The sequence below is a fragment of the Pleurodeles waltl genome, chromosome 5 (assembly GCF_031143425.1).
Source record: "Pleurodeles waltl isolate 20211129_DDA chromosome 5, aPleWal1.hap1.20221129, whole genome shotgun sequence".
Taxonomy (NCBI): domain Eukaryota; kingdom Metazoa; phylum Chordata; class Amphibia; order Caudata; family Salamandridae; genus Pleurodeles; species Pleurodeles waltl.
In genome coordinates this window covers 2768380-2912558 of record NC_090444.1, presented here as the reverse complement: position 1 = coordinate 2912558, position 144179 = coordinate 2768380, and the positions used below count along the sequence as shown (strand labels likewise).

The 144179-nt window shown below is 48.6% G+C and overlaps 1 protein-coding gene across 3 annotated transcripts; it reads right to left on the bottom strand.

The window, feature by feature from the left end:
- Nucleotides 1–64687: 64687 nt before the first annotated feature.
- LOC138295217 (zinc finger protein with KRAB and SCAN domains 4-like) lies at nucleotides 64688–138854 on the bottom strand. Of its 3 annotated transcripts, XM_069233392.1 has the most exons (9): nucleotides 138785–138854; nucleotides 122962–123061; nucleotides 105038–105150; nucleotides 99187–99313; nucleotides 87497–87613; nucleotides 83614–83730; nucleotides 75153–75272; nucleotides 72938–73048; nucleotides 64688–66005 (listed from the first exon to the last, which is right to left on the bottom strand). In XM_069233392.1, exons 3-9 carry the CDS (start codon nucleotides 105101–105103, stop codon nucleotides 65266–65268), a joined length of 1398 nt encoding a protein of 465 aa, XP_069089493.1. In that variant the 5' UTR covers nucleotides 105104–105150; nucleotides 122962–123061; nucleotides 138785–138854; the 3' UTR covers nucleotides 64688–65265. The 3 variants fall into 3 exon arrangements, with proteins under 3 accessions (XP_069089493.1, XP_069089494.1, XP_069089492.1); XM_069233393.1 differs by lacking the exon at nucleotides 105038–105150; XM_069233391.1 differs by lacking the exon at nucleotides 138785–138854 and having other exon boundaries at nucleotides 122962–124311.
- Nucleotides 138855–144179: the final 5325 nt, after the last annotated feature.

Genomic DNA, 144179 nt, shown 5'->3' with positions numbered 1-144179 from the left:
GTGGATACTGTGGGTGAGTGTTTTATAGTGGGGTGTGTGTGTGTGGAAGTGGTGTGTGTATGGGTGTCAGGTGTGTGTAGTTTGAATTGTCCAATGTGAGGCTGTTTTGTTAGTGTGTGTGTAATTTGAGCGCCATGGTATGTACCTCCAATGGTTTACCGCCATTGAATGTCTGCCATGGTGATTCGTGGATCATAATGTGATGGGTGTAGTTCTGTTGGCGTAACAGTGGGTTTTGCTACCACCACTTTAACACTGACTTTTGGGCTGGCGGATTTGTGTGTGTGTCTGAATACTGACGGATTGGTGTGTGTGTCATAATATGGTTAGCGGATATCCGCCACTGCGGCGGTGGTATGTTGGCAGCAGTTTTACATGGCGGTAAGTTGAACTTACCGCCAATGTCATAATGAGGGCCTTTGTCTCCTAAGGTAAGCCTTGTTGCTCAATGACAAGCTACCAAGGGTTGAGCTGGGGTTAATTTATTGAGACCTAACTGAACCTAGTGGGGGTTAATGGCCTATTGCTAAGTGTAGGTACTTACCTGCCCTTCCCAATAATCCACTTTCCAAGATTGTTTGATCGAGGAATGATTTAAGCCAGAGAAGAGCCTGTCCAGTCATCCCAACATTATGGAGCCTCTCCAAGAGGATCTTGGTCTTTACCATTTCAAAAGCAGCACTAAGGTCCAGTAGGATGATAGCAACCACACATCCTTCATCTAAAAGTCTTTTTGCTTCTTCCACTGCAGCCAAAAGGGCAGCTTGTGTACCATGGTGCGGTCTAAATCCTGTTTGAGTAGAGGGTCCAGGTTGGGCTATTTTAATAGGTCTCTTATCATTGCATGGTTCTAGGCAAGCAGCACCATTCCCTTACTCAAGGACAGATTAAGGACCACTAAAAGGGAAGGTCCAGTCACATCAAAGATTTTGAATAGGACAGAAAGAGGAGCCGGATCGAGCGGTGAGCCTGACTTCAGCTTAATAAGGAGCGAAGAAAGCATTTTTTAGAGTGATTCCTGGGAAGCCTGAAAGTATCGCCTTGTCATTTAACTGGGCCTTATTATGGACCTCGTTTCCAGTCTAAACCTGAGAGTGAGGAGTAAATATCATCTATCTTTTTCTTGAAGAACTTGGCGATATTATTACATTGCAGGGTTGAGGGTACTTGAATTGCAGAGTTACAGATAGGTTTTAGAAGAGATTTTATAATCTAGAATATCTCTCTCAGCACATTCAAAGCGGTCTGTATTTTACTACCATTGTATGCTACTTTAGTGGTCAGGATTACCACATGGTACTTCCTAACAGTTTCCTTATATTTGGCCTTCGCTGTCGTTGAGTAGTCCCTTCTCCAGCATCTCTCAGCTCTTTTACAGGCTTTTTTTAAATGTCTAAATTGAGGAATATACCAAGGAGCTGAGCTGGTGTGCTGATGTGTGAATTGGTTAGTGGTAGGACACAGTAAATCCAGAGATTGAGTGAGCCAGTGAGTGAACTCGGCATAGGCTATGGAAGGGTCTGTATTCATATCAACTCAGGTTTTATTGAGATGATGCTAAATTGTTAATGTTAAGCTTAGACCATCTTCGCTTAAATAACGAGGAGGATGTGTCCGTGGGGGGATGCTGAGAACAGGTAATCCTAAAAGGAACTAGCAAGTGGTTTTACTTGCACAGGTTTTACGCTTACTAAGTTGTCCTCATTAGAGAAAATAGGGTCAGGCAGGTGACCTTTTGAGTGTGTTATCTCGGATACCCTCTGAGCAAGCCTGATTGCCAGGAGATCTTGAGTAATAGCAGTGGCTTGCTTGTCTGCCAGATCCTTGAAATTAATATTTATGTCACTTAAAAGTGTGAAGTTAGATTTTGAAGCTACAAAATTGGTAATCATCTCAGGAAGGGCATTTATAAATTCCTTGCCCTTTCCTGGTGGTCTGTAAATTAATATACCAGAAAATGTATAGGTGGCAGAGAAAGAAATAGATAAACACTAAAATTTCACAATCAGGGAGTGGATAGGAGTTGGTCAGGTATTTGAAGAGGGATTTAAGAATGATAGCCACCCACACCTCCTCTTGTATTTGGAGGATATTTCCTACAAATATAGTAGTTGTCGAGAAGTGCCTGGGCAAAGTAAGAACCAGACTAGTCCTCCAACCAGGTTTCAGTTAAGAACAGTCTACCCGGCTGCTCGTCCTCTGGGAGGGAGTATATATCAAATTTATGTGCAGTAAGAGTCCTATAATTGGTATAAAAACAACTTAATACTGCCCTCAAACCTAGGTTTAACATGTGAATTAATATTCCCTAACAGAGAGAAGGGACAGTGTTGGCAGGTCAAATGAGCATTCCCACAATTAATGGAATGATAGAAGTCGCCCGTAGGGGAACCCTGTAAGGCAAGGAGTTGACCAAAAGTATAGATTCTCATAGCTGTATCCCTGTAGGAGGCTGGCCTGGTTTGTAGTGGGTACCTTGAGTATTTACACCAGGTCCAGTTATCCCTTATCAGTGAAATGTGGTAGTGTTCTCACAGCTTAGGCTGATAGAGGTAGCTATAGCAGAGCAGCTTAGGCTGAACGAGGGGACATGCAAAGCTCCTGCAATAGCACTTATAGTTACACAGTACTTACACACAAGTAAAGACAATACTCAGTGTTACCAAAAATAAAGGTAGTTTATTTGGGTGACACAAGGCCAAAAATATCTTAGAGGCAATACTCCTTCTGGAGGTAAGTATTATACACAATATATACACTAGACACCAAAATAAGGTAAGTAATTAGACATAGGATAGTGCAAACAATAGGAAATGCTATAGAATGGAATGGGAGAAAATAGGTCTTGGGGCAACACAAATATATACTAAGAAAGTGGAATGCGAATCACAAATTCCCCCCTAGACAAGTGTAGTGTGTAGAGAATCTCTAGGTGAGTAAGAATACAGTAAAGGTAAGTAAATTACCCCACCCCAGAGCCCAGAAAAGAAGTGTAGGAGGCTGGACTGGCTTGTAGTGAGTACCAAGGGGTACTTACACCTTGCACCAGGCCCAGGTATCCCTTATTAGTGTATAGTGGTGTCTAGCAGCTTAGGCTGATAGAAAAGGTAGCTTAGCAGAGCAGCTTAGGCTGAACTAGGAGACGAGTGAAGCTCCTACGGTACCACTAGTGTCATATGCACAATATCACAAGAAAACACAATACACAGATATACTAATAAAAAGGTACTTTATTTTTATGACAATATGCTAAAGTATCTCAGTGAGTACCCTCAGTATGAGGATAGCAAATATACACAAGATATATGTACACAATACCAAAATATGCAGTAATAGCAATAGAAAACAGTGCAAACAATGTATAGTCACAATAGAATGCAATGGGGACACAAAGGAATAGGGGCAACACAAACCATATACTCTAGAAGTGGAATGCGAACCACGAATGGACCCCAAACCTATGTGACCTCGTAGAGGGTCGCTGGGACTGTAAGAAAACAGTGAGGGTTAGAAAAATAGCCCACCCCAAGACCTTGAAAAGTGGGTGCAAAGTGCACCTAAGTTCCCCAAAGAGCACAGAAGTTGTGATAGGGGAATTCTGCAGGAAAGACCAACACCAGCAATGCAACAACAGTGGATTTCCAGACGAGAGTACCTGTGGAACAGGGGGACCAAGTCCAAAAGTCAAGATCAAGTCGGGAGTGGGCAGATGCCCAGGAAATGCCAGCTGTGGATGCAAAGAAGCTGCCACCAGATGGTAGAAGCTGAGGATTCTGCACGAACGACAAGGGCTAGAAACTTCCCCTTTGGAGGATGGATGTCCTACATCTTGAAGAGTCGTGCAGAAGTGTTTTCCCGCAGAAAGACCGCAAACAAGCCTTGCTAGCTGCAAGGGTCGCGGTTAGGGTTTTTGGATGCTGCTGTGGCCCAGGAGAGACCAGGATGTCACCAATTGCGTGAGGGGACAGAGGGGGCATCCAGCAAGACAAGGAGCCCTCTCAGAAGCAAGCAGCACCCGCAGAAGTGCCCGAACAGGCACTACAAAGTGGAGTGAAATGGTGCTCACCCAAAGTTGCACAAGAGAGTCCCACGCCGCCAGAGAACAACTCAGGAGGTCGTGCAATGCAGGTTAGAGTGCCGTGGACCCAGGCTTGGCTGTGCACAAAGGAAATCTTCGTGGAGTGCACAGGAGCCAGAGTAGCTGCAAAATACCCGGTTCCCAGCAATGCAGTCTGGCGTGGGGAGGCAAGGACTTACCTCCACCAAACTTGGACTGGACTGTGGGAGTCACTTGGACAGAGTTGCTGAGTTCAAGGGACCTCCCTCGTCATGCTGAGAGGAGACCCAGAGGACCGGTGATGCAGTTCTTTGGTGCCTGCGGTTGCAGGGGGAAGATTCCGTCGACCCACGGGAGATTTCTTCGGAGCTTCTAGTGCAGAGAGGAGGCAGACTACCCCCACAGCATGCACCACCAGGAAAACAGTCGAGAAGGCGGCTGGATCAGAGTTACAGTGTCGCAGTAGTCGTCGTTGCTACTTTGTTGCAGTTTTGCAGGCTTCCAGCACAGTCAGCAGTCGATTCCTTGGCAGAAGGTGAAGAGAGAGATGCAGAGGAACTCTGATGAGCTCTTGCATTCGTTATCTAAGGAATTCCCCAAAGCAGAGACCCTAAATAGCCAGAAAAGGAGGTTTGGCTACCTAGGAGAGAGGATAGGCTAGCAACACCTGAAGGAGCCTATCAGAAGGAGTCTCTGACATCACCTGCTGGCCATGGCCACTCAGAGCAGTCCAGTGTGCCAGCAGCACCTCTGTTTCCAAGATGGCAGAGGTCTGGAGCACACTGGAGGAGCTCTGGGTACCTCCCAGGGGAGGTGCAGGTCAGGGGAGTGGTCACTCCCCTTTCCTTTGTCCAGATTCGCGCCAGAGCAGGGCTGAGGGATCCCTGAACCGGTGTAGACTGGCTTATGCAGAGATGGGCACTATCTGTGCCCATCAAAGCATTTCCAGAGGCTGGGGGAGGCTACTCCCCAGCCCTGGCACCTTATTCCAAAGGGAGAGGGTGTAACACCCTCTCTCTGAGGAAGTCCTTTGTTCTGCCTTCCTGGGCAAAGCCTGGCTGGACCCCAGGAGGGCAGAAACCTGTCTGAGGGGTTGGCAGCAGCAACAGCTGCAGTGAAACCCCGGGAAAGGCAGTTTGGCAGTACCCGGGTCTGTGCTAGAGACCCGGGGAATCATGGGATTGTCTCCCCAATACCAGGATGGCATTGGTGGGGCAATTCCATGATCTTAGACATGTTACATGGCCATATTCGGAGTTACCATTGTGAAGCTACACATAGGTAGTGACCTATATGTAGTGCACGCGTTTAATGGTGTCCCTGCACTCACAAAGTCCGGGGAATTGGCCCTGAACAATGTGGGGGCACCTTGGCTAGTGCCAGGGTACCCACACACTAAGTAACTTGGCACCCAACCTTTACCAGGTAAAGGTTAGACATATAGGTGACTTATAAGTTACTTAAGTGCAGTGTAAAATGGCTGTGAAATAACGTGGACGTTATTTCACTCAAGCTGCAGTGGCAGGCCTGTGTAAGAATTGTCAGAGCTCCCTATGGGTGGCAAAAGAAATGCTGCAGCCCATAGGGATCTCCTGGAACCCCAATACCCTGGTTACCTCAGTACCATATACTAGGGAATTATAAGGGTGTTCCAGTATGCCAATGTAAATTGGTGAAATTGGTCACTAGCCTGTTAGTGACAATTTGTAAAAGAGAGCATAACCACTGAGGTTCTGGTTAGTAGAGCCTCAGTGAGACAGTTAGGCATCACACAGGGTACCCATACCTATAGGTCACAAACTTATGAGCACTGGGGTCCTGACTAGCAGGGTCCCAGTGACACATAACAAACATACTGAAAACATAGGGCTTTCACTATGAGCACTGGGCCCTGGCTAGCAGGATCCCAGTGAGACAGTGAAAACACCCTGACATACACTCACAAACAGGCCAAAAGTGGGGGTAACAAGGCTAGAAAGAGGCTACTTTCTCACACAGCCCCCCCCCCCCAAATGAAGGACAATAAGACTAACCTTGGCCAGTTGAGACTTTATTGTCTAAGTGGTGATAAGTAGAGAGTAGCTCTGCAATAGACTGGTTACTCCCTTTATTATCCACTATATGGTTACTTCCCTGTGGGGATGTAAACCACCCTGTTTGAAGTTTTTTAGCTAAGCAACAATGTGGAGATGTATTTTCAGAGTTTCTATCAGTAAGTTTTAGTTTAGAGCAGTGGGAATTGTCCACTGATCCTATTTGTAGTGATGAAAATGCCAGACAGGGATGCTGTCTCAGTAAAGCCATAGCTGGGCAAAAATGTTGTCCATATGGCTGGAAGAAAGAACAGGGATGCTGTTTCTCTTGAGTTGGAGCAGGGCAGGGATGCTGTCCTATGAGCTCCACACCAGGGCAGGGATGCTGTCCTAAGTGTTGTGAGGCAGTGCAGAGTTTCTGCACTAAAGTTTCTCTGGGAGGGTTGGAGGGATGCTCCATGTTAACAAAAATGGTGCTCCTTTTCTCACCAATATGAGTTATCCCACAGAGAGGTACTTCTACCTCAGGGAGTTCAGCTATGCCAGCTGATGATTCCCTTGGAACAGGTGCCACCCCCAGGAGAGGTTTCTCCCACCACAGGAATGGTATCCTGATTGGCAGGGTGGTTAGGGGATACTGTGATACCCTTTTTACCTGTTGTTGGAGAGGGATCCTGAGTTTTCGGGCCTTTTCTCCTTTGCTTTTTCATTTCTGTAGAAATGAGAGGGAACAATTCCTCAGGGATACCCAGCATGGCTGCATGGGTATAAAACTCTACATCAGCCCAACCTGAGGCCTCTAGGTCATTACCTAAAAGACAATCTACAGGTAAGCTAGGTGATACTACCACCTGGTTAGGGCCAGAAACTCCACCCCAACTAAACTGAATTATAGCTAAGGGAAGAAACTTAGTGGAGTTATGAACATCAATAATCTTATACTGTTGTCCAATGATGTGTTGTTCAGGATGCACTAGGTTTTCAGTCACCAAAGTGATACTGGCACCTGTGTCCCTGTAGGCCGAGGCCTCAACACCATTTATTGAAACTGTCTGCCTGTACTTATCCATTGTAAGGGGACAAGCAGCCAGTGTGGCAAGGCCAATGCCACTAGGTGTGACAAAAACTGTCTTGGGACTGACTACCCCAGTTTCTATGATGGACCCATAAGTGAACCCAACTACACCCTTTGCTTGGCTGTTGCCAGCAGTCCCACCACTACTGCTAGGGGCACTAGAGCTTGATGTATTAGTGGTGGTAGGCTCAGGGGGTTTACCTGGACAGGACCTATCCCCTGGCCTATGGCCTCTGTTTTTACACACAAAGCACCAAGGCTTTTTAAATTGTGTAGGTTGTGAAGAAGAGGAAGAATTTGTTTTATCCCCACCCCCTGAAGAGTATTTAAGATTTGAAGAAGGATCTTTGGTTTTACCCTTATCCCCATGCTTATCTTGAGATTTCTCTCCATCTTTCTTCTTGCCATCCTTGTCACCACCTGTATGAACTTTTCTGTTCACTCTTGTTCTGACCCATTTGTCTGCCTTCTTTCCCAAGTCTTGGGGAGAAGTCAGATCTGAGTCCACTAGATACTGGTGCAACAAATCAGACACACAATTATTAAGAATATGCTCTCTCAGGATTATGTTATACAGGCTTTCATAGTCAGAAACTTTACTGCCATGTAACCACCCCTCCAAGGCCTTCACTGAATGGTCAACAAAGTCTACCCAGTCTTGTGAAGGCTCCTTTTTGGTTTCTCTGAACTTCATCCTGTACTGTTCAGTGGTTAAGCCATAACCATCAAGGAGTGCATTCTTAAGAACTGTAAAATTATTGGCATCACTTTCTTTAACAGTAAGGAGCCTATCCCTACCCTTTCCACTGAAAGATAGCCATAGGATAGCAGCCCACTGCCTTTGAGGGACCTCCTGTACAACACAGGCCATTCAAGTGCAGCAAACCACTTGTTAATGTCATCCCCCTCCTTATAAGGGGGAACTATCTTGTGCAGATTCCTAGAATCATGCTCTTTTGCAGGATGACTATTTGGAATACTGCTGCTGCCACCATGGGTTTCTAAACCCAATTTCTGTCTTTCTCTTTCTATTTCTAAAGACTGCCTATCTAAATCCAGCTGTTGCTTCTTGAGCTTCAGCCTGGATTGTTCCACTCTCAATCTATTGAGCTCCCTTTCTAACACTCTGTCATCAGGGTGGGTGGGTAGGGCATGTCTTGAAACAGAAGAATGGTGAGAATGAACAGAAGGAGACCTGGCCCTAACAGATGTCACACTAACATTCTGGCCTACAGAAGTGATACTTCCACTGTGATGAGAAACAACACTATTACTGTGATGTGAGACAACACTCTTACTGTGATGTGAATTCACATCAGTACCAGCTATGCTAGGTGGCTTGCTAAGGGGCCGGTTGGAAAGATTCCCTCCCATCTCTTTTGCTAGGGGTGCCCCAGAATCGGAGTGGGACCCATCAGCTAATTTCTCACCAGAAGTACCAACAGAAGTCTTGTCTTGTTCAACTAGCATGTTAACTAATAGTTCTCTAGAGGGGTTCTTCCCTACCCCTAAACCTCTTTCTACACAGAGACTCCTTGCTGCCTTCCAGCTAAGGTGACCATAAGCAGTCTTGGACAGATCAACAGTTTGGCTGTGCCAGAAATTATAGAAAGTGTTTAAGGGATAGAAAAATAAAGAAAAAGTTTTTAGAACTTTTTAAAGGACCGAAAAAAACTTTTAAAGAACTTTTTGCAAGTTTTAGAGGTACTTTTCAGCACTCAGAAAAGAAGTGAGAGAAGAAAAGCAAAACTTTTTGGTTAGGTGTACATACACTGAACTTGTTTTGTATATTTTTCTCTTATGAAAAGTACAATGACAAAAGTGGTAAGTAGTTGCGAAGTACTTATCCCACCGCTGCACAACCAATGTAGGAGGCTGGACTGGCTTGTAGTGAGTACCAAGGGGTACTTACACCTTGCACCAGGCCCAGGTATCCCTTATTAGTGTATAGTGGTGTCTAGCAGCTTAGGCTGATAGAAAAGGTAGCTTAGCAGAGCAGCTTAGGCTGAACTAGGAGACGAGTGAAGCTCCTACAGTACCACTAGTGTCATATGCACAATATCACAAGAAAACACAATACACAGATATACTAAAAATAAAGGTACTTTATTTTTATGACAATATGCTAAAGTATCTCAGTGAGTACCCTCAGTATGAGGATAGCAAATATACACAAGATATATGTACACAATACCAAAATATGCAGTAATAGCAATAGAAAACAGTGGAAACAATGTATAGTCACAATAGAATGCAATGGGGGCACATAGGGATAGGGGCAACACAAACCATATACTCTAGAAGTGGAATGCGAACCACGAATGGACCCCAAACCTATGTGACCTCTTAGAGGGTCGCTGGGACTGTAAGAAAACAGTGAGGGTTAGAAAAATAGCCCACCCCAAGACCCTGAAAAGTGGGTGCAAAGTACACCTAAGTTCCCCAAAGAGCACAGAAGTTGTGATAGGGGAATTCTGCAGGAAAGACCAACACCAGCAATTCAACAATGATGGATTTCCAGATGAGAGTACCTGTGGAACAAGGGGACCATGTCCAAAAGTCACGATCAAGTCGGGAGTGGGCAGATGCCCAGGAAATGCCAGCTGTGGATGCAAAGAAGCTGCCACCAGATGGTAGAAGCTGAGGATTCTGCACGAACGACAAGGGCTAGCAGGATCCCAGTGAGACAGTGAAAACACCCTGACATACACTCACAAACAGGCCAAAAGTGGGGGTAACAAGGCTAGAAAGAGGCTACTTTCTCGCAAGCAGGATTAAAGTAATGGTGGATTCCCTGACCTGAAGACCTGCAAAGGAAAGAGACCAAGTCCAGAAGTCGAAAGAAGTTCCAGGAAGGACAGGAGCCCCTGCCAACCCAGAAGAGGGTGCAAAAGAAGAGTCCCGAGTTGGACGAAGACTGCAGAAATGCACCCAAGGAAGATGTCAGTGGGTTCCTGCAAGATGCACTGGATGTCCCACGAAGACGAGTTGGATGCAGACGAGTTTTGGCGCTGGATTACTCCAACTTCTGGCAAAGTCGCGTTTTGCATCAAGTTGACGCTATCTGGACCCAGGAGGGACTTGGGGGCCTCAACTCTGTGTGAGGAGGAAGAGGGGGCTCTCAGCACTTTAGAGAGCCCTCAGAACACCAGATAGCACCCACAGGAGTCCCCAGACACGGGGACAAAGGAGGTGCAAAATACAGTTGGTACAGCACTACAAAGGAAGGCCCCACACCGCAGGAGAACAACTCAGCGAGTTGAGCATCACAGGATAGAGTGCTGGGGACCTTCGCCAGGCTGTGCATGAAGGAATTTTGCAAATAGTGCACAGAGGCCTCAGGAGGTGAAGACGACGCGGTGCACAGGGGTACTGTCGTTCTCAGTCAATGCAAGGTCTTACCTCCTCCAAATGGAGACACCAGGACCTCAGGACAGTCTGTGTCAATGGGGTCCACCCTCTGTGTTCCAAGGAGCATGCTCATCGCCACGAGAGGAGCCCAAGAGAACTGGTTGTCGACTTAGAAGGTGCCTGCTTCAGCAGGGAAGTGACTCTGCCACTTCACAGGAGATTTCTTTGGTCCTTCTGCTGCAGGGTGAAGACAGGGAGTCCTCAGAGCGTGCACACCCGGGAAACTGTTGCAGTTGCTGGCTGGAGCTGAAGTTGCAGAGTAAAAGTAGCCCTTCTGGATACTTTGTTGCTGTTACAGTGGTTCCTGGAGCAGTCTGCGGTTGATCCGAGGTCAGAGGATGAAGTACTAGTTGCAGAGGATTCCTGCTGGAAACTTGTAAGTAGAATCTGAAGAGAACCCACAGGAGAGACCCTAAATAGCCCTGAGAGTGGGATTGGCTACCTTATCAGGTATGGACCTATCATGAGGGGTCTCTGACGTCACCTACTGGCACTTGCCACTCAGAGCCCTCCAGAGTGCCCACATACCTTGGAAAACAAGATGGCTGAAGTCTGGGACACAGTGGAGGAGCTCTGGGCACCACCCCTAGGGTGGTGACGGACGCGGGTGTGGTCACTCCCTTTTCCTTTGTCCAGTTTCGTGCCAGAGCAGGGGACAAGGGGTCCCTGAACCGGTGTAGACTGGCTTATGCAAGGAGGGCACCATCTGTGCCCTTCAAAGCATTTCCAGAAGCTGGGGGAGGCTACACCTCGCCAGCCTGTAACATCTATTTCCAAAGGGAGAGGGTGTAACACCCTGCTCCCAAAGGAAATGCTTTGCTCTGCCTTCCTGGGACTGAGCTGTTCAGGCCCCAGGAGGGCAGAACCCTGTCTGTGAGGTGGCAGCAGTTGTAGCTGCATTGCAATCCTCAAAGAGCTGGTTTGGTAGTATTGGGGGTCCATGGTGGAGCCCCCAGGATGCATGGAATTGGCTCCCCAATACCAGATTTGGAATGGGGGGACAATTTAATGATCTTAGACACGTAACATAGCCATATTAGGAGTTACCATTGTGAAGCTACGTATAGGTATTGACCTATATGTAGTGCACGGGTGTAATGGTGTCCCCGCACTCACAAAGTCCCGGGAATTGGCCATGAGCTATGTGGGGGCTCCTTTGCTAGTGCAAGGTGCCCTCACACTTACTAACTTTGCACCTAGCCTTCTTTAAATGAAGGTTAGATATATAGGTGACTTATAAGTTACTTAAGTGCAGTGAAAATGGCTGTGAAATAATGGTGCATTATTTCACGCAGGCTGCAGTGGCAGTCCTGTGAAAGGGTTTGTCTGATCTCCTTATGGGTGGCAAAAGAAATGCTGCAGCCCATAAGGATCTCCTGGAACCCCAATGCCCTGGATACCTAGGTACCATATACTAGGGTCTTATAAGGGGGGGGGTCCAGTGTGCCAATTGAAATTGGTAAATGACGTTGCTAGCATATAGTGACACATTTAAAAGCAGAGAGAGCACAAGCACTGAGGTTCTGGTTAGCAGAGCCTCGGTGACACAGTTAAGCACCATACATACACACACATTAGGCCATAAACTATGAGCACTGGGGTCCTGACCATCAGGATCCCAGTGAGACAGGCAAAAACATACAGACATACAGGTAAAAAATGGTGGTAACATGCCAAGAAAAATTGTGCTTTCCTACACTCCCCCACCCCCAAACGAGGGATAACAGGGCTAACCTTGCCCAGATGAGTCTTCATTGTCTAAGTGGAAATATCTGGAGAGTCCATCTGCATTGGAGTGAGTATTCCCAGGTCTATGTTCCACTGTAAAGTCCATCCCTTGTAGGGAAATGGACCACCTCGACAATTTAGGGTTTTCACCTTTCATTTGTTTAAGCCATAATAGAGGTTTGTGATCTGTCTGAACAATAAAGTGAGTCCCAAACAAGTAGGGTCTCAGCTTTTTCAGTGCCAAGACCAAAGAAAAGGCCTCCCTCTCTATGGCAGACCAAAGCTTTTCTCTAGGGGTCAACCTCCTGCTGATAAAACAAACAGGTTGATCCTGGCCCTCTGAGTTAAGTTGTGATAGTACAGCCCCTACCCCTAATTCAGAAGCATCTGTTTGGACAAATAATTTTTTGGAGTAGTTTGGGCTTTTCAAGACAGGTGCAGAGCACATTGCCTGCTTAAGCTCCTCAAAAGGTTTCTGACAGCTATCTGTCCACAATTCCTTTTTAGGCATTTTCTTACTGGTGAGGTCATTAGGAGGGGCAGCAATGGAGCCATCGTTCTTAATGAACCTCCTATGATACCCAGTGAGATCTAAGAAGGCTCTGACCTGGGTCTGTATTGTAGGGGGATCCCAGTCCATAATGGTCTGAATCTTTCCCTGTAGTGGTTCAATCTGTTCTCCACCTACCAGGTGGCCTAGATAAACCACTTTCCCCTGCCCTATCTGGCACTCTGAAGCTTTGATAGTTAGGCCTGCCTTTTGCAGGGCCTCCAAAACTTTCCAGAGGTGGACCAGGTGGTCTTCCCAGGTGGAGCTAAATACAGCAATATCATCTAAGTATGCTTCACTGAAAGCTTCCAAACCTTAGAGGACTGTATTCACCAGCCTCTGATAAGTGGCAGGTGCATTTTTAAAACCAGAGGGCATAACAGTGAATTGATAATGCCCCCCTATGGTTTAAAATGCAGTTTTTGGTTTAGTATCCTCTGGCAATACCCTGCAGTCAAATCAAAGGTGCTTAGATATTTGGCAGATGCCAGTGTATCTATTAGTTCATCTTCCCTGGGTATAGGTTGAGCATCAGTATTGGTTACAGTATCGAGACCCCTGTAGTCCACACAAAAGCGCATTTCTCTTTTTCCTTCTTTGCTATGCGGTTTGGGGACAAGCACCACTGGGCTGGCCCAGGGGCTATCAGAAGCCTCAATAACTCCTAGATCTAACATTTTCTGGACCTCAGTTTTTATGCAATCTCTGACATGGTCAGGCTGCCTGTAAATTTTACTTTTGACAGGTAAACTGTCTCCAGTATCAATTGTATGTTCACACCAGGTAGTTGTACCAGGTATGAGAGGGAACAGGTCAGTAAACTGTCCTAGGAGATTTTTGCAGTCTTCCTTCTGCTCAGCAGTAAGGCAGTCTGCCAGAACGACTCCTTCCACTAATCCATCAGCTTCAGTGTTAGAGGAGAGGGTCACTTTCTTCCTCCTGCCCCTCATCTGTGGCCATGAGCAGGGTTAAGTCAGCCCTGTCATAGTAAGGTTTCAGGCTATTGACGTGAAGTGCCCTAAGGGAGCTTCTGGCAGTGCCTAGGTCCACCAGATAGGTGACCTCACCTTTCTTTGCCACAATGAGATGGAGTCCATTCCATTTGTCTTGGAATGCTCTTGGGGCCACAGTCTCCAATACCTACTCCTTCTGTCCTGGGTGATATTCTGTCAGGACAGCCTTCTGGCCATGCCATTGCTTTTGGAGCTCTTGGCTGTCCTGAAGGTTTTTTAGTGGCCTTTTTCGTGTACTCAGCCAATCTAGATCTTAGGCCAAGTACATAGTCCACAATGTCTTGCTTTGGAGGTTTTAAAGGTTGTTCCCAACCCTCCTTAACAAGAGCAAGGGGACCCCATAACAGGGTGACCAAATAGGATCTCAAAGGGGCGGTAGCCCACTCCTTTTTGGGGTACCTCCCTGTAGGCAAAAAGGAGGCATGGCAAGAGGACAGTGTGAGAAGGCAGCCTCTTTCTAGCCTTGTTACCCCCACTTTTGGCCTGTTTGTGAGTGTATGTCAGGGTGTTTGTCACTGTTTTCACTGTCTCACTGGGATCCTGATAGCCAGGCCTCAGTGCTCATAGTGAAAACACTATGGCCCTCATTCTGACCTTGGCGGGCGGCGGAGGCCGCCCGCCAAAGTCCCGCCGTCAGGTTACCGTTCCGCGGTCGAAAGACCGCGGCGGTAATTCTGACTTTCCCGCTGGGCTGGCGGGCGGTCGCCTTCAGACCGCCAGCCAGCCCAGCGGGAAAGAGGCTTCCACGATGAAGCCGGCTCGGAATCGAGCCGGCGGAGTGGAAGCTGTGCGACGGGTGCAGTTGCACCCGTCGCGTATTTCACTGTCTGCGCAGCAGACAGTGAAATACATGTAGGGGCCCTCTTACGGGGGCCCCTGCAATGCCCATGCCAGTGGCATGGGCACTGCAGGGGCCTCCAGGGGCCCCGCGACCCCCCCTACCGCCATCCGGATCTCGGCGGTCCGACCGCCGGGATCTGGATGGCGGTAGTGGGGGTCGGAATCCCCGCGGCGGTGCAGCAAGCTGCGCCGCCGCGGAGGATTCAATGGGGCCGCGGTACACTGGTGAGACCCCGCCAGTGGTGCCGGTCCGACCGCGGCTTTACCGCCGCGGTCGGAATCCCCATTGGAGCACCGCCGGCCTGTCGGCGGTGCTCCCGCGGTCCTCCGCCCTGGCGGTCAAAGACCGCCAGGGTCAGAATGAGGGCCTATGTTTTCAGTATGTTTGTTATGTGTCACTGGGATACTGCTGGTCAGGACCCCAGTGCTCATAGGTTTGTGGCCTATATGTATGTGTCACTGGGACCCTGTCACACAGGGCCCCAGTGCTCATAGGTGTGCATGTATATGTTCCCTGTGTGGTGCCTAACTGTCTCACTGAGGCTCTGCTAACCAGAACCTCAGTGGTTATGCTCTCTCATTACTTTCAAATTGTCACTAACAGGCTAGTGACCATTTTTACCAATTTACATTGGCTTACTGGAACACCCTTATAATTCCCTAGTATATGGTACTGAGGTACCCAGGGTATTGGGGTTCCAGGAGATCCCTATGGGCTGCAGCATTTCTTTTGCCACCCATAGGGAGCTCTGACAATTCTTACACAGGCCTGCCACTGCAGCCTGAGTGAAATAACGTCCACGTTATTTCACAGCCATTTTACACTGCACTTAAGTAACTTATAAGTCACCTATATGTCTAACCTTTACCTGGTAAAGGTTAGGTGCAAAGTTACTTAGTGTGAGGGCACCCTGGCACTAGCCAAGGTGCCCCCACATTGTTCAGAGCCAATTCACTGAACTTTGTGAGTGCGGGGACACCATTACACGCGTGCACTACATATAGGTCACTACCTATATGTGGCTTCACCATGGTAACTCGGAATATGGCCATGTAACATGTCTATGATCATGGAATTGCCCCCTCTATGCCATCCTGGCATTGTTGGTACAATTCCATGATCCCAGTGGTCTGTAGCACAGACCCTGGTACTGCCAGACTGCCCTTCCTGGGGATTCTCTGCAGCTGCTGCTGCTGCCAACCCCTCAGACAGGCAGCTGCCCTCCTGGGGTCCAGCCAGGCCTGGCCCAGGATGGCAGAACAAAGAACTTCCTCTGAGAGAGGGTGTGACACCCTCTCCCTTTGGAAAATGGTGTGAAGGCAGGGGAGGAGTAGCCTCCCCCAGCCTCTGGAAATGCTTTGTTGGGCACAGATGTGCCCAATTCTGCATAAGCCAGTCTACACCGGTTCAGGGACCCCTTAGCCCCTGCTCTGGCGCGAAACTGGACAAAGGAAAGGGGAGTGACCACTCCCCTGACCTGCACCTCCCCTGGGAGGTGTCCAGAGCTCCTCCAGTGTGCTCCAGACCTCTGCCATCTTGGAAACAGAGGTGCTGCTGGCACACTGGACTGCTCTAAGTGGCCAGTGCCACCAGGTGACGTCAGAGACTCCTGCTGATAGGCTCCTTCAGGTGTTAGTAGCCTTTCCTCTCTCCTAGGTAGCCAAACCCTCTTTTCTGGCTATTTAGGGTCTCTGTCTCTGGGGAAACTTTAGATAACGAATGCATGAGCTCAGCCGAGTTCCTCTGCATCTCCCTCTTCACCTTCTGATAAGGAATCGACCGCTGACCGCGCTGGAAGCCTGCAAACCTGCAACATAGTAGCAAAGACGACTACTGCAACTCTGTAACGCTGATCCTGCCGCCCTCTCGACTGTTTTCCTGCTTGTGCATGCTGTGGGGGTAGTCTGCCTCCTCTCTGCACCAGAAGCTCCGAAGAAATCTCCCGTGGGTCGACGGAATCTTCCCCCTGCAACCGCAGGCACCAAAAAGCTGCATTACCGGTCCCTTGGGTCTCCTCTCAGCACGACGAGCGAGGTCTCTCGAATCCAGCGACACCGTCCAAGTGACCCCCACAGTCCAGTGACTCTTCAGCCCAAGTTTGGTGGAGGTAAGTCCTTGCCTCACCTCGCTGGGCTGCATTGCTGGGAACCGCGACTTTGCAAGCTACTCCGGCCCCTGTGCACTTCCGGCGGAAATCCTTCGTGCACAGCCAAGCCTGGGTCCACGGCACTCTAACCTGCATTGCACGACTTTCTAAGTTGGTCTCCGGCGACGTGGGACTCCTTTGTGCAACTTCGGCGAGCACCGTTTCACGCATCCTCGTAGTGCCTGTTTCTGGCACTTCTCCGGGTGATACCTGCTTCAGTGAGGGCTCTTTGTCTTGCTCGACGGCAACTCTCTCTGCAGGTCCAATTTGCGACCTCCTGGTCCCTCCTGGGCACCAGCAGCGTCCAAAAACGCCAAACGCACGATTTGCGTGTAGCAAGGCTTGTTGGCGTCCATCCGGCGGGAAAACACTTCTGCACGACTCTCCAAGGCGTGGGGGATCCATCCTCCAAAGGGGAAGTCTCTAGCCCTTGTCGTTCCTGCAGTATTCACAGTTCTTCAGCCTAGTAAGAGCTTCTTTGCACCAACCGCTGGCATTTCTTGGGCATCTGCCCACCTCCGAGCTGCTTGTGACTTTTGGACTTGGTCCCCTTGTTCCACAGGTACCCTCAGTCAGGAATCCATTGTTGTTGCATTGCTGATTTGTGTTTTCCTTGCATTTTCCCTCTAACACGACTATTTTGTCCTTAGGGGAACTTTGGTGCACTTTGCACTCACTTTTCAGGGTCTTGGGGAGGGTTATTTTACTAACTCTCACTATTTTCTAATAGTCCCAGCGACCCTCTACAAGGTCACATAGGTTTGGGGTCCATTCGTGGTTCGCATTCCACTTCTGGAGTATATGGTTTGTGTTGCCCCTATCCCTATGTTTCCCCATTGCATCCTATTGTAACTATACATTGTTTGCACTGTTTTCTAAGACTATACTGCATATTTTTGCTATTGTGTATATATATCTTGTGTATATTTCCTATCCTCTCACTGAGGGTACACTCTAAGATACTTTGGCATATTGTCATAAAAATAAAGTACCTTTATTTTTAGTATAACTGTGTATTGTGTTTTCTTATGATATTGTGCATATGACACTAAGTGGTACTGTAGTAGCTTCACACGTCTCCTAGTTCAGCCTAAGCTGCTCTGCTAAGCTACCATTATCTATCAGCCTAAGCTGCTAGACACCCTATACACTAATAAGGGATAACTGGGCCTGGTGCAAGGTGCAAGTACCCCTTGGTACTCACTACAAGCCAGTCCAGCCTCCTACATTGGTTGTGCAGCGGTGGGATAAGTGCTTTGAGACTACTTACCACTCTTGTCATTGTACTTTTCATAAGAGAACAATATACAAAACAAGGTCAGTGTATATACACATAGCCAAAAAGTTTTGCATTTCCTCTTTTCACTCTTTTCTAAGTGCTGAAAAGTACTTCTAAACTTTCAAAAAGTTCTTAAAAGTTTAAAAAGTTTTTTTCTGTCTTTCCAAAAAGTTCTGAAAACTTTTTTCTCTTTGTCTATCACTTTAACTCTCTCTAAAAATGTCTGGCACAGGCCAAAAAGTTGAACTGTCCAAACTTGCATATGATCACCTTAGCTGGAAAGGAGCAAGGAGTCTCTGCATAGAGAGAGGTTTGAGTGTAGGGAAGAATCCTTCCTTAGAACTGTTAATTAATATGCTTAGAGTACAGGATAAGGCCATAAGTGCCCAATCTGTAGAAAAAGTAGCTAATGGTTCTCAATCTGATCCAGGGACTCCCCCAGGAAAAGGTTCAGGAAAGAAACTTCTCAGCCTGCCCATTACTAGACAGTCTAGCATAGTTGGTACAGAGGTTGAATCACATCATACTGATGATGTGCTCTCACATTATGCTGGTAGCCAAGCTGTTAGGGTGCCCTCTGTAAGGGACAGGTCTCCTTCTGTTCATTGCCATCATACCTCTGTATCTAGAAATGTCCCTCCCACCCACCCTGATGACAGATTGTTAGAAAGGGAGCTCAATAGATTGAGAGTGGAACAAACCAGACTGAAGCTCAAGAAGCAACAGCTGGATTTGGATAGACAGTCTTTAGAATTAGAGAAGGAAAGACAGAAGTTGGGTTTAGATACCCATGGTGGCAGCAGCAGTATTCCCCATAGTCATCCTGCAAAAGAGCATGATTCCAGGAATCTGCACAAGATAGTTCCCCCTTATAAGGAGGGGGATGACATTAACAAGTGGTTTGCTGCACTTGAGAGGGCCTGTGCTGTACAGGATGTCCCTCAAAGGCAGTGGGCTGCTATCCTATGGCTATCATTTAGTGGAAAAGGTAGGGATAGGCTCCTTACTGTGAAAGAAAATGATGCCAATAATTTTACAGTTCTTAAGAATGCACTCCTGGATGGTTATGGCTTAACCACTGAACAGTACAGGATAAAGTTCAGAGAGACCAAAAAGGAGTCTTCACAAGACTGGGTTGATTTTATTGACCATTCAGTGAAGGCCTTGGAGGGGTGGTTACATGGCAGTAAAGTTACTGATTATGAAAGCCTGTATAACACAATCCTGAGAGAGCATATACTTAATAATTGTGTGTCTGATTTGTTGCACCAGTACCTGGTAGACTCTGATCTGACCTCTCCCCAAGAATTGGGAAAGAAGGCAGACAAATGGGTCAGAACAAGGGTGAACAGAAAAGTTCATACAGGGGGTGACAAAGATGGCAATAAGAAGAAAGATGGTGAAAAATCTCAAGATAAGCATGGGGATAAGGGTAAAACCAAAGATCCCACTTCAAATCTTAAACACTCTTCAGAGGGTGGGGATAAAACAAATTCTTCCTCTTCTTCCCAACCTGCACACATTAAAAAGCCTTGGTGCTTTGTGTGTAAAAACAGAGGCCATAGGCCAGGGGATAAGTCCTGTCCAGGTAAACCCCCTGAGCCTACCACCACTAATACATCAAGCTCTAGTGCCCCTAGCAGTAGTGGTACTAGTGGTGGGACTGCTGGCAACAGTCAAGCAAAGGGTGTAGTTGGGTTCACTTATGGGTCCATAGTGGAAACTGATGTAATCAGTCCCAAGACAGTTTCTGTCACACCTAGTGGCATTGGCCTTGCCACACTGGCTGCTTGTCCCCTTACAATGGATAAGTACAGGCAGACAGTTGCAATAAATGGTGTTGAGGCCTTGGCCTACAGGGACACAGGTGCCAGTTTCACTTTGGTGACTGAAAACCTAGTGCCTCCTGAACAACACATCATTGGACAACAGTATAAGATTATTGATGTCCATAACTCCACTAAGTTTCTTCCCTTAGCTATAATTCAGTTTAGTTGGGGTGGAGTTACTGGCCCTAAGCAGGTGGTGGTATCACCTAGCTTACCTGTAGACTGTCTCTTAGGTAATGACCTAGAGGCCTCAGGTTGGGCTGATGTAGAGTTTTATGCCCATGCAGCCATGCTGGGCATCCCTGAGGAATTGTTCCCTCTCATTTCAAGTGAAATGAAAAAGCAAAGGAGAGAAGGCCTGAAAACTCAGGATCCCTCTCCATCAACAGGTAAAAAGGGTATCACAGTATCCCCTAACCACCCTACCATTCAGGATACTATTCCTATGGTGGGAGAAACCTCTCCTGGGGTGGCACCTGTTCCAAGGGAATCATCAGTTGGCAAAACTGTACTCCCTGAGGTGGAAGTACCTCTCTGTGGGATAACTAACATTGGTGAGAAAAAGAGCACCATTTTAGTTAACATGGAGCATCCCTCCAACCCTCCTAGAGAAACTTTAGTGCAGAAACCCTGCACTACCTCACAACACTTAGGACAGCATCCCTGCCCTAGTGTGGAGCTGATAGGACAGCATCCCTGCCCTGCTCCAACCCAAGAGAAACAGCATCCCTGTTCTCTCTTCCAGCCATATGGACAAAGTTTTTGCCCAGCTATGGCTTTACTGAGACAGCATCCCTGTCTGGCATTTCCATCATTACAAATAGGTTCAGTGGATAATTCCCACTGCTCTAAACTAAAACTTACTGATAGAAACTCTGAAAATACATCTTCACATTGTTGGTTAGCTAAAAAACTTCAAACAGGGTGGTTTACATCCCCACAGGGAAGTAACCATATAGTGGATGATAAAGGGAGTAACCAGTCTATTGCAGAGCTACTCTCTACTTATCACCACTTAGACAATAAAGTCTCAACTGGCCAAGGTTAGCCTTATTGTCCTTCGTTTGGGGGGGGGTTGTGTGAGAAGGAAGCCTCTTTCTAGCCTTGTTACCCCCACTTTTGGCCTGTTTGTGAGTGTATGTCAGGGTGTTTGTCACTGTTTTCACTGTCTCACTGGGATCCTGATAGCCAGGCCTCAGTGCTCATAGTGAAAACACTATGTTTTCAGTATGTTTGTTATGTGTCACTGGGATCCTGCTGGTCAGGACCCCAGTGCTCATAGGTTTGTGGCCTATATGTATGTGTCACTGGGACCCTGTCACACAGGGCCCCAGTGCTCATAGGTGTGCATGTATATGTTCCCTGTGTGGTGCCTAACTGTCTCACTGAGGCTCTGCTAACCAGAACCTCAGTGGTTATGCTCTCTCATTACTTTCAAATTGTCACTAACAGGCTAGTGACCATTTTTACCAATTTACATTGGCTTACTGGAACACCCTTATAATTCCCTAGTATATGGTACTGAGGTACCCAGGGTATTGGGGTTCCAGGAGATCCCTATGGGCTGCAGCATTTCTTTTGCCACCCATAGGGAGCTCTGACAATTCTTACACAGGCCTGCCACTGCAGCCTGAGTGAAATAACGTCCACGTTATTTCACAGCCATTTTACACTGCACTTAAGTAACTTATAAGTCACCTATATGTCTAACCTTTACCTGGTAAAGGTTAGGTGCAAAGTTACTTAGTGTGAGGGCACCCTGGCACTAGCCAAGGTGCCCCCACATTGTTCAGAGCCAATTCACTGAACTTTGTGAGTGCGGGGACACCATTACACGCGTGCACTACATATAGGTCACTACCTATATGTGGCTTCACCATGGTAACTCCGAATACGGCCATGTAACATGTCTATGATCATGGAATTGCCCCCTCTATGCCATCCTGGCATTGTTGGTACAATTCCATGATCCCAGTGGTCTGTAGCACAGACCCTGGTACTGCCAGACTGCCCTTCCTGGGGTTTCTCTGCAGCTGCTGCTGCTGCCAACCCCTCAGACAGGCAGCTGCCCTCCTGGGGTCCAGCCAGGCCTGGCCCAGGATGGCAGAACAAAGAACTTCCTCTGAGAGAGGGTGTGACACCCTCTCCCTTTGGAAAATGGTGTGAAGGCAGGGGAGGAGTAGCCTCCCCCAGCCTCTGGAAATGCTTTGTTGGGCACAGATGTGCCCAATTCTGCATAAGCCAGTCTACACCGGTTCAGGGACCCCTTAGCCCCTGCTCTGGCGCGAAACTGGACAAAGGAAAGGGGAGTGACCTGCACCTCCCCTGGGAGGTGTCCAGAGCTCCTCCAGTGTGCTCCAGACCTCTGCCATCTTGGAAACAGAGGTGCTGCTGGCACACTGGACTGCTCTAAGTGGCCAGTGCCACCAGGTGACGTCAGAGACTCCTGCTGATAGGCTCCTTCAGGTGTTAGTAGCCTTTCCTCTCTCCTAGGTAGCCAAACCCTCTTTTCTGGCTATTTAGGGTCTCTGTCTCTGGGGAAACTTTAGATAACGAATGCATGAGCTCAGCCGAGTTCCTCTGCATCTCCCTCTTCACCTTCTGATAAGGAATCGACCGCTGACCGCGCTGGAAGCCTGCAAACCTGCAACATAGTAGCAAAGACGACTACTGCAACTCTGTAACGCTGATCCTGCCGCCCTCTCGACTGTTTTCCTGCTTGTGCATGCTGTGGGGGTAGTCTGCCTCCTCTCTGCACCAGAAGCTCCGAAGAAATCTCCCGTGGGTCGACGGAATCTTCCCCCTGCAACCGCAGGCACCAAAAAGCTGCATTACCGGTCCCTTGGGTCTCCTCTCAGCACGACGAGCGAGGTCCCTCGAATCCATCGACACCGTCCAAGTGACCCCCACAGTCCAGTGACTCTTCAGCCCAAGTTTGGTGGTGTTAAGTCCTTGCCTCACCTCGCTGGGCTGCATTGCTGGGAACCGCGACTTTGCAAGCTACTCCGGCCCCTGTGCACTTCCGGCGGAAATCCTTCGTGCACAGCCAAGCCTGGGTCCACGGCACTCTAACCTGCATTGCACGACTTTCTAAGTTGGTCTCCGGCGACGTGGGACTCCTTTGTGCAACTTCGGCGAGCACCGTTTCACGCATCCTCGTAGTGCCTGTTTCTGGCACTTCTCCGGGTGCTACCTGCTTCAGTGAGGGCTCTTTCTCTTGCTCGACGTCCCCTCTCTCTGCAGGTCCAATTTGCGACCTCCTGGTCCCTCCTGGGCCCCAGCAGCGTCCAAAAACGCCAAACGCACGATTTGCGTGTAGCAAGGCTTGTTGGCGTCCAACCGGCGGGAAAACACTTCTGCACGACTCTCCAAGGCGTGGGGGATCCATCCTCCAAAGGGGAAGTCTCTAGCCCTTGTCGTTCCTGCAGTATTCACAGTTCTTCAGCCTAGTAAGAGCTTCTTTGCACCAACCGCTGGCATTTCTTGGGCATCTGCCCACCTCCGAGCTGCTTGTGACTTTTGGACTTGGTCCCCTTGTTCCACAGGTACCCTCAGTCAGGAATCCATCGTTGTTGCATTGCTGATTTGTGTTTTCCTTGCATTTTCCCTCTAACACGACTATTTTGTCCTTAGGGGAACTTTGGTGCACTTTGCACTCACTTTTCAGGGTCTTGGGGAGGGTTATTTTACTAACTCTCACTATTTTCTAATAGTCCCAGCGACCCTCTACAAGGTCACATAGGTTTGGGGTCCATTCGTGGTTCGCATTCCACTTCTGGAGTATATGGTTTGTGTTGCCCCTATCCCTATGTTTCCCCATTGCATCCTATTGTAACTATACATTGTTTGCACTGTTTTCTAAGACTATACTGCATATTTTTGCTATTGTGTATATATATCTTGTGTATATTTCCTATCCTCTCACTGAGGGTACACTCTAAGATACTTTGGCATATTGTCATAAAAATAAAGTACCTTTATTTTTAGTATAACTGTGTATTGTGTTTTCTTATGATATTGTGCATATGACACTAAGTGGTACTGTAGTAGCTTCACACGTCTCCTAGTTCAGCATAAGCTGCTCTGCTAAGCTACCATTATCTATCAGCCTAAGCTGCTAGACACCCTATACACTAATAAGGGATAACTGGGCCTGGTGCAAGGTGCAAGTACCCCTTGGTACTCACTACAAGCCAGTCCAGCCTCCTACAGACAGTCCATCTCTTTCTGAATTTCTCGGAGAGTCCCATGACATTGCCTTTGAGATTTTTATTAAACCTCTCAACCAATCCATTTGTTTGTGGATAATAAGGGGTGGTAAACGTATAGGTAACACCACACTCCTTCCACATTGCCTTGAGGTATGCAGACATGAAGTTACTAGCTCTGTCTGATACAACTTCCTTAGGGAAACCCACCCTGGAGAAGATTCCCAGGAGGGCTTTTTCCACTGCAGGTACTGTAGTGGTCCTTAAGGGAATAGCTTCTGGATACCATGTGGCATGGTACACCACCACAAGGATGAATCTCTTGCCAGAAGCTGTTGGAGTGTCAAGGGGGGCAATAATATCATCCCCTACCCTTTCAAAGGGCACCCAAACCACTGGCAGTGGGATTTAGGGGGCCATTGGGATGCCACCAGTCTTGCCACTGGATTGGCAGGTGACACAGGAGCGACAAAACTCCTTTGTATCTTCTGACATATGGGGCCAGTGAAAATGTGGAACAAGTCTGTCCCATGTTTTACTCTGGCCTAAATGCCCAGCCAAGGGAATGTCATGAGCTAGAGTTAGAAGGAATTCCCTGTACCGAAGGGGGGTGAGCAGTCTCCTGGTGGCACCATGTTTAGGGTCCCTTGCTTCAGTACAGAGGATATTATTCTCCCAGTATGACAATCCCATTCTGCTGTTTAACAGCTTGCTGTCTGGGACCCTCCAGTATGAGACAGGTTTGCTGTGCCACACTCAGTTCTTCCCTGGCAGGCCCCCTGCACCCAAAAGCTCAGCTGTATCAGCTTCCAGCTCTTCTGGTGTAAGTTCTGCACAGGGAGAGGATTCATCTTCCTCAAAAAGGGAAACATCTGTGGAGGGAGGGATAGTGGACAAGGGTTTGCCCTTCTTACCTCTAGTTTTTGGGAGCACTTAGTCCATTATTCCAGGATCCAAATTCCCCTGTCCTCTTTGCTTCTTGGCCTGAGCCTTGGTAAGAGCAAAGATATGCCCAGGAATGGCCAGCATTGCTGCATGGGCCTCCAACTCAAATTCAGCCCAAGCTGAAGTCTCCAAATCATTGCCTAGCAGACATTCTACAGGTAAGTTAGTAGCACCCCCGCCCCAGTTGAGATTCACAGCAGCCATGGGGTGGCTACCAGTGTTGCTATGGGTGTCTGTCACTTGGTACTGATGACCAAGTAGGTGCTGCTCAGGGGCAATCAGTTTCTCCATTATCATTGTGACACTGGTACCCCTGTCCCTGTGGGCCTCAACCTGAATACCATTAATCAGGGGTAGTTGTTTGTACTTATCCATATTAAGGGGACACGCAACTAAGGTGGCGAGGTCAATGCCACCATCAGAGACTAAAACAGCCTCAGTGATCTCCCTAATAGACCAACTACATTACCAATGGTGAGCCCAGCTACACCCTTTCACTGGCTATTAGTAGTGCTCTTCCCACCACCACTGCTATTACTAGGGGCACTAGTGGAGGCAGTAGGGGTTGTGGTGGTGGGAGGTTTGGTGTTTCTTTTTGGACAATGAGGATCCGTTGCCCTATGACCTTTGGCTTTATACAGATAACACCATGGCTTTTTATTATTGTGAGAAGGGGGTTTGTGCCCACCCTCCCAGAGGATTTTTGTGGGCCTGATGAAGACTCGGAAGATTTTTTATCTTTGTCCACACCCTTGTCTGAAGACTTACCATCCTTCTTCTTGCCATCCTTGTCACCCCCTGTCTGAACGTTTCTGTTCACCCTTGTTCTGACCCATTTGTTTGCCTTCTTTCCCAATTCTTGGGGAGAGATCAGATCTGAGTCCACAAGATACTGATGCAACAAGTCAGACACACAATTATTCAATATATGCTCTCTCAGAATTAAGTTATACAGGCTTTCATAGTCAGTCACCTTGCTGCGATTTAACCAACCCTCTAGGGCCTTCACTGAACAGTCTACAAATCCTCCTTTCTGGTCTCTCTGAACTTTATCCTGTATTGTTCAGTGGTTAAGCCCATACCATCTAAGAGTGCATTTTGAAGAATGTGGTAGTTATCTGCATCATCCTCTCTGACAATGAGTCTGTCTCTCCCCTTGCCAGAGAAGGATAGCCACTGGATAGCAGCCCACTGAACTTGAGGGACCCTCTGAACTTTACAGGCCCTCTCAAGTGCAGCAAACCGCTTATATATGTCATCTCCATCCTTGTAAGGAGGGACAACTTTATGCAGATTCCTAGAGTCAAATGAAGGTTTCCTAACATTTGAATTTCTGAAACTGCTGCTGCCACCATGGGGAACTAACCCCAAACCCTACCTTTCCTTTTCCACAGCCAGGGAGGCCCTGTCTAAGGCCAACTGTTGCTGCTGTAGCCTCAGTCTGGCCTCCTCTAACCTCAGCTTTCTGAGTTACCTATCTAGGGACTGGTCCTCAAGGTTAGAATTGTGGGATACTTCTGAGACAGAAGTAACATGGGAATGTGCAGAGGCTGGTCTTCTCTAACTGAAGTCACTCTATTAACCTGGCCTCTAGCAGAGAAGTGAACCCTTCCCACTCCCAGTTATACTAGGGGGCCTGTTAACAGAAAGATCAGTGGAAGGACCCTCTCCAGGATTGTCAGTGTGCTCCTCTGAGCCTGCCTGGATGGAATCTTCCTCTACCCCTCCCCCCCCTCTGTCTGATCTGGAACAGTGCTGAGTCCCTGGTCATCTTGGAAGAGAAGATTTAGTAGGACTCCTTATTGGGGTTCTTCCCAATCCCTAAACTTCCTTCAATACAGAGACCCCTCAAACCTTTAAAGTTTAGATTCTCATAGGTAGTTTTTACAACACTAGTGGTAGCTTCTACAGAAGACATATTGAAAGAGAAAAAGTTTAGGAAAGTGAGTACAAAATTAGTAGACTAACAGAGCTAAAGTTTAAGAGAACAGAAGAAAACTTTTCAAAAACTTTTGCAAAGTTAAAAGAACTTTTTCGAAAGTTAGAAAATTACTTCTAGGTATAGATTATGTATAGCGTTAAGTATTGGAGCATGCTTTTCTTGTGAAAAGCTATAGTAACAAAGTGTTAAAGCAATTGCAAGTACTTATCCCACCGCTGCACCACCAATGTAGGAGGCTGGCCTGGTTTGTAGTGGGTACTTGAGTACTTACACCTTACACCAGATCCAGTCATCCCTTATCAGTGAAATGTAGTAGTGTTCTAGCAGCTTAGGCTGATAGCGGAGACATGCAAAGCTCCTGCAATACCACTTAGTACACAGTACTTATACACAAGTAAGTACTTATACACAAGTAAAGACAATACTCAGTGTTACCAACAATAAAGGTAGTTTATTTGGGTGACACAAGGCCAAAAATATCTTAGAGGCAATACTCCTTCTGGAGGTATTATGCACTATAGATACACTAGACACCAAAATAAGGTAAGTAATTAGAGAGAGGATAGTGCAAACAATAGGAAATGCTATAGAATGCAATGGGAGAAAATAGGTCTAGGGGCAACACAAACCATATACTAAGAAAGTGGAATGCGAATCACAAATTCCCCCCTAGACAAGTGTAGTGTGTAGAGAATCGCTGGGAGAGTACGAATACAGTAAACGTAAGTAAATTACCCTACCCCAGTGCCCAGAAAAGCAGGAGTAAAGCACTGCAAGTTTCCTTAGGACATACTACAAGTTGTGATTAGAGTTATTGGAAGAACCAAGCAAGATGGCAAACAACAAATGATGGATTCCTGGACCCGAAGACCTGCAAAGGAAGGACACCAAGTCCAGAAGACAAAATAAGTTCCAGGAAGGACAGGAGCCCCTGCCAACCCAGAAGGGGGTGCAAAAGAAGAGTGCCTGCTTGGATGAAGACTGCAGAAATACACCCAAGAAAGATGTCAGCGGGTTCCTGCATAATGCACTGGATGTCCCACAAAGAGAAGTTGGATGCAGGCGAGTTTTGGCGCTGGATTCCTCCAACAAGCCTTGGTTCTGGCAAAGTTGCGTTTTGCGTCAAGTTGACGCTATCTGGACCCAGGGGGACCTGGGGGCGTCAACTCTATGTGAGGAGGAAGAGGGGACTCTCAGCACTTTAGAAAGCCCTCAGAACACCAGATAGCACCCACGGGAGTCCCAGGACACAGGAGGTGCAAAATGCGGTTGGATCAGCACTGCAACGGAAGGTCCCACGCAGCCAGAGAACAACACAGTGAGCGTCGCAGGTTAGACTGCTGGGGGCCTGGGCCAGGCTGTGCACAAAGGAATTTTGCAAATAGTGCACAGAGGCCTCAGGAGGTGAAGAAGACACAGTGCACAGGGGTACTGTCGTTCTTGGGGAAGGCAAGGTCTTACCTCCTCCAAATTGGGACAGCAGGACCTCAGGACAGTCTGTGTCGATGGGGTCCACCCTCTGTGTTCCAAGGAGCACGCTCATCACCAGGAGAGGAGTCCAAGAGAACCGGTCATCGACTTAGAAGGTGCCTGCTTCAGCATGGAAGTGACTCCATCACTTCATGGGAGATTTCTTCAGTCCTTCTGGTGCAAGGTGAAGACAGGGAGTCGTGAGAGCATGCACACCGTGGAAACTGTTGCAGTTGTTGGTTGGAGCTGAAGTTGCAGAGGAAAAGTAGCCCTTCTGTACACTTTGTTGCTGTTACAGCAATTCCTGGAGCAGTCTGCGGTTGATCCGAGGTCAGAGGATGAAGTAGTAGTTACATAGGATTCCTGATGGAAACTTGCGAGTAGAATCTGAAAAGAACCCACAGAAGAGACCCTAAATAGTCTGGAGAGGGGGATTGGCTACCTTATCAGGTATGGACCTATCAGGAGAGGTCTCTGCTGGTACTGGCCATTCAGAGCCCTCCAGAGTGCCCCCACACCTTGGAAAACAAGATGGCTGAAGTCTGGGACACACTGAAGGAGCTCTGGGCACCACCCCTGGGGTGGTGATGGACAGGGGGGGAGTCACTCCCCTTTCCTTTGTCCAGTTTTGCGCCAGATCAGGGAAAAGCAGTCCCTGAACCGATGTAGACTGCCTTAAGCAAGGAGGGCACCATCTGTGCCCTTCAAAGCATTTCCAGAGGCTACCCCTCCCCAGCCTGTAACACCTACTTCCAAAGGGAGAGGGTGTAACACCCTGCTCCTAAGGGAAATGCTTTGTTCTGCCTTCCTGGGACTGAGCTGCCCAGACCCCAGGAGGGCAGAACCCTGTCTGTGAGGTGGCAGCAGCTGTAGCTGCATTGCAAGCCTCAGAGAGCTGGTTTGGCATTACTGGAGGTCCATGGTGGAGCCCCCAGGATGCATGGAATTGGCTCCCCAATACCAGATTTGGAATGGGGGGGACAATGTCATGATCTTAGACACCATACATAGCCATATTTGGAGTTACCATTATGAAGCTACATATAGGTATTGACCTATATGTAGCGCACACGTGTAATGGCGTCACCGCACTCACAAAGTCCCGGGAATTGGCCCTGAACTATGTGGGGGTACCTTTGCTAGTGCAAGGGTGCCCTTACACTTAGTAACTTTGCACCTAGCCTTCATTAAATGAAGGTTAGACATATAGGTGACTTATAAGTTACTTAAGTGCAGTGAAAATGGCTGTGAAATAATGTGTGCATTATTTCACACAGGCTGCAGTGGCAGTCCTGTGAAAGGTTTTGTCTGAGCTCCTTATGGGTGGCAAAATAAATGCTGCAGCCCATAATGATCTCCTGGAACCCCATTGCCCTGGGTACCTAGGTACCATTTACTAGGGACTTATAAGGGGCGTCCAGTGTGCCAATTGAAATTGGTAAATGAAGTCACTAGCTTATAGAGACAAATTTAAAAGCAGAGTGAGCATAAGCACTGAGGTTCTGGTTAGCAGAGCCTCAGTGACACAGTTAAGCACTATACACACACACACACACACATTAGGCCATAAACTATGAGCACTGGGGTCCTGACCAGCTGGATCCCAGTGAGACAGGCAAAAACATACTGACATACAGGTAAAAAATGGGGATAACGTGCCAAGAAAGATGGTACTTTCCTACAATCCTGATAAGCAGAGTCACTGGCCCCTGGCCCAGCCGGGTGCAGATGGGCTTGCCTTAGGTCACAGCTGCTGCACGCCCAGTCCGTCAGCCTTTTAAATAGTGTAAATGAGAGCAGCCAGTAGAGCACTGCACAAACAAAATGGTGGCGTGTAGTGGAAACCAGGAAATAGAAACAGAATGTAGTCCAAAGTCCTACCAGAAAAAAGTCGAAAACGAAATGTAGCCCACAGCCCTACCAGAAAATAGCCCAAATTGCTACTAAAAAATACCCAGTACCAGTGTTGCCAGATTGGGCTATTTCCCGCACAAATGGGCGATACTTTTCCCATTTGTGCGGGAAAAAAAACCAAATGTGGGAGACTAATTGTTGGGCTATTTTTAGACCTCTGTACGGAAAATTTATGCGGGGAGGCGCCGCCGCTGGACATGCACTGCCCCAGGCAAGGCCCCACTCTCGACTCCACGTGTCTTGCTATGGCCAATTGGCCATATTGCTTGCTAATTGGGGCAGAGGGCCGTCAATCTACTAGCACGCGAAAGCGCTACCAATTGACGGCCTGGCCCCGCCTGCGCAGTGCAGCGCGCCACTCACCACCTGGGCCCCGCCGCCGCCGCCATGATTGGATGATGGATCATCATCATACTAGTCAGTCACACTAGTGTGTGACATCATCCTGGACCCTGAGCCTGCCTGTGCGGCAGCACGGGCTGCACTGCTGCCCCTCTGCGACTGCGCGCGACACGGGCGGCACGCTGAGGCTGCACGAGTGGTGTGATCATCAATCTCATGGAAAGAATTGTTGGGGCAGAGGGCCGTCAATCTAGTAGCGCGAAAGCGCTACCAATTGACGGCCCTGCCAAAAATTATTGGCCTGCCCCGTGGTATTATTTAAAATGCCTGCGTGGGCGGCTGGGCACATGCGTGCCAGGCGAGTCAGTGCACAATTGTTACTCACTGCTGGCTGCGTACGTGGTGGTATCTGGTGTGTGTGGCTCTTCTCTTGGGCCCCGCCGCGAGCCTCAGCCTGCACAGGTGTGGTGGTGGTGTTTCCCCCCCCCAGAAAAGTATCTTCTGTTGTGCACTTGGAAGTTGGACCCCGAATTAAAGCCAGCCCCAGAGTGCGAGATTGGGGCCCAGGAGAGGGGTGACTTCCCCCTGGCCCCTTCCTGTTGTGTAGGTGCTACCTACGGCCCCTACCTTCACTGACGTGTGGCCGGTTGGTGCGCAGCTGCGGAAGACAATGTAAGTGTTCTTCAATTTGTGCCTTTGTGACTTGTTGTGAGTAGATATATTCCTTATTTTTAATATTCAGGGGCTAATTGTGGATTGAGAGTGCTTAGGATCTAAAGCATGGCAGGATTGAATAATAATGAGTGGCATAGCCAGTGCTTAATTTGTAAATCAAAACATGCCGGTGTCCAAAGCTCTCCTCTTAAACACGCGGCTGCTGCAATTAAATGTGCAAACACAGAATACTAGGGCAGCGTAATCCTGAAGCATTGTTTGGCCTCTTTAGTCCATTTAAAGCCATTTCACCTCACTCCTGCAGCTTTCTGCTATTTCCCTTTCATTTTTGCATTCCTCCGTCTTTCCCATATGTGTCTTTTCCTCGCAGTAAATGCTTGAGGCAGGAAAAAAAGAGTGCCGTCCCTCAAAAATAAGTGCCGGTGCTCTGCACCGGAAACAACAAGCACAAATTAAGCACTGGATGGAATCACATGAAGGTTGGTGTTGACAAAGAGTTATTGTTTTCGACTCGTAATGCAGCTGAGTTGTGCAGTGCATGCTTTGCAGGGCAGTTAAATAAAAATAAATCATTCAGTTTGGGTATTAATTAAACCATTTTATCTGAAACCTTTTTGCACGTTTGGTAGCAGTCTATCTTATACTGCCAGTAATGCAAGTTTAACCTAATGACTTACATTTGCACAACACACAATTCTTCATTGCAGCAGTGAAGATTTCATTCTGTGGCTTTTTGGTTACACACAGACCGTTCAGTGCATTAACTAATAGAGGTTTCATAATATACAGTGATTAACTTAACTTTAAAAAATTGTATTTTAAGGCATGAGTTATGTATGTGGCTACCTGAAAGAGAATATATATTTTTTTTTTTAGCCACACGTTTAACCCTGCCCCATTGCATGCAGCATCACTGTTCCCATACTTTTTTTAATGCACTTTGAGCTGTGTGCTCAGCTGGTTTATTCATTCATTTCGGTCCAGTTGCAGGCAGTGCAAGCACAAATGTGGTCTCATTGGCTGAGCTAAGCGAAATGAGGGTACATGGTCAGTGCTCAGCCTCACTGCATGGTTCTGTTCGTGATCTTAGTGCCTAACTTATTGACATCACTTGTAGTCATGCTCTGCTCAGCGTAGCCATTGCTTGCATTTTACACAAAACACTAGCCTTTACCAATAATTTAAGTTCAAGTTCACGGAGTTTGGGTCACTGTGTTTGGGCCTCTGGTAGCAATTTGCAGAAGGGTATCTATCACCTCACACAAACAGCCTTTTTCACCTCATACAAGGATGTATTTTTCTGCAGGGCCCTGTTGACCTCCACTGTCCAGGGTAGAGGTAGCCCGATGAAACAAGTGTAGGAGTAGTGCCTGAGTACGTGTGAAGGAGGCAGGAAATGAGTGATATTTTGTTCAGCTGCCCAATTTAATGAAAAGTCCAGAAAGTAGAACAGTAGTAGAGCAGACTGCAGATACACACTGGGAATGCTAGATGGCTACTTGCATTTCATCTTTACCTACTGTGTGCATCAGAAAGGCAGCGAAAAGAACAAAGGTTGTGCTTTGAATCCATTTGTGGGGGTGTTGATTATCATAGGTTAATGACGGAGCTAATGTAGCAAATGTTATCTTTGCATGTTGGGGCCCAGAGCTTCTCCAATGTGTCCCAGACCTCTGCCATCTTGGATCCAGAGATGTGAGGGCACTCTGGAGGCCTCTGAGTGGCCAGTGCCAGCAGGTGACGTCAGAGACCCCTCCTGATAGGTGCTTACCTGACTAGGTGGCCAATCCTCCTCTGAGGGCTATTTAGGATCTCTCCAGTGGGCTTTTCCTCAGATAACGACTTGCAAGAATTCACCAGAGTTCCTCTGCACCTCTCTCTTCGACTTCTGCCAAGGAGCGACAGCTGACTGCTCCAGGACGCCTGCAAAACTGCAACAAAGTAGCAAGAAGACTACCAGCAACATTGTAGCGCCTAATCCTGTCAGCTTTCTCGACTGTTTCCTGGTGGTACATGCTCTGGGGGTCATCTGCCTTCACCCTGCACTGGAAGCCACGAAGAAATCTCCTGTGAGTCATCGGAATCTTCCCCCTGCTTCAGAAGGTACCAAACTTCAGCATCACCAGTACTCTGGGACCCCTCTCATCCTGATGAGCATGGCCCTGGAATACAGGTGGTGGGCCCAAGTGACCCAGACTGTCCAGTGGTCCAACTGTCCAAATATGGAGGAGGTAAGTCCTTGCCTCCCCTCTCCAGACAGTAATCCTGTGCACCGCGTGAACTGCAGCTGCTAGGGCTTCTGTGCACATTTCCATGAAATCCTTAATTCACAGCCAAGTCCAGGTCCCCAATACTCTGTCCTGCAATGCTCAGCTCCCTGAGTTGATCTCCGGCTTCGTGTGACCCTCTTTTGCAGTGTTGAGACAACCGCCATGTTCAGACTTCTTGAACCCATGTTATGTACTTCTGCGGGTGCTACCTTCTTGTGCGTGGGCTCTCTACGTTGCTGAGGGCCCCCTCTGTCTCCTCTCCCAAGTGGCGACATCCTAGTCCTTCCTGGGCCCGGGCAGCACCCTTTTTCTTCAACCGCTATTCTTGCAGCTAGCAAGGCTTGTTTGGAGTCTTTTGCCAAAGAAACAACGGTGCATCCTCAAGCATGCCGTGGGACATCCTCTGCACAAAGGAAAAGTTCCTAGCACCTTTCGTTGTTGCAGAATCTTCAGATTCTTCCATCTGGAAATAGCCCTTTTGCACCTTCATCCGAGGTTTAGTGGGCTCCTGCCCCCCCTGGACACTTTAGCGACTCTTGGACTCCAACAGTTGATAAGGAACAATGAAGCAATTTTTCGCTTTTCAAATAAACTAGGTCACAGACCCCCTGCTCAGTTGAAAACTCTTTATAATTCCAAATGCACTGCATCAGTCCTTTATGGGGCAGGCGTCTGGGGCTATAATAAAATACCGTCTCTTCAGAGTGTAGAAAATAAATTCCTGCGCAGATTATTGTTGGTTCCAAAATGCACCGCAAACATAATCTGCCATGAAGAACTGGGTCAGTGCTTTTTGGAGGACAGGGTCTTTATGGCTCCCCTACTGCTGTGGATCAAATGTTGGTCAAATCCTATGGCAAGTTTGGTCCAAGACTGTATCACTGATTGTCTTCAATTGGAATACTCAAATAGGATTCCCTGGCTTATGTTTCTGCAAAACTCCTTTGAGAACCTAGGGCTTAGATATATGTTTGATGATCCCCATCTATTAACCACAAACTCTAGGTCTGTTTTGAAGTCTACCTATTCCAAGCACATATCAGAGCTGAGATTTTATAGTTCCCTGAAATTGAAAACTTTTGATTCTTATTCTCGGATTGTGACTGTTCCATGCCTTGAACCCTATTTGTCTTGGTTTTCAAGTTTTAAAATAATTTCCTTTTTAACACTTTTTAGACTTAATCTAATTCATTTTAAGGTAGCTTTCCCTGAACCATGTTTCTGGAAAAAGGATTTACCGCTTTGTCCCTGTGACTCCAAATCAACCCAGAGCACTTTGCATTTTTTTCTTTTTTGCCCTTTATATGCTGCACCTAGAGGGGCCTTTATTTTACCCACGTTACGTCTTTTTAGACCTATTCATTATAAGGAAGCCCTGCTATACCTTCAGAGGTTGCCTAATATCCAAATTTGTCACCATGTATTAGACTTTGTCACAGCTTCTTTACGCATTAGGAAAAGGCCTATTCCTTTTTAAATATTTTATGTACGTATAGTATATCTTTTTAACGCCAACATTTGTACTTTTCTGACTTTGTGATTTTTAATCATGTCTAGTATATTTATCTATGTATGTCAAGGGGTTTCAGTTTGGATGTTCATCTGGTGCTTCCAGTAATGGTTTTTTAAGTTTTATTTTACTATTTATAGATTGGGAAATGTGTCTTGGTTTGTACTTTTATGGCAATTGCCGAATAAAGTTATTTAACTGACTGACTGACTCTTGGACTTGGTCCCATTCCCTTGCAGGTCTTCAGGTCCAGGAATCCGTCTTCAGTGCTTTGCAGTCTGTTGTGGTCTATGAAAATCCTCTATCACGACTTTAGTGTGTTTCTGGGGAAATAGTAGTACTTTAACTCCTACTTTCCAGGGTCTTGGGGTGGGGTATCTTGGACACTCTTAATGTTTTCCTACACTCCCAGTGACCCTCTACACACTACACTAGGCCAGGGGTCCCTACGTGGTTCGCATTCCACTTTCTTAGTATATAGTTTGTGTTGCCCCTAGGCCTAGTGCATCCTATTGTATTCTACAGTCTTTGCATTACTTTCTGACTGTTTTACTTACCTGATTTTGGTTTGTGTGTATATTTTGTGTATTTTACTTACCGCCAAAGGGAGTATGTCCTCTGAGTTGTTTTTGGCACAGTCACTAAAATAAATTACCTTTATTTTTTAGTAACCCTGAGTATTGTCTTGACTTAAGTGGTATAGTAGGAGCTTTGCATGTCTCCTAGTTCAGCCTAAGCCTCCGCTATAGCTACCTCTATCAGCCTAACCTGCTAGAACACTACTAATCTACTAGTAAGGGATAACTGTACTTTGCACAAGGTGTAAGTACCATCAGGTACCCACTATAAGCCAGGCCAGCCTCCTACATTGGTGGCGCAGCAGTGGGATAAGTACTTGTAACTGCTTTACCACTTTGTCATTGGGGCTTTGCATAGGAAAAGCATATTCTAAATGCATAGAAATATACATAGTTAACCTAAACAATCTAGCTTCCTTTTAAAAAACTTTCTAAAAAGTTTGAAAAAGCTTTTCTCTTTTCTTTAAAAGTTTCTAAACTTTTTTTCTCTCTCTCCTAAACTCTTTCTTGCAACTATATCTGTAGTAGAGGCCACTCCCAACTTTGTGCAGACAACTTATGACAATTTAAACTTTAAAAGTTTGAGGGGTCTCTGCATAGAAAGACATTTAGGGATTGGTAAGAACCCTACCAAAGATCTTCTCCTTAGCCTTTTCCTTGAAAGTGACCAGAACCAGTCTGGGCAAACCCAGGATCAGGAGGAACAGGAGGGGTGTACTCAGATAGTTCCAGTAGAGGTCCCTGAGGATTCTAGGGAGGGTACTTCCAAAGACCTTTCAGTTAACAGGCCAAATAGTGAAGCTGGTAGTAGGAGGGGGTCACACATCAGTAGGGCACCTTTCACTCCAAAAGGCCAGGTAACTAGAGTTCAGTTGGTTAGAGATAGGTCCACTTCTGCCCATTCCCACATCACCTCTGTGTCCACCCTGAGGATAACACCCTAGACAGGGAACTCAGAAAGCTGAGGTTGGAAGAGGCCAGACTGAATATAGGACAGCAGCAGTTGGCCTTAGACAGGGAGTCTCTAGATGTAGAGAGGGGAAGACAAAAGTTGGGGTTAGTTCACATGGTGGCAGCAGCAGTATTCTTGATAGTCATCCTGTTAGAGAAACAGATTCAAGAAACCTGCATAAGATTGTCCCCCCTTACAAGGAGGGGGATGACATAAACAAGTGGTTTTCTGCACTTGAGAGGGCCTGCATGGTACAGTTGGTCCCTCAAAGGCAGTGGGCTGCTATCCTGTGGCTATCTTTCACTGGCAAAGGTAGGGACAGACTCCTTACTGTCAGGGAGAGTGATGCCAACAACTACAAAGTTTTGAAAGATGCACTCAGATGGATTTGGCTTAACCACTGAACAATACAGGAAAAAGTTCAGAGATGCCAGAAAAGAGTCCTCTCAAGACTGGACAGACTTTGTAGACTGTTCAGTGAAGTCCTTGGAGGGATGGTTACATGGCAGTAAGGTGACTGACTATGAAAGCCTGTATAATCTTATTTTGAGAGAGCATATTTTGAAAAATTATGTGTCTGACTTGTTGCATAAGTACTCGGTAGACTCAGATCTGACCTCTCCCCAAGAATTGGGAAAGAAGGCAGACAAATGGGTCAGAACAAGGGTGAGCAGAAAAGCTCATATAGGGTGTGACAAAGAGAAGAAAAAGGAAGGTGGTAAGCCTCAGGACAAGGTTGAGGACAAAGATAAAAGTAAAGACTCCTCATCAGGTCCACAAAACACCCAAGGGGGTGGGAATACAACCTCTTCTTCATCTTCTACATACAGTAAAAAGCATTGTGCTATGTGTGCAGAAATAAAGGTCATAGGCCAGGAGACAAATCCTGTTCTGGTAAAACCCCCGAGCCTTCCACCACTACAACCTCCACCTCCACGCCTAGTGCCCCTAGTAGTAGTAGTAGTATTAATAGTGGTGGGACTACTGGCAATAGTCAACCCAAAGGTGTAGATGGGTTCACATTTGGATCCATAATAGAAACTGGGGTAGGTATAGAAACCCCCAAGACAGTTTCTGCCTCACAGGGTGGCACTGGCCTTGCTACCCTAGCTGCTTGTCCCCTTAATATGGACAAGTACAAGCAGCACATTCAGATAAATGGTGTTGAGGCCCAAGCCTACAAGGACACAGGTGGCAGTATCACCATAGTCACAGAAAACTTTGTGTCACCTGCACCTAATTGGTCAGAAGTGCCAAGTCACTGATGTCAACAACTCCACTCAGTCCCTCCCCTTAGCTGTAGTACAACTTAGCTGGGGTGGAATTACTGGTCCTAAGCAGGTGGTTGTCTCACCTAGCTTACCTGTTGACTGTCTCTTAAGGCAATGACCTAGAGACCTCAGGTTGGGCTGAGGTAGAGTTTTTTAACCATGCATCCACGCTGGGTGTTGCCAAACAATTGCTTCCTTTAATCTCAAAATAGACTAAAAAGCAAAATAGGGGAGGAGCCCTGGAGTCTGAAATAATGGCGCAGGACACTACTAAAAACAAAGGCATGCAAGATGTCAGATTATCCCCTGCCCACCCTCCCATCAAGGAAACCATTCCTCTGAGGGGGGATACCATCCCCAGGGTGGAGCCTGTACCAAAGTAGTCAAAAGCTCCCACAGCTGGACTTCCAGAGGTAAAAGTACCTCTCTGTGAGAAACCTAAGACAGAACAGCAACCCTGTCCTGTCTTACAAAACTTGGAGCAACCCTCCAGCCCTCCCAGAGAAACTTCAGTTCAGCACCCCTGCACTACCTCTAACACATTAGGACAGCAAATCTGTCCTTATGTGGAGCCCCTGGGACAGCAATCCTGTCCTGCTGTACCCCAAGAAGGACATCAGCCCTGTCTTCCTTTAGAGACTTGGGACAACTTTTTGTCCTGCTCTAGCCCTGCTCAGACAGCACCCCTGTCTAGCATTACAACCCTTAGGACAGCAATCCTGTTCCAACTTTCCCAATTCTTGGTATTGGTGCAACAAATCAAAGACACAATTATTTAAAATGTGCTCTTTCAGTAACAGATTATACAAGCCCTCATAGTCAGACACTTTGCTGCCATGTAACCAGCCTTCTAAAGCTTTCAAGAAGAGTTCACAAAGTCAACCCACTGCCTTTGAGGGACCCTCTTAACTTTGCAGGCCCTCTCAAGTGCAGCAAACCACTTGTAAATATCATCACCGACCTTGTATGGGGGAACAATTTTGTGCAGGTTTCTGGAATCCAAGGAGTCCTCCCTGACTCTGTAATCCCTGAAACCGGAGTTGCTGCTGCCACCATGGGGTGCTAACCCCAACCCCTGTCCCTCTTCACTGCCAAGGCCTCCCTATCTAGGGGTAGCTGTTGCTCCTCCAGTCTCATTCCTGAGCTCTCTATCAATAGAGTCATCAGCTGGAGTTGTGCAGTGGGATCCTTTAGACACTGAAGTGATGTGAGAGTGAGTAGAGGTGGATCTATTCCTAGGTTTTGTGATCCTTTCTACTTGCCCTCTAGGTGTGAAAGGAGCCCTACCAGTGTGACTTCCCTTCCCGCTTCCAGCAATGCTAGACGGTCTAATAGGAATGTTGTGATTCTTTGAGGAACCCTCCCCCAGATCTAGAATGTCATGTTCTACCCCAGTTGGATTAGGGTCTTCTCCCTCCTCTTCCATCGCCCCTGCAGACATCCTGCTTTTCAGGTGAGTGGCCCCGTCGCGACACCTACGGTACTTACACCTTATACTCGGTCCAGATATCCCTTATTAGTGTAGTGTAGTCAGTGTCTAGAAGCCAGGCTCTCTAGAGGTAGATGTGGATGAGCAGCCAAAGCTTATCTAGGAGACATGCAATGCTCATGCAATACCACTGTAGTCACACTTAGCACTTACACACATGAAAGAAAACACTCAGTTACAAAAATAAAGGTACTTTATTTTGGTGACACAAATACCAAAAATGTGATAGAGGCTATACTCCCTTAGGAGGTAAGTAATACACAAATTAAATACACTAGTATGCAGAAATAGGCATAAAACAGAAAACAGTGCAATAAGTGAAAATCACAATAGAGAGAAATAGGCCTAGGGGGAGCACAATCCATATACTAAAAAAAATGGAATGCAAAAGTCAGTCCCCCACCTAGGTAAGTGTAGTGTGTAGAGGGAAGCAGGGAGCACTAGGAAAGCCCAAAGGTAAGTACCACAACCCACCCCAGCGACCGGGAAAGCACTACTAAATCACTGTAAATTCCTCTGATCACACACAGAAAAAAGAAGAAGAATTTTGCAAGGCCCAGAAGAGACTACAGGACACCAACAGTGGATTCCTGGACAAGAGGACCTGTGAAAGGAGGGGCCAAGTCCAAGAAGCATAGCAGAGTCCAGGGAAGGCAGGAGCCCCTACCCACCAGGATGAAGGGGTAAGAAGTGAACCACCGGTGAAGAAGAAGAGTCAGCACTGCACCCAAGAAGACAAAGTCGGGTTCCTGGAGGATGCCGGTGATGTCCCACACCGGAAGGAGGATTGCAGTCTGGTTTCCGTCTTCGGGTTTCACCAAAAAGCTTTGGCAAATGAAAAGCTCATGGATGGCGGAAAGTGGAGCTGCCGGAGACCAGGAAGGACCAGGTGGACTCTACCCAGGAGGGGGAGTCAGAGTGGGCCCTCAGCAACACAGAGCCCTCAGAAGCCCAGGCAGCGCCCACAGGAGTCCCACAGAATGGGGACAGGAAAGTGAAGCAGGTCCTCTGTTCTCTTCATGTCAGGTTCTTTGGTGCTGTCTTCTTTTCTTCCTGATTAATCTGATTTCTTGGTCTAGGGGAACCCAATAAGTACTGAATTTAGTGGGTGTTTTAGGGTGAACCTGGTTGTGTCCAATAGGACACTTACCCTTGGGTGGCTACACCCACTACAGTGACCACTTCCTGTGGGAAGGGTCACTAACCTAAACCTCATTGGCTATTTTCCTGCCATCCAACATTGAGGAAACTTAAAAGGGTCCACTTTGCCTGCAAACCCCTAGTGGTGATGCATGCTCAGTGAGACCCCTCCCCCTAACCTTTGTGTGGTTTCCCACCTTTGCTCCTGCCAAAAGTAGGGGTGGACAAAAAGGAAAGCCATCTGCTGCTACCAGCAGGCCTGGGGGCTCGAGTTTCACGGGCGGTAGCCCTTTGAAGCTCAGCGCCCGGAGAGTGCACATTCCTGAAGGAGGGGTGTTAGCTCCTCCAATCAGGTAGGGCATTGTTTTACAAACCAGAGAGCCAGGGCTCTCCCCCAGGTTTGTATATTGGCTGTCTGGAAGTGGCATGCTGGATAGAACCATTCAGCAACTCTGCCAGTTAGGTTAGCTTTTGCAGGGGGCACCTCTAAGGTGACCCCTAGATACATTTAGGGATAAAATCCAATACTGGTACCAGTTTGGATGTATCGTCCTGAGTTGTTTGATACCAAATAACCCAGGGTGCAGAGTAGCTATCATGTAGCTGGGGGACTCGTGTTTGACCAGTGTCCAGTACATGAGCTTAAAATGGCTACTCTGTTCACTCACTATGTCCCAGGTTTGGCAAGGACACAGTGGGGGCATACTAACCATGCAACAATTTCCTCACATATAGTATGGTGCACCCTGTCTTAGGGCTGGAAGGCCTGCTAGAGGGGTGACATACCCATAACATATGCAGTGTAGGGTGGACAGGGCACACAGGGAGTGTGCCATGTTGAGTTTGCCCCAGTACACTCAGCCTACACTGGCAGTGCTGGGTGCATCTGGGTGCAGGGCCCTAGAGGGTGGCACAATCAGTGCTGCTGCCCTCAGGGGCCTACACATACTATGCAAAAACAACAAGTGATGGACGGAATGCTGAACATTGTCAAACACTCACCCCCAGTCATAGACCTGGGTTTAATCCATCGTTCTTTTGCTCACCATGCCACCCCAGTTTGGACCCAGCCATATGCAAATCAGTCTTGACCCTGTTCCTCATGGGAACAGTCCAGACCGAACTGCCAAGCCAGGTCCAGTGGGGAAACAAGCATCCTGGGACCGGTTTCGGGGTTTCACCCCTCATCAGCCAGGCTAGCTTGAATCCAGTGGCATGGGAAGCACGGGACCCCACGTCTGGGCATACCCTTCCCACTTAGGGCGACAAAGCAAAAACAACAAGTGATGGACGGAATGCTGAACATTGTCAAACACTCACCCCCAGTCATAGATCTGGGTTTAATCCATCGTTCTTTTGCTCACCATGCCACCCCAGTTTGGACCCAGCCATATGCAAATCAGTCTTGACCCTGTTCCTCATGGGAACAGTCCAGACCGAACTGCCAAGTCAGGTCCTCACTGGACCGGAAACAAGCATCCTGGGACCGGTTTCGGGGTTTCACGGGACCCACGTCTGGGCATACCCTTCCCACTTAGAGCGCATTGTCAAACACTCACCCCCAGTCATAGATCTGGGTTTAATCCATCGTTCTTTTGCTCACCATGCCACCCCAGTTTGGACCCAGCCATATGCAAATCAGTCTTAACCCTGTTCCTCATGGGAACAGTCCAGACCGAACTGCCAAGCCAGGTCCTCACTGGACCGGAAACAAGCATCCTGGGACCGGTTTCGGGGTTTCACCCCTCAATCCAGTGGCATGGGAAGCACGGGACCCACGTCTGGGCATACCCTTCCCACTTAGGGCGACAAAGCAAAAACAACAAGTGATGGACGGAATGCTGAACATTGTCAAACACTCACCACCAGTCATAGATCTGGGTTTAATCCATCGTTCTTTTGCTCACCATGCCACCCCAGTTTGGACCCAGCCATATGCAAATCAGTCTTGACCCTGTTCCTCATGGGAACAGTCCAGACCGAACTGCCAAGCCAGGTCCTCACTGGACCGGAAACAAGCATCCTGGGACCGGTTTCGGGGTTTCACCCCTCATCAGCCAGGCTAGCTTGAATCCAGTGGCATGGGAAGCACGGGACCCACGTCTGGGCATACCCTTCCCACTTAGGGCGACAAAGCAAAAACAACAAGTGATGGACGGAATGCTGAACATTGTCAAACACTCACCCCCAGTCATAGATCTGGGTTTAATCCATCGTTCTTTTGCTCACCATGCCACCCCAGTTTGGACCCAGCCATATGCAAATCAGTCTTGACCCTGTTACTCATGGGAACAGTCCAGACCGAACTGCCAAGCCAGGTCCTCACTGGACCGGAAACAAGCATCCTGGGACCGGTTTCGGGGTTTCACCCCTCATCAGCCAGGCTAGCTTGAATCCAGTGGCATGGGAAGCACGGGACCCACGTCTGGGCATACCCTTCCCACTTAGGGCGACAAAGCAAAAACAACAAGTACTACACATACTATCCCATGCCTTGAGTACTGGGGTACCCATATACCAGGGTCTTGCAGTGATATGTAAGAGTGTATCCTATTGTGCCAAGCATCACAACAGATTTAGGGAAAGAGCTCTGGCCCAGGGGACCTGGTTGGCAGGGGGCCTGAGCACTACCAACTTCTAGAACACATCAACATCAGGCAAAAAGTAGGGGCTAACCATGCAAAAAGAGGCCTCCTCTCACACATGTGCCTTTTGGCAGTTTATTGCTTACTAAGCAAGTGAGCAATTATCCTCCTGATTGTGGCAATCAGATCACATTGTGCAGAGCACTTTTTGGTAGTTACAGTTGGCACAAGTTTAGCAGGTGGGATACAATGAGCCATTTAACAAGCATTGGTTATTACAAACTTAATATTCAACGATGTATGAAATATATCCAAATAAGTCTGAATGTTGCAAGCAACAGCACCTTACTGTAATCACACTTTTGGATGTGCTAGTGTGCCCACAACATTTGTAATATCATTGTAGTAGGCCTGCTAGCCCTAAAACCGTCCTCTAGGGGCTAAGTATATGGTTACTCTGCATTCATGTCTCCTGTTTTGTTTTTCATGTGGTTATGCCATCCAAGGGCAAACAATATGGTTACATGACAAAGTTTCTTACAAATAATATTTTTTTATAGTGCCCCCCTATAATAAAATAATTCAGGCCAATTACCATCCTTATTACACAATGACTGTTTGAACACCCTTGATATGTTTGGGTGACCCATCTAGTTTATTTCTCCTCTGTGGCTGTCTTGTGTCTCTTTGTGGGGAATTGTGTTAGCCAGACAGTAATTCTGATGGTGGGGTGGTGAAAGTTGTGTTCTATTGGAATTATCATGTCAGATTTAGATTAGGATGCTAACTGGCAACATTTACATTTTTCTTGCAGATAGAGGAAGAAGGTGAATAGAAGTGCTTTAGTTATATGCAGGGCCACTGGAATTATATGGCAGGAAAAGATGAAATTATGAAGCAGGGTTGACCAATGTATGTGGCAAGGAAAGTTCAGTTATGAATTTGCAGTGCAAATAGCTCTAACTCAAGCAAATGCGAGACCTATTGCATTGCAAATGCATGTTTTAACTTGAATCACTGTCAGTACTGCAGTGTGACCTTACAACATTTATTTAGAGCGCTCACCTTAATAAAGGCTTTGCATTAAGGAACCATAATACAAGTTTGAACAGCATTAACATATGGACACAAAAAATACCTCAACTGCAGACAGTTCCCTTCCCTGTAAACTGCCAGCCAAAGGCTTTGTGCTGCCTTGGATTGGGCCACCTTGTCCCAGGGACAAAATAAACATGAAAATGTGTTGCCCTTGACCCCAGACAATATGTCCTGGTGGTCGGGCTATAGGAATTCCACACCCATCAGAGGTCATGTGGAAAACCTATACACAACACACTCACACCAGTGACACAATAAGTACACCAAAAAAGAGTCTCCCCACATGAATATATAAAAATATGTGTTTATATTGTAGATATATCATAAGACCAACATGACATAAAACATAAATACTGTGCATAAACTCAGATTTATGTAAGTTAAAAGGGACATATATCAGGACATGAAATGATCGAGTAGAACTTCTGCATCCCTGAACACCATAAACACATCAGACAAGATAATTGTGCACACTACGTGGGTAATGGAATAGTAGTCACTATCTTGGGGAGTATAAGAATCAAAACAACATCCATCAGTACGTACTGGGCATGTAATGCAGATTTGAAGGCCACCTTAGGTACAGAGAATAACTATTGCAGATATTACTGGTCATGCATGTAACACCTAGGTGCTTTTCAAAGAAACTCTGCATCACCTATGTGGCATAAAATATCGCATTACAGGTATGTGCCCCAATACTAAGGTAGGCCATTGGTCTAAACAGTCCTTCTGATCCAGGGGGTCATGAAATAACATTAATTTCCGATTGTGAATAGAGAGGGTGAATACTTCCCCGTAATTCTGTGGTCTCTAAGGATAGTATTAATATGATCAGGAGTGCTAGCGGGCACACTCACGCATCGGGGGCTATGTGCGGCTTTTCCCATCTTGGCACATAGCAAGCAGTCTCCAACAAGGCCCATTCCTAAGGGAGATAAAATAAGGAAGATGACAGGAGCTGAAGGCGGGCTTTCCCCGGCACAAGTGCAGCAATCCTGAGTATTTTCTCGGTGCCACACCTGGTGGTAGCACAGGACCGCCAAAAGGATTCCCCGGGGGGTCTAACTGTGTCTGATAAGGTTGGGAGGAGGTCTCTGTAACCCATTCAATTGTCTCCTGAGGGTGTTGATGTCTCCATCACTCTGCACATCCGCCCCCGTGCATGGTTCCCCGCTTCTCCCTTCCTGGAGGGGGCTGCTCTGAGGGGGTGCCAGCCGATCAACCAGCGAGGTGCTAGGCAAGGAGAGGGTGCCTCAGGACGGCCCCTCTCTTCAGGGTGTTGTACATTGTGAACTCCCTTGTTGGGGTCACACCAGTGGATCTCCCAGTAGCTTACTGTAATGCCACACTGGTTTGTCGGAGACCGGGTGGGACCATGAACCCAGGGCTTCCCTGGGCACTGCTACGGCCAGTGGAGTGTGGCGCTGGGAGAGGCAGGGGAAGCACAGGTCAGTCCTCAGCGCTCTCCGATGCCAAGAAATTAAAAGGCAAGCGTGCTTCATGCGCTAGGCAATTTATAAGGAAATTAAAAGAAAAGTACTCTCCACGTGCTAGGTGAATAGTTCAATGCTTAGGGGTAAAGGGAGCTCCCACCACGTGCAGAGTCACAAAGAACTATAGTGGCAGGGCCATGGGGAAAAACCAATACACTCCACACGCTGGGCCCTGGGCCCTGGGAGAACACTTGGGGCCCCAAGGGTACAGTAGTCCAGCAAATCAAAGACAAAGGATGGTGGTTCCTTTTGGCAGGCCTGGTCATATCACGTGAGAGAGCAACTGGAAGCAGGGCAACAAGCAGAAAAGCAACCTAGAGAATCTTGTATGCCACCCAGCAGCAGCAGGTAGCAGAGCAACCATAGAAGAGCAGTCTGTGAGAAGGTAGCCTCTTTCTAGCCTTGTTACCCCCACTTTTGGCCTGTTTGTGAGTGTATGTCAGGGTGTTTGTCACTGTTTTCACTGTCTCACTGGGATCCTGATAGCCAGGCCTCAGTGCTCATAGTGAAAACACCATGTTTTCAGTATGGTTGTTATGTGTCACTGGGATCCTGCTAGTCAGGACCCCAGTGCTCATAGGTTTGTGGCCTATAGGTATGTGTCACTGGGACCCTGTCACACAGGGCCCCAGTGCTCATAGGTGTGCATGTATATGTTCCCTGTGTGGTGCCTAACTGTCTCACTGAGGCTCTGCTAATCAGAACCTCAGTGGTTATGCTCTCTCATTTCTTTCCAAATTGTCACTGACAGGCTAGTGACCATTTTTACCAATTTACATTGGCTTACTGGAACACCCTTATAATTCCCTAGTATATGGTACTGAGGTACCCAGGGTATTGGGGTTCCAGGAGATCCCTATGGGCTGCAGCATTTCTTTTGCCACCCATAGGGAGCTCTGACAATTCTTACACAGGCCTGCCACTGCAGCCTGAGTGAAATAACGTCCACGTTATTTCACAGCCATTTTACACTGCACTTAAGTAACTTATAAGTCACCTATATGTCTAACCTTTACCTGGTAAAGGTTAGGTGCAAAGTTACTTAGTGTGAGGGCACCCTGGCACTAGCCAAGGTGCCCCCACATTGTTCAGAGCCAATTCACTGAACTTTGTGAGTGCGGGGACACCATTACACGCGTGCACTACATATAGGTCACTACCTATATGTAGCTTCACCATGGTAACTCCGAATATGGCCATGTAACATGTCTATGATCATGGAATTGCCCCCTCTATGCCATCCTGGTATTGTTGGTACAATTCCATGATCCCAGTGGTCTGTAGCACAGACCCTGGTACTGCCAGACTGCCCTTCCTGGGGTTTCTCTGCAGCTGCTGCTGCTGCCAACCCCTCAGACAGGCAGCTGCCCTCCTGGGGTCCAGCCAGGCCTGGCCCAGGATGGCAGAACAAAGAACTTCCTCTGAGAGAGGGTGTGACACCCTCTCCCTTTGGAAAATGGTGTGAAGGCAGGGGAGGAGTAGCCTCCCCCAGCCTCTGGAAATGCTTTGTTGGGCACAGATGTGCCCAATTCTGCATAAGCCAGTCTACACTGGTTCAGGGACCCCTTAGCCCCTGCTCTGGCGCGAAACTGGACAAAGGAAAGGGGAGTGACCACTCCCCTGACCTGCACCTCCCCTGGGAGGTGTCCAGAGCTCCTCCAGTGTGCTCCAGACCTCTGCCATCTTGGAAACAGAGGTGCTGCTGGCACACTGGACTGCTCTGAGTGGTCAGTGCCACCAGGTGACGTCAGAGACTCCTTGTGATAGGCTCCTTCAGGTGTTAGTAGCCTTTCCTCTCTCCTAGGTAGCCAAACCCTCTTTTCTGGCTATTTAGGGTCTCTGTCTCTGGGGAAACTTTAGATAACGAATGCATGAGCTCAGCCGAGTTCCTCTGCATCTCCCTCTTCACCTTCTGATAAGGAATCGACCGCTGACCGCGCTGGAAGCCTGCAAACCTGCAACATAGTAGCAAAGACGACTACTGCAACTCTGTAACGCTGATCCTGCCGCCTTCTCGACTGTTTCCCTGCTTGTGCATGCTGTGGGGGTAGCCTGCCTCCTCTCTGCACCAGAAGCTCCGAAGAAATCTCCCGTGGGTCGACGGAATCCTCCCCCTGCAACCTCAGGCACCAAAAAGCTGCATTACCGGTCCCTTGGGTCTCCTCTCAGCACGACGAGCGAGGTCCCTCGAATCCAGCGACACCGTCCAAGTGACCCCCACAGTCCAGTGACTCTTCAGCCCAAGTTTGGTGGAGGTAAGTCCTTGCCTCACCTCGCTGGGCTGCATTGCTGGGAACCGCGACTTTGCAAGCTACTCCGGCCCCTGTGCACTTCCGGCGGAAATCCTTCGTGCACAGCCAAGCCTGGGTCCACGGCACTCTAACCTGCATTGCACGACTTTCTAAGTTGGTCTCCGGCGACGTGGGACTCCTTTGTGCAACTTCGGCGAGCACCGTTTCACGCATCCTCGTAGTGCCTGTTTCTGGCACTTCTCCGGGTGCTACCTGCTTCAGTGAGGGCTCTTTGTCTTGCTCGACGTCCCCTCTCTCTGCAGGTCCAATTTGCGACCTCCTGGTCCCTCCTGGGCCCCAGCAGCGTCCAAAAACGCCAAACGCACGATTTGCGTGTAGCAAGGCTTGTTGGCGTCCAACCGGCGGGAAAACACTTCTGCACGACTCTCCAAGGCGTGGGGGATCCATCCTCCAAAGGGGAAGTCTCTAGCCCTTGTCGTTCCTGCAGTATTCACAGTTCTTCAGCCTAGTAAGAGCTTCTTTGCACCAACCGCTGGCATTTCTTGGGCATCTGCCCATCTCCGAGCTGCTTGTGACTTTTGGACTTGGTCCCCTTGTTCCACAGGTACCCTCAGTCAGGAATCCATCGTTGTTGCATTGCTGATTTGTGTTTTCCTTGCATTTTCCCTCTAACACGACTATTTTGTCCTTAGGGGAACTTTAGTGCACTTTGCACTCACTTTTCAGGGTCTTGGGGAGGGTTATTTTTCTAACTCTCACTATTTTCTAATAGTCCCAGCGACCCTCTACAAGGTCACATAGGTTTGGGGTCCATTCGTGGTTCGCATTCCACTTTTGGAGTATATGGTTTGTGTTGCCCCTATCCCTATGTTTCCCCATTGCATCCTATTGTAACTATACATTGTTTGCACTGTTTTCTAAGACTATACTGCATATTTTTGCTATTGTGTATATATATCTTGTGTATATTTCCTATCCTCTCACTGAGGGTACACTCTAAGATACTTTGGCATATTGTCATAAAAATAAAGTACCTTTATTTTTAGTATAACTGTGTATTGTGTTTTCTTATGATATTGTGCATATGACACTAAGTGGTACTGTAGTAGCTTCACACGTCTCCTAGTTCAGCCTAAGCTGCTCTGCTAAGCTACCATTATCTATCAGCCTAAGCTGCTAGACACCCTATACACTAATAAGGGATAACTGGGCCTGGTGCAAGGTGCAAGTACCCCTTGGTACTCACTACAAGCCAGTCCAGCCTCCTACATTGGTTGTGCAGCGGTGGGATAAGTGCTTTGAGACTACTTACCACTTTTGTCATTGTACTTTTCATAAGAGAAAAATATACAAAACAAGGTCAGTGTATATACACATAGCCAAAAAGTTTTGCATTTCCTCTTTTCACTCTTTTCTAAGTGCTGAAAAGTACTTCTAAACTTTCAAAAAGTTCTTAAAAGTTTAAAAAGTTTTTTTTCTGTCTTTCCAAAAAGTTCTGAAAACTTTTTTCTCTTTGTCTATCACTTTAACTCTCTCTCAAAATGTCTGGCACAGGCCAAAAAGTTGAACTGTCCAAACTTGCATATGATCACCTTAGCTGGAAAGGAGCAAGGAGTCTCTGCATAGAGAGAGGTTTGAGTGTAGGGAAGAATCCTTCCTTAGAACTGTTAATTAACATGCTTAGAGTACAGGATAAGGCCATAAGTGCCCAATCTGGTGAAAAAGTAGCTAATGGTTCTCAATCTGATCCAGGGACTCCCCCAGGAAAAGATTCAGGAAAGAAACTTCTCAGCCTGCCCATTACTAGACAGTCTAGCATAGTTGGTACAGAGGTTGAATCACACCATACTGATGGTGTGCTCTCACATTATACTGGTAGCCAAGCTGTTAGGGTGCCCTCTGTAAGGGACAGGTCTCCTTCTGTTCATTCCCATCATACCTCTGTATCTAGAAATGTCCCTCCCACCCACCCTGATGACAGATTGTTAGAAAGGGAGCTCAATAGATTGAGAGTGGAACAAACCAGACTGAAGCTCAAGAAGCAACAGCTGGATTTGGATAGACAGTCTTTAGAATTAGAGAAGGAAAGACAGAAGTTGGGTTTAGATACCCATGGTGGCAGCAGCAGTATTCCCCATAGTCATCCTGCAAAAGAGCATGATTCCAGGAATCTGCACAAGATAGTTCCCCCTTATAAGGAGGGGGATGACATTAACAAGTGGTTTGCTGCACTTGAGAGGGCCTGTGTTGTACAGGATGTCCCTCAAAGGCAGTGGGCTGCTATCCTATGGCTATCATTTAGTGGAAAAGGTAGGGATAGGCTCCTTACTGTGAAAGAAAATGATGCCAATAATTTTACAGTTCTTAAGAATGCACTCCTGGATGGTTATGGCTTAACCACTGAACAGTACAGGATAAAGTTCAGAGAGACCAAAAAGGAGTCTTCACAAGACTGGGTTGATTTCATTGACCATTCAGTGAAGGCCTTGGAGGGGTGGTTACATGGCAGTAAAGTTACTGATTATGAAAGCCTGTATAACACAATCCTGAGAGAGCATATACTTAATAATTGTGTGTCTGATTTGTTGCACCAGTACCTGGTAGACTCTGATCTGACCTCTCCCCAAGAATTGGGAAAGAAGGCAGACAAATGGGTCAGAACAAGGGTGAACAGAAAAGTTCATACAGGGGGTGACAAAGATGGCAATAAGAAGAAAGATGGTGAAAAATCTCAAGATAAGCATGGGGATAAGGGTAAAACCAAAGATCCCACTTCAAATCTTAAACACTCTTCAGAGGGTGGGGATAAAACAAATTCTTCCTCTTCTTCCCAACCTGCACACATTAAAAAGCCTTGGTGCTTTGTGTGTAAAAACAGAGGCCATAGGCCAGGGGATAAGTCCTGTCCAGGTAAACCCCCTGAGCCTACCACCACTAATACATCAAGCTCTAGTGCCCCTAGCAGTAGTGGTACTAGTGGTGGGACTGCTGGCAACAGTCAAGCAAAGGGTGTAGTTGGGTTCACTTATGGGTCCATAGTGGAAACTGATGTAATCAGTCCCAAGACAGTTTCTGTCACACCTGGTGGCATTGGCCTTGCCACACTGGCTGCTTGTCCCCTTACAATGGATAAGTACAGGCAGACAGTTTCAATAAATGGTGTTGAGGCCTTGGCCTACAGGGACACAGGTGCCAGTTTCACTTTGGTGACTGAAAACCTAGTGCCTCCTGAACAACACATCATTGGACAACAGTATAAGATTATTGATGTCCATAACTCCACTAAGTTTCTTCCCTTAGCTATAATTCAGTTTAGTTGGGGTGGAGTTACTGGCCCTAAGCAGGTGGTGGTATCACCTAGCTTGCCTGTAGACTGTCTCTTAGGTAATGACCTAGAGGCCTCAGGTTGGGCTGATGTAGAGTTTTATGCCCTTGCAGCCATGCTGGGCATCCCTGAGGAATTGTTCCCTCTCATTTCAAGTGAAATGAAAAAGCAAAGGAGAGAAGTCCTGAAAACTCAGGATCCCTCTCCATCAACAGGTAAAAAGGGTATCACAGTATCCCCTAACCACCCTACCATTCAGGATACTATTCCTGTGGTGGGAGAAACCTCTCCTGGGGTGGCACCTGTTCCAAGGGAATCATCAGCTGGCAAAGCTGGACTCCCTGAGGTGGAAGTACCTCTCTGTGGGATAACTAACATTGGTGAGAAAAAGAGCACCATTTTAGTTAACATGGAGCATCCCTCCAACCCTCCCAGAGAAACTTTAGTGCAGAAACTCTGCACTGCCTCACAACACTTAGGACAGCATCCCTGCCCTAGTGTGGAGCTGATAGGACAGCATCCCTGCCCTGCTCCAACCCAAGAGAAACAGCATCCCTGTTCTCTCTTCCAGCCATATGGACAAAGTTTTTGCCCAGCTATGGCTTTTCTGAGACAGCATCCCTGTCTGGCATTTCCATCACTACAAATAGGTTCAGTGGACAATTCCCACTGCTCTAAACTAAAACTTACTGATAGAAACTCTGAAAATACATCTTCACATTGTTGCTTAGCTAAAAAACTTCAAACAGGGTGGTTTACATCCCCACAGGGAAGTAACCATATAGTGGATGATAAAGGGAACAACCAGTCTATTGCAGAGCTACTCTCTACTTATCACCACTTAGACAATAAAGTCTCAACTGGCCAAGGTTAGCCTTATTGTCCTTCGTTTGGGGGGGGGTTGTGTGAGAAGGTAGCCTCTTTCTAGCCTTGTTACCCCCACTTTTGGCCTGTTTGTGAGTGTATGTCAGGGTGTTTGTCACTGTTTTCACTGTCTCACTGGGATCCTGATAGCCAGGCCTCAGTGCTCATAGTGAAAACACCATGTTTTCAGTATGGTTGTTATGTGTCACTGGGATCCTGCTAGTCAGGACCCCAGTGCTCATAGGTTTGTGGCCTATAGGTATGTGTCACTGGGACCCTGTCACACAGGGCCCCAGTGCTCATAGGTGTGCATGTATATGTTCCCTGTGTGGTGCCTAACTGTCTCACTGAGGCTCTGCTAATCAGAACCTCAGTGGTTATGCTCTCTCATTTCTTTCCAAATTGTCACTGACAGGCTAGTGACCATTTTTACCAATTTACATTGGCTTACTGGAATACCCTTATAATTCCCTAGTATATGGTACTGAGGTACCCAGGGTATTGGGGTTCCAGGAGATCCCTATGGGCTGCAGCATTTCTTTTGCCACCCATAGGGAGCTCTGACAATTCTTACACAGGCCTGCCACTGCAGCCTGAGTGAAATAACGTCCACGTTATTTCACAGCCATTTTACACTGCACTTAAGTAACTTATAAGTCACCTATATGTCTAACCTTTACCTGGTAAAGGTTAGGTGCAAAGTTACTTAGTGTGAGGGCACCCTGGCACTAGCCAAGGTGCCCCCACATTGTTCAGAGCCAATTCACTGAACTTTGTGAGTGCGGGGACACCATTACACGCGTGCACTACATATAGGTCACTACCTATATGTAGCTTCACCATGGTAACTCCGAATATGGCCATGTAACATGTCTATGATCATGGAATTGCCCCCTCTATGCCATCCTGGCATTGTTGGTACAATTCCATGATCCCAGTGGTCTGTAGCACAGACCCTGGTACTGCCAGACTGCCCTTCCTGGGGTTTCTCTGCAGCTGCTGCTGCTGCTGCTGCTGCCAACCCCTCAGACAGGCAGCTGCCCTCCTGGGGTCCAGCCAGGCCTGGCCCAGGATGGCAGAACAAAGAACTTCCTCTGAGAGAGGGTGTGACACCCTCTCCCTTTGGAAAATGGTGTGAAGGCAGGGGAGGAGTAGCCTCCCCCGGCCTCTGGAAATGCTTTGTTGGGCACAGATGTGCCCAATTCTGCATAAGCCAGTCTACACCGGTTCAGGGACCCCTTAGCCCCTGCTCTGGCGCGAAACTGGACAAAGGAAAGGGGGAGTGACCACTCCCCTGACCTGCACCTCCCCTGGGAGGTGTCCAGAGCTCCTCCAGTGTGCTCCAGACCTCTGCCATCTTGGAAACAGAGGTGCTGCTGGCACACTGGACTGCTCTGAGTGGCCAGTGCCACCAGGTGACGTCAGAGACTCCTTGTGATAGGCTCCTTCAGGTGTTAGTAGCCTTTCCTCTCTCCTAGGTAGCCAAACCCTCTTTTCTGGCTATTTAGGGTCTCTGTCTCTGGGGAAACTTTAGATAACGAATGCATGAGCTCAGCCGAGTTCCTCTGCATCTCCCTCTTCACCTTCTGATAAGGAATCGACCGCTGACCGCGCTGGAAGCCTGCAAACCTGCAACATAGTAGCAAAGACGACTACTGCAACTCTGTAACGCTGATCCTGCCGCCTTCTCGACTGTTTTCCTGCTTGTGCATGCTGTGGGGGTAGCCTGCCTCCTCTCTGCACCAGAAGCTCCGAAGAAATCTCCCGTGGGTCGACGGAATCTTCCCCCTGCAGCCGCAGGCACCAAAAAGCTGCATTACCGGTCCCTTGGGTCTCCTCTCAGCACGACGAGCGAGGTCCCTCGAATCCAGCGACACCGTCCAAGTGACCCCCACAGTCCAGTGACTCTTCAGCCCAAGTTTGGTGGAGGTAAGTCCTTGCCTCACCTCGCTGGGCTGCATTGCTGGGAACCGCGACTTTGCAAGCTACTCCGGGCCCCTGTGCACTTCCGGCGGAAATCCTTCGTGCACAGCCAAGCCTGGGTCCACGGCACTCTAACCTGCATTGCACGACTTTCTAAGTTGGTCTCCGGCGACGTGGGACTCCTTTGTGCAACTTCGGCGAGCACCGTTTCACGCATCCTCGTAGTGCCGGTTTCTGGCACTTCTCCGGGTGCTACCTGCTTCAGTGAGGGCTCTTTGTCTTGCTCGACGTCCCCTCTCTCTGCAGGTCCAATTTGCGACCTCCTGGTCCCTCCTGGGCCCCAGCAGCGTCCAAAAACGCCAAACGCACAATTTGCGTGTAGCAAGGCTTGTTGGCGTCCAACCGGCGGGAAAACACTTCTGCACGACTCTCCAAGGCGTGGGGGATCCATCCTCCAAAGGGGAAGTCTCTAGCCCTTGTCGTTCCTGCAGTATTCACAGTTCTTCAGCCTAGTAAGAGCTTCTTTGCACCAACCGCTGGCATTTCTTGGGCATCTGCCCATCTCCGAGCTGCTTGTGACTTTTGGACTTGGTCCCCTTGTTCCACAGGTACCCTCAGTCAGGAATCCATCGTTGTTGCATTGCTGATTTGTCTTTTCCTTGCATTTTCCCTCTAACACGACTATTTTGTCCTTAGGGGAACTTTAGTGCACTTTGCACTCACTTTTCAGGGTCTTGGGGAGGGTTATTTTTCTAACTCTCACTATTTTCTAATAGTCCCAGCGACCCTCTACAAGGTCACATGGGTTTGGGGTCCATTCGTGGTTCGCATTCCACTTTTGGAGTATATGGTTTGTGTTGCCCCTATCCCTATGTTTCCCCATTGCATCCTATTGTAACTATACATTGTTTGCACTGTTTTCTAAGACTATACTGCATATTTTTGCTATTGTGTATATATATCTTGTGTATATTTCCTATCCTCTCACTGAGGGTACACTCTAAGATACTTTGGCATATTGTCATAAAAATAAAGTACCTTTATTTTTAGTATAACTGTGTATTGTGTTTTCTTATGATATTGTGCATATGACACTAAGTGGTACTGTAGTAGCTTCACACGTCTCCTAGTTCAGCCTAAGCTGCTCTGCTAAGCTACCATTATCTATCAGCCTAAGCTGCTAGACACCCTATACACTAATAAGGGATAACTGGGCCTGGTGCAAGGTGCAAGTACCCCTTGGTACTCACTACAAGCCAGTCCAGCCTCCTACACAGTCCAGCAGGCCTTTTGACAGAGGTTCAGTCCCAGTCCTAGTCCCGAAAGTGCTCTAAAAATCATGGGGCGAGAGCCCCTGTACTTCTACCCCAAAACTGCCTTTATCTAGGGGGTAACTTCAAAATAACTCTTTCAAGTGAAGCACAACATTCTTTCCCCATCCATGTCTCCAAACATCAGTAGGGGTTAGTCAGTAAGGTGTGAACAGCCCTTCCTCTCCACCAGCTCAGGAAGACTATCAGTATGCAGACACCTTTTCTGTCACACCCAGCTTCTCCTGTGTGATGGCTGTCAGCAATGTATGCACCAAGTGGAGCTGCCACTCTGCCCCAGACATGGATTGGAGTCAGGCTAAAAAGCACCAGAGTTATAAGCACAGTGAAATGCCCACTTTCTAAAAGTGGCATTTCTAAAATAGTAATGTAAAATCCAACTACACCAGTAAGCAGGATTTCTCACTAACATTCAAACATCAAATCAAAAACATTTATAAAGCGCGCTACTCACCCGTGAGGGTCTCAAGGCGCTGGGGGGAGGGGGTTACTGCTGCTCAAAGAGCCAGGTTTTGAGCTGCCTCCGGAATGCAGGGTGGTCCTGAGGTTGGCGGGGAGGGAGTTCCATGTCTTGGCTGCCAGGTAGGAGAAGGATTTCCCAACTGCTGTGGTGCGGCGGATACGAGGGACGGCGGCGAGTGCGAGGTTGGCGGAGAGAAGTTGACGGGTGGGCGTGTAGAAACTGAGGCGACGGTTGAGGTATTCGGGTCCCTTGTTGTGGAGGGCTTTGTGTGCGTGGGTGAGGAGCCGGAAGGTGATCCTTTTGTTGACGGGAAGCCAGTGCAGGTGTCTCCGGTGGGCGGAGATGTGGCTGTTGCGGGGTATGTCGAGGACGAGGCGGGCGGAGGCGTTTTGTATTCGCTGCAGACGTTTCTGGAGTTTAGCGGTGGTTCCTGCGTATAGGGTGTTTCCGTAGTCCAGCTGGCTTGTGACGAGGGCGTGGGTCACAGTTTTTCTGGTGTCGGCGGGGATCCAGCGGAAGATCTTTCGGAGCATGCGGAGAGTGAGGAAGCAGGAAGATGATACGGCGTTGACTTGTTTGGTCATGGTGAGAAGCGGGTCCAGGATGAATCCGAGGTTGCGTGCGTGGTCTGAGGGGGTTGGTGCAGTGCCTAGGGCCGTGGGCCACCAAGAGTCGTCGCAGGCGGACGGGGTGTTTCAGAGGATGAGGACTTCCGTTTTTTCTGAGTTCAGTTTCAGACGGCTGAGTTTCATCCATTCTGCGACGTCTTTCATTCCATCTTGCAGGTTTGTCTTGGCGCCAGTGGGGTCCTTAGTGAGGGAAAGTATCAGCTGAGTGTCGTCAACGTAGGAGGTGATGATGATGATGTGTTTGCGTACGATGTCGGCGAGGGGGCTCATGTAGACATTGAAGAGAGTTGGGCTGAGCGAGGAGCCTTGTGGGACGCCGCAGATGATCTCGTGGGGTCTGAGCGGAATGGAGGGAGGTAGACTCTTTGGGAGCGGTTGGAGAGGAAAGAGGTGATCCAGTCCAGGGCCAGTCGTTGGATACCGGTGGAGCGCAGGCGGGATGTTAGGCTTCGGTGGCAGAAGGTGTCGAAGGCAGCCGAGAGGTCCAGGAGGATGAGGGCGACTGTTTCCCCGTTGTCCATCAGAGTTCTGATGTTGTCTGTGACTGAGATGAGGGCTGTTTCTGTGCTGTGATTGGCTCGAAATCCGGACTGAGAGGGGTTGAGTAGGTTGTTGTCTTCAAGGAAGTTGGTCAGTTGCTTGTTGACGGTCTTCTCGATGACTTTGGCAGGGAAGGGGAGGAGCGAGATGGGGCGGAAGTTCTTCAGGACACTGGGGTCCGCCGTAGGTTTCTCCAGTAGGGCATTGACTTCTGCGTGTTTCCAGCTCTCGGGGAAGGTGGCAGAAGCAAACGAGCTGTTGATGATGGTCTGGAGATGCGGGCAATAATGTTGTCAGCTTTGTTGAAGATGAAGTGTGGGCAGCGGTCCGAGGGGGCACCGGAGTGGATGGAGTTCATTGTAGCTTTGGTCTCCTCCGCGCTGATGTGAGTCCAGGCGTTGAGGGTGATGGCTGGGGTTGTAGGTTCTGTGGTGGTTGGCTGGGTCTGGTGTCCGAAGCTGTCGTGTAGGTCGGTGATCTTACGATGGAAGAAGGTAGCGAGGGAGTTGCAGAGGTCTTGTGATGGCGTGATGGAGTTGGAGTTGGCGTTAGGATTGGAGAGCTCTTTGACGATGTTGAAGAGTTCTTTGCTGTTGTGAGTGTTCTCGTGCAGTCTGTCTGTGAAGGAAGTTCTTTTGGTGGCGCGAATCAACTGATGGTGTACGCGGGTGGCGTTTTTGAGGGCAGACATGTTTTCTGTGGTGTGGTCCTTGCGCCAGGCTTTCTCGAGGGTACGGCAGGTTGTTTTGGATTCCTTGAGGGTGTCTGTGAACCATTGAGGTTTCCTGGTGCTGATCTGTCTTGGGAGGCGTCTGAGGGGTGCGAGGTTGTCCGCGCAGTTGGTGATCCAATGAGTGAGGCTGAGGGCTGCGTCGTTGGGGTCGGTGGAGAAGGTGGGTTGGTTGTCGCTGAGAGTGGAGAGAAGCTGTTCCGTTGGGATTTTGTTCCAATGTCTGCGTGGGATGGGTTGAGTGGGGAGGTGGAGAGTCTTGCGTCTGAAGGTGAAGTGGACACATCTGTGGTCGGTCCAGTGTATTACGGAGGAGTGGCTGAAGGATACGTTGTTGCTGGCGGAGAAGATGGGGTCGAGCATGTGTCCGGCGATGTGGGTGGGGGTGTTCACCAGTTGCTTGAGACCGAGGTTGGCGAGGTTGTCGAGCAGGGTGGTGGTGTTGGGGTCGTTGTTCTGCTCCATACCAACCATGCCCACACTACTCCTCACAGATCAGAAATTACCAGACATATATAAGGGAATTCCCACTGCAAACCTATGAGAAGACCAGCACTCACACTAGTGAAAAATGAAATAGGCTGTTTGTCACTACTAGGAAATATAACACAGAATAATATATGTCCTACCTTTTACCTACATACTCTTTTCAGGTGAGCAGAGGAGGGTAAGGTGACCACACTCTCCATGCTACAGACCCCTAGCAGCTGTGCACTAGCCTCTGACCTCAATATATGGGGCATACAGAATTGATGTCTAGGGCTGGGCATTAATACATGTCTCCACTCTATAAGACAACGGGAATTATGTTATAGGGAGTATGTTTAGGCTATACATTAATACATGTCTCCACTCTATTGAACAACAGGCACGTTACATCCTTAGAGTAACCCCAACCATTTGCATGGTTTTTAATCCTGCCGAGAAAGCCATAACATTAAAGGATATAGAAGGGTATCTCCTATTTGATTTTAACCTCACTTTTTCATTTCACTCACACACTCAAAACACTTTACCTCACCAAGTTAGGATATCCTCATACTCATCACCCTCAATATACGGCATAAAGAAAAAAGATCTCTGCCAAAGTGACCCTTTGAGGGGCCAGTTAGACATTGCAGCACCGGTCCTACGAGGAGCATGCCCTATGACGAAGCATGACATCCCTATGGGGTGTGTGAAGGCACCACAAAACAGATGATAGGATTCCCTTTCTAGATAAGTTTTAGTGTCCCACCTGTTACTTTTTCTGTTGATAGAAACAGTCCCTTTCTTTGTATTGAATCTAACTTTTACATACACAGCACCCTGCCAATAGGGCTATCTAGGGCCTACCTTAGGGGTGACTTAGGTGTAGTAAAAAGGGAGCTTAGGCCTTGGCAAGTAGTTTGACTTGCCTAGTCAATATGGCAGTAAACTATGCACGCAGGCACTGTGGCAGGCCTAAGACAAGTTTCAAAGGCTACTTCTGTGGGTGGCACAATCTGAACTTCAGCCCGACTAGTAGCACTTAATTTACAGGCCCTGGGTCTCTGGTACACCACTTTACAAGGGACTTAGAGGTAAACTAAATAAGCCAAATAGGTGTAAGCCAATTATACCAAGTTTTAGGGGAGTGAGCATATGCACTTTAGCACTGATTAGCAGTGGTAAAGTGCCCAGAGTCCTAAAGTCAACAAAAAGAGGGTCAGAAGAATAGGAGGAGAAAGGCAGAAAGTTTGGGGCTAACCCTGCAACAGGCGCACTACCACATGTTATACAAAAAGTTAGATTAGGTCCCTTAAGTAAGGAAGGACCTACATGGCCAGAATTAGGCACATATTTACTACGTCCAAATGTAGCAAATATGCCAGTAGATGATTTACACTATTTATATAATAATTTAGTATATATATATATATATATATATGTATAGATATATATATATATATATATATACACACATATATATATTTTTATATATATATATATATATATATATATATTTAATACAATTCGTAATGTAGATTTTAAATACTGCCCCAGCAGCATCACATTTGGCTACAACTGGGATAAATGCAGTGAATGTGCATTCAATAATGGGTAAGGTACCCACCAAATGAAGACATTTCATTTTGGTTAGCACAAAAGTATAAATTCTTTGAAAGTAGTTTTTTCCCATACGTGACCCCAATTTGCTTGCCTTTTGGGATAGTTCCCTCAGTAGATAATTGTGCCACTTGGGGTGCAGTATTTGCTTCAGTTTACCCTACTGCATACGGTACACTAACACTTGCAAATCTTCCGGAAGTCCTCAAACAAATACAAGATGAATACAGGGCAGCCCCAGCCCTGGATTTTGGGATGCAATTAATGGGCAATTTTGCCATGATGTCCTCAAATATATTAAGTAATCTTAAAGGGGAAGCAGTAGCATTGGCAGTACGAAAAGTGCTCCGGGACGTTTCTCAACAGAAACGTAAGCTGCCTAAGATAATCTGCAAGATTTATACCAGTATAGGTCAGGATAGTCTAGGAGCCAGATCAGATAAACCACAATTACAAGGTAGATCCAGTAAGCATAATACCAAACAAGCACAAGAGGGTTCTAATGAGACCTAGGATAAACAAAAAAATTATAAAGATAAAAGTAAATAGGAGAATCTCCACGTTTGGAGACCTCAGAGAAGCGTTACATTAGAAATAGGGAAACTTCAAAATCTCCTGATAGATGCCAATATACTGACACTCACCCATCTTGTTGTTTCCAGGACACACCCGACAAGTGCAAGGAGAAAGGAGGGTGGTCAGATCACTGAAACAAGTACCTAAAACTGAGAAAGGGGTCACAACGCTCATCTGAGGTTTTGGTCAAAAAGGAAGAGAAACTTTCACAACAAAAACCCCAGTTCAAAAAGAAAAAGGTTGTGGTAATTTCAGCTAAACATGCCACACATATTGAGAACATTACCGAAGAACAGGGTGTGGGCAGTGACTCTGCTCAACAGCACAGCGCAGGTCTCAATAGTTCACCTGACTCTTCTAGAACTTCTGGATGTGACACCAACTAACAACTTCCTTGAAGTCAAAGCTGAAAATTCAAATTGAAGAAGACATTGAGTGCACCACTGAGGTGATCTTCTAGGGAATATTAACACTAAGTTACAACATACTATTGGCCAACTGATTGCACGCTCCCACAAGGGGAAGATGTAATTTTGCCTTCTTTCTTAGTCCTTGTTCCAGATGGAGTAAAAGAAGCTTAAGCCAGAGTTTGGGCATTGGAGCAAGCACCAGCGCTATACTGTAACCATGTGGGTTGGGATAGGGATTCTCCTTACCATGTGATTCAACCTCAGTCTCCCATTAAACATTAGGCTAAAGCATCAGAGAGGGAAATTTACTCACAACTTGAGCGCCAGGGAGTAACTGAACCCTGTGTATCTCCTATGAATAACTCTTTGTTTCTCACAGCTAAGCCAGACCATTCATATAGAATAGTCTTAGATTACAGACACTTAAACAGTCACACATGCACATTTGCAATGCAAAATTTACATAGTACAGCACTTATCAACAATATAGGCCCAGATATACAAGAAAATGATGGAGCACGATGCCGCGCCAAATTTGGCAGTGCCACACTCTGTCATTTTCAAAACGCAGGGATGTGCCGTATTCACAAGAATATGGCGCATCCCTGTGTTTCCCCCTGCGCAAAATTGCTGCCGAGCACCAGCGCAGCCACCCTTGCGCCATCGTGCAATGATGGCTGCATTGAGGGGGGATTATTTTTGTACTTTCTTCTTGGTTGCACTAGAACTCGCTCTCAAGGGCCCATGGAATGGCTTTGAAACCACTTGGCAAGTCAGGACTCTCAGCCAGAGAGCCCAGGGGCTGGCAGATGCAGTCTTTGATGTCCCTGATACTTCACATTAGGAGGCAAGCTCAATTCAAGCCCTTGGAGAACCTTGGAAACAGGATGTAGAAAGCAAACAGTCCTTTCACACCCTGGACAGAAGTAGCAAGCAGCAGGTCAGCACAGCAAAGCAACAGGTAGAGAAGCAGTTCCTCCTACAGCATCCTGCTCTTCTTCCTGGTATAATGCCCTCAGACCAGAAGGATTCTAACTTTGTGGGGCCTGAGGTCCAGTACTTATACCCATTTCTGCCTTTGAAGTAGGCAACGTTCATCTGCTTTTCCTCCCTGGCCCAAGACATACTCCAGAGGGTTGGAGACTGCTTTATGGAAGGACAGGCACAGCCCTATTCCGGTGTGTCAGCTCCTCCCACCATTCTAGCTCACAAAGATCCATCAGGATATGCAGGGCACACCTCAGCTCTTTTTGCGTGACTGTCTAGAGTTAATTCACAAACAGCCCAACTGTCACCCTGACCCAGACATGTATTCCACAGACAGGCAGAGGCCCAACTCTAGCAATCGTGATGGTGGCAATGGTGGTATTTTACTATGTGATGTACGCTCTGAAAAAAATTAGTATGGCTTCCTTAGTTGGGTATCTCATTGACATAAATATCAATGATAGTATCATTGATGGGAACATCATTGGTCAATTCTTTAACAAGGGGTATTTGTCAGCAGCATTTCTGTCAACAGTTATAATGGAGACTTTGTTAATGGAGTAGTGCCTCCAAGTAACATGTATGGATGAGAAGATGAAGAAGTTATCATCAGCAACTGCATAGATGCATAGATGGTGGCTTTCTTGGCAGAGGACAGTCATCTCCATGCTTGTTTTTTTTTTTTTTTTAAAGCAAATGTAAACAATATCAATGACAGGGGGGTCAGTCAACAGTATTGTCGATGCTGTGTCTGAGGTCACAGTCATCAATTTAGGAGATGGTAGTGGCGGCATTCCTGGTGACTGTGTTTTTTCTTCTGCTTACACTCTGGTGAAGGAGGCCTCAGAGATTAAATTGGTAGACCCGGAGATTTAAAGATTTAAGTAAAAATTGTGCCTTAAAGCACAAAGCGCCATCTATGGTCATCTGGTCATTCCAAACCAAAGACAAAAGTTTGGGCACTAGAGGCCGGGACCAAGTTAGGCACACGGCACAAGGTACCATAAATCCTGGTTCTGGAGCACTGCAAGATTCCGTGCCAAGGATTCGTCAAGCAGCGATGGTTCTGAGGAACCTGCAGGGCTGCAATGCAGAGTCCTGTGCCGAGGTTGAGGATGCCATTGACGATAGCCTTGTGATGTGAAGTCCTGCATCAAGGACACGTCGCACATCAGTGGTTCCTAGGAAGTTTCGGGGCTGCAATGCAAAGCCCTGCGTAGTCAAGGATGCTGTCGATGAGTGGCTTGTGATACAAAGGCCTGCATCAAGGATGCATTGCGCAGCAGCAGTTCTGAGGAAGCTGTAGGCTGCAGTCCAAGGTCCTGTGTTGGGGATGCATTGCGCCGCAGCAGTTCTGATGCAGCTGCAAGGAGATTCATTGTGCTCCACCAGTTCTCCTCACAGGACCAGAGCTGTGCTGGCAGAGCACCTTCATACCCACTTCCAACGGTCTAGGACTGGGGTCACGCCACTTGGGAGGTAGGACTCACAGCAGACAGAGTCCAGGTGCAGGGTTTGAAGCCTTTTCTGTCCCCGAGGCACTGAGCAGGAGGCGTGGTTCAGAGTTCAAGATGCAGGCCCATTTTTTTTCAACCAGGTAGCAGAGTAGCACTGCTTCTTGCACAGCAGCACAGAAGTCTTTCTTATTCTTCCACAGGTCAAGAGGTGTACTGAAGATTTGGGTCTGAGGGTCAATATTATATCTGGTGCCATCTTTGAAATAGGAGAAGGTTCCAGTGGTTTCCACGCGCAGAGGTGTTTGGAATGTCCTGCCTCCCTGTTCTTGCCTCAACTTGTTTTGAGACAAACGACTAGTGTCAAACCCTTTGTGTGTGTGCTCTGGCAGAGGCTTTGTGGTGTGGAAGTTGACAGCCCCTCCCCCCCCCCCCATCAAGGCAGAGATGGCCCACCCTGTCAACACTTATTCCTCCCCGTTCTTTAACTGTCTGGGCAGAATACACAAATACCAACTGCCAGCTACAACTAGTCATGTGACCCAGGATACAGGCACCAAATGGTTAGGACAAGAAAATGCAAACTTTCTAAAAGTGCCATTTTCAGAATTGTGAGTTAAACCCAACTTTACCATTAAAGAGGGCTTTAAGTGACAATTCTTTAGACACCAAACTCAATATTCCGACTTGCCCCCAAATGACTATTATTAAATGTAATAAGGTAATCCAATGCCATTCTATGGTAAAGGCTATGCACTAGGACATCTGGAATTAGTGACTTGTGTATTTATGGTGCTATTAGGTCCCTGTATCAGAAAGCACAATGAATGTGTATGGCATTACTTGAAAAAATTATTACACAAAGTATAACATAATCTGCAGCAATTTAAACATGCATTGGCAAAGCCAATAAATCAGGTGCTGGCTGTCAACCTTTTGGCTTTCTCAACTCTAGTTTCATTGTTTTCATGGTTTGGGTTTTATCGTTGTGGAATCTTCAGGACCGTTAGTAAATATAAAATAAAATGACTAAAAGTAAACTTTTTTTGCTCTTAAAAAAGTACACACTGCCATGGCAGACCCTGGCACTGAAGGAAATTACTTTGAGTGCAGATGTGCTCCTTGTGAAAGAAGAGAACACTATCATTTACAGATAAGTTAGCCAATGGCTGAAGTGGGCTGTCCCATTGCCCAATGATGTAGGCTGTAGTGGGTGGAAGGAAAATATGAATGACACACGAACATACCTATTGATTAAGACGGATGGCTGATGGTCACCATAAGTATTTTATAGTTTCAGTAAAATCGAAAGGTCTTGACTAACGCCAGACCTAAATATGTAATATATAGAGTGTAAGACCGGCTGCACACAGTGTATGGCAGGCTGCTGCAAAATGATTCATTGTTTACATGCTTACAGTGCTTTAAACGTTATATTTTTAGTAATGTGCAAACAGGGTATAACTAGGGAAAACTTTTTCGGATGTTTCAATTTAAAGGACAGATTCCACAACTGGTAACAGCCTTATGTACCTCTCAACAAGAATAACTCTTAGAAATGCCACCGATTTGAAGATTCATGGTGTCAAAGAAATATGTGCATGTCCCTCAGCTGCAAACATAAGACTCCGGATTATTAACTACTTTACTACTAAATTAAATCCTAAAGAGAAGCATGCCAAGAGAAATGACAGTCAATAAAATGACATGCCACAAAAATGATCACACACTTCTATTTGGCATCACAAGCTCAGAAAAAATATATGGGTACTGCTGTGAATACCAGCATCACTTAGTCAACATTACAAAGGGCCCCAAGTAACTGGCTAAGCTGCACTCTGGAGGTTTACAGTCTCTCAAAGTCCACAGGTGACATTTCCAATCGAACGTCCATAATATCAAGCGATACGTCTTGTAAGGGAGCTTGTGAAACCTGGAGACTATTGCATGTTCCATGACTTTTGCCTTGTTTCTGAACATTTTGCTTTTCTCCTGAGTGTGTTTTAATGTGCTGACTGAGATGGGAGTTCCTCCTGAAGCACTTCCCACATACACTGCATTTATAAGGCCTCTCTCCGGTGTGTGTCCTCTGGTGGAGGTTACGGGACACTTTGTGACTGAAGCGCTTTTCGCAGAAGGTGCACTGAAATGGCCGCTCGCCCGTGTGAGTTGTCTGGTGCTGGTTTAAGTTTGATTTGTGGCTGAAGCCCTTATCGCACTGGGCGCATTTATAAGGCTTCTCTCCTGTGTGTGTCCTTTGGTGGATTATAAGGTTGGACTTCTTGCCAAAGCTTTTCTGACAGTCTTTGCATTTGTATGGCTTCTCCTCATGGGTGACGGCTCTGGGTACCACAGGTGCAGCAAACACATCAAAGCCTGCCCCACATCCTGAGAAGGCACTCTGTCTGTCAGCACACAGTTTGGCTGCCGTTCTTCTCAACTGACTGGGCTTATGCAAGAAACTGCCACTACTGAAGAGCTGAACATTTTCTCTTGTCGTTTTCAACAAAGACTCAAATTCTTTTAACTGCTCGGCAGACCTTCTGGCAAACCTGTCTTCAAACTTTGTTGTCAAGGACCCAGCATCTGTGGAGTGAAAATTAGAGTGATTAGGGAAACCACCATGTGCTATTAACAAAGACATTTTAAAAGTAGATGTGGTCACCGCATTGATTCAGGTACCAATCTTAAATAAGGGGGTTTCAGTTCAAACAAAATATTGCTCATCCAATCCTACTGGTGAAGTTGCATGACAGCATCAGATCAAGGAAGAGTAGAGGCAGCTCTGGAGTGTGAACAGGTTACCCTTTTGTGCACTGTTCTCCCAGCACGGTGCTCCCTATGCATCTGAGAATGTATTCATTTTCAAAGATTCACTAACCACTCAACAAGGTGCAGATAGCTTCCCCCCCTCTCACCTACCGCTGTCTGTCCCCAACACGTTCCCCCGCTCGTTCGCCTCTCGAACTCCTTTCCTCTCCTTATTCCCCTGCCTCCCCCCATCCTCTTCCTTCTCCATCTCTCTCCCTACCTGATCCAGCTGTAACCCAATGGTTTCTGCTACACAACAGATCTCATGGGTCAAGGGGGAGATAGGATAAGAGTTGTGTGCTATTAATCTGTCCCCCAGAATACTAGGTGCACCCTACCTCCTGTGCATCTAAATGCAATCCGAATGAAGGGCAGTTGATGGTAGAAGAGGGACATATTCTATTTCCATAATGGAAAGCAATTAGCATAATTATTTTAAAGATCAGCCTATGTTACTCAAGCTAGGGTTCACCTTTCAGTACTTTCAGAAAATGCAGATCAATGCACCAGCCAAACATCATCGGTACGTGCATCGAATCATGAAAGGTGTGCTGTGTGGTAAGGTATTTGTTTTAGAAAAGTGAAAGTGGGCACAGTTACAGAGCAGAAGTAGAAACCTAGATGGTAGTCTGGCCAAAAGGTGAAGGATCACACAGCTGTTTCGAAGACACAAGAGACCTTCAGGTGCAGGCAAAATAAAGGATGCCTAAAGGACTCCATAGGAAAGTAGTTTCACCTCCTCTGTCCAATCTACGAGAACATAGGAACTCAAAGTGACAGTAAACGGGACAGTTCTGCCACCAGTAGAAAATCTGTCAAGTGTTTGGTCCACATTGTCTAAGGCAGTATTAATACTTGGTACATTAAAGGGAACCACCGGGCCTTGGTGCACGAAGACAATCTCAAAATCCAACTAATGACAAATCATCTAATTCGGGGGCAAACCCCAGACTGAAGCAGAGATAGAGAATTGTAACTTGCAAATTCTTTATTGTTTTGGTTAAAAAGCCATACAATAATTAAAAACAATGTAAGGAGTAATAGCCTAAAAAGTATACAATCTGGAACAAAACAAACTTTGTAATATCAGAGAGGGAAAAGAAATGTTAATAAGGAAAATATTACATACTCAGTAAGCATCTGCTCGTGGCATACAGTGCTGTAGATTCACACGCTCTGCATACTCCTCCCATCTAGTGTTGGGTTTGGAGTGATGCAAGTGTTTTTTAATCGAAGTAGCATTTTCAAGTCAGGGGATCGAGTGACTCCTCCTTTTAAGTGATATTGCGCATGGGCATCAACTCCTTTGTTAGACTGTTTTCCCGCAGGCAGGTGAGAAAAGGAGTGTAGAAGAAGTATAAAGAAAGCTGTCCATGCAAATGTAGCTACATATGCACAACTATATACAAGTATAAAGTAACTGGAAAGGCCACAGGTGTCCGGGGAGGAGGGAGGGTGCCACGAAGAGATGCTTACCTGGTAAGCAACGTTTTCCATTCAATGGCATGTGCGGCTGTAGATACCCATTCTCTGCATAGACTGTAAAGCAGCCCCTCCATAGAAGCTGTGGCTAGCAGTTGACTGGAAAAGTGTTTGTAGCATTGCTTGGCCTACAATGGCTTGCTGGTGTGCTAGTACGTCCACACAATAATGTTTTGTAAATATCTGTGGTGTAGACCATGTAGCTACCTTACAGATGTCAGTATAGGTATGTTTCCAAGGAAAGCCACCAAGAGTGACTCCTTTTTTACTAGTAGAGTGGGCTCTAGGAGTGACAGGTAGTTGTTTCCATACTTTATCATAACAAGTTTGTATACATTTGATTATCCATCTAGCTATGCTATTTTTTGATGCTGGGTTGCCTTTGTGCAAAGCTACAAAGAGCTGTTTAGTTTTTCTAAAGTCTTTGATTCTGTCAATGTAAAACATCGATGCACGTTTAACATCGAAAGTGTGGAAGGCTCTTTCTGTGGAACGAAGCCTGGTAGTTCAATGGATTGGTTGATATGGAATTGGGAAACCACTTTAGGAAGGAACTTCGGATTTGTGCGAAGGACCACCTTGTCTCTATGAATATGGAAGAAAGGTTCTTCCAAGGTTAGGGCCAACAATCTGCTGCCCTCTTTTGAGGTGCTCATCTGGGGGAAACTGAAGGAGCTCCTCCATCTCATCCCAGTGAGCCCGGTCCTATCTGGCTAGCAAGGCCTGTGAATCAGCGATACACCAATAACTGGCTCCCTGAATGGCCACCCTTTTGCCGGCAGCATCCTGCTTTTTCTCTCCTTGTCTGGAGGAGAAGAGTCTCCTGTGGCCTGACTGTTGGCCCATTTCTGTGCAGTGATGGCCCCTACAGAGTCTGGAGGGACCTGGGGCCTGATGTACAGCAGGGTCAGATGGAGCAGGCTTATATTTATTTTCTACTCTAGAGCTGGTAACACCAGAAAGGAGAGGTTCTTGCATGCCAGGGAACATGAGGAGAAACTGGATATCCCTAAGTGTGGATGTAAGGGTATAGATCAGGAAATCCTGTTCGATGGGGTCCCTGTGTAGCCCAACATTATGGAGGGTAGCTGCCTGAGCTACTACCTGCTGGTAGGGTGTAATTTCCTCTAGTGGGGAGGGTTGTATGGGGTACAAATCTGGGTCAGGACTTACCATGGGATCAGGGTCACATGTTTCTCATGGATTTGGGTCCTGCTGTGTCCCACCCAAATCTTCTCCAGTATAAACAGGGGAACCCTGAGTTGTCAGATCTCCTGCAGTAGGTGAGGCAGGTGATGAGGGGAGGTGGGTTGGAGGAGAAGCAGAGAGTGGCACAGTTGAACATCCATTGTCTCCAAAATAGGTTTAACAGGTAATGGTGTGGCTGACGACTGGGTGGAGCCTTTCTGATCCAAAGGTGTTGGCTACCTTGTTTATGGCATTTAAGTTTTTGGTTGGTGTCCTTTTGTCAGCACCGAAGCAGAGGTGGAAGCTGGTTGGCTCGAAGTCAAAGTACTCGGTGCCGAAGACCAGATCAAGATGGCAAGATGGAGGTCAATTCCAAAGACAATGTTTTGGTCTTGGCTGAGGGCGGGGCAGCCAAAGCAGTTTTTTTTTTGAGCCAGCCGTGGCCTGGTGACAGTGACAGTCCGACGACGTCTGTAAGGCGCTTTTAAGCAGTCTTAGGGTGGTCAGGAGGGGCCATGGTACTCATGGTTTGCGGTGAGATCATCTCGTGGCTTTTGATGTCTGACTGGATGTTGGAGTCCTGGATCAAAATGGCCTCCTCTTGATCTGGCTGCTCCTGGGCGTGCTCCTCCCCAAAGATCTCTGAAGTGTCGTCTGGAGTCTTATGCACCATCTCCAGTAGTTCAGCTCTTCGGGCCCGAAGGATCTTCTTCGACCGGAAGGATTTGCAGGAGTCACAAGTAGCTTCTTGGTGGTTGGGGGAGAGACACAGGTCACACACCAGATATTAGACGGTGTGGAGAAATTGTGTGGCACTGAGGGCAGAAATGAAATGGCATCTGTTCCTTCAACACAGCACACTGGTCGGTGCCACGTGGCGAGGTAGGCCTGAACGGGCAAGGAACCCATGGAGGGTGAGCAGTCAGTGCTCAATCCGACGAGTTGAGACGAGCACCACCGAACTCAGTTGGACAGACCACTGCTGCATCCACTTCTCCTACCAAAAACCAGTCACTCACCACCATCGCACACAACCCCCCGACGCAACTGGAGCAAAATATCAATGGATCAACTGATCTCCACTCTCGCCCGGGCCCCACCCCCTGGGAACCCGGACCCCAACATAGTCACCACGAGCCTGCATCGCTGGATAGAAGATTGCGCCAACACCCTTCGCACCGCTCAAAAAAAAAAAAAACACCTCCCACAGAATCAAGGCCAGCTGGTTCACCCCAGAACTACAGGAATCCAAACGGCTATGTCACAGAATGGAAAAAACCTGGCAACTTGACCCTACCAACTCCAGCCACATTGCTTTCAAGGATGCCCTACGCAAACATCACCAACTGATCCGCACCACCAAAAGGACCCACTTCAAAAACCACATCAACGCCAACGCTCACAACAGTAAAGAGCTCTTCGGCATCGTCAATGAGCTCTCCACCCCCAGGACCTGCTCCAACGAACCCCTGCCATTACAGGAGTTCTGCAACTCACTGGCAACCCACTTTCGTCTAAAGATAGAAGAAATCCACAATAGCTTCAAACCCCAGACCCACCAGCTGACTACAAACACCCAAGAACCCAACGCTCCAAGCAACACCCACCTCATCCACACCTGGACCCCCATCAACATAGAGGACACCGCCACCACCATGGCCTCCATCCACTCCGGATCACCATCAGACCCCTGCCCACACCATATCTTCAATAAGGCAAACATCATCATCACCCCCCACCTCTGCAAAACCATCAACAGCTCCTTCGAGTCAGCCACCTTTCCAGAAAGATGGAAGCACGCAGAAATCAACGCCCTGCTAAAGAAACCAAAGGCAGACCCAGACGACCCCAAGAACTACCGGCCGATCTCCCTCCTCCCCTTCCCAGCCAATGTCATGGAAAAAATTGTAAACAGCCAACTATACCGGTTCCTGGAAGACAGCAAGGTACTCAAGGATCTTCGCTCAGCCCCACGCTCTTCAACGTTTACATGGCCCCCCTCGCCAACATCGCACGAACCCACCACATCAACATAGTTTCCTACACAGACGACACTCAGCTCATCCTTTCACTCACGAAAGACCCTACAACTGCAAAGAACAACCTCCACAACGGACTTCACGCCATCGCCAGCTGGATGGAATCAAGCCACCTCAAGTTAAACACAGACAAGACAGAAATCCTCATCTTTGGCACCAACCCCTCAACTTGGAATGACTCCTGGTGGCCCACCTTCCTAGAAACCGCGCCCTCACCCACCACCCACACTCAGCATGACTCAGCAGGTCAATGCCATCTCCTCTTCCTGCTAAAACACTCTCCGCATGCTCTGCAAAATCTTCAAGTGGATTCCCGGCGAAATCAGGAAAACTGTCACCCACGCCCTGGTCAGCAGCCGATTGGACTACGGAAACGCCCTATATGCAGGAATAACAACCAAACTCCTAACAAAACTGCAAAGAATCCAGAACGCATCTGCCTGCCTCATTCTGGACATCCCCCCCACCTCAGAGACCTTCACTGGCTACCAGTGTCAAAGAGGATCACCTTCAAACTCCTCATCCATGCACACAGGTCCCTCCACAACACAGGACCAATCTACCTCAACAACAGACTCACCTTCCACACCCCCACCCGCAATCTTCGCTCCGCCAGCCTCGCCATCGCCTCCATCCCCCGCATCCGCCGCACCACCGCCGGAGGAAGATCCTTCTCTCACCTAGCCGCCAAGACCTGGAACTCCCTACCACTCCACCTTCGCCAGACCCAAGACCTCTTGACATTCAGGAAACGTCTCAAGACATGGCTCTACGATTAGTGCGCTCTATAAATCATTGATTGATTGAGCGCGAAGATGGAAATATGCGACTGAGAAACAATACTGTCAATAAGGAAGAAGATGGAAAGAAAGGTTTTGAGCCGGAGAAAGTCAAAAGACGGAGCGAAGATACACACATCTGTACCTGACACAGGAGAGAAACCAATCTAACAAAGGAGTCGATGCCCATTAACAATATCACCCAGAAGGAGGAGTCACTCAATCCAGTGACTCGAAAATGTTTCTTCAAAGAAAAACTTGCAACATTCTGAACCCAACAACAGATGGCAGAAGTATGCAGAGCACGCGTATCTACACCCACACATGCCATCAAACATAAACGTTTCATCATGACAGTGTATCCATAAATCAAACCTTGGACCGTCTGATAAGCAAGTGTCATACCTGTTCTTTAACATATGCCTGAAGCTTCTCTAGATGTCCTGATCCCATAATACCTAAACAGGATTAGCAATGTCATTCACTGCCTCCCTGTTTTTCTGAAAAAGAAAAAGCATTAAGAGGAAGATGTTTTCTACCCCCCAGTCACAATCACAAACCTCTTGATTGCTCCCTGGACTGTCCCACTTTGCAGTGTAGGTGCAGACTAAAGTGTACCAAGCCTAAACCTGATACACAATGCCCAACACTGATAGGAGTCAAATTCCATAATCCTCTTGGTTGATAGAACCCTATAATTAGAGAACTATTAATCTGGAGAGATGCTTTTAGGTGGCTACACCAGGAACTGTCCCTGATCACTCTAACTATGCCTGCATCTGTACATTTTTGTGTGTGAATTAATATGTGGCCTAAAGCAAAACCTAACCAGCCACAGTGCAATGACGTCAACTGTGTAGTTCAGGCCAGGTTCGAAAGAGAATGCTTCAAGAGACGTTGTTGGGCCCAATCTAGAAAGAACGCTAAAAACAATCCTCGCTCTTGTCTTTTGATATCAATAGGATTAATATGCCCCAACCACTCCACTTTGTGAATGGAAGCACCAAAGACCTTCTCTCTATTGACCTGCAGTATTGAACGTAGGGATTTGTAAATGAGTTTATGATTGCACCTTATGACACAGCCAACATTCTTGCTTAAGGTACACGCCACTTTTTCCCTCTGATGGTCCCGGATAGGTTATGGTCTTGCCTGATAACCAAAATGTCAAAGTACCACTTATTCTTAGAAAAGGACATTCACTGTATGGGATTCTTACCAGTGGTGGGGCTTGCAATGTTCTGCCTCCCAGGATCCTTCTCGTCATTCTCACATGGATCTTCCATCTCCTTTATCCAAAGAGAGAGGCTGGGATGGAAAACTGGGCAACCTAATGTAGTGAAAGAAGCCATGTTACCATTGCCATTTCTCTGACTAGGTCTGCAGAATCTATGGTTAGGGCACTTGCTGTGGTGCTGCCACTTCCTAAACCCTCAACAAGTCAATGTGAGAACAATGACAATTAAGGAACAGCACACAAGCGAAAAAAGTAAACACAGATCCACAGAACAATTTCAAAATTCAAGAAAACGTTGACTCAATAACATGCTGGTCCTTTGAAAATGGAGGCCCTTACCTTGTAACCTCATTATACTGAAGAACAAGCTAACAAGAGAAAGCAGCCTATCGTCTCTCAATAGGCCATGCAATGTTCTGCCACAATGAAAACTTACTCTGAGACATTGTGTTCCAATGAGTGACTAACACGACAGGGAAGGGCAATTTTTAGCGTTTAGTAATGACTCATGTTAAACTTATTGAATAAGAAGGCATGGGAAGAGTGTGAGGTGCAAGGGAAGACATGCATTAATAATGATTGTTACATTTGGTCTTTGCTCTCTCTCTGTCACAACTAGTTGAAACTTGCCTGCAAAAGAAACAGCCCTGGAATAATTTGAAATGTTTCTGTTTTTAAATGCTTGCATGTAAGCCCATGTCTCTGTGCCACCACTCATCCCCGCATGTGTTTTCTGTCACCTCTGATGGATCACGGTTTTAAATGAGGGAGGAAAGCATTCAGAGGGCGATGAATCAGTTCAGGGTTGTTCTTCCTTATTCATTTATCTTGTTCTTGCATCTTGGTCTGCGAGCTTAATCTACTGGTCCAAACTTGTTTGGAGGGGAGACAACACAGGCCAGACAAGGGTTTGATCAAATGGGTGTTATCAGAACATCTTGGACAAAAGCAAATCTCTGCATCATTAACCTGCCTTTGTAAATCCAAAGAAGCTACTTTAGCTTTGGTGGAATAAAAATCAAATCTAGATGAAGATGAACCCCTTTCGTATATTCGTATAGGCATCCTCCAAGGGTTAACAGGGCATGTGTAACGAAAAGCAGTGACAAGATGTGAGATCTGCCCTGGAGAGCAGGCTCGCTGCTTCCCTCTGGCACCAGCAGCAGCAGACTTTCAAGAAATGGCAGCACTTCCAATGCATCAAGCGGCAGGTGCCTGGCTCCAATGCCAGATCTGGCAACTGGTGTACCGCAGAGCTTCTCTCTCCCTTGTCCACCAGCACGGAAACCTGCTGCATGCATGCCTGTGGCAGGCATGGCGACCCAGAATATAGGGGCTGTCTAGGCTGCTCTGCAACTAAAAGCTTTCAGGCTGTACTCTCCCCCCAAAGCATGTGTTTGCCTTTTTCCACAACACTCAGCGTTGAGTATTTTACATTGTGCCTGGCACCCTCATACCAAACTGCTGCAGCACTTCCTACAACTGCGCTGCCTGCCACTCCCATGGCTGGTGTGGGTTACATCAGCTGCCTCTCCTAGCGGAGGGACATCTCACGTCCTCTCCCAATGCCTCAAAAAGGAATGCGCCCTTGTGTAACCTAACAGGTGCTCATGTAAAGGTATCAAATAACTTTGGGTCTAAAACTGCAAAAAAAAACTCAAACAAAGCAAAACAAAAGAAGCATGGGGGAGGAGGGTGAGAGCAGCAACAACGGACAAGTGGATGGGGGTCAGCAACACCAGGGAGGTGCGGGACTGGAAGGATGAAGCAAAAGCACAAGGGACAATGAGAGGAGGGGACAAGCAACAAGAGGATGAAACAGGAGACTGATTGCAGCCATGAACTATTTGAGAGTGCATGTCCAAAAGGACATTTGTTTTTAAAAAAGTACATGCAGGAGCTTGCGACCGGGGGAAGCACACTGTCTGCAGATAAGAAGCTGTACTAGGTCCATACTCGATGGCAGGGACAGACACCAGAAGTGCCTGGAGGAAGCAGGGAGAGGAAGCACTGACCGATCAAATGCAAGGAAACAAGAGTAATGTGGGCTCCATCCAATGGTAAGTAATGGCCGGGTTCTAAGCATGTTTTTAAAGTTAACAATACATTTTGCTGACAGCGCATGTCGTCTCAGGAGTAACCTAAAAATGAAAAACATTCAACTGGGCCAACTACAGATAAGAGTATACATACTCACTTTGGGAGGTGTTATTAGTGCCCTGGATTCCTTCTTCTTCCGGCTGCTCCCTCCGATCCTGCAAGATAGGGTCACACACGTTTTGAGCTCTTACAGTGATGCTTGGTCTAAGAGGAGTGCCTGTGGTTTCAAAAGAAAAATACAACAATGAACTTTCAGAAGACACAGCTGAAGCAGCCAGGTAAGTTAATTGGAATGTGGGTAATAATTTGAATGGTGGAGTGGGCCACTCACTTTAATCTAATGTGGTTAGTGTCAGGGGACTGCTAGTGTGAACCACTTTGAATGCGGATACTTTAATATGGATTTCTAACACGTCTATGGCAAATCATAGGCATACATGTAGAAGCCTTGCATTACTTCAGAACAAAAACAACCACTTTAACAAAACTTTAATGCATTCCCGTGCAATTCAATGCAATTCAGCTAAATCTTTATACTATCTGCATGGGTATGTACACTCTTCCGGGTATGCCTCAAGATTTAATTATCCCATTTCCATGCCAGTTCAAGGCTTAAAAAGGAAAAGGTGTGGGAATACCAGATTTATGAAGTAATCCCTTACAAGCCAGGGATCCCTTGGCTTTGCTAAAGAGATAAAGGGCATATTTGCTTACACTGGAGATGGAAGGGGACACCTAGAGGGCTTGATATGAGTACTGGAAGCTCACAGAGAGCCAGCAGAAACAAAATGGTAGGAGGACAGTTCCCCTGGTGCTAGATGTCAGCAGGACAGATGCGGCACACCACTTGCCACTGGAGGTCAGGGGGAGGACCACTGGAAATTCACAGACATCCACTTAATAAAAGTGAAGGGGATTGATGGCACCCTGACTCACTCAAATGAGGAGCCGCAGTATGAGAAAGGGCCTGTGGGAGTCAGCTGTTGGGGCTAAAGGACAGGCCTAGCCAACTATTGGGAGCTGTGCAAATGGAGGACACTTGCATGGTGGGGAAGCGCGAGAGGAAATACAAATAGGATTTATTTGGCTTATGGCCATAAGTCAGCTGATGTCAGACATAAATGAAACCTACACAATGTCAGGCACAGCCAGAGGCCAGAAAGAGATGATGTAGGTCCTGGAACCCATTTTGAAAAAATGCGGAAGCTATGGAAGCAAAGTGGAAGCAGTGGATTCTAGGACATAAAAAGTGGATTGTGCCGTGCAGAAGATGGATGTTAAGATGGAAGGCGTGGAAGATTGGGGTCGGTGAAATAGATGTGAGCATGAAGGAACATGACATTTAGCAAACAATAGCAAGCTCTGTGCTTTCCTGCAGCTGCAACCCTGGAATGGCAGCCGTGGAGGTGATGTGTTCTTTTTTTCAACAACTCCTAGTTGACCCTCTAAGAGAGGAGAACCTGGTTCAAGGCTGAAAACAATGCTAGGATTTTTGACAGTGGAACTATTATGGTTACTCTTGGAGTACCAGACTTCAGGGAGGATGGCTAGAACAAAGAAGTACCTCCAAGTGGGGGAGAAAATCTAATTTTTACCATACTCCAGTGGATCAATGGTGCAGAGGCAACAGCTGCAGGCACTACACAGCAGGTACAGATACTACACACAGACTACAGATGCCTAGGCATGTCTGCAGCAGGCTGTGTCCCGATCAAATTTAAGATATAGCAAAATGGGAAAACATACGTCTTCACTGAGGTAGCAGTAGGATCACATTTTGAAACCTAATCTTCAATGAGAGGAGCCTTTCTCTGGATTAGCGGTTGAAAGTGACCCCTTGCGCACATCGTTTGATGTGACCCGCTGAGCTTGTTTTATAAAGACAGACTTAGAAATGGGGTTTCTGGTTGGCTAGGGTATGCACGTAAGCCAGGCAGAATCCACTATTCAAGTCAGGACGAGGGAGTTAAGCACCGTAGATAAACCCTGCTCACCCCCTTGGTAGCTTGTCACAAGCAGTCAGGCTTATCCCAAAGAACTGCCACCAGAGATAAGGGTGGATGAACGCACACCACCAGAATCTGCGAGGAGACCTTGTTGGGTCCCCCGCTCCTACCGCAGTAAGGGCAGCGGTCCGCTATTGCATGAGCCGCTTCCGGGCAAGGCAGATTGCCGCTAAGACATCCAGTAACATTGCAGCACGTCGGGGACCCTCCTGGACTGCTGAGTACAAAGACCAGACCTCCCCTAGCCTATGGTGGGGCAGCTGCTTCCCGCTACTCTTCCTGTGTTGCCGGGCTGCCCATGTAGGGGAGGGGGAGGGTTAAACGAGCCCTTTGTGCGAGGACAGGGCACAGCCTTTACAGATGCAGGTGTGCCAGCCTCTACCTCTCCTAGCCCAGGAAGAGCATTTAATATGCAAATCCACCCTTGTGACATCTCCACCCTCCCAGTGTGAGACTTGGATTGGAGGTAAACTGCAAAACATCAGTCATAAGCACAGAGAAATGCTCACATTCTTAAAGAGGCACTTCTATAATGGTAATAAAAATCCACCTAGCCCAGTAAGCAGCATTTCTCACTCAGGCCTCAAAAAATCATACAATTTTTGCTAGACCTGCAGGTATGTAATGTACTTGACCCAAAAACAGGTCACAAATTGTGTGATCCTAGGCAAATAGTGTTACAGTTGCCTTTTTCTTCATTCTCACATATGAGTGCACCTTCAAATATGTGAGTTCAACATTGATGCTGTATAAAAAAATCCTCTTTTGTTTGATTAAATACGTGGATAATAAATCCAGCCCACATTTAGGGTACACATGATCCCTGCATGACTTGCCTCTTAGTTGACTAATAGCTTTGCCCTCAGGGCAGGAGTGTTTCTCAGTTTATGTTTAAACACTCACTTTTAATAAATATATTACTAAAGCATGATATGGTAGTGCACTGTCATTTACAGACAGTACATTTCCAAGAAGTGTCCAAAAACCTTCCCACTAACTTGCAGCTTTACTGATAAAACTATATAGTGTATTAAGAATAATCTGTGCAAATTGTGTTTCAGAAAACATTTATCTTTTGCACATCACCAAGTAAAGTGTTCTGACTTTTTTTTCATTCTATTAAATATTTTTTCATCACACAGAAGTAGAATAAAATGGTCTTTCACAGCTACTGAAATGTATTTTGAAATGTTTGTAAAGTTGACTTAGTTATATAACTGTTGTGTGTTAGGAAGAACCCGATACCAAAAGCCTTTCATTTCACATAGGTCAGATAGTTCACTTTACAAAATCCTGGAACTCTGCAGTCACAAGGAAACGTATTTGCATTGCAAGACAAACTGACTTTTGAGCTCTGTCCCTGAACACAGAGCAAATGTGACAAGAATAAGATTTAGAGGCATCTTAATTGCTAATTCAGTTTCTAACTGAACAGAACACCTGCTCTTCGTCCACTCGCCAGAAGGGTCGAGTGGAATTTAAAAATAGCACAACCTCATAAAATAAAACTTGCCATAGCGAGTGGTCGAGTAGATTTTCCAAGCCCTGTCACTACCATTCCAGCCATACCAAACATGCCTACGCTACCCCTCATAGATCAGACAATACCACTTAGACATATGTTAGGGCATTTCCAATGCAATCTGATGAGAAGGCAGCACTCAAAGTAATGAGGAACCAAATAGGTTGTTTGTCACTACTAGGACATGTAGTACACAAAGGCATATGTCCTAACTTTACATACACAGCACCCTGCCCCTAGGGCTAGCTGGGGCCAACATTAGGGGTGACATATATAGTGAAAGGGGAGTTCCAGGCCTGGCAAGTACATTTAGATGGCAGGTCCCTGTGGCAGTAAACTGTGCATGCAGGTCCTGCGGTGGCAGGTCTGAGACAGGTTTGAAAGGCTACGTATGTGGGTGGCGCATGCTGCACTGCAGGCCCACTATTAGCATTTAATTTACAGGCCCTGGAATAGGGATACCACTGTATAAGGGACTTACAGGTAAATTAAATGTGCTAATCAAGTGTAAGCCCGTCATACCAAGTTTAGAAGGGAGAGCACATGCACTTTAGCACTGATCAACAGGGGTAAAGTGCCCGGAGTCCCAATGTCAACAAAAAGGGTTAGAAAAAAATAGGACGAGGAAGGCAAACAGTTTGGGGATGACCCTGTAAAAAAAAGCCAGGTCCAACAGAAAAACTGCAGGGTTTGCAAGCACTGAGCATCAAGCCACCTTCAACACTCTTAATTCTGACAAGGCGGTCACAAGAACTAGAGCTGCTTTTCTACAGAAGATGGTAACCCCTTTCCATCAGGGTCATTTTATCACTCTGCCATCCTTATTTCCCCCACCTCACCCTCAAAGGAGGAAGGGAGGCTGCACACGCTGGATCTGAAAACGGCAGTGAGCTTTTATATCGACCGCAAGAAGGACCTCTGTGTGGATGACCAGTTTTTCATTAGCTATATAGGCAGAAAAGAAAATCAATGTACAAAAGACTTTATTTAGGTGGAATATTTTGTGCACTGAAATCTTCTAAGACTCAAAATCCCTCCAGACAAAAAACCTAAGCACTCTAGACCCTAGAGGTGTTCAAAATTAGACCATCTCTTAGATCTTACTTCAAAGCAATAACTGAGGACAACATGTAAGATGGGGTAAAGGATCTATTGGACTTCATAAAAACCTAGCCAAGATATCCAATCAAGATGTAGGAAGATGTAAAAAATGCACACTGACTCCAGTGAATGACCTACAAATGTTTCTAACTTGCAGGATTTAGAAACCTTCTGGAATGTTGTAGGTAAGGTGCTCAGGGAAATGTTTCAATAAGTCATAAATTTTACTCAAAACGGGAAAAGAAACGCAACATTGAAAAGAATAAAGAATGATGGGAATGATTTGATGCTTGGTGAATAGTTAACCCGGTCCAATGGTTACATCATGAAAGGCACTTAGATCTTCTGTGTGATGCACCAGGTCTCAAGCTCAAGTGAGCTGTAATTTATTGCTTTAATACAGACAGTTTCAGAGCAGGAAGGGGTGCACACGGTCTGTATTGGCAAGGGAGTATTTATTGGTAAATGTTCGCATTGGACCATAGTTTATGAGCAGCTGATAATATTGCCTCATGTCCTTCGCTTTATCTAAACAGAATTTCAAAGCTCTTCATACATAAAGAGGATGCAGAGATCTTTCTGCTGGAGTTAAGAGATTAGGAAAAAATGTAGAAGAGTAAATTGTAGGTTAATGTGAAAGTCTGAAACCATCTTCGGAAGAAAAAACTAGGTTGGCTTCTCAATAACACTCTATTACTATGAAACACTTGTTATATACTGCATTAATAATCTGATATTTTATTATAATAAAGGTGCATAAGTTTCTAATTTTTGTATTTTTTCCATGTATTTAATATATAGATGAACATTTTATAACATATATATTCGTACTTATGCAAAAACAAGCAACTGGATCCTAGGATAAGCTGCCTCACTTGTTATTACCCCTTAGAACACCAACATATCAGCAGGGGATGAAGCCCTTCCTGGATACAGCTCAGTAAGGCAGTCTGCGAAGAGTACGTCATTAGAATCTGAAGGGACAAAGCGAAGTAGAGAGGTCTACGGTGGTGGGGTAGGTGGGATGGAGTCAGTCTTCCACATTTTGGGGATTGGAAAACCCTTGATTTTCTCATAAAGCCCCTTTAAAGGTTTCTTATGAGATGACTGTGCAGACTGGGGGCTAATGTAAATCCTGGGTTACTGTAGATGGCACTCTGGATCGGTTGAAGCTGGTGACTCGGTAGACTTGTGTGGTGGACTTTCTGTGCTCAGGGTTGAAGTGCTTTTCAGTGATTGGGGTGTACTCTTTGGAGACAGAGTGGTGTGGCATGTCCTTGCCATTGTGCCCAAAACCCTAGGTGATGTACTTATACTGTGTCTAGGTTTCTCTGGAGCTATTCAAGATCTTTCAGTTCCCGACAAATCAGGACATACAGAAACTGAACTTAGCTCCTCACATGCTACTGCTATACTCAAAGGTCCTTCCAAATGTCATCAGAGTTGAAGGCCTTGATGTCCTCCGCACCAGCCATGGAGTGTGATTTGGTAAGAGTCTGTTGATCTACTCTTACAGCAAAACTGAGTAAAGATTTTGACTAATTTCAGTATAGATCAGATGAAGCATCCTCACTGTGCTCATCCAGTCTCCAATTCATCCCCAGGCAGCCTTCATTCCCCTGCCACAAAATCTACGATTCCCCACCCCTTGCAATTCCCCGAAGTGTACCATTAATCATGTGATGTACCACTCATGCCAGAGACTGCAAGACCACCGTTAGCGATAGCCAACAGGAGTATCCAGTTTCTGCTCTGCCCTGTTGCAAAATCCAAAGTTGTGTGGGAGCCTGCCTGACACAACGTTTCCAGTTATCCAGTACATGCCCACAACAGCAACTGCCCCTCATCCCTGCACCATCCCCGCACAGCCAGCACCTCTATATTCCTTATCGGTCAGCACACGCACTCCTGCCAAACGGAGAGCTGAACTTAAAAAGAAAGATAGAAAGCTATCCAGAAGTGACATCTGAACTGAAGAATCCAGCAGGGCTGCTATAGATCTCTACCGGACAACAGGAGATTGGGCAGGCATCACCAGAACACTTAGGTCTGTGGTTGCACTAGCAGTGATGGGATCTGTTAGAAATGGGGTGTCTACTTGGCAGAGGTATACACCCTTGTCCAAGTAGGGACCACAATCCTAGTCAGGGTACGTCACACAACCCAAATTATCCAGTGCCCACCCTCTGATAGCTTGGCACTGAGCAGTCAGGCTTAACTTAGAAGGCAATGTGTAAAGTATTTGTGCAATAAATTATACAGTAACACAGGGAAAACACCACAAAAATACACCACACAGGCTTAGAAAAATAGTTAATATTTATCTGAATAAAATAAGGTAAAAACGACAAAGAGCCAATAAGCACAAGTTGAAATATCACTTTTAAAAGGTTGAAAAGCTGAACCCTTAGACACAAACAGTTGTCTCTGTTACACAAAGTACCAGAGCACTTTTGGGGAAGGCAGAGTCCTTCTCAGCAAGGTCAGAGGCCAGCAGGGCAGTAGGGCAATAGCAGGGCAGCAGTCCTTCTCATCAAAGCAGTCCAGAGGAGTCCTTAGGGCAGACAGGCAGCTCCTGATAGGGTGCAGGTGTAGATCCAGAGGTGTCTGGATTGGTGGGGTCAGAGACCCAGTTTATATACCCCAAAAATGCCTTTGAAGTGGGGGAGACTTCAAAGAGTGGTTTTGAAGTGCCCAAGTTCCCCTTCCCTTCCAGTCCTGTCTGCCAGGGCCCCAGTAGGGGGTTTAGCAGGCCATCGTGTGAGGGCAGGGCACTAGCCTTTGTAATGTAAGTGTCAGGCCCTCCATGCTTCCAGCCCAGGAAGACCCATTCCGTATACACATGAGTACAGGTGTGACTGAGTGCCCTGTGTTTGTGGCTGTCTGGGTGAAATACACTAGGGGGCTGTCAACCAGCACAGACCAGACGTTGACTGGAGACAAACTGCAAGGCACAGATAGTGTTAAGTGCAGAGAAATGCTCACTTTCTAAAAGTGTAATTTCTAAAATAATATTATAAAATCCAACCTCACCAATAAGCAGGATTTTCCATTACCCTTCTGTCCATACTAAATAGGACCTGGTTACCCCTTTCAGATCAGAATCTACCACTCAAAAAGTATATGAGTACAGACCTAATGCTAGTCTATGAAAGGAGCAGGCCTCACAGTAGTGGAAATCGAATTTAGGTGTTTTTCACTACCAGGACATTTAAAACATATATGTACATGTCCTGCCTTTTACCCATATAGCACCCTGCCCTGTGGGTTACCAGGGTCTACCTTAGAGGTGACTCATACGTAAAAGGGGAGTTTAAGGCTTGGCAAGTACTTTTAAATGCCAAGTCGAAGTTGCAGTGAGACTGCACACACTGGCCTTGCAATGGCAGGCCTGGGACATGTTTAAGGGGGTACTTATGTGGGGGGCACAATCAGTGCTGCAGGCCCACTAGTAGCATTTAATTGTTTAATTTACAGGCCCTGGGCACATGTAGTGTACTTTATTAGGGACTTATAAGTAAATTAAATATGCCAATTGAGGATGAACCAATGTTACCATGCGTAAGAGAGAGCATATACACTTTAGCACTGATTAGCAGGGGGAAAGTGCGCAGAGTCCTAAAGCCAGCAAAAACAGTGTCAGAAAAGTGGAGGGAGGCAGGCAAAATGTTGTGGGATGACCACCCTAAGGCTGTCAGGTTTAACAGGATCCCTACAGGATTCTGTAGGATAGTGCCTCTTTACTCCAGCTGCACCACAGATCCTTACTCAAAGGAAAGGTACACTGACCCTGTGACTCTTTAGCACTCCTTGTCACTCTCCAAAGGAACTTAGTTACAATGCAGGTACTCACACATATTGCTACAATTCATGCAAGAATGTATCTTTAAGAGTTCTGTCATTACAAAGGAACTTCAACACCTTCTCACCTGGGGCGCGATTACTTGCAATCTGTTTTCCTCCTTCTGCTGGCGGATCCTGATCCCACCCCCGAAACGTGCACTCCTTCTGCGATCTTACAGAATTACGTGGTTTATCAAAGGAGTCTGCAATTTGAAAACAGTTTAAAAAAAGAGCGTTGAGTGTGCCATTGCATGGATACCTATAGCCTCCTAATCAATGACTTTGGCCAGCCTTTAAAACACAGATCACGTTAGTTGGATAATTGCATGCTTAGAAAGTGGGATAGAACAGTGACCTATTTGAAATCCCTTTGCTTATTTACTATTTCATGAGAGAGGGGAGAATAGAAACAGCAACTGTAGCAGATAAAGCCTCCTAGGGTAAACCACCATGAAACTCTGCTCTCCCCATCCCAGATCAATCTCCGACAACCCGTTCCATCTACATGTGCTACATATCCCTCTCATTCCACCCTCCTATGTAACACAGACTTGGTTTGGCCTATTTAAATCGCTCACTAGTCCATGGGGAGTCAGTCGTCTGTTCTTCCAAAGTAACTCATTAAATAAAATAGGAGTGTAGCTGTCAGTAGTCAAACTACTGTTATTACAATTGAACAGGATGTTACTTATGTCCGCAAAATCAATTTAGCATTCTGTTTTGAAAACACATTCCATAGGCACCCTTAACTACAATTACACAGCCAATTATTTCCTATGGGTCAAAATATTTTCCCATTTCAAAATTAATACTTTAAGGCACTCTTGAAAATGCGGCTATGTAAAGCTTTTATTTGAAAACAGAATATGGAAAAATTATATAACATTGTCTCCTTCTTAGCATGGATATGTATACCGCAATTCCAGTGTCTTACACAAAGTCAATTCCAAGAAGAGAGAGTTTACAGAGATTTATGAAGTGCCCAAGAATGGTTGTATTAAAAGGATATAATGTTCTGGCCCTCAGTGGTTTGACCTTCATCAGGAATTTAAATCTCATCTTACGCCCTTAAACACACACACAGAGCATCTGTAGTGGATAATTGTAAAAACTTGATTCTGTAATAAATGACTTTGGTTTGTGTAGGAACAACTTTTGCCAATTAAGTTGCTGAGTGTTTTGTATCATAAAATGGTTTCTCAAGCCAGCCGTTCTGCTTGGGGTACTTACGTATGGATTGCCTGCAACGATGGAGTGCTCAAAGACTCTTAAATCAGCGGTGGCTGCTGTACTTGTAATTCTTGCCCGAACCACAAATCTCTTTACTCTTTAGCTCTGAAAATGTGAAGTGCTTGTCTTATAGCTCTCTGAAGCAAAGATAACTGCCTTGCGTATGGGTAAAACACGCATCAGCTATCTTAAGTTTCACTCTGTGTATGTTTGTCAATCTAAGTTTCTAGTCTTTCATTTGAAGCAAACATGCAAGATGGAAATTTTCAGATATTATGTAGGCACGTGCAATAAATGTTTGGTGCATTTAACTATCAGATGAGTAGCCAAAATACCTAAATTCCAGCCGTAGGTGGTTGGGATAATTTAGGGTGTGAAGGACATGTAGTGGATTTCCAGGGCCACTTTAGTTTGAATGGATTGAGCACTGAGAGTCACCTTGTGATTCGATACTGGATCCTGGTGAGACGTGACTTGCTTTCAGAAGCACTGGGTGAAGAAGGAGTTGAAAAGATGAAGTACAATTCTCAAACATAACAAGACTTGAGAGGGTGATGCCCAGGAAGTTGGATTAAAAAGGTGAATAGCAGTGATCTAAGCACAGAACCCTTCAGGCCCATTTTAGGATGGGTGTTTTGTACGAGGGTGTATTAAAAGGAAGGGAAGCAAGCTGCCAGTCTAGGCCACTGATCATGAGCAGTTAAAGAGGTCAGAATTCAGCCACAAGAGCACTCTGGCAGAGGCCTCCTAGTTGGCAACGTGCTCATGAGACTGGGATGCTCTACAGTGTCAAAAGGCACATGCTCTGCACAATTCTGAGAAAACACAGATATCCCTTTCTAAAAAAATACTGCTTTTGATATGTCAGTCATGTATTTCAGGATTAATAAATACACTTAGTGCAAACAATCACACAGTCCACGATTTACTAAAACAGTTTGCTATGGCGTCTGTCTTATTTTGCTATTGTTATTATTAGCTGAAATTGTTGTTAAACTCTGTATTATATGCTAACTATACGCCTTGTTAATTACTGTACGTGTAAGTAGTTTTCATTGTTTACACTCGTTTTCATGTAGTTTAGTTACAAACTTGTTTGGAATTCATGTAAACTTACATCTGCTCGAGTGCCTACCGACCATTAGGTTTGCAGGGTTGTGTTTTACACATAAATGAAAACTAGGCAGAGGCCAAAGAAACACAAGCCACTTCACCACAAAGTTCATCACCAAGAGGAAGTCCTTTTAAAGTACTAAACAAAGAAGTGTTTTCAATGTTTGCCTGAAGAGCAGCAGTCCACGTACAAGTCTGGTGTTACAGCCTCTCTAATGTTCACTAGTCTTCTGCAACAATTCAAGCTTCCTTTCTTAAATCACTCAACTTAATTAAAGTTTCCAGAAACAGGACCTGCACTGCTTAACATCATTCAGTGATAACTTAAAGCAGTAACACCACAAAACACCAAACGTGCACGTCTAAATATCTACCCAGCTCAGAGAAAGAAGAATGAGTGAAAAACATCCAATAACAAATACAAATATAAAAGAAATGCAGCACAAATTGCCATTGATGCCATACAGAAGCCTAGTAATGCTGTAGTGGTTTACTAAATTAGTGTCATCAGCTACCAGTGAACTAGACTAAGAAACAGCAAGGCTATGCTGGTGTAGTAGGTGAACTGGGGGAGTGGCAACTGACAGGACGGAGGAACACCTTCACAGCAGAATGATATACCCTTTCTGGACCAAGATTTCAAAGATCATCCACTTGTCTAGGGGTTCACAAGACTGTGTTCAATTGTCTATGGCTTTCACACAACTGCAATCTCAAGCCCGGCCTAGTTATGCTACGGATGAATTGCTGAAAACACAGCTCTAGAGAACTATGAACTAATAAACAGCAAAGAACATCTATGATCCTCCCGGACAGTCTAAAACTGAGGTGCGCCCGACTTGCACTCAGCTCAACAATAAAGCTGGTATACATCTCTAGACTTTGTTTCTTCAGCTACTTGTGATATGCTTCTCAAGGGCTCTTGTACCCAATATATCAAACCGTACTTTGATAATGACTGGGATGGAGAGAAGGAAATGTCTTTCCTACCTGGTTGTGGGTTGGAAGACAGTCATTGGGAGACAAAGGACCAATAGAAGAAATCAGCCTATCCTGGCCAATCTAACATAAACAAACCATACATTAATGGAAAAAATGTTTGGATTAACATCAGCAGGTGGCATGCCAGTCTGTTTTCTTTTGTCGTCCACTATGTCATTCTAGACAAGGTCAGCCATATGCAAATCAGTCTTGGTCCTGTTTTGATATGAGAGGTCCAGCCTCAACTGCCTAGTTAGGCGTCTGGCAGACGGGAACGCAAGAAACTCTAGACCGGGTTTGGCCTACATACACCTCATCAGGCAATCACAGTAACCATTAATGGATAAACCACTACATATAAATCTTCTGCATGCTGGGAAAGGATCATTTTTGGTGTTTAGGGAACGTGGCCCAGTTGCAAGAGACTCCTTTACTGGGCGTGGATAAAGACAGAGGAATCACAATTCTTTGAGAATGTGGTCAGGTAGTTGACCTGTTTATTGGTCACCGGGATTGTGAGGATTATTTCAAGAATCCTCTTAGCAGTTCAAATGTTGCCTTTCCAGCTACCACTTACGCATTCCACCTCATTTTTAGCAATTCAAGCCTACAATGCTACGGTGCGCCCGCAAACAAGTAACTTACTGTTCAGGGTCACAGAAGAACATCTTGTTTCACACATGTCCAGGGAATCATTGAGACCCAGCTGTTGCTCTTCTGCCTTTATACGGAATACAATCCCAGGGTTCACAATAGCGTAGCCTGTCAGGAAACAACAACAAATATGTACATTATCTGATCAGCATGCATGCCAGCTGTTTCAAGACCCTTATGCACTGTCCCTTCAATATGGGATCAGAGGTTTCGGAGCCTGAGCAAACCACACCAATCACTGTCAAAGTCAAGATTCACACTTTTTACAAATTGGGGTGCATGTGTAAGAGAGAATGACCATCACAATCCCTCAGCCAAAGCAAGCCTAGTATAACAGTCTGGTATAAGTGCAACTCTGTTCTCCCTATGGTCATTTGTCATTATAATCACATGAATATCTGGCAAAATTTGTGCAAGATCTGTTGCAATCCATTAAAACATCTCTTTACTTGAAAAACAGACACCTCTATCCTTGCTTCATCTCTGCCAGCAACAGTTCACATCAGGGACTGTGTGTCGCAGTTTGCCTCATGCCCCGGGATGAGGCCCTTGGGATTACTGACACCTGCAGAGCGCTATTTAGGCATTCTGCAACCGTCAGCACCACGAAGAGGCAGGGCCACCCCCTTGGCTTTGCAATCCGAGGCCTTATGTTCATATTTGGTAAGACAATACTACATCCCCGTTAAGCCGATGTCTGACACCCCCACAGATGTCCAAACTGTGTAAGGAGTCTTGCATCAGGGGTGGGGGAATGTTTCTTGGACCTTTACCCCTCGTCTTTTAGTTTTATGTCAAATTAATGACTCGGTGGGTCACTCAAGAGCAAACTCCATCCAGAGACTACTGTGAAGACGTGGACCCCAAGGACAGAGTCCTCTGATTTTGCCCTCATTTTGTTTGGCATTACTATTGTTTGAACTGCCTATATAACATTCGGTGCCTTTCTGGTTGCTGTGTACCGACATTATTTGTTTCCTCGGTTGTTGTTGGGGCCAAATTTCTATTGTGCACCACACTGCGAGTCAGTATCTTTTCCCCTTCCTGCTCCCCTGGGGTTCTAGCCCTTTTGCCCACTTGCTCCATCACTTTGGCCCATTTGGGAGGCATGGGTAAGTGCAAAGCCACAGATATCTTTTGGGGAAGAAAAAAAAAGTTCTAAACACACTTCTCCTACTACGTCCGACAAGCCCCAAAGTTCAACAACCCTTGACGACATAGACACCCCGGTTGGGGAGGTTGAGACATGGCTGGGAGGAGAAAATTGAGCTAGCCAGTCCTATCCAAAAGTGCCCGACAAGACTGCTCCCATCTTTGTCAGGTGAAAAAACCTAAACATCAGAGCTCCAACAAAAGCTATTCAGCCACTGCAGAGGATGCTGTGGTGCTCGAAGGCACGCAGTGTGCCCTTAATCCACATCCAGATGTCCCCACAGCTGAGGCACATGACACAGGGGCTCAAACCCCCATACCTACTTGGGCCAAAAGATCTGCCATACTATCAACACTGCCCCCTTTCTTATATGATGGGGAGGATGCTGTTAGAACCACTGACGGTGCCACTTTGACTGCACCACCACGCATAAATATCACCAGCAAGTCTACTCAGTGCTGCAGTAGTATGGAGAAGGCTGACCTAATTAGTCTGGTAAAGCATCTCTGTGACAAGGTGGTAGCTCTGACGGGCCAACTGGCATCACTGACCGTGGAGCTAGGTGAAATGAAATCTGCCACACCTAACTCCAGAAACAGGTCTATCCAAGAAAACTTACCACCCACTTCTACAGCTCTGATAGATGAGCAAAACAGGAGGGAGAATATTAGTTCAAAGCACATATACAAGGAAAGGGCCACCCATTCTCAGCAGAACATATGTACTGATGCCCCGTACAAGACACCAACCTGAGATTCCTTCCCCCCTTTTTGTTCCCTGCAGATCTGGCATGACTAACGGCAAATAGAGGGCCAATACTCCTGCTAGCCAGGACTCACCAAAGAGCCAGAGACTGGGGACCTAATGGCAGGCAGCACAGGGAACGTTAAGTCATGTGTACATGGTAGGGGTTTCCAAGTTGCCCCAGTGCGTGCACGAAGGTGGGGACTCCCTGATTCATACATCACATAAGGGAAGCCCATAATTTTTATTCAAACAGGATTGCACTGTCCTCAACATGATCTTATGCTCTTCCACCCAACACTATGCCACCCCCGAGAAGTCCTCCCCTTTTAATTTATTATCCAGGAAAGTGGTTGGCAAAAAATCGAAGCTCAGTGATCCTGAATAGGGGTCTTTATAGACGTTTTGATATTTAACTCTTGCAGGAAACCTGGAGCATTTAACTATTTTTTTGGGATGGATTCGTTAACTTCTTTTCCGTCGCACAATGCAATGGGAGGGGCTGCCCAGCGGGTGGCCTCTTACTCTGGGTTCAAACTACTTTAAAGGTGAAGATTTGTCCAGTCAACAATGCCGCACATCATCTCTTAGGCATTGCAATTACATGGGAGAATTCCAGCACATTTTATATCTACAACATTTAGAATCGTCGGATTAGGGGAGGGGTAAAACACAGTCTATGAAACACCTTACTGTTCACAGGAATTCCTTTGTAACAACTGATCATTGCAGATGATTTTAACACAACATATGAGCCTCTAGATAGTTCTACCCACCCCCTTTCTGAGGCGGAGAAGGCTTGGGGCTTCCTACAGGCCAAAGCCCCTCCTGGTTAAGCACTGGACTGGAGCTGCATACCAGCTAGCATCTTTTACCATTTCCTTCGGGTTGAGGGCTTGTAATGGCCACTTCCTCTAGGACCAAACAGCTCCACACACGTTTAACTACCCTGGTTTCTCCAGTATGATTGACTACATACTACTTGCCCTCTCTCTCTGGTGGGCCATTATTACACTGCTCCTTTAGTGATATCTCCATGCAGCCACAGGCCATCCCTCCCTATCTGTCAATAACTCTTGTGCCCTCCAACAAGAGGAGAAGGGTTAGGTGGCCTAGAGTAGCTGCCCGGCCGGAGCTCAGGGACAAGATGACGAGGGCCCTGCGTGATCCTACCGCAGAGTTAGACAGCAAACTCTTATCGCAGGATAGCTTGTGGTTATCTGCCACAATCCAGTAAAATGTTTTCAATTTCCTGGGATTTTTTTTACGCATCATCATGCACTTAAGCCCAAGCCTGCTTATCCAGGTTGTACCTGGTTTAAAGGGGATTGTAGCACAGCCAAACCTAACTTGTGTAAAGCTCTTAGGAGAGGTGTTGTTGACAACATCAAAAAATGCAGGAAACATTACAAGGTGGCCAAATTAAAGGCACATCTTGAATGGGACATGCAGCTTTGGAAAGACATACATGCAGCTGCCGTACACAAAGACTCCAGGCAGTTCTGGTACTTAGTGGAAAGTAAGAGACGGTGCCCTGCTTCCCGCATCACAGACAATAACATTTTGGAGACCTGGTCCAGATATTTTCAGATCTGTATGGCTCCCGGTCAACTTGGTGCATGGAGGGTAAAGACTACCTGTATCCCAAACCCCCAATAGCACATTACATACCGGACTAAATGAGACTCGGAGGGCCATCAAGGCCATAGCCTCGGGAAAGGCTGCAGGACTGGACGGAGTCCCTGGAGATCCCTTTTTGTCAGATATCGAAAACCTGTCTCTTTACTTAAACAAATTAACTAATTTGATATTGGGAGGTTGGAAATTCCACCTGGCTGGAAAACAGCCAAAATTGTCTCACTCCATAAAAAAGGACCCAGGGATTCACCAGAAGGTTTTCAGCAGACAGATCTTGTTCCAACTAGGTCAGTGGATTGAGGAGCATGAAGACTTTTCGTACCTACAAAGGGGGCTTAGAAACCAAATAGGTCCTATAGACCAAGTATTTAGGTTTATGATCATTGTAGGAAAGTACCATCTTGCCTGGCATGTTACCCCCATTTTTCACTGTATATATGTTGTTTTAGTTGTATGTGTCACTGGGACCCTGCCAGCCAGGGCCCCAGTGCTCATAAGTGTGCCTGAATGTGTTACCTGTGTAGTGACTAACTGTCTCACTGAGGCTCTGCTATCCAGAACCTCAGTGGTTATGCTCTCTCATTTCTTTCAAATTGTCACTAACAGGCTAGTGACCAATTTTACCACTTTATATTGGTTTACTGGAACACCCTTATAATTCCCTAGTATATGGTACTAAGGTACCCAGGGTATTGGGGTTCCAGGAGATCCCTATGGGCTGCAGCATTTCTTTTGCCACCCATAGGGAGCTCTGACAATTCTTACACAGGCCTGCCACTGCAGCCTGAGTGAAATAACATCCACGTTATTTCACAGCCATTTACCACTGCACTTAAGTAACTTATAAGTCACCTATATTTCTAACCTTTACCTGGTAAAGGTTAGGTGCAAAGTTACTTAGTGTGAGGGCACCCTGGCACTAGCCAAGGTGCCCCCACATTGTTCAGGGCAAATTCCCCGGACTTTGTGAGTGCGGGGACACCATTACACGCGTGCACTACACATAGGTCACTACCTATGTGTAGCTTCACAATGGTAACTCCGAATATGGCCATGTAACATGTCTATGATCATGGAATTGCCCCCTCTATGCCATCCTGGCATAGTTGGCACAATCCCATGATCCCAGTGGTCTGTAGCACAGACCCTGATACTGCCAAACTGCCTTTTCAGGGGTTTCACTGCAGCTGCTGCCAACCCCTCAGACAGGTTTCTGCCCTCCTGGGGTCCAGCCACGCCTGGCCCAGGATGGCAGAACAAAGGACTTCCTCTGAGAGAGGGTGTTACACCCTCTCCCTTTGGAAAATGGTGTGAAGGCAGGGGAGGAGTATCCTCCCCCAGCCTCTGGAAATGCTTTCATGGGCACAGATGGTGCCCATTTCTGCATAAGCCAGTCTACACCGGTTCAGGGACCCCTTAGCCCTGCTCTGGCGCGAAACTGGACAAAGGAAAGGAGAGTGACCACTCCCCTGACCTGCACCTCCCCTGGGAGGTGTCCAGAGCTCCTCCAGTGTGCTCCAGACCTCTGCCATCTTGGAAACAGAGGTGCTGCTGGCACACTGGACTGCTCTGAGTGGCCAGTGCCACCAGGTGACGTCAGAGACTCCTTCTGATAGGCTCCTTCAGGTGTTGCTAGCCTATCCTCTCTCCTAGGTAGCCAAACCCTCTTTTCTGGCTATTTAGGGTCTCTGTCTCTGGGGATTCTTTAGATAACGAATGCAAGAGCTCATCAGAGTTCCTCTGCATCTCTCTCTTCACCTTCTGCCAAGGAATCGACTGCTGACCGCGCTGGAAGCCTGCAAAACTGCAACAAAGTAGCAAAGACGACTACTGCAACTCTGTAACGCTGATCCTGCCGCCTTCTCAACTGTTTTCCTGGTGGTGCATGCTGTGGGGGTAGTCTGCCTCCTCTCTGCACTAGAAGCTCCGAAGAAATCTCCCGTGGGTCGACGGAATCGTCCCCCTGCAACCGCAGGCACCAAAGAACTGCATCACCGGTCACCTGGGTCTCCTCTCAGCACGACGAGCGAGGTCCCTTGAATCCAGCAACTCTGTCCAAGTGACTCCCACAGTCCAGTGACTCTTCAGTCCAAGTTTGGTGGAGGTAAGTCCTTGCCTCCCCACGCCAGACTGCATTGCTGGGAACCGCGACTTTTGCAGCTACTCCGGCCTCTGTGCACTTCTGGCGGAAATCCTTTGTGCACAGCCAAGCCTGGGTCCACGGCACTCTAACCTGCATTGCACGACTTTCTAAGTTGGTCTCCGGTGACGTGGGACTCCTTTGTGCAACTTCGGGTGAGCACTGTTTCACTCTTCTTCGTAGTGCCTGTTCCGCCCCTTCTGCGGGTGCTGCCTGCTTCTGAGAGGGCTCCTTGTCTTGCTCGACGCCCCCTCTGTCCCCAGACGCAATTGGCGACATCCTGGTCCCTCCTGGGCCACAGCAGCATCCAAAAACGCTAACCGCACGACTTGCAGCTAGCAAGGCTTGTTGGCGGTCTTTCGGCGGGAAAACACTTCTGCACGACTCTCCACGGCGTGGGGGATCCATCCTCCAAAGGGGAAGTCTCTAGCCCTTGTCGTTCCTGCAGAATCCTCTGCTTCTACTGTCCAGTAGCAGCTTCTTTGCACCCACAGCTGGCATTTCCTGGGCATTTGCCCATCTCCGACTTGCTTGTGACTTTTGGACTTGGTCCCCTTGTTCCACAGGTACCCTCGACTGGAAATCCATTGTTGTTGCATTGCTGGTTTGTGTCTTTCCTGCAGAATTCCCCTATCACAACTTCTTTGTCCTTTGGGGAACTTTAGTGCACTTTGCACTCACTTTTCAGGGTCTTGGGGTGGGCTATTTTTCTAACCCTTACTATTTTCTAATAGTCCCAGCGACCCTCTACAAGGTCACATAGGTTTGGGGTCCATTCGTGGTTCGCATTCCACTTTTGGAGTATATGGTTTGTGTTGCCCCTATCCCTATGTGTCCCCATTACATCCTATTGTAACTATACATTGTTTGCACTGTTTTCTAAGACTATACTGCATATTTTTGGTATTGTGTACATATATCTTGTGTATATTTGCTATCCTCATACTGAGGGTACACTCTGAGATACTTTGGCATATTGTCATAAAAATAAAGTACCTTTATTTTTAGTATATCTGTGTATTGTGTTTTCTTATGATATTGTGCAAGTGACACTAGTGGTACTGTAGGAGCTTCACTCGTCTCCTAGTTCAGCCTAAGCTGCTCTGCTAAGCTACCATTATCTATCAGCCTATGCTGCTAGACACCCTATACACTAATAAGGGATAACTGGGCCTGGTGCAAGGTGCAAGTACCCCTTCGTACTCACTACAAGCCAGTCCAGCCTCCTACAATCATTTACTGGAAGACAGTTATTCTTGAAAAATTCCATCTTTATCTAGTATTTATGGACCTTAAATCAGCTTTCGATACGTTCCCCGCTGCAAACTATGGGAGGTCCTGAAGAACAGCAAAGTTCCCCCTGAAGTTTTGATTATCATCATACGTCTTACACCAAGAAACTCATGACCAAGACGGTGAGCTTACTGGCTGCATAAGAGTCAATAAAGGTGTCCACCACCGGAGCATACTCGCCCCCATGCTCTTTTCACTATATGTAACTGATGTGGTCACCCATTTGGAGGATTACTTACGGGTCCTTTTATGGTTCATGGTTATTACCACCTTTTAGTATGCAAGATGAAATTGGTTTATTGGTTTTTACCAAATTGTATTATTCTGCCTATTAGATTTGCAGATCTGAAAGAATACTGTATGTCCAATCTACGATACGCTGTACTGTTGTACGTGCTTTTATGGTTGTCAAAACTGAAATAAAATATATTGATTTTTATGTGATTATGTTGAGACATGACTGCAGGGAGAGCTGAGATGCACTGATACAAAGCTGGGATCAGGGGTTTGACTATTGAAGAGATATGAAGAGAACCATTTCACAACAAAGTTTTACATTTTTCAATGCAAGGCTGTTTGTGTGTATCTGTGCCAAAAGGTTTTTTTCCAATCAACATTAGGTTGTTTAAATACATTCACTTCTGCTGTCTCTTTGTGCACTCATACAAATTATACCTTTTTTCTGCACATTCAGGGCTATGTATTGGTGCAAACCTTGCATCAATCTGTTACTGCAGCCTGAAGATACAAAGAACATGCATTGGCAAAACCTACAAGTATCAGTTGAAAGTGCTAAGACGGTGATTATTAACCTTTTGACTTCTGTGGACCTCCACTAAATCATTAATGGAACCCAGGGACCCCCACTGACTAATTATTGTAATCTGAGAACACACCCCGCCCCCACCACTGAATCATTACTGGAAGCCGAGGAACTCGGTCTGAACATAGTTGAAGATTTGAACCGCAAAACAACACAAAAACAAATAAAGAAACAAGCATTCAAACACATACACAAACGATAACAATTTATTTAATTTGCAAACACAACTAAATGAAAAAAATAATAATTGAAAGGTTGGAGCTTTTCTAAAGCCAACTGAAGCCACACATTTGTCCATACTATATTCTGTTTGATGCACATGCACTGCTCCAGGGAATCAATCTGAGGATACTACCCTACGTATTTAGCCTCCAGTTTCAAATGCCTTGATATGTACAGTATGTTTAAATTTCAATTGCTCATTTAGCCACTTTATTTATATACACTTTAATAATTTGTTAATTAATAATATTTGATTTTCTCAGTTGTTGCAAACCCCCTGAGGAGGCTTTGCAGACCACTTTGCTACAGGGTGCATCATAAGCACATTAAAGCCAGCAAAAAGAGATCAAGAGGGAAGATTGTAAAGTAAGGCAGGCACTCTGGCAGGGGCCGAAGGGTACTCTCAAGCAGCTGGCGCCATTTAGATGTTTACTTCACTAACCAAAGAAGGGGTTTATTAAAGTCTCAAGCTAGAGAATGATGAGGCTGGTAGAAGAAAGAAAAATGGTCTTAAACTAGCCCAAAACCCACTCTTTGTATACAGTAAGCAGTAAGTAAGACCTAGACCTGAAAATGTGAATTTATTTTTATGTTATCAACAAATGTTCTCAATACTTTTTTCCTTTTCTAAAATCTACAAACATGAATTCAGGAAAGCTAGCCAAGATGTTGCCCTGAATGTCTGCAGTACAGCAATACCAAATATATGAGGGTTTTGTATGGAAAAGCAGCCTGCATTATTAATTATAAATTTTTTCGTGCAGGTAATAAAATATTGGCAGAGTCACTGCTTGTGGTGCCTTATGTTTTCTAATTATGTATGAATTAAGGAATCTCCTAGTGCAGAGAACATGACTTTTGTCAGACTTTAGCAAACTGCTTTCCAAGACGTGACACTTCCCTCCAGGCTCCTGCTCGGCACTTAACCAGATGTGAGGTGCCATAACACACGAATGGGGGTTTATGTGTTCAAGGTACCCACATGTGTTAAACTGGGTGCAGAAAACTGCAAGCAAAATGTCAGTTTAGGCTGCACTCCGGAGCAGTATGGAAACATACCATAACCATATGTTTTTTAAATCTACGCAGCCTACAATTTGTATCGCTGGGTACCAGACCTCCTTCTCCATCACAGTCTGGCACTCTTCCTCCTGCCAGAGCATATCACTGCCAAGGAATAATCCACAACTTTGCACCTCTGGGTCTCCTGAGCATGGGGGTGCTCAAAATGTATGTTATTTATACATTCGAAATGCCCACAGATGATAAACTGGGTGCAGTACATTTGGGAACTTCGGAAAGCGACTGAAAGTGAAATGCTAGTCTAGGCTGCCTATCCTTAGGTCATCACTGGGATGTGCGGAAACCTAACATAATCAGATTTTCCACATCTACACATCATAAGGGCTTTATCGATGTGCCTGAAACCACCTTTATACTGATTGGCTGGCCGAGATACCATGCTGAACAAAACGCTTGCCAGATTTTCAGCATTTTCACCCAAAAACATGATAGTTCTGTTCAGCGTTCCTCATACACGAACACATCTTTGCCAGTGCTTGACCCAAGTCAGTGTTGCCCTAGGTCTTCTAAGAGCTGGGTTGGCAGATGTGTGGGTTTTCTATGAGTTTGAGCAGAGATCCACACACAAGTTACCAGAAAATGGTTTCCGCATTGGGCATGAATGCAGTATTTGGGCTTGGAGTGGGAAGGCACCTAGGGAAGCCTAGCAACCCAGGCATTTTAGAAAGCTACAGACACAGGAGAATCCATAGTGATATGGTCTGCAGATATCCCAACATGGTCCATTACCCAGAATCCCCTGTCAATTTCAAAGTATGGGTAAAACATACACAATTTCTTCACTTTCCCAAAAAATCAGAAATTCAGGTAAATGGCAAATGTTCTAAGAACCAATGTCACTAAACTTCTCTGATAAAAACAACACCACATATATAGGAGTGCCCAATGCATGGGATAGGAATAGGACAAAGCTATAATCGAGTGAAGATCACATTGACACAGACTTCCCATGGATACAAATTTACTCTGTTTCTGTCAGTTACAACAGTCCCATCTAGTCACCGTGGGAACACCTGATGGTGGGAGTTTTTTATGCTACCATCGAATTCCAGAGCTTTGAGTCATTTCTTCTTTTTAACAAATGTTAGGTGTGGACAGAAAATTCTGGGTATGAAAAAGTGGTGGCAACCACACACATCCACTCCTCAAGGTACCTAGTTTTCAGTAAAGCCAGGGGGTTGATATGATTCATTAGGTGCCAGACGAAGCTAGACCCAGGTGTGTGATTCTGACTGGATTGTTTTCGAAACCGTGGATAAAGACTAACAGCGTGCAGCTCCCTAATGGGCCAAAGACACCCAATAAGATGCCAGGCCCTGTCTGGACTTGTTTTTAGGCTTGTGTTCCTGCTCAGAGGGAACCGTGCCAGGCAGTGTGGCGGGGCCATGTCTACTGGGGCAGAACCAAAGCTGATATACATATGGCTGCTTCCGGTTTGACTTGGCACAGTGAGCAAAAGAATGATGTACTGGAATGGGGTCCAGATTAAGTCTGCGGTTGAATTAAATGAAGCATTCCACTCATCAAGTATTGATGTACTTAAGCGGCTTCTCACTGGGACATCGGCATGAGTGTATCTGTACCCCTCCCCCCCCAAGAAGCCAGATGCTGTTTGGATTTTTAATTAGTCTGAGAAAAGATTCACTGCATCAAGCTAATTTCTTGGGCACAGAAACAGAATTCAGTGCCCCATCAAGGAGCCACATGCTGTTTGGATATTTTTGTTATACTAAGGAAAACTCACAGAGCATCCAGCTTCTCAGTGTGACACAGACATGTGTTCATGAGCCCCATGAAGCAGCCAGAAGCTCAAAGGATTTTTTCTTAGTGCAGAAAATAAAGCAAACAGCATCTAGCTCTTTTTTGTCACTTGTCTTTGCCCCTGAGAGGAGTCAGATTTAGTTTAGATTAGGTTAATTAAAAATCAAAACAACACCTGACTCCTTGTTGGGGCACAGAAGTGTGTGTCTGTGTCAAAGAAAGAGTCATACGCCAAAGAGATTATATATTACGATAAGAAATAAAAATCAAAGTAGCCTTGGGCTCCTTGCTGCATTTTTTATACTGTTCCTTGCTGGGGCACAATTGTGTGCCCCAGCAAAAATTGTAATTTATCCTTGAAACTGTACTTGATTTTCTTCTGATATGGGGAGGAGGATCCGACTTTGGCCTTCTGGTGGCACATCCACTGGAATGACAGCCATTGAACCCTGAAAAAAGCTGTGGTATATGCAAACATTATACTTTGCAGCACAACACTGTAATCCTAACACCTAAAGTTAAGAGCTAGATTATTATGTTACCTGAGGTATTACGGCGTGTTTGAAAAAGGATCCATAAAAGACAGGCTGACAAGCCTGGACTTCAGACAACCACAGGGATTCTAGGGACTGAGGGAATTCTGAAAGCAGGCACACAATATACATTAACACAGAGATGTGTTCAAATGGGAAGATGTATCCGTGATAAGGCAGCTGTCTGAACTACCAATCCTAATACTCCTCAGTTTCCAATGTGGTTCCCTAGATTAACATGACAGCAGCTGTTCACCGTCTGCAACAAAGAGGGACAGAAAAACTCTTTACCCATTACGCTGAAGGCTCTGTGGATCTCTGTGATCACCTTCCGGTAGATCTCCTTCTCGTGCTCTTGCAGATCAAGCCATTCCTTCTGCGAGAAACAGATGGTGACGTCCCTGAATTCAACTGATGCCTGAAACACAGATATTGACAATATCAGATATAGATCATAACGTTTGACTATCAAATAAATTCAACAGAGCATGAATCTCCAAACACAGAACCTTTATTTATGATCATCCGGTAATGCCACTCACACCTCTCCTCTATCACACAAACATTCCCCCCCTTTATGTATATTTGGAATCATGACCACCATCTTGGCTATTCCACACTTCTCACAAACCACCATCACACTGCCCGTTGACTGGTCCGCAGTTTTCAGCTTCTTGTGCACGAATATAAACTTGGCAAGCAAACTAACAAGTGCCCTGCATTTATTTGTAACTTTGGGTTGTGCCATATAATCCAATTGTTGTGACCCTTTCAAGGGAGGGAGGGACTAAGTGTAGTGATAGACAGCAGGCTGGGGTGGAGGTGGATGAAGAGTTTTTGGGGTATCAGAAGCAGAATATTTTATCAAGAAACCAGACATTCAGACCATTTTTGAGTTGTACATGAAGTGCCACTTTGATGGTCACAAAATACAGAACATCCTAGGGGGATGGCTCTTCCTTGAGTTGAGATGCTCCTCGATCAGGTCTGTGAAAGAATATGCTCTGCGATGATATGAGACCGCTGGATGTGTTTTGCTAAATATAGTAAGGGTATTGGTTTGAAGTCACTGTTTGAAATTATTGTCGTATTATTGTTTCCATTGTGGACCATATTGTTATCTACAGTCAAGGTGCTGTGAGAACTCTTTTAGCCCCCTTTTGCAAAATCAAGCTGTCTCTGAAGGGACACCATTTTGCTGCCCTTTAAGGAGTAAATGTCAGCTGTGATAACTTTTTAGGCACGTTTGAAGCTCTGAAGAAGACTGGTTGATTAATAGAATGTTTTAATTCTCACAGAACAGGAAAGCAGCTTTAGCATATATTGTATTTTCTAGGTGTTGAAGTGGAAATAATTTTCTTGCGCCTTTTAGCAATACAGAATAATGGATAGTAACGGAGTAATTGAATGCACAGACACCTTAAAGACTGTCAGGCCAATTCTGAAGGTCAACTGTGCTACCCTCTTTTATCGCTAGAACCACAGAAATCACATAATTCTGTAAGCTGACTTGATTATGTCACCCTAAGGGACTCCAACCCAAAAAAATTAAATAATAAATGCATGCAGACTGCCATTGCAGGCTATGTGAATGGTGAAAACTATGATTAAAAATATAACATGGCACATTCATTGTGTGCCATGCCAGCAGAATTACTGCATACAATATATGTAAGTCACTCCTACAGCAGGTCTTAGAGGCCTAACAAAGGGTGCACTGTATTTTATGTGAGGACATATCTGCATGGGCACAGGGGCATCCCTGTGATGTCTAGTTCGATTACTAGATATTACAAGTGAATAGGGAAGCTATTTTAAGGTATGTAATGGGCACTAGTCGTTACCAGTTACCCAGCTACCTAATAACTTCACTGAAACATGTGGTGTTTGGTATCAAACACCTCTTCTTAATAAATACATACTGCTTTCATTATTAGATTTATTATGAGATGCTCCCAGAAGGCACAATATAGGTGCCCCCTGAAAACCTACAAGTCCTATATTGTGCTGGCTAACTGGTATTCATCAGCCTGCCACCACAGACGAGTTTATGAACCCCTGGAGGTGCGAGCCCATGCTCTCAGAGGCCAGAAGCAATGCCTGCTCCGGAGAAAGGTGTTATCACTTCTGCCAGCAGAATGGCTATTGAATCTGCAAACCAAGGCTGGGGACTTCCAAGTCACTGATGCCTTTGATATGCGACCCCTGAGGCCCATTTGGCACTAGGACAGGCAGAAAAGTAGCTATGCAAATATGTGTGTTGTACTACAAGGGTGGTCACACTCCTAAGGTACATCTTGTTTTTGGTGGAATTAAGAATTCTGGGACATTGTGTGCCCACTCCCCACAATAAGTGGTCATATAGGGGGAGTAGTCACCTGTGGGGTAGCTAGCTCATTGGATACTCCCCTACATTGAGTATTTAGGATGCCCCCTGACACTAGGAACTCAGATTCGCCTGCGTCAAGGAGGAGGACAAGGAAGAGCCGACCAACATGAGAACTATGGACCAGCCTGGACTTTTTGTGCCAAATCGTGCCTCCCTGTTGTTGTCAGCACAGTCGTCCAGATCCCGACAAGTCCTGCAGCTGTGCATCTCCCAAAAGCCTCGGAGGGCTGCCAGCTTTCCATAAACCAGTGCTTCCCTGCAGCCACCAACTGCGACACTTGGTCTGCCTATCTGCTGTCCACCGGGTCCACTGATGCAGCAGTCACCCAGGAGGAGATCACCGTCCTCCAGGAGGACAGACCAGTCTCCCCATGAAGTTTGGAGATGCCAAGCCCACCAGGGCTCATCATGCACCAGGGCACACTCGGGTTACCGAAGCAGTTGCAAGCACCAAGGCTTGCTTGTGTTTGGACCAGACACCACCACCACCACAAAAAGATGATCTGCACCTGAAGGACAATGGAATCAAAGAGGCTGCCCACATGAGTGGCCCAACTATCTGCTTTGCTTTCCCCTCTGCAGGTCTAACCAAACACCATGATCTCCTGTGACGCACAGGACCAACTGACCACAACCCTCTGCACTCACACACCCTGTCCTGGTCCACGACTATCGGCTGTGCCCCCTTGCTCCGAGGAGCCTCATGAACTGAACCTTCCACTGGGCGCTCCTGGACTTGTCCCCAAGACTTCCTCTGCAGCTGGTTTCTAGGTGGCCCCCCTCTTCGCCAACCATGCAATGCGGGAGACACCCGACCCATTCAGCACCTCTGCACCCATACACCTCCGGGGCAGGTAAAAGCAAACTGCTGGTGTTCTTGTGACCTTGAACTCCTAGCACCCTAACACCTAAAGGGGAGCCCTGAGATACAAATGCAAGTACCTATATGAAGTACATGCTCTTCTTCCACTAAAAAGAATTAACTCATAAGGGTGTTTTTGTGTGATTTATTGAGCTCACTGTGCAAAGTAATATTTCGAATAGTAAGTACCTAATTCTGAAGGTTTTTGGTGTCTAAAATAATATAAAAAGTGTTATATTTTTTTTAATTGGTCTTTCTTTTATTCTTGACTGTGTGTCTCATTTATTGCAGGTCTCGAAAAATCATAAAATTGTTACTATACATGCAGGTCGAGTAACTTGAATAACCTACTTGACCTGACTGTAATGTACTTGACCAGTAAACGGGTCTCAAATTGTGTGATCCTAGGCAAATATTTTATTTTACAGTCGTCTTTTCCTTCATTCTCACATATGAGTGCACCTTCAAATATGCGACTTCAGCATTTCTGCTGTACAAAAAAACCTCTTTTGTTTGATTAAATATACTAAATGTGCTTCATGTATAATAAGAAATTTTTCCACATGTAGGGTACACATGATCCGTGATTTGTCTTAGTTTAATAATAGCACTGCCATCAGGGCAGACGTATTTCACAGATTATGTTTAAACACTCACTTTTAATACATATATTACTAAAGCATGATGTGATAGCACACCGTCATATACAGACAGTACATTTCCAAGACATGTCCACAAACCTTCTTACTCGCTTGCAGCTTTACTGAAAACACTATGTAGTGTGTTAATAATCTGTGAAAACGTGGTTTCAGGAAACATTTATCATTTGCACATTGCCAAGTAAAATGTTCTTACTTGTTTTCATTCTGTTAAATATTTTTTTTCATCACACTGAAGAACATAAAATGGTCTTTTACAGCTACTGGCATGTATTTTGAAATGTTTGTACAGTTGACTTAGTTATTTAAATGTTGTGTGCGAGAAAAACCCACACAGCCTTTCATTGCACATTTTTTACAGCAGGTCAGACAGGTCACCTTACAAAATCCTGGAACTCTGCAGCCAGAATGAAAAAAGACAAACTGACTTTTGGCTTCCATCTGTGAACACAGAGCAAATGTAACAAGAATAAGATTTTACTTAGTCTTTTTCACTTTGACTGAACAGAACACCTGTTCTTTGTCAACTTGCCAAAAAGGGCAAATAGGGCCTAAAAGTAGATTGACCAAATATATAATGACTCGCCATAGCGAGTGGGCAAGTATATTTTTTGAGGCCGCTGGTCATTGTGTATTGCTACCAGACAGTGAGTTAAAGAGGTAATAGATGTTGGCAGGATGTACCATCTCTGACTTGATGGGATGAGGGGCAGAGCTGTAAACTACCACACTCGCACATTACATAAGCATTGCCTGAGCGCACACATACTGGGTAGCTCTGGGGGGTGGGAGCCTCAAGAAACTCCTCCGCCAAAGTGTGCACCAGGTATAAATAATGGACTCTCAGAACCAACACTTCAGTACACCTCTGGACCTGGGGATACTACAGAAGGAGGACTGGTGTGCTGCTTTGCTACCAGAAGGCCTGCTACCTTGTTGCCCTGCTACTCTGCTGCCATGCTTGCTCAGAAGGAAGACTGGACCTGTACTCTTTATCACAGGCTGAAGTGACTCCAAGGATCAGCTGACAGACCTCCTATTCTGAACTACAGGGACATATCCTCCAGAGGCTCCCTGCATCTGCCAAGATGACCTGTTAACTGGACCTGCAACTGGACAGGCCTGAGCCCTGCTGAAGTGAGCTACTGATGCCCAAGAGGTGCCCCTCAAGTCATGGATACGTGGTGTGGCATCAGTGAGCTCCCTCTAAAAGAAAAGGAGAAATCCAGAAATTTTGGGCTCTTCGCGACCACAAACAGGCCTGTTCTCGACAAAATCTTGCCAGCTGCACTGCTCGACAATGCAAATTTTACCAGGATAAACACAACACCCTAGTTTATCAACCTTGTTTCGTACATCACCTGTTTGAGGTATACTGTGGCCACAAACTGCTGGTATGTCAATAAAGGGCTTGGCAATGCATAGGACACTCAGACAAATGAAAAATGAAAACTTCAGTAGCATGGATTTCATATGAGGTTTGTGTTTCGACTCTGAAGGAAGACCTGTCAAATCCCGCTCTCAGCACTCTATAAAAGGCAGTGCCCAGGAGATGGTGAAGACAAAATATGTGAACATTGCAAGTCACTCAGGAAACTGTACTGTTCAGAGCAGTGACTCATGAAGACCAGACACACAAAACAGCATTCAACTTGTGCCTACAAAATAGTCTTGTAGCGAGCTCAAGAGCCAGGAACACCAGAAAACAGTAGTATCTGAAACATACAGTGAAAACCTCTGCTAAAAAGCAAACAAGGAATCCTGCAACACCCCCAAAGGCTACTACCTCCCGGTTGTCATGAACAAGCAATCCCGAAAACATTATTTATTTACTACAAGTCAAGCATAGTCCAAACCTGTTCTCAAACTGGAGAAGTACTCAGCCTGCTATGTGCACATGCTTTGAAAAAGTATGTGATCTGAGATCAGAGCATTTCACACCTGATGTGAGCAACTGAGTTACATTGGTAAGGAGAGACCCATATACAGTTTCCTGCCAAACACTCGAACCTTGACCTGGCCTGTGATGGACACAAGAAAGCAGTGGTAGCAACACTAGCAATGACACTAAAACATAACCATTAACTCTGTAAGGTGAGAAAGTGTTAGAAGCAATAATAGCAAAGACACTAAAAGATACCCATTAAGGACAGAAAGCGTTAGTAGCAGTAATAGCACATACACTAAGAATACACATAAGGTAAAGAGAGGAAGCTCTTTCCAGGTCTGTACCTGTGCCTTAGATAGTGGGTTTTCAGATATTTCCCGCTTTACAGCTCCTGGGTCGGGTGTCTCCATTTGAATTCTGAAGCCTGAAGCAGCAGCGGAGGCGTGTTTCCCGTATCCTGGTGTCACATGGGATCAATCGCACAGATGCAAGTTAACAATAAATATTAGTGTCCACCAAGACTGTAGTCCTTTTAGCATTTCACTCTCTCGGAGTAGTGTAGGAGGCTGGCTTGGTTTGTAGTGGGTACCTAAGGTACTTACACCTTATACCAGGTCCAGTTATCCCTTATTGGTGAAATGTAGTAGTGTTCTAACAGCTTAGGCTGTCCAGGGGTAGCTGTAGCAGACCAGCCAAGGCTGAACTAGGAGACATGCAAAGCTCCTGCGATACCACTATGGTCACACAGTACTTATACACAAGAAAGACAATACTCAGTGTTACCAAAAATTAAGGTAGTTTTTTTTAGTAACACAAGGCCAAAAATATCTTAGAGGCAATACTCCTTCTTGAGGTAAGTATTATAGACAATATATACACTAGTAACCAAAATCAGGCAAGTAAACAGTCATAGAATAGTGCAAATAGTAGAAAATACAATAGATTGCAATGGGCCTAGGGGACAAACGATATACTAAAATAGTGGAATGTGAATGTCGAATTCCCCCCTAGGCAAGTGTAAAGTGTAGAAGGGCACTGGGAGTGTAAGATAACACCAAAGATTAGTAAAGTACCCCACCCTAGAGCCCACGAAAGCAGGGGTAAAGTACAGCAAGTTTCCTCAGAACAGACTACAAGTCGTGATGAAGATTTATGCAAGAATCAAGCAAGACTGCAAGCAACAAACAATGGATTCCTGGACCTGAAGACCTGTGGAGAGAGGAGACCAAGTCCAGAAGCCGAAGAAGAGTTCAGGAGGAACAGGAGCCCCTGCCAACCTGGAAGAAGGTGCAAAAGTGGATTCTCCAGTTAGAAGAAAAGTACAGAAATGAACCAAAGAAGATGGCTGCAGGTTCCTGCTTGGTGCAAGGGATGTCCCACGTCAAGCTGTTGGATGCAGGCTGTTTGCGTTGCTGGATTCCACCAACAAGCCTTGGTTCAACCAAGTATGCGGTTTGCTTCAAAAAGGAGCTGCCTGGACCCAGGAGAAACTTGGGGGTCTCAACTCGGTCTGAGGAGACAGAGTGGGCTCTCAGCCCTTCAGAGAGCCCTCAGAAGACCAGACAGCACCCACGGGAGTCCCAGAAGACAGGGACAAAGAAGATGCAAAGTGCAGTCGTCACAGCACTACACTAGAGGGTCCCACGCCGCCGGAAAACAACTAAGGGAGCTGTGCGTCGCAGGATGGAGTGCTGGGGACCTGGGCTACACTGTGCAGGAAGAACTTTTGGAAGAAGTGCACAGAAGCCCAAGGAGATGCAGAAGACGCGGTGCACAGGGGTACTGTTACAGCACAGGGAGGCAAGCTCTTACCTCCACCAAATGTGGACAGCTGAACCTTTGGACAGTCTGGGTCACATCGGTCCACCACCAGGGAGCACGCTCGTCGTCAGGAGAGGAGTCCCAGAGTGGTTGTCATCGCAGAAGGGTGCCTGCTAAAGCAGGGAAGTGACTCTGTCACTCCACAGAAGATTCCTTAGTTTCTTCTGGTGCAGGGTGAAGACAGGCAGTCCTCAGAGCGTGCACACCTTGGAAACTGTTGCAAATGCTGGCTAGAGCTGAAGTTGCAGGTCACAGGAGTCGTCCCGGATACTTTGTTGCAGTTACAGCTGTTCTTGGAGCAGTCTGTGGTTGATCTGACAGTCAGAAGCTGAAGCAGAGGAGTCCTGGAAGAATCTTGCAAACCAATTCTGAGGAATCACCCAGAGGAGAGACCCTAAATAGCCCTGAGAGGGGGATTGGCTACCTACCCAGGTATGCACCTATCAGGAGGGGTCTATGACATCACCTGCTGGCGCTGGCCACTCAGAGGTCTCCAGAGGGTACCCAAACCTTCGAATCCAAGATGGCTAACACCAGGGACACTCTGGGAGTGGTCACTCCCCTTTCCTTTGTCCAGTTTTGCACCAGAGCAGGGACTGGGGGGGTCCCTGAACCGGTGTAGACTGGATTATGCATGGAGGGCACACTTTGTGCCCTTCAAAGCATTTCCAGATGCTCTGGGAGGATACCCCTCCCATACCTGTAACACCTATTTCCAATGGGAGAGGTTGTAACGCCCCTCTCCTAAAGGTAATGCATTGTTCTGCCTTCCTGGGATTGAGCTGCTCAAGCAACAGGAGGGAAGAAACCTGTCTGTGAGGTGGCTGCAGTGGAAATCTCAGAGAGCCGGCTTGGCAGTACTGGGTGCATGGGATTACCCCCCCATACCAGATATGAATTGGGGGGTCAATTCCATGATCTTAGACACCTCACATGGCCATATTCGGAGTAACCATAGTGAAGTTACATATATGTATTGACATATATGTACTACACGCTTATAATGGTATCCCCACATTCACGAAGATAGGGGAATTGGCCGTGGACAACGTGAGGGCACCTCTGCTAGTGCAAGGGTGCCCTCACACACATTAACTTTGCACCTAGCCTTCAGTAAAAGAAGGTTAGACATATAGGTGACTTAGAAGTTACTTAGTGCAGTGGAAAATGGTTGTGAAATAGTATGTGCACTATTTCACTCAGGCTGCAGTGGAAGTCCTGAAGAAAGGTTTGTCTGAACCCCTGGGTGGCAAAAGAAATGCTGCAGCCCATAAGGATCTCCTGGAACCCCAATGCCCTGGGTACCTAGGTACCATATACTAGGGACTTATAAGGGGGGTCCAGTGTGCCAATTAGAATTGGAATATGGAGTCACTAAACTGTAGTGACAAATTTGGTAAGTAGAGAGAGCATAGGCACTGGAGTTCTGGTTAGCAGGATCCCAGTCAGACAGGCAAAAACACACTGACAAAGAGAAACAGGCCAAAAATTGGGGTAACGATGCTAGAAAGAGGCTACTTTGCAGAGGTAGCTAGCTGAGCAGACAAGGAAGTACAGTAGTACACTCAAAGCAACAATTATTAACTTGAATCTCAAGACAGTTCTTTACTTGACAAATTATTTTAAACCTTATTCAGTGGTAAGTTGTTGTTATACATAAAATACACGAAGGTCTCTCTCAAACTATTATAAACAGATTTAACTGCATCAGCCTGTGTGGTTGACACCTGAACGGACCTATTTCCAGTGCAGAGAGGGAGGCGACAGGGCTGTGCATGGTATCCCCCCGCTGTCTGCTCTACCTATAGAGCCCCTAGCAGTCTGGGTGAGGATGGGTGCTCAGGTGCAGGGATTCGAGTGGGGGCTATCAGATAGGATAGCGCTGTATGCCGACGACATCCTTTTCTTTCTTTCTTCCCCAAACTGGCATAGAGGTTTTGTTATGTATTTGAGTAGAGATCTTTTTAATCGTCAGTTCAGTTTTATCAAACTACATCTGTTTAAGCAAATTTCAGATGTTCCAATTATTTGTTCCAAAATGTGTCTGGAATATCAGCTCTTTAGAAATACCCTCTTCAATTTCCTGCTACTCTTCAAATCTCTTTGAAGCTTTCTTCCGAAATCCTCAATAATATTAGGTATGTATCTGCCTCTTCATGTGTAAATCGTAATCTATTTATGATGGTGAGCCCTTACTTTACGCCCCCTACATCATTTCGGAATTAGAACCAAATATTTAAATATTTTCTCATCATAATTAGTGAGTATCTATTTTCATGTTTTTGCATTAGATGTTGCTACTTTTGAACCCACAGATGTTCCAGAAAAGTTAAAAAAATTGTTGTTTGTCTCACCTTGTATAGTTATAATATAGAACAGTGATACTCAAAATACGGCTCGGGCCGCATGAAGCACCACCTGGCCTGTATGTGCAGGCCCTGGTTAACAGAGGCACTGGGCTGTTACCTCTAGGGCAGGTTCATTGCTGTTTAAGAAAAGAAGTATCTAAGGTGTCCTGCACCATTTAACTTTAGGAACACTTTCATTTATAAAGACATCTTGCAGCAAATGTGTAAAAATATGATAATGTTTCTTCAAAATTCAACAAGTCTAATTCATTAACATGTAGAACCATTTCTGGATGTACCTGGTTCACTTCCCCTACATCCACTTTATTTGTCTCTTTCTGCCCCACGCACACCACCTGCTGCCATCAGTGCGGCCCTCAGTCACACCACGACCAAACATTTTGGCCCCTGGGAAGATGTCTGCGAGTACCCATGGTACAGCAAGGGGTTTCTCTACTCCGTTAATACTGTCCTTTAAAATCATCCAATAATGTTGATTCATCAGCAAAAGGTATGGATGTAAATACTTCAGAAATACGTTTAAAATAGACTATGATGAGCAAAGGCAGTACATGAAGCGGCACTATGATTAACTAGCGCCCCCTTCCACATTTAATACCATTTCGATTTTCACTGTATTTCTATTTCAATTCTGGGGAGTCAACTGATGCAAAAGCAGAGGACTAAATTAGTTTCCTATGGTACAGGCACTAGCTCAGACAAATCTACTTTTTTTCCTGATACTGCAAAGGTAACTAGGTAATGTGTTGGCTGTACTGGAACATAATACAAGCCTGTAGCATCACTGCCCGTCCCTTAACCTAGAGGAAGATATATTAGGTTAGGTTTGTTAGGGCATTCGTTCTTCCAGAGTTCATCCCCTCCACATTAAATGCAATCAGTTCAACCTCACATATGCTTCCTCCCTCTTCCCATATCTATTACCTGCCCTCCCCTCCTCCCTTGCATCAGCCCTTCCTTCCTCTTCCTATAGGCCCAAAATATTACATATGCAGAGCCATCAGCCTCTCCTCAGTCATCTTCCAAATTTTTCCTGATCACTCACAAAGCGGTTTACAACTGCAAAGAACTCATCTAAACCACACAAACACTACGCAGTAGATGGCACCCCTTAGACAAAAACAGCTGCTACTACTTGCTTGGCATTCTTAGATGGGTCTGCTATCCCCAAGTGTCGTTCAGAAATCTCCCTGCGGCGATCTAAATAGCTGGTGTTTCATTTATTTTGCAAATATTTATTGTACTGAGCTGGGTTCTGGTTGCCGTAAACCCCCCCCCCCCCCCCCCACACTTTTTGCCTGGTTTTTAGATGCAACTTCGACTGAAGTGCACTGGGTGCCTGCTAACCAGGCCCCCTGTGCCAGTGTTCCTCCCCTAAAACAAGACACCTGGCCCTTCAGTCCCCTAAAAGTCCCTAGTAAATGGTACCCCTGGTACCAAGGGCATGGGTATTGAAGAGAGCCCCTCAGAGCTGCAGCACAATTTGGGCCACTCCGAGGAACCCAGCACCAACCTCATTCAGGTTGCATGACAAGGTGCTCCCAAAATTGAAAACACAACATGGAGCACAACTGTGTGCCATGTCCCATAAATACTGTTTGTAATATCTGTAAGTCAGACCTACAGCAGGCCTTGAGACAAGGTGTATGATATTAAAAGTGAGGACATAGAGCAAATATGCCTCTACTATGTGTGTTGATTCTTAGACACAATAAGTGTACAGGGAAGCCATTTTAAATAGATGCACAGGACACTGGTCAATACAAGTTCTCAGCTACATGGTAGCTTCTTTGATGATAGTGTGCAGAACTGGCCTTCCTCAGAGGAAGATGCCAACCCCTCTGCCTCGGGCCCATCTGCCACCTGGACAGACTGCAAACACCCCTAGTGTGACCTGCCTCAAGTGAACACCAGTTTATAAATTCTTCCACCTTGTGTGTGGTGGAATTTAGGAACTCTGTTTAGGGTGATGTCCACACTCCGCAGGAAATGGTCATCTAAGGTGTGTAGTGACCCCAATGGCAAGTAGCCCATTCGCTACTACCCTTCACTCCAATTAATGCCCCCTAAATTGAGTATTTAAGGGACTCAATGATACTAGATCCTCAGATCTTAGCTGGATCCAAAAGAAGGAGTGGACAAAAAGACTGCTGGACCCGAGATCCAAAGAGCATGACTGACTTTGCGCCAACCCTGATGGCCTGCCTGCTCCACCTGACCCTCGAGGAGCAACTGACCTGTCTGATCGCTGCAACCTCCAAGAAATGAGGAGAGCTGCCAAGGCTTCACCAAGCGCCAGGGGGAACGTCCTTGCAGCAGAGGAGCTGCTAACCTGCTTCCGGAGGCACTCAAGAAAACCCCTAGAGGATTGGGACTGTGCTAAAGTGGGACAACGGTGTCAGTGTGCTCCCCAGGCCCACCAGAAGAAAAGCCCACCTTGTGCTCAGCTGCTGTGGGCTTCACCACGGCATCTGCAGACTGTTTCTGCAGACCCCCTGCAACCGCAATTGACCAGGAGGTAAAACCTGACGCCCTAGGACTCCACTGCACCCGTCTGCCCCAGACCCAGAAGAGGAGAAACAAGGGTGCCCCTATAGCTCCCCACATTGTGACACCAGAGCCCACTTGTTGGACCCAGAGTGTTTCTGCAGGCCGTGCCCCAAAACACCCTTAAGTCAAGAAGATTGGTTCCGTAAGTTGTTGCCATCTTTGTTAGCCTCCACAGGATTGCATTTCAGCTTCCTGAAAGTGTTGACTTTTGAAAACTATAAAAATTCATAACTCAAAAAGTACTCACCTGATTCTAATGATCTTGGTATCAAAATGTATTTAAAAGTATGTGTTATTTTTATAACTGTGTCAGATTTCTTTATTGAGTGTGTCTCTCACTTACTATAGAAGTCTGTGCCTTAAATGCTTAGAACTACCCTCTGATCTGTCTAAATGCTCGACCACACAACCCAAAAAGAGAGCATTTGGGATGTCATTTTTGTCTCTGTGATACCTCTGGGTACTGCCTGGACTCTTTGCACAGTGTACCTCATTTTGATCCACTATATAAAGACCTTGCTTCCTACCATTTATCCTTCTCCAATCTGCTTTGCAAGGACACACCTTAGTTACTGCATCCACTACTTTGTTACACGCTTCTTGTAGTCTTTCTGTGGAGTCTAGAGCCTTATCTGGCCAAGTGGCAGCAGTCAGGAGACTGACGCACTTCTGGGGGCAAGGCAGCTCTTACACATTGATTTACAGCTACTCACGTAGGTTCATAACAGTTAAAGATGGTCACTAGGTCTTCTCTGAAACTTAGAGTTTCCTAATATTTGAGAAGAACTTCAAACTAAATCACGGATGTTAGAAATTGGGTCTCTAGTTGGCAGCTAAAATAATCCCTGTTCACCGCCTTCAATCAATCAAGGATTTGTAAAGCGCGGCTACTCACCAGTGAAGGTCTCAAGGTGCTGGGGGAGGTGGGTGCTGAGGATCAGTTGAAGAGTTAGGTCTTGAGGTCCTTCCTGAACTGTGAGAGGGTGGGGGGACTGCCTGAGGTAGGTGGGGAGGGCGTTCCAGGTCTTGGCGGCGATGTGGGAGAAGGATCTTCCTCTGGCTGTGGTTTTCCGGGGGACGTTGGTAAGGGTCTGGTCGGCGGAGCGGAGTTGTTTGCCGGAAGTGTAGAAGGAGAGTCTGTGGTTGAGGTAGGCTGGTCCCGCTTCGTATAGGGCCTTGTAGGTGTGGGTCAGGAGCTTGAAAGTTATTCTCTTGTCGATAGGCAGCCAGTGTAGGTCTTTTAGAAGGGCCGAGGTGTGGCTGTGTTGTAGGGTGTTCTTGATGAGACGGGCAGAGGCGGTCTGGATGCGTTGTAGTCTTCTCCGGGTCTTGGCAGTGGTTCTGGCGTAGAGTGCATTGCCGTAGTTGAGACGGCTGCTGACAAGGGCCTGGGTGACTGTCCTTCTGGCTTCGGTGGGGATCCACTTGCGCAGGGTGTGGAAGCAACCTGATGAGACTGTGCTCATCTGTTGGTCCATTGAGAGTGACGAGTGTAAGATAACGCCGAGGTTGCGGGCCTGGTCGGTGGGGGTGTTTCCAAGGGCGGTGGGCCACCATGACTCGTTCCAGGCAGAGGGTGTGGAGCCGAGGATGAGGACTTCTGTTTTGTTTGAGTTCAGTTTGAGGCAACTATCTTTCATCCAGGCGGCGACTGCTTTCATTCCTTCGTAGAAATAGTTCTTGTCGGTGGTCGGGTTGTTGGTGAGGGAGACAATCAGTTGGGTGTCGTTGGCGTAGGAGACGATGTTGAGTGCGTGGCTTCTGACGATGGCAGCCAGGGGGCAATGTAGAGGTTGAAGAGGGTGGGACTCAGCAAGGATCCTTGGGGGATGCCGCAGCTAAACTTGGTGGCTTCCAAGAGAAAGGGGGGGGGTCGGACCTTCTGCGTTCTGAGGAAGGAGGAGAGCCATTGCAGTGCTGAGTCTCAGATGCCGGCGTTGTGGAGACGGGTGCATAGCATGTCGGGTGAGACTGTGTCGAAGGTGGCAGAAAGGTCCAGGAGGATGAGGGCTACGGTCTCGCCTCAGTCAAAGAGGGTGTGGATGTTGTCTGTGGCGACGAGGAGGGCAGTCTCGGTGCTATGGTTGCTTCTGAATCCTGACTGAGAGGGGTCCAGGATGTTGTAGGCTTCCAGGAAGGCGGTGAGTTGTTTGTTGACTGCCTTCTCAATTACTTTGGCCGGAAAGGGGAGCGGGGGGATGGGGCCGGTAGTTCTTGAGGTCTGTTGGGTCGGCGGTGGGTTTCTTAAGTAGAGGTTTGATCTGGGCGTGTTTCCAACTCTCTGGGAAGGTGGCGGTTTAGAATGAGCGGTTGATGGTATGCCGGAGTTTGAGTGCGATGATGTCGCTGGCTTTGTTGAAGATGTGGGCAGGGCAGGGGTCGGTGGGTCCTCCTTAGAGGATGGCGGCCATGATGTTAGGGGTCTCACTGTTGGTGATGTTGTGCCAGCGGAGGAGGGTGGGGCGGCGTGGTGATGCTTCGGTCGACAGGCTGGGGGCGAGAGTCGTGGGAGGGCCCTGGGTAGTGAAGCTGTCGTAAATGTCTGTGATCTTGCGATGGAAGTAGTTTGCAAGGTTTTCACAGAGTTCTTGCGACAGGGGATGTCGGTAGAGTTGGAGTTGTGGTTGGTGAACTCTTTGATGACGGTGAATGGTTCCTTGCTGTTGTGGGCGTTTTTATTGATGCGTTGTTGCAGGGCGAGTTTTTTGGTGGTCCTAATGAACTGGTGGTGATATTTGATGGTGTTTTTGAAGGTTTTATAATTAGCGGGGGTCTTGCCGGTGCACCATTTCCTCTCTAGACGTCTGCAGACCTGCTTTGATTCTTTGAGTGCGGGGTGAACCAGTTTGCTTTCTTGGCTGTGCTTCTGTAGTGGGGTGTCTTGAGGGGAGCAAGGGTGTTGGCGCAGTCAGTGATCCATTCATGGAGGTTGTGTGCTGCAGTGTTGCGGTTGTCGTCGGATTGGGGGGGCGGGCGTTGTGTTGAGGCTGACGGTGAGCTGGGCTTCAGTGACTTTGTTCCATTTTCTGCAGGGACGTTGTGGGGCGTGGTGGCGACCGGTGGGTTTGTTAAGGTGAAGTGAATGCAGCGGTGATCGGTCCATTGGAGCGAATGCAGCGGTGGTCGGTCCATTGGAGTTCAATGGTGTGGCTGATGGAGACGTGGTTGCTGTTGGAAAGAATTGTGTTACTGGCCAAGTGAGTGGGTGAGGTGACGAGTTGCTTGAGTCTGAGGTTGGCAAGGTTTTCGAGCAGGGTGGTGTAGTTGTTGTTTGGGTTGTCGAGGTGGAAGTTGAGATCGCCCATTAGGATGTAGTCCTTGGATGTAAGAGCGTGGGTGATGGCTAGGTCAGCGATGGTGTCGCAGAATGGGGGGGCAGGGGGCCCGGCAGTCAGTAGATGAGGGTGGCCCGCAGAGTGATGTTAGGGTTGGTTCCAACCTGGAAGTGGAGGACCTCCTGTTGGTTGTGGCGTCTTCGGTGCTGGTGGATAGGCGTGGGGATTCTTAGTGGACGATGGTGATGCCTCCCCCTGGGCGGTTTGTGCGGTCTTTGCGATGATCTTGTAGCCGCCTGGGATGGCGATATCAATGTCTGGAGCCGAAGAGGGGTTAAGCCATATTTCTGTGAGGAAGGTGACATCCGGGGATGTGGTGTTGATGAGGTTCCAGAGTTCGATAGGCATGCCTGTGGATGGAGCGAGTGTTGATCAGGATACATCTGAGGCTGTGTACTGCTTCGTGGGTCCTCTGGATGGGCTTGAGTGACGGAGGCTGGTGAATTTGCAGTGGCGACAGGTGAAGGGTCCCTTGGTGTTACCTGGAGATGCCTGCTTAAGGTTGTGGTGGTGTCCTAGGTTGAGTGCGATGAGTGCTGCTGGCGTGTAGCGGTGGTGGGTAAGAGGTCCAAGGATCCTGGCGGTGCTCGACGTTGGGCAGGCCTTAGGCGCGCGGACGCCATTAAGTAGGTGGGGGGAGGAGAGGACAGCTGGGAGGTAGGAACGGCACGAAAAAGGGGGCTGGGCCACGGGGCAGCAGCGCCGGGGAGAATGCGAGAGAGAAGAGAGAGAGAATGAGAGGAGTGAGGAGAAAAACAGGGAAAAGAAGAGGGAAGCGCAGAAAGTGAAAAGGCACAGAGAAAGCACACTAAAAGAAAAAGGAGGAGAAAAGGGAAAGAGGCTGTGAGAAAGTAGCCTGTTTCTAGCCTTGTTACCCCCACTTTGGGCCTGTTTGTAAGTGTATGTCAGGGGGTTTTCACTGTCTCACTGGTATCCTGCTTGCCAGGGCCCAGTGCTCATAGTGAAAACCCTATGTTTTCAGTATGTTTGTTATGTGTCACTGGGATCCTGCTAAGTCAGGACCCCAGTGCTCATAAGTTTGTGACCTATAGGTATGTGTTCCCTGTGTGATGCCTAACTGTCTCACTGAGGTTCTGCTAACCAGAACCTCGGTGGTTATGCTCTCCCTTTACAAATTGTCACTAACAGGCTAGTGACCAATTTTACCAATTAACATTGGCTTACTGGAACACCCTTATAATTCCCTAGTATATGGTACTGAGGTACCCAGGGTATTGGGGTTCCAGGAGATCCCTATGGGCTGCAGCATTTCTTTTGCCACCCATAGGGAGCTCTGACAATTCTTACACAGGCCTGCCACTGCAGCCTGAGTGAAATAACGTCCACGTTATTTCACAGCCATTTTACACTGCACTTAAGTAACTTATAAGTCACCTATATGTCTAACCTTTACCTGGTAAAGGTTGGGTGCTAAGTTACTTAGTGTGAGGGCACCCTGGCACTAGCCAAGGTGCCCCCAAGTTGTTCAGGGCCAATTCCCCGGACTTTGTGAGTGCGGGGACACCATTACACGCGTGCACTACATATAGGTCACTACCTATATGTAGCTTCACAATGGTAACTCCGAATATGGCCATGTAATATGTCTATGATCATGGAATTGCCCCCTCTATGCCATCCTGGGATAGTTGGCACAATCCCATGATCCCAGTGGTCTGTAGCACAGACCCTTGTACTGCCAAACTGCCTTTCCTGGGGTTTCACTGCAGCTGCTACTGCTGCCAACCCCTCAGACAGGCATCTGCCCTCCTGGGGTCCAGCCAGGCCTGGCCCAGGATGGCAGAACAAAGGACTTCCTCTGAGAGAGGGTGTTACACCCTCTCCCTTTGGAAAATGGTGTGAAGGCAGGGGAGGAGTAGCCTCCCCCAGCCTCTGGAAATGCTTTCATGGGCACATTTGGTGCCCATTTCTGCATAAGCCAGTCTACACCGGTTCAGGGGACCCCTTAGCCCTGCTCTGGCGCGAAACTGGACAAAGGAAAGGGGAGTGACCTCCCCTGACCTGCACCTCCCCTGGGAGGTGTCCAGAGCTCCTCCAGTGTGCTCCAGACCTCTGCCATCTTGGAAGCAGAGGTGCTGCTGGCACACTGGACTGCTCTGAGTGGCCAGTGCCACCAGGTGACGTCAGAGACCCCTTCTGATAGGCTCCTTCAAGTGTTGCTAGCCTATCCTCTCTCCTAGGTAGCCAAACCCTCTTTTCTGGCTATTTAGGGTCTCTGTCTCTGTGGAAACTTTAGATAACGAATGCAAGAGCTCATCCGAGTTCCTCTGCATCTCTCTCTTCACCTTCTGCCAAGGAATCGACTGCTGACCGCGCTGGAAGCCTGCAAAACTGCAACATAGTAGCAAAGACGACTACTGCAACTCTGCAACGCTGATCCTGCCGCCTTCTCGACTGTTTTCCTGGTGGTGCATGCTGTGGGGGTAGTCTGCCTCCTCTCTGCACTAGAAGCTCCGAAGAAATCTCCCGTGGGTCGACGGAATCTTCCCCCTGCAACCACAGGCACCAAAAAGCTGCATTACCGGTCCCTTGGGTCTCCTCTCAGCACGACGAGCGAGGTCCCTCGAATCCAGCAACTCTGTCCAAGTGACCCCCACAGTCCAGTGACTCTTCAGTCCAAGTTTGGTGGAGGTAAGTCCTTGCCTCACCTCGCTAGACTGCATTGCTGGGAACCGCGACTTTTGCAGCTACTCCGGCCTCCGTGCACTTCCGGCGGAAATCCTTTGTGCACAGTCCAGCCTGGGTCCACGGCACTCTAACCTGCATTGCACGACCTCCTAAGTTGTTCTCCGGCGACGTGGGACTTCTTTGTGCGACTTCGGGTGAGCACCATTTCACGCATCCTCGTAGTGCCTGTTCCTGGCACTTCTCCGGGTGCTACCTGCTGCTAAGAGGGCTCCTTGTCTTGCTCGACGTCCCCTCTACCGCCTGGTCCAATTTGCGACCTCCTGGTCCCTCCTGGGCCACAGCAGCGTCCAAAAACGCTAACCGCACGATTTGCAGCTAGCAAGGCTTGTTGGCGTTCTTTCGGCGGGAAAACACTTCTGCACGACTCTCCAAGGCGAGAGGGATCCGTCCACCAAAGGGGAAGTATCTAGCCCTTTTCGTTCCTGCAGAAACCTCAGCTTCTTCTGTCCAGTAGAAGCTTCTTTGCACCCGCAGCTGGCATTTCCTGGGCATCTGCCCCTCTCCGACTTGCTTGTGACTTTTGGACTTGGTCCCCTTGTTCCACAGGTACCCAAGATTGGAAATCCATTGTTGTTGCATTGTTGGTTTGTGTCTTTCCTGCCTTATTCCTCTAACACGACTTCTTTGTCCTTAGGGGAACTTTAGTGCACTTTGCACTCACTTTTCAGGGTCTTGGGGAGGGTTATGTTTCTAACTCTCACTATTTTTTAATAGTCCCAGCGACCCTCTACAAGGTCACATACGTTTGGGGTCCATTCGTGGTTCGCATTCCACTTTTTGGAGTATATGGTTTGTGTTGCCCCTATCCCTATGTGTCCCCATTGCATCCTATAGTAACTATACATTGTTTGCACTGTTTTCTAAGACTATACTGCATATTTTTGGTATTGTGTATATATATCTTGTGTATATTTCCTATCCTCTCACTAAGGGTACACTCTGAGATACTTTGGCATATTGTCATAAAAATAAAGTACCTTTATTTTTAGTATAACTGTGTATTGCGTTTTCTTATGATATTGTGCATATGACACTAAGTGGTACTGTAGTAGCTTCACACGTCTCCTAGTTCAGCCTAAGCTGCTCTGCTAAGCTACCATTATCTATCAGCCTATGCTGCTAGACACCCTATACACTAATAAGGGATAACTGGGCCTGGTGCAAGGTGCAAGTACCCCTTGGTACTCACTACAAGCCAGTCCAGCCTCCTACAGAGGCAAAGAAAGAGGAAAGCGCTGAAGCGAAAGGCACAAAAACAGCACACTAAAGAAAAAGGAGGAGAAAAGAGAAAAGAGGCAGAGGGCAGCCCAGCAGAAGAGCAGAGCTCTCACACTAGGCACCAGGGATGAGGCGCAGGCAGAAGCCTGCAGGTGGAAGAGGGCCTCGAACTTCGACATGGGTCAGGGTTCGAGTCAGCACGGGCTTCCACTTACTGGTGGAGCTATGCGGAGGCAAAGCAGTTCACTGACCTTGGTAGCTTGGCACAAGCAGTCAGCCTTATCTCAGAGGCAATGTGTAAATTATGTGTACACACACACACACACACATACAGTAACACAGTGAAAACACCACAATAGTACTCCACAACAGTTTAGAAAAATAGCCAATATTTATCTAAATAAAACAAGACCAAAACTACAAAAATTCAAACATACACAAGCAAAGATATCACTTTTAAAAGATTAAATGTAATTGTAGTTCCTTGAAATCAATGAAGCGCTTGTCTGAGGCAAAGTACCTAAGTTGTGTCAAAGACTAGGCGGGCCACAGGGGAGGTGATGCGTCTTAAGAGTCAGATGCGCTGGTTCCTTACTGGTGCAGGAAAGATGATGCATCAGTTCCTTACTGCCACAGGGGAGGCACGAAGTGTTGGTTCCTTACTGCGGTGCGGTGTCGATAAAGAAAATGGCGCCCAGGGACGATGTGTTGATGATGTGTCAAAAGTCAAGCCATGACGAGTCAGTCTCACAGCGATGAAGCAGGAGTTGCATCAGAGTTAGGGCGGTGCATCACAGACTTTGGTGATGCAGTGCTCGAAACTCACGTAGCGGTGGCTCTTCTGATGCACTGTGGCCCTTGGTGAAACAGTGGTTGATTCGGAATGATGCTGTGAGTCGATGTGTGGATTTTCTTCCTGCAACACCAAAAACCTCCTTCAAGTGCCCAAAACTACATTTGGCACCACTTGACAGGACAGGGCTCTCAGCAGAAAAGTCCAGGTGCTGGCAGATGAAGTCTTTGATGTCCCTGAGACTTCTTAACAGGAGGCGTGCTCAGCTCAAGCACTTGGAGAACCTTGAAAAGCAGGATGTAGAAAGCAAAGTCCAGTCCTTTCCCTCCCAAGATAGAAGCAGCAGCCCAGCACAACAAAACAACAGGCAGAGTGGCAGTTCCTCCTGCAGCATCCAGCTCTTCTTCCTGGCAGAACGTCCTCAGTCCAGAAGTATTCTAACTCTGTGGGGGTCAGTGGTACAGTATTTATACTCATTTCTATCTTTGAAGTAGGCTAACTTCAAAGAGAAGTCTTTGTAGTGCGCAAGGCCCTACCTTTCCCTGCTCTGACCCCAGACACACTCCAGGGGGTTGGTAATTGCTTTGCAGGTGCAAGTGTCAGCTCCTTTCACCACTCTAGCTCAGGAAGACCCATCGGCCTGGTGATGGGTCTTCAGGAAATGGACAGCACACCTCAGCTTCCTTTGTGTGACTGTCTAAAGTGAATACACAAACAACTCAACTGTCATCCTGGCCCAGATGTGTATTCAGCGGACAGTCAGAGCCACACAATGGTTAAGCAAGAAAATGTCCACTTTCTAAAGCTTGAAATTCAAAAACTAACTTCACCAAAATAATTATTTCTAAATTGTGAGTTCTGAGACTCCAAACGCTTTAGCTACATCTCCTCCCAATGGGAAATTACACTTAAAAGATATTTGAAGGCATTCCCCATATTACCCTATGGGAGAGATAGACCTTGCAATAGTCAAAACCGAAGTTAGCAGTATTTTGCTACCAGGACAAGTAAAACACACCACTACATGTCCTATCTTTTAAACATACTGCACCCTGCCCATGGGGCGGCCTTGGGCCTACTTTAGGGGTGAGTTACATGTAGTAAATGGGAACGTTTGGGCCGACATGGCAGTGTAAAACATCACATACTGGCACTGCAATGGCTGGCCTGAGACATGTTTGCAGGGCTACTCATGAGGGTGGCACAATCAGTGCTGCAGGCCCACTAGTAGCATTTGATTAACAGGTCCTAGGTACACCTGGTGCACTATAAAAGGGACTTACTAGTAAATCAAAACAGCTACTTATGGATAAGCCAATCACCAATAAATTTTAGACAGAAAGCATAAGCACTTTAGCACTGGTTAGCGGTGGTAAATGGCCCAGGGTCCAAAAGCCAACGAAAACAGCTCATAAAAATAGGAGGAAGAAGGCAAAAACATTTCGGGATAACCCTGCAAAAAGGGTCAGGTCCAACACCTGAGATCACCTTGAGTCCAAGGGGCATGTACTGTCACAAAGGCACCATTGGCATAGGGCAATTACCTTGGTGGAGCCAGGAGAACATTCCCCTCTTCTGTCGCACAACTGCTAGTGTGAGCATTAACTGGAACTAAGTAATTGGTTATTTGTGACTTATATACCATCTATTCATTAGGAGAAGTTGAGGACTTTGGAGTGGCACCCTTTGTGTTTGTACTAATCTTGGAGTCCTCTGGTTTGTAGGATGGACGGGGTGTAGGTGGACCCCTTTGGGGTGCTAAGGTTACTGGAGTATGTTTAGGGGTGAAGAGAAAAGAGGAGATAACCCTGCGATGAAAACTACAATGTCTTCAGGAGTCTCATTCTCATGAGTAAGGATTTCTTTAAGCTGCAGATACATCAGGGCACTAGGCCTAACCATCAAGTCTTTGTCATTTGTCTATGTCGCCTTGCCATCAGTCAAGTCTTTGTTGCATGTTTCTTTTAATTCCTTCTCTAGTTCCTTTAACTTTTCCTGGGAGTCTGTAAGACTCTGCACCTAAGACGTTTAGATATTAGATATCTTTTCATACAAGTCAAGATATGCGGTCCATTGATATTCTGGCATCCCGCTTTTCCTTTCTGTCAAAACGTCTTTTAAGTGCACTACTTTACCCAAATCAAATGTTTCCTCTACCACAAATTGTTTGGGGGGGGTTCTGTTTTTGTGTACCATAGCCATTTAAATAAACACTTGTAAGCTCTATGCCAATAATGCACATACATAGGGGGTCATTCTAACCCTGGCGGCGAATGACCGCGGTAGCACCGCCAACAGGCTGGCGGTGCACCGCTGGGCATTCTGACCGCGGCGGTTCAGCCGCGGCCAGAAACGGAAAGTCGGCGCTGTCCCGCCGACTTTCCGCCATCCTGTTCCTGGCAGGTCTCCCGCCAGGAACAGGATGGCGGTAGGGGGTGCCGCGGGGCCCCTGCAGTGCCCATGCCAATGGCATGGGCACTGCAGGGGCCCCCGTAAGAGGGCCCCAAAAGGAATTTCAGTGTCTGCCTAGCAGACACTGGAATTCGCGACGGGTGCTACTGCACCCGTCGCACTCCAACAACTCCGCCGGCTCCATTCGGAGCCGGCTTCATCATTGCTGGGTCTTTCCCGCTGTGCTGGCGGGCGGCCTTTTGGCGGTCGCCCGCCAGCACAGCGGGAAAGCCAGAATGGCCGCCTCGGTCTTGTGACCGCGGTGCGGTCATTTGGCGGTAACCGCATGGCGGGCGGCGACCGCCGCCCGCCGCGGTTAGAATCACCGCCATAATGTGCTGGGGTCCCTTTTGTTGGGGTGACTTCCTTTGATCCTGCACCCCTCATAACTCAGTTCATACCACAGTTTCACAATAAAAGACACAAAAAAGAGATAGGATTGTGTAGTGCTTTACTTTCTTTGTCAGTGATGTCTCTCGCTAAAGAGCAGTACACAATGTATTACTCTAGACTCGAGGCAAAGATAAAAATATTGTCTGTTGGATCATGATTTCACTGAGCCCCCATGCTTTCAAAGAACTCAACTTTGTGAGAACCTTGGTGCAGCTGAACTCAGTCAATGGGTCCACCTCAATTAATACCAGACTCATTCAATTTCATACCAAACACCCTGTACCTTATGCTCACACCTTGTATCCTCTATATTCAGACCTGATGCACGTTAGGATAGGACCCTTAGAACTTACTGTCTAGTGCTTTAACCTAGTGCTTCAAAACCTAGCAATTAGAACTTTGCATTCTGAATCGAGCACTTTAAACCTATTGCTTTGAACCTAGAAACCTTGTTGCATTTACAACAAAAAAAAAAATTCCCCTACATGTCCTTACCCGCTTTCCAATGTGTATTTTGGTAACCAGAGTCCCCTACAGTCATAGGATGCGAGTGCAGAGAGCGGGCCTGCAGACACAGCTAAGTCCCACCCAGAAATAAACGACCAGAGATTTTTTATAAGATCCCTTACCTTTACAAAATGTGCACACTTGGTTGTTCAGGGGAGAATGCTCAGCTCTGTAGCCCTTATAATGCCACTGCCAGGCTCTTCAAGTACACAGCACCAAAATCTGTGTAATAAAAAAACAACACTTTACTTAGGCAATACCAGAGTACATATTCATTTAGACATGTCTAGGGCATGTGTCGACTTATGGAGAACATCGGCCACCTAACAAGACTGAAAACACTGGTAGCATAAATACAAATCTCTACGGTGAGAGGTTACCTGGTTCCCCATAAGAGGAGGCCAGTTCAAACAGATTAACTGGTCTGTGACGTAATTTAAGCAAGGCTTCCTGGGATTAGAAACTGTTTCCACTTCCCATAACACTGTAGTAAGTAAAATGCTTAACAGTTTAGCCTTGTACGATACGTCTGATAAGTAATGTGCGAGAACAGCAAATGTCTCAAAGCAGAAACTGATATTTTGCACTCCGCACGGGTCGACAGGAACGATATTCTTGGTGATGAGAAGAGGAGCACAGGTCAGGAGGTCATCTGCGCAAACACATTTATTTTTGTTTTCTCATCATGGGCACTGTCATGTTTTTCATTTATCTTCCATAGCAGTAAATCAAACAACTACTGAATCATATATTACCTTGCCAGACACAGACAGTGAAACAGGAATACCCTTGGATACTGAAGGACAAAACTGATACAACTATGAACCTCCTGCAATAGATGACTGCAGACTGATTGATTTAAAGCACCCCATAATATGGGTGGAGGTTTCTCCTCTTTGAAAGAGGGAAGCACTTACTACGGAGAAACCAGGACCAGGACCAGGAAGGAGATCAGGGTGTAGGAAACTGGCCTGGTGTGTGGAGAGCACCTATGGTGTTATCACCTTATACCAGGTCCAGGTATCCCCTATTAGTAAGGTGTAGGCAGTGTCTAGAATCCAGGCTCTCTAGAGGTAGATGTTAATGAGCAGCCAAGACTTATCTAGGCTCCTGCTATGTTCCAGGGGTGCTAAGCCCCGGGACATAGCTGTTTGCTGTGCCTGTTTGACAGTGGGACCTTTAAAGCAGGTCCCACTGTCAAACAGAGGAGCTTTCATCTCTCTCCCCTGCACGCGTGGGGACAGAGATGAAATGCTTCAGCAAGCAGGGAGCTGCGTGCTGAAGCATTGGCACCGCGAGGGACGCCTCGCCAAGTAGCCTGTACAGGTCTTTTTATTTATTTTTTTAAATAAATAAACAAATAAGAAGGGACCACGAGGGAGCCTTTGAGGGATCCCTTGCAGTCCCAGACAGCCCATAAAGGGTGTTTTATCTTTTTTTTTTATAATTAAACAATATAAGGAGCCCCTGAGTCCTCCCTTGCAGTCCCTGAAAGCTCACAAAGGGCAACAAAAAAAAAAAGATAAACCCCCCATAGCTCAGCGTGAAGGTCACAGACCTTCACACTGAGCTTTCGGTGTTCAAGTCCAGCGGGACTCATTTCTATTTTTTCTTAATTTTTTTAAAACAACAAATACATTTTTTATTTGAAATTGGAGACAAATAACTCATAAGTATCAGACATCAAAGCCTAAAAACTCTCTCTATCCCTCTCACTTTCTCTCTCTGTCTCTCTTTCAATCAATTCTATCACTGACGCACCCACTCAGACACTTACTCACCCACTCTCACACATGCAACTACTCACAGACCCACTCAGACCCTCATGCACTCACTCACAGCCCCAGTCAGACCATCACACATCCACGCCAAAGACCCACTGACACCCTGATGCACTCACTCACAGACCCACTCAGATACTGACGCACCCACTAAAACACTGATGTACGCACTCTAGTTATGTATTTTCCTCATAATCCATAATTTGCTGCATAATCTGCAGATTTTAGTGAAGAAATTATTTCTAATGCCAATGGATCAAGGTTACTAAAAACGTGGCAACATGTTCACATGGAGCGGAAGGTCCTTCACAAAACACTTAACTGGTCATCTTTCAGTTGCTTATTTTTGTATTTGGATGTTAAACTGGTATTTATGAGGTAAAATCCTCGTGCAGACAGCATTACCATGTGTAAAAAAAAAAAAAAAGACAATATAAGTAATACTGTCACAAAATCTATGCTGCATAATTTGAAGCCCCCTGCTGCATACTCCCAGTGCCCTGGTTATACCTCAAGAACTTACAATTGGGGCCATTTATCACAACAGTTTATGAACCCCTACATACTGAATTTTACTGGGTGTCATACACAGCACCTTCCCACTTCTATGGTGGGAAACAGACCGACTGTATGCTAGTTCCAGGTACTTGTGTTTGCTATGGTGTATGCTGGTTCTAAGTACCTGGTGCTATGATGTATGCTAGTTCTAAGTACCTGGTGGTATGGTGTATGCTAGTTTTAAGTACCTGTGTTTGTTATCTTCTATGCTAGTTCTAAGTACCTGTGTTTGCCTGCAGGCATGAGTGGGAGGAGCAGAAAGGAAGCAGAGTGGATGGGTTATTGTGTTGGCCCATATTAGATGGGCAATTGCTCCTGGCCTTACTGTCCTCTGATGTTAGACATCAACACCTTCAATTCTTGGTGTCTATTAATGTAGCAATCAATGCCCTTAGGGGAGGGCATTAACCACTGATAATGACGAGCACTGCAGCTTCCCTGGTTCGTGGGCATGAGCTGTAGGTACCCAGGTGCAACTGTGCATTCTGGTCACTGCAGTCCTGATTTCATTATAGGGTAACAGTCCTGGACTCTGGTGTGAATCTGGTGTACCAGACACCTCTGGACTCTGGAGTGGACCAGGTGCACAAGACACCCCTGGACTCTGGAGTGGACCAGGTGCACAAGACACCCCTGGACTCTGGAGTGGACCAGGTGCACAAGACACCCCTGGACTCTGGAGTGGACCAGGTGTAGCAGCCACCCCCGGACTATGGTGTACACCTGGTGTAGCAGACACCCCCGGACTCTGGTGTGGAGCTGGGCCTGGTGCAGCAGACACCCCCTGACTCTGGTCAGGACCTGGTGTAGCAGACACCCCTGGGCTCTGGGGTGGAGCTGGTGTAGCAGACACCCCTGGGCTCTGGGGTGGAGCTGGGCCTGGTGTAGCAGACACCCCTGGTGTGGAGCTGGGCCTGGTGAAGCAGACACCCCATGACTCTGGTCAGGACCTTGTGTAGCAGACACCCCCGTGCTCTGGGGTGGAGCTGGTGTAGCAGACACCCCCGTGCTCTGGGGTGGAGCTGGGCCTGGTGCAGCAGACACCCCCTGACTCTGGTCAGGACCTGGTGTAGCAGACACCCCTGGGCTCTGGGGTGGAGCTGGTGTAGCAGACACCCCTGGGCTCTGGGGTGGAGCTGGGCCTGGTGAAGCAGACACCCCTGGTGTGGAGCTGGGCCTGGTGAAGCAGACACCCCCGGACTCTGGGGTGTAGCTGGTGTAGCAGACACCCCTGGGCTATGGGGTGGAGCTGGGCCTGGTGAAGCAGACACCCCTGGGCTCTGGCATGGAGCTGGGCCTGGTGTAGCAGACACCCCTGGTGTGGAGCTGGGCCTGGTGTAGCAGACACCCCTGGGCTCTGGGGTGGAGCTGGTGTAGCAGACACCACTGGGCTCTGGCGTGGAGCTGGGCCTGGTGTAGCAGACACCCCCTGACTCTGGTGTGGACCTGGTGAAGCAGACACCCCCGTGCTCTGGGGTGGAGCTGGTGTAGCAGACACCCCTGGGCTCTGGGGTGGAGCTGGGCCTGGTGAAGCAGACACCCCTGGGCTCTGGCATGGAGCTGGGCCTGGCGTAGCAGACACCCCTGGTGTGGAGCTGGGCCTGGTGTAGCAGACACCCCTGGGCTCTGGGGTGGAGCTGGTGTAGCAGACACCCCTGGGCTCTGGGGTGGAGCTGGTGTAGCAGACACCACTGGGCTCTGGCGTGGAGCTGGGCCTGGTGTAGCAGACACCCCCTGACTCTGGTGTGGACCTGGTGAAGCAGACACCCCCGTGCTCTGGGGTGGAGCTGGTGTAGCAGACACCCCTGGGCTCTGGGGTGGAGCTGGGCCTGGTGTAGCAGACACCCCTGGTGTGGAGCTGGGCCTGGTGAAGCAGACACCCCCGGACTCTGGGGTGGAGCTGGTGTAGCAGACACCCCTGGGCTCTGGGGTGGAGCTGGGCCTGGTGAAGCAGACACCCCTGGTGTGGAGCTGGGCCTGGTGAAGCAGACACCCCCGGACTCTGGGGTGGAGCTGGTGTAGCAGACACCCCTGGGCTCTGGGGTGGAGCTGGGCCTGGTGAAGCAGACACCCCTGGGCTCTGGGGTGGAGCTGGGCCTGGTGAAGCAGACACCCCTGGTGTGGAGCTGGGCCTGGTGTAGCAGACACCCCCGTGCTCTGGGGTGGAGCTGGTGAAGCAGACACCCCCGTGCTCTGGGGTGGAGCTGGTGAAGCAGACACCCCTGGGCTCCGGGGTGGAGCTGGGCCTGGTGTAGCAGACACCTCCGGACTCTGGCATGGAGCTGGGCCTGGTGCACAGACACCCCTGGTGTGGAGCTGGGCCTGGTGTAGCAGACACCCCTGGGCTCTGGGGTGGAGCTGGGCCTGGTGAAGCAGACACCCCTGGGCTCTGGGGTGGAGCTGGGCCTGGTGAAGCAGACACCCCGTGCTCTGGGGTGGAGCTGGTGTAGCAGACACCCCTGGGCTCTGGCATGGAGCTGGGCCTGGTGCACAGACACCCCTGGTGTGGAGCTGGGCCTGGTGTAGCAGACACCCCTGGGCTCTGGGGTGGAGCTGGGCCTGGTGAAGCAGACACCCTTGGGCTCTGGCATGGAGCTGGGCCTGGTGCACAGACACCCCTGGTGTGGAGCTGGGCCTGGTGTAGCAGACACCCCTGGGCTCTGGGGTGGAGCTGGGCCTGGTGAAGCAGACACCCCTGGGCTCTGGGGTGGAGCTGGGCCTGGTGAAGCAGACACCCCTGGGCTCTGGGGTGGAGCTGGGCCTGGTGAAGCAGACACCCCTGGTGTGGAGCTGGGCCTGGTGAAGCAGACACCCCTGGGCTCTGGGGTGGAGCTGGGCCTGGTGAAGCAGACACCCCTGGGCTCTGGCATGGAGCTGGGCCTGGTGCACAGACACCCCTGGTGTGGAGCTGGGCCTGGTGTAGCAGACACCCCTGGGCTCTGGGGTGGAGCTGGGCCTGGTGAAGCAGACACCCCTGGGCTCTGGGGTGGAGCTGGGCCTGGTGTAGCAGACACCCCTGTTGTGGAGTTGGGCCTGGTGAAGCAGACACCCCTGGGCTCTGGCATGGAGCTGGGCCTGGTGTAGCAGACACCCCTGGTGTGGAGCTGGGCCTGGTGTAGCAGACACCCCCGTGCTCTGGGGTGGAGCTGGTGTAGCAGACACCCCTGGGCTCTGGGGTGGAGCTGGTGTAGCAGACACCCCCGTGCTCTGGGGTGGAGCTGGTGAAGCAGACACCCCTGGGCTCTGGGGTGGAGCTGGTGAAGCAGACACCCCCGTGCTCTGGGGTGGAGCTGGGCCTGGTGAAGCAGACACCCCGTGCTCTGGGGTGGAGCTGGTGAAGCAGACACCCCTGGGCTCTGGCATGGAGCTGGGCCTGGTGAAGCAGACACCCCCGTGCTCTGGGGTGGAGCTGGTGTAGCAGACACCCCTGGGCTCTGGCATGGAGCTGGGCCTGGTGAAGCAGACACCCCTGGGCTCTGGCATGGAGCTGGGCCTGGTGAAGCAGACATCCCTGGGCTCTGGGGTGGAGCTGGTGAAGCAGACACCCCCGTGCTCTGGGGTGGAGCTGGGCCTGGTGAAGCAGACACCCCCGTGCTCTGGGGTGGAGCTGGTGAAGCAGACACCCCTGGGCTCTGGGGTGGAGCTGGTGAAGCAGACACCCCCGTGCTCTGGGGTGGAGCTGGGCCTGGTGAAGCAGACACCCCCGTGCTCTGGGGTGGAGCTGGTGAAGCAGACACCCCTGGGCTCTGGCATGGAGCTGGGCCTGGTGAAGCAGACACCCCCGTGCTCTGGGGTGGAGCTGGTGAAGCAGACACCCCTGGGCTCTGGCATGGAGCTGGGCCTGGTGAAGCAGACACCCCCGTGCTCTGGGGTGGAGCTGGTGTAGCAGACACCCCTGGGCTCTGGTGTGGAGCTGGGCCTGGCGTAGCAGACACCCCATGACTCTGGTCAGGACCTTGTGTAGCAGACACCCCCGTGCTCTGGGGTGGAGCTGGTGTAGCAGACACCCCTGGGCGTGGAGCTGGGCCTGGCGTAGCAGACACCCCATGACTCTGGTCAGGACCTTGTGAAGCAGACACCCCCGGACTCTGGGGTGGACCTGGTGAAGCAGACACCCCCGGACTCTGGGGTGGACCTGGTGAAGCAGACACCCCTGGGCTCTGGGGTGGAGCAGGGCCTGGCGTAGCAGACTCCCCATGACTCTGGTCAGGACCTTGTGTAGCAGACACCCCCGGGCTCTGGGGTGGAGCTGGTGTAGCAGACACCCCTGGGCTCTGGGGTGGAGCTGGTGTAGCAGACACCCCTGGGCTCTGGCATGGAGCTGGGCCTGGTGAAGCAGACACCCCTGGTCTCTGGGGTGGAGCTGGGCCTGGTGAAGCAGACACCCCTGGGCTCTGGCATGGAGCTGGGCCTGGTGAAGCAGACACCCCTGGGCTCTGGCGTGGAGCTGGGCCTGGTGTAGCAGACACCCCCGGGCTCTGGGGTGGAGCTGGGCCTGGTGAAGCAGACACCCCTGGGCTCTGGCGTGGAGCTGGGCCTGGTGTAGCAGACACCCCTGGGCTCTGGCGTGGAGCTGGGCCTGGTGCAGCAGACACCCCTGGTCTCTGGGGTGGAGCTGGGCCTGGTGAAGCAGACACCCCTGGGCTCTGGGGTGGAGCTGGGCCTGGTGAAGCAGACACCCCCGTGCTCTGGCGTGGAGCTGGGCCTGGTGAAGCAGACACCCCTGGGCTCTGGCATGGAGCTGGGCCTGGTGAAGCAGACACCCCCGGGCTCTGGCGTGGAGCTGGGCCTGGTGTAGCAGACACCCCCGGGCTCTGGCGTGGAGCTGGGCCTGGTGTAGCAGACACCCCCGGGCTCTGGGGTGGAGCTGGGCCTGGTGAAGCAGACACCCCTGGGCTCTGGCGTGGAGCTGGGCCTGGTGTAGCAGACACCCCTGGTCTCTGGGGTGGAGCTGGGCCTGGTGAAGCAGACACCCCTGGGCTCTGGCGTGGAGCTGGGCCTGGTGTAGCAGACACCCCCGGGCTCTGGCATGGAGCTGGGCCTGGTGAAGCAGACACCCCTGGGCTCTGGCATGGAGCTGGGCCTGGTGAAGCAGACACCCCTGGGCTCTGGCGTGGAGCTGGGCCTGGTGTAGCAGACACCCCCGGGCTCTGGCGTGGAGCTGGGCCTGGTGCACAGACACCCCTGGGCTCTGGGGTGGAGCTGGGCCTGGTGAAGCAGACACCCCCGGGCTCTGGCATGGAGCTGGGCCTGGTGTAGCAGACACCCCCGTGCTCTGGCGTGGAGCTGGGCCTGGTGAAGCAGACACCCCTGGGCTCTGGCATGGAGCTGGGCCTGGTGTAGCAGACACCCCCGTGCTCTGGCATGGAGCTGGGCCTGGTGTAGCAGACACCCCTGGGCTTTGGCATGGAGCTGGGCCTGGTGTAGCAGACACCCCTGGGCTCTGGCATGGAGCTGGGCCTGGTGAAGCAGACACCCCCGTGCTCTGGGGTGGAGCTGGGCCTGGTGAAGCAGACACCCCTGGGCTCTGGCATGGAGCTGGGCCTGGTGTAGCAGACACCCCCGTGCTCTGGCATGGAGCTGGGCCTGGTGTAGCAGACACCCCCGGGCTCTGGCATGGAGCTGGGCCTGGTGAAGCAGACACCCCCGTGCTCTGGGGTGGAGCTGGGCCTGGTGCACAGACACCCCTGGGCTCTGGGGTGGAGCTGGGCCTGGTGAAGCAGACACCCCTGGTCTCTGGGGTGGAGCTGGGCCTGGTGTAGCAGACACCCCTGGGCTCTGGCATGGAGCTGGGCCTGGTGAAGCAGACACCCCCGTGCTCTGGGGTGGAGCTGGGCCTGGTGCACAGACACCCCTGGGCTCTGGGGTGGAGCTGGGCCTGGTGCACAGACACCCCTGGGCTCTGGGGTGGAGCTGGGCCTGGTGAAGCAGACACCCCTGGTCTCTGGGGTGGAGCTGGGCCTGGTGTAGCAGACACCCCCGGGCTCTGGCGTGGAGCTGGGCCTGGTGAAGCAGACACCCCCGGGCTCTGGCATGGAGCTGGGCCTGGTGAAGCAGACACCCCCGTGCTCTGGGGTGGAGCTGGGCCTGGTGCACAGACACCCCTGGGCTCTGGGGTGGAGCTGGGCCTGGTGAAGCAGACACCCCTGGTCTCTGGGGTGGAGCTGGGCCTGGTGTAGCAGACACCCCCGTGCTCTGGGGTGGAGCTGGGCCTGGTGAAGCAGACACCCCCGTGCTCTGGGGTGGAGCTGGGCCTGGTGAAGCAGACACCCCCGTGCTCTGGGGTGGAGCTGGGCCTGGTGAAGCAGACACCCCTGGGCTCTGGCATGGAGCTGGGCCTGGTGTAGCAGACACCCCCGTGCTCTGGCATGGAGCTGGGCCTGGTGTAGCAGACACCCCTGGGCTCTGGCATGGAGCTGGGCCTGGTGAAGCAGACACCCCCGTGCTCTGGGGTGGAGCTGGGCCTGGTGCACAGACACCCCTGGGCTCTGGGGTGGAGCTGGGCCTGGTGAAGCAGACACCCCTGGTCTCTGGGGTGGAGCTGGGCCTGGTGTAGCAGACACCCTTGGGCTCTGGCATGGAGCTGGGCCTGGTGAAGCAGACACCCCCGTGCTCTGGGGTGGAGCTGGGCCTGGTGCACAGACACCCCTGGGCTCTGGGGTGGAGCTGGGCCTGGTGAAGCAGACACCCCTGGTCTCTGGGGTGGAGCTGGGCCTGGTGTAGCAGACACCCCCGGGCTCTGGCGTGGAGCTGGGCCTGGTGAAGCAGACACCCCCGGGCTCTGGCATGGAGCTGGGCCTGGTGAAGCAGACACCCCCGTGCTCTGGGGTGGAGCTGGGCCTGGTGCACAGACACCCCTGGGCTCTGGGGTGGAGCTGGGCCTGGTGAAGCAGACACCCCTGGTCTCTGGGGTGGAGCTGGGCCTGGTGTAGCAGACACCCCCGTGCTCTGGGGTGGAGCTGGGCCTGGTGAAGCAGACACCCCCGTGCTCTGGGGTGGAGCTGGGCCTGGTGAAGCAGACACCCCCGTGCTCTGGGGTGGAGCTGGGCCTGGTGCACAGACACCCCTGGGCTCTGGGGTGGAGCTGGTGTAGCAGACACCCCTGGGCTCTGGCATGGAGCTGGGCCTGGTGAAGCAGACACCCCCGGGCTCTGGCATGGAGCTGGGCCTGGTGAAGCAGACACCCCCGGGCTCTGGCGTGGAGCTGGGCCTGGTGTAGCAGACACCCCCGGGCTCTGGGGTGGAGCTGGGCCTGGTGTAGCAGACACCCCCGGACTCTGGGGTGGAGCTGGTGTAGCAGACACCCCTGGGCTCTGGCATGGAGCTGGGCCTGGTGAAGCAGACACCCCCGGGCTCTGGCATGGAGCTGGGCCTGGTGAAGCAGACACCCCCGGGCTCTGGCGTGGAGCTGGGCCTGGTGTAGCAGACACCCCCGGGCTCTGGGGTGGAGCTGGGCCTGGTGTAGCAGACACCCCCGGGCTCTGGGGTGGAGCTGGGCCTGGTGTAGCAGACACCCCCGGACTCTGGGGTGGAGCTGGGCCTGGTGTAGCAGACACCCCCGGACTCTGGGGTGGAGCTGGGCCTGGTGTAGCAGACACCCCCGGGCTCTGGGGTGGAGCTGGGCCTGGTGTAGCAGACACCCCTGGGCTCTGGGGTGGAGCTGGGCCTGGTGAAGCAGACACCCCTGGGCTCTGGCGTGGAGCTGGGCCTGGTGTAGCAGACACCCCCGTGCTCTGGCGTGGAGCTGGGCCTGGTGAAGCAGACACCCCCGTGCTCTGGGGTGGAGCTGGGCCTGGTGAAGCAGACACCCCCGTGCTCTGGGGTGGAGCTGGGCCTGGTGAAGCAGACACCCCTGGTCTCTGGGGTGGAGCTGGTCCTGGTGTAGCAGACACCCCCGGGCTCTGGCGTGGAGCTGGGCCTGGTGAAGCAGACACCCCCGGGCTCTGGCATGGAGCTGGGCCTGGTGAAGCAGACACCCCCGGGCTCTGGCATGGAGCTGGGCCTGGTGAAGCAGACACCCCCATGCTCTGGGGTGGAGCTGGGCCTGGTGCACAGACACCCCTGGGCTCTGGGGTGGAGCTGGGCCTGGTGAAGCAGACACCCCTGGTCTCTGGCATGGAGCTGGGCCTGGTGAAGCAGACACCCCCGTGCTCTGGGGTGGAGCTGGGCCTGGTGCACAGACACCCCTGGGCTCTGGCGTGGAGCTGGGCCTGGTGTAGCAGACACCCCCGTGCTCTGGGGTGGAGCTGGGCCTGGTGAAGCAGACACCCCCGTGCTCTGGGGTGGAGCTGGGCCTGGTGCACAGACACCCCTGGGCTCTGGCATGGAGCTGGGCCTGGTGTAGCAGACACCCCCGGACTCTGGGGTGGAGCTGGTGAAGCAGACACCCCTGGGCTCTGGCATGGAGCTGGGCCTGGTGTAGCAGACACCCCCGGACTCTGGGGTGGAGCTGGTGAAGCAGACACCCCCGTGCTCTGGCATGGAGCTGGGCCTGGTGTAGCAGACACCCCTGGGCTCTGGCGTGGAGCTGGGCCTGGTGTAGCAGACACCCCTGGGCTCTGGCATGGAGCTGGGCCTGGTGTAGCAGACACCCCTGGGCTCTGGCATGGAGCTGGGCCTGGTGTAGCAGACACCCCTGGGCTCTGGGGTGGAGCTGGGCCTGGTGAAGCAGACACCCCCGGACTCTGGGGTGGAGCTGGTGTAGCAGACACCCCCGGGCTCTGGCATGGAGCTGGGCCTGGTGAAGCAGACACCCCTGGGCTCTGGCAGGGAGCTGGGCCTGGTGTAGCAGACACCCCTGGGCTCTGGCATGGAGCTGGGCCTGGTGTAGCAGACACCCCCGGGCTCTGGGGTGGAGCTGGGCCTGGTGAAGCAGACACCCCTGGTCTCTGGGGTGGAGCTGGGCCTGGTGAAGCAGACACCCCTGGTCTCTGGGGTGGAGCTGGGCCTGGTGAAGCAGACACCCCTGGTCTCTGGGGTGGAGCTGGGCCTGGTGTAGCAGACACCCCCGGGCTCTGGCGTGGAGCTGGGCCTGGTGTAGCAGACACCCCTGGGCTCTGGCAGGGAGCTGGGCCTGGTGAAGCAGACACCCCTGGTGTGGAGCTGGGCCTGGTGAAGCAGACACCCCCGGACTCTGGGGTGGAGCTGGTGTAGCAGACACCCCCGGGCTCTGGGGTGGAGCTGGGCCTGGTGAAGCAGACACCCCTGGGCTCTGGGGTGGAGCTGGGCCTGGTGAAGCAGACACCCCCGGGCTCTGGGGTGGAGCTGGGCCTGGTGAAGCAGACACCCCTGGTCTCTGGGGTGGAGCTGGGCCTGGTGTAGCAGACACCCCCGGGCTCTGGCGTGGAGCTGGGCCTGGTGAAGCAGACACCCCTGGTCTCTGGGGTGGAGCTGGGCCTGGTGTAGCAGACACCCCCGGGCTCTGGCGTGGAGCTGGGCCTGGTGAAGCAGACACCCCTGGGCTCTGGCATGGAGCTGGTGTAGCAGACACCCCCGGGCTCTGGCATGGAGCTGGGCCTGGTGAAGCAGACACCCCTGGGCTCTGGCATGGAGCTGGGCCTGGTGAAGCAGACACCCCTGGTCTCTGGGGTGGAGCTGGGCCTGGTGTAGCAGACACCCCCGGGCTCTGGCGTGGAGCTGGGCCTGGTGAAGCAGACACCCCTGGTCTCTGGGGTGGAGCTGGGCCTGGTGAAGCAGACACCCCTGGTCTCTGGGGTGGAGCTGGGCCTGGTGTAGCAGACACCCCCGGGCTCTGGCGTGGAGCTGGGCCTGGTGAAGCAGACACCCCTGGGCTCTGGCATGGAGCTGGTGAAGCAGACACCCCTGGTCTCTGGGGTGGAGCTGGGCCTGGTGTAGCAGACACCCCCGGGCTCTGGGGTGGAGCTGGGCCTGGTGTAGCAGACACCCCCGGACTCTGGGGTGGAGCTGGTGTAGCAGACACCCCCGGGCTCTGGCATGGAGCTGGGCCTGGTGAAGCAGACACCCCTGGGCTCTGGCAGGGAGCTGGGCCTGGTGTAGCAGACACCCCTGGGCTCTGGCGTGGAGCTGGGCCTGGTGCACAGACACCCCTGGGCTCTGGCAGGGAGCTGGGCCTGGTGTAGCAGACACCCCTGGTCTCTGGGGTGGAGCTGGGCCTGGTGAAGCAGACACCCCTGGGCTCTGGCATGGAGCTGGGCCTGGTGAAGCAGACACCCCTGGTCTCTGGGGTGGAGCTGGGCCTGGTGTAGCAGACACCCCCGGGCTCTGGCGTGGAGCTGGGCCTGGTGAAGCAGAGACCCCTGGGCTCTGGCATGGAGCTGGTGTAGCAGACACCCCCGGGCTCTGGCGTGGAGCTGGGCCTGGTGCACAGACACCCCTGGGCTCTGGGGTGGAGCTGGGCCTGGTGAAGCAGACACCCCTGGGCTCTGGCAGGGAGCTGGGCCTGGTGTAGCAGACACCCCTGGGCTCTGGCGTGGAGCTGGGCCTGGTGTAGCAGACACCCCCGGGCTCTGGCGTGGAGCTGGGCCTGGTGTAGCAGACACCCCTGGGCTCTGGCATGGAGCTGGGCCTGGTGAAGCAGACACCCCTGGTCTCTGGGGTGGAGCTGGGCCTGGTGTAGCAGACACCCCTGGGCTCTGGCATGGAGCTGGGCCTGGTGAAGCAGACACCCCCAGGCTCTGGCATGGAGCTGGTGTAGCAGACACCCCTGGGCTCTGGCGTGGAGCTGGGCCTGGTGCACAGACACCCCTGGGCTCTGGCAGGGAGCTGGGCCTGGTGTAGCAGACACCCCTGGTCTCTGGGGTGGAGCTGGGCCTGGTGAAGCAGACACCCCTGGGCTCTGGCATGGAGCTGGGCCTGGTGAAGCAGACACCCCTGGTCTCTGGGGTGGAGCTGGGCCTGGTGTAGCAGACACCCCCGGGCTCTGGCGTGGAGCTGGGCCTGGTGAAGCAGAGACCCCTGGGCTCTGGCATGGAGCTGGTGTAGCAGACACCCCCGGGCTCTGGCGTGGAGCTGGTCCTGGTGCACAGACACCCCTGGGCTCTGGGGTGGAGCTGGGCCTGGTGAAGCAGACACCCCTGGGCTCTGGCAGGGAGCTGGGCCTGGTGTAGCAGACACCCCTGGGCTCTGGCGTGGAGCTGGGCCTGGTGTAGCAGACACCCCCGGGCTCTGGCGTGGAGCTGGGCCTGGTGTAGCAGACACCCCTGGGCTCTGGCATGGAGCTGGGCCTGGTGCACAGACACCCCTGGGCTCTGGCGTGGAGCTGGGCCTGGTGCACAGACACCCCCGGGCTCTGGCGTGGAGCTGGGCCTGGTGTAGCAGACACCCCCGGGCTCTGGCATGGAGCTGGGCCTGGTGAAGCAGACACCCCTGGGCTCTGGCATGGAGCTGGGCCTGGTGTAGCAGACACCCCTGGGCTCTGGCATGGAGCTGGGCCTGGTGCACAGACACCCCTGGGCTCTGGCGTGGAGCTGGGCCTGGTGCACAGACACCCCCGGGCTCTGGCGTGGAGCTGGGCCTGGTGTAGCAGACACCCCTGGGCTCTGGCATGGAGCTGGGCCTGGTGAAGCAGACACCCCTGGTCTCTGGGGTGGAGCTGGGCCTGGTGTAGCAGACACCCCTGGGCTCTGGCATGGAGCTGGGCCTGGTGAAGCAGACACCCCCGGGCTCTGGCATGGAGCTGGTGTAGCAGACACCCCCGGGCTCTGGCGTGGAGCTGGTGTAGCAGACACCCCCGGGCTCTGGCGTGGAGCTGGTGTAGCAGACACCCCTGGGCTCTGGCATGGAGCTGGGCCTGGTGAAGCAGACACCCCCGGGCTCTGGCATGGAGCTGGGCCTGGTGTAGCAGACACCCCCGGGCTCTGGCATGGAGCTGGGCCTGGTGAAGCAGACACCCCTGGGCTCTGGCATGGAGCTGGGCCTGGTGAAGCAGACACCCCCGGACTCTGGCATGGAGCTGGGCCTGGTGAAGCAGACACCGCCGGGCTCTGGCATGGAGCTGGGCCTGGTGTAGCAGACACCCCCGGGCTCTGGCATGGAGCTGGGCCTGGTGAAGCAGACACCCCTGGGCTCTGGCATGGAGCTGGGCCTGGTGTAGCAGACACCCCCGGGCTCTGGCATGGAGCTGGGCCTGGTGAAGCAGACACCCCTGGGCTCTGGCATGGAGCTGGGCCTGGTGAAGCAGACACCCCCGGACTCTGGGGTGGAGCTGGTGTAGCAGACACCCCTGGGCTCTGGCATGGAGCTGGTGTAGCAGACACCCCCGGGCTCTGGCATGGAGCTGGTGTAGCAGACACCCCCGGGCTCTGGCATGGAGCTGGTGTAGCAGACACCCCCGGGCTCTGGCATGGAGCTGGTGTAGCAGACACCCCCGGGCTCTGGCATGGAGCTGGTGTAGCAGACACCCCCGGGCTCTGGCATGGAGCTGGTGTAGCAGACACCCCCGGGCTCTGGCATGGAGCTGGTGTAGCAGACACCCCCGGGCTCTGGCATGGAGCTGGGCCTGGTGTAGCAGACACCCCCGGGCTCTGGCATGGAGCTGGGCCTGGTGAAGCAGACACCCCTGGGCTCTGGCATGGAGCTGGGCCTGGTGAAGCAGACACCCCCGGACTCTGGGGTGGAGCTGGTGTAGCAGACACCCCCGGGCTCTGGCATGGAGCTGGTGTAGCAGACACCCCCGGGCTCTGGCATGGAGCTGGTGTAGCAGACACCCCCGGGCTCTGGCATGGAGCTGGTGTAGCAGACACCCCCGGGCTCTGGCATGGAGCTGGTGTAGCAGACACCCCCGGGCTCTGGCATGGAGCTGGTGTAGCAGACACCCCCGGGCTCTGGGGTGGAGCTGGTGTAGCAGACACCCCCGGGCTCTGGCATGGAGCTGGTGTAGCAGACACCCCCGGGCTCTGGCATGGAGCTGGTGTAGCAGACACCCCCGGGCTCTGGCATGGAGCTGGTGTAGCAGACACCCCCGGGCTCTGGCATGGAGCTGGTGTAGCAGACACCCCCGGGCTCTGGCATGGAGCTGGTGTAGCAGACACCCCCGGGCTCTGGCATGGAGCTGGTGTAGCAGACACCCCCGGGCTCTGGCATGGAGCTGGTGTAGCAGACACCCCCGGGCTCTGGCATGGAGCTGGTGTAGCAGACACCCCCGGGCTCTGGCATGGAGCTGGTGTAGCAGACACCCCCGGGCTCTGGCATGGAGCTGGTGTAGCAGACACCCCCGGGCTCTGGCATGGAGCTGGTGAAGCAGACACCCCCGGGCTCTGGGGTGGAGCTGGGCCTGGTGAAGCAGACACCCCCGGGCTCTGGCATGGAGCTGGTGTAGCAGACACCCCCGGGCTCTGGCGTGGAGCTGGGCCTGGTGAAGCAGACACCCCCGGGCTCTGGGGTGGAGCTGGGCCTGGTGAAGCAGACACCCCCGGGCTCTGGCGTGGAGCTGGGCCTGGTGCACAGACACCTTCAGAGCTGGGACAGAGGAATGAAGCTTCACATTAAGTCCTGGGGGTCAGGGCTCCCCCAGCAGAGGCTCACAGGCCCTCCTGGGGTCCCGCAGCCCTCACTCACAGCCCCGGGCCCCTCGGCGCTCGCTCTCCCCCCCGGGACCTCCGTCCTCCACTCGGGAAGAAAAACTCACTGTCCGGGTCCAGGAGTCCCTCCGCCCACTGGAAACAGGATATAGCGTCACGTGACAGCCAGCCAATGGCCGACCCTTGCGCCAGCGCGAGCTCCTCTCAGCCGCTGATTGGATGACTGGCTCAGCTTGCTGCGTTTCAATTGGTTGAGATCTCGGTGATGGGCGGGGTTACAGTTGTTGATGGTTGTGAAGCCGCGTCCCAGCTTCCGGCTCTGTCGGCGTGGAGGACGGACCGGGCGGTCCGGGGAGGCCGAGGGCCGGAGCCCGCAGAGGCCGGGGACGCGCTGTGCGGCTCTATCATGTATTTATTCATATTTTAGAAACCGGCTCTTGAGGCGGGGGGCGGGGCCAGGCGACCCTCCCACCGCTCGCGCCCCTCAGTGTCCCTGGCCGGCTGTAAGGACCGGGTCCCGCCGGTGCCCAGCAGCAGCTGAGACGCGGCCCTCGGGCTCTCGGTGTCCTCCCCGGCCGTCCATGCAGCTTCGGGGACGCGCCGCGGCTCTTTCCCTCTCGCCGTTTGCTGATTCATCTTATTCAGCTGACGACCACTGACAAAGGCAACAGTCCGGACTTGCTGTGGGTGTAACGTTCTTCCTTGTATTAGATGTCTGAATGCAAAGACGGAAAGAAGCAGCAAAATACCAGTCAGGCGGCGCCAGTGCTTAATTTGTAAATACAATCGTGCCGGTGCCCAAAGCTCTCCACTGAAACATGCAGTCGCTGCAGTTAAATATGCGACCACAGAACACTGAGGCAGAGTAATCCTGAACCCAATTTGTGCCTCTTTAATCCATTTACAGCCGTCCCTGCGGCTTCAACTCACTCTTGCAGCTTACTGCCTTTGTGCCGCCTTTTCGTTGTTCTCTTCCTCCGTCTTTCCCATATTTGTCTTTTGCTCGCAGCAAATGCTTGAGGTTCAAAAATAAGTCCCAGCCCTCAAAAATAAGTGTTTGTGCCCAGCACCGGAAACCACCAACACAAATTAAGCACTGGGCGGCGGACTAGGCTAAGAAGAGATTTATAATTTACGTGTTTTAAGCCACACCCTTAATTATATTGGCTGCACCCTTTTCAGAGACCCCACGCCCCCCATTCCACTTAAAGCCCTGGTCCCTGGACACTCCTCTCCAGGAAACGGTGTGTCAGGATTGCAGCTGCTTATGCACTTCTTTGTAGTGTATATAGCATGAGCTGCAGGCATATTACACGGGTCACACTCCTGCTCTGCAGGGACACCACGTCCCATGTGCACCCCAGACCTTGCTCCAGCTGCTCTGACACGAGGCCTCCGCACTCCCCTCCCCAGTGCACCCTGGGATACCGGCCATCTGCAGGGCTTTCTCAGGATCACTGCAGAACTGCAGGCAACGCACCCCCTCTAAGGCTGGTTAGATGACCAAGCCTACGTTTGTCTTCCCCAGTAAATTTAATTGAGAGCAGTCTTCTCTAATGAGTAGCTTTTGAGCTGCTATTAGCTCTCTAGTTTCTTGTAAGTGTGTGTTATGTGTACAGCTAACCTTTTGCTTAGTTGAATTAATATATGTATACCAAAATTGCAAATCATATATGCAACACAATAATGAGTGTATTTTTTGAACTCTTAAGCTTGATGTTTAGAAAACAATTGTTGAATTTCCAAAATATAGATACAATTTTTATTTTGGTGCTAAATAATGCAGTGCTTAATATTATTGCCTTGTTGCCTGGGTCTGGACATTGCAGCTCTGATTATTATAAACTACCAATATGAAGACATTCAAACTGTTTATGGTTTATTAATGATAAACCTTCATTATTAGGGTGAGTGTTGTGTACAAACGTTTGAAAAGTTTAACAATCTGAGGCTAAGTATAATGCTCCTACAATGCTCTCTGATTAGATGTAAATGTTTGCAGAAGCTTGTAAGCAAGAGTGATGATTCTTTGCTTTCAAAATAAAATGTTCAGAAAAAAATGTAAGTAGGAAAAAAACATTTCCCTACTATGAAATTTTAGGTGCTATTTCCTTGAAGCGTCATTTAGTAAAATGTGTTGATGCATGCTAGTATTTCCCAAATATATTCCTAATGGAAAATCAGTGTAACCATTTTCAATAAGGTTATGGACAGCATGAAAATAAACAGGCACTGGCAAAGCCAACAGATCAGCATCGTTTTGTGAATCTTTTGATTTTGTCAATGTGTCTATTGCTTTGACATTGCTTTTATAACACTTGTGGGAGCTGCCAGGCCCTCATCATTATAACAAACACAGGCAAAAAGAAAGCACACATTGCCACCAGAGGCATAACAAAGGTCCTGCAGCCCCCATGTGGCCCTTTCCCCCCCCCCCCCCCCCCCCCCAAGTGCGACACCTATCCTGAGTGAGTCTGGTGGGGAAGGGGCTCCATGTTCTTTGCAGGGGGGTGCTTCTAGTTTTGTTATGCCACAGTAGTTCTTAACACTGAACAGAACTACTTTGTGTGCCAAAATGCTTCTTGTGGAAGAGCAAAATTTGATCACTCACAGTAAAGCCAGCCAATTGAGAAATAGAAGTTTAATAAAAACAAAATGTCTTTGTTAATGCCAGACCTAATTAGGGACCCAGTTCTTAAAGAAAGTCACAAAAGTGCACCCATGGCATATGTCTTTGAATTAGTGGCTTTCATGAATTCACAAGGGCTTACAGAAGTAGACCAGAAAATCGTACTCCTAGAAAATATTTGTGAACTCTATTTTAGCATGAGCAAATATGCATGTATAGACTTGCTCATGTGAAAATCTATTGAACGTTTACCCGTTCACTTTCCCTCTAACCACTTGTTTCCCAAACCTGAAAGAATGTTTAGTTCTTCCATTGTCGGGAGTAAATGTCCACTCTTTCTCATTCAGGAAAAAGATTAGAGAAGAGCTGGTGAGCAGACTCAAAGGCATTCCAACCCCGGAATTATTGCTTAATGCTTCCTCCATCCCCAGTATTTAGATCTGCAGAAAGGTGGCAAAATAATGAAATTGCTATAGTCTGGATTGAAATTACAAGTATTCAAGCCCTACAATAGTAACAGCCCTGGCATAATCAGAGAGGCTATTATCATAGCTCTTACGTAATGAGAATGCTGCCATAATTTGTCGGTGCACCTGGTTCTTATTTTCACTCCCAATGGCCCAAGAACTGGAATAGGCACCACCTGGGGAGTTAGGGTCAAAAGCAAACAAACCCAGAGGCTGTTAAGTGAAGTCTTTGATGTCCCTAAGACGTCTTAACGGGAGGCAAGCTCAGTCCAAGCCCTTGGAGACACTTCACAAGCAGGATTTCAGAAGGCAAAGCCCAGTCCTTTCCCTCATAGGCAGAAGCCGCAGCAGCAGGCCAGCACAGCAAAGAAACAGGCAGAATGGTAGGTCTTTCTCTAGAATCATTTTATTCTCTTTGGTAGAGGTTCTTCTTGATCCAGAAGTGTTCTGCAGTTGTGGGTTTTTGGGTTCACTACTTAATCATTTCTGCCTTTTGAAGTAGGCAAACTTCAAAGGAAAGTCTTTGTAGTGCACAAGACCCTGCCTCTTCCTTGCCCTGCCCCAGACACACACTAGGGGATTGGAGACTGTATTGTGAGAGGACAGGTACAGCCCTTTCAAGTGCAGGTGACAGCTCCTCCCTCCCACTCTAACCCAGGAAGACGTATCACAAAATGCAGGACACACCTCAGATCCCTTTGTGTCACTGTTTAGAATGAATTCACAAACAGCCCAACTGTCAGTCAGACCCAGTCGTGTATTAAGCAGCCAGGCAGAGGCACAGAACGGTTAAGCAAGAAAATGCCCACTTTCTGAAAGTGCAAAAAGAACAAGTGATGGATGAAATGCTGAACAATGTCAAACATTCACCCCCAGTACAGATATCTGGGCCTAAAATCATAGTTTTTTTTGCTACCCGTGCCATTCCCGTTTGTACCCAGCCATATGCAAATCAGTCTTGACCCTGTTCCCCAGGGGAACAGTCCAGCACGAACTGCCATGCCAGGTATTCTCTGGACTGGAACCGGTTTTGGGGTATCACCCCTTTGCAGCCAGGTTTGCTTGAATCCAGTGGCCTGGGGAGCACAGGACCCAAGTCTGGGCATACCCTTCCCACTTAGGGCGACATATGCAAAAATAACAAGTGGTGGACATAATGCTAAACAATGTCAAATATTAACCCCCAGTACAGAGATCTTGGCCTAAATCCATTGTTTATTTTGCTACCTATGCCATTCTAGTTTGGACTCAGCCATATGCAAATCAGTCTTGATCCTGTTACCATTGGGAACAGTCCAGCGCCAACTGCCAGGCCAGGTCTTCCTGGGACTGGAAAGAAGCATGAGGGACTGGTTCGGGGTATCATCCCTCCTCAGCCAGGCTCACTTTAATCCAGTGGCCTGGGGAGCACTGGAACCACGTCTGGGCTTACCCTTCCCACTTAAGGCGACATATGCAAAAAGAACAAGTGATGGACGGAATGCTGAATAATGTCAATCATTCACCCCCAGTACAGAGATCTTGACCTAAATCCATCATTTATTTGCTACCCATGCCATTCCAGTTTGGACCCAGCCATATAAAAATCACTCTTGAGCCTGTGTAGAAGGCTGGCCTGGTTTTTACCGGGTACCTGTTGTATTTATACCTTATACCAGGTCCAGTTATCCTTGATTAGTTAAACTGTAGACAGTGTCTAGAAGCCAGGCTTTCTAGTAGTAATGTGGATGATCAGCCAAGGCCTAACTATGAGACATGCAAAGCTCATGCAGTATCACTATAGTCATACAGTACTTACACACATGAAAGAAAATACCCAGTGTTACAAAAATAAAGGGACTTTGTTTAGGTGACACACATACCCAAAATACTCTAGAGACTATACTCCCTTAGTAGGTAAGTAAAAGACAAGTTATATACACTAATATCCAAAAACAGGTAAGTAAACAGAAAACAGTGCAATAAGTGAAAATCATAACAGTTAGAAATGGGCCTACGAGGAACACAAACCATATACTAAGAAAGTGTAATTCGAATGTCGGTTTCCCACCTAGGCAAGTGTAGTGTGTAGAGGGGCAATGGGAGTATTAGAAAACACCAATGGTAAGTAATAGAACCCACCCCAGAGCCCAGGAAAGCAGGAGTAAATCACAGTAACTTTCCTAGAATACACAGAAAAATATAAAAGAAGATAATGCATGAAGCAGAAGAGACTGCCAGACACCAACAGTGGATTCCTAGACCCAACGTGTCTAACGTCAAAATATAAATATGGAGTTAGGTTTGCACCGAATTTGTGTAAAAAATAAAATTAAAAAAAATTATGCTAATTTGTCACAAACAGAGTATAAATCTGCCCCTTGGTGACTTTAGTGGTTCACCCTGATGGGGATTGTGCCTATTGTT

Bases quoted from the DNA above. Each gene is read 5' to 3' on its own strand.
- LOC138295217 (XM_069233392.1), bottom strand. From the start codon at position 105,103: ATGGAGACACCCGACCCAGGAGCTGTAAAGCGGGAAATATCTGAAAAC. The intron at 87,614-99,186 runs GTAAAGAGTTTT...GTTTCCTGACAG, and splicing joins CAGAGCCTTCAGCGTAATGG to GCTACGCTATTGTGAACCCT. The intron at 66,006-72,937 runs GTAAGAATCCCA...TTCACTCCACAG, and splicing joins CATTGCAAGCCCCACCACTG to ATGCTGGGTCCTTGACAACA.